This window comes from Lycorma delicatula, chromosome 6 (assembly GCF_047948215.1).
Source record: "Lycorma delicatula isolate Av1 chromosome 6, ASM4794821v1, whole genome shotgun sequence".
In the NCBI taxonomy this organism is placed as follows: Eukaryota; Metazoa; Arthropoda; class Insecta; order Hemiptera; family Fulgoridae; genus Lycorma; species Lycorma delicatula.
This window is the reverse complement of record NC_134460.1, coordinates 68326024-68470202: the sequence shown is the minus strand read 5'-3', so window position 1 is coordinate 68470202 and position 144179 is coordinate 68326024. Positions and strand designations below refer to the sequence as shown.

Here is a 144179-nt window from a genome sequence, read left to right as displayed (position 1 = left end):
GTTCTCTCCATATCCTTTCAATTCATTTGTTCTTCTTACCTCTTTTATGTTAACTTTTTGCTGCTTCTTTTGTAACTGTTATTGATAAATAAATTCTATAATTCTCTTTTTTCAAATAGTTGTAAGAAGTTTTCTTACTTATCCTTCTTTTTTCCTTTCTTACTATCCCTGAACTTCTGCTTCTTTTGCTGTGCATAGATCATTTAATTTCACTGTGAATTCTATTTACACTGACCATACTCTCAAAGTTCTTATCAGTCAATACCAGATAAGTTACTGAAAAATGCATTATTCTTTATTGATTGATATTATGTCTCTTTCATGTTCCTTGATAAAGAATATTCTTTTGAATAATAACAATCTTATTAATACCTTACAATCAAATTTGAAATCAAACAACTTCAAGACTTCTTTTTAATTAATATTCACTACCTTTTTAATTATATTTCAATTTTTATCTGGCAGCATGAAATCTATTTTATGTATCTCGCCCATATGAGGCTTCAAAGTTAATTTATCCAACAAATTACCCTTGATAAATGAATTCATTATTTTCAAATAATTACTAACTGAAAATTTCAAGCAGGTGCTATCCCCTTGACCTCCCGTAATCCTAATCAATGTAACCCTAAAATACCTTCCTCGTGTACTGAGATTTTAATCAGTAAAACAAATGTATAATTTTTATTTTTAAATGGTGAGAAATTTGTTTTTCTTTTCTTTCACTTAGTTTTTCAAGTTGATCTTAATACTTTTATTCGTAGTTGGTTTCATCAGTCAAGGACATGCATGATTTGTTTTGTGAATTTCATTTTCGAGAAGAACAATTCGCAGGTGTAAGTTGATCCAAAAGTGCTCACAATCTTTTGTGCCAAATGTCTCAAATTATGACACAGTCGCTTTTTGTGACTATGTCATAAAAATTAATTTTTGATTCTGGATGTTTAAAAAATGTGTTTTAATTCATTATTACACTGTTTTAATTCATTATTACACTGTATGTCAATTAGTTCCATTTGCAGATATTCTGGAGCCGACTCAATATCCTTGTGAAAGGGAGATTAATACATTTAAAATATTTTGTTGTATTTATTTAAATTGGTGAAACGAGACTATCAAAAGCAATTATAAGTTTTTTTTATTTCTTTGATATATTTGGAATAATTGTTACATTCTGAATTTTTAAATTCTTTCAACAACGGAAAATTTTGACTGTTATTATTCTTTAATGGAGATTTAAGTAACAATAATTTTCTCTGAAATGCTTTGATCAGGTTAAATGTATCGATTATTAAATGATCTTTTCCCTGTAATGATATATTTCATTGATTAAGGTTTTCTACGATATCCACTAGAAAGCATAAATCCAACAACCACTCATCATTACTTAATTCTGGCACTGGTTTTTGCTTGTCATTCATAAATGAATCAACTTCTTTCTTGGCATGATTCAAAAAATAATTCCTAACATTTTCCACAACTTAACCTTCTGATATGACTGAAGAAGTACACAGTGTCACCATATTCAGTCTAATTCTTTCAGAAATTCCTTGAATTTTCGATGGGGAAGTACATGTGATCGAATTTAATTCACCATTTTTATGACAATTTCCATAACACGATTCGATAACACTTGATCACATAAATTTTGTTGATACTCAAACAGTGGATAATAATTAAATCTTCAGTTTTGATGTTGTTTGATTCTAATTTATTCATCAGTAATTTTATAGCTCCCTTATCTTTTGCTATCATAGTTGGGGCGCCATCAGTTGTTATTCCAGCAAGATTTTCCAAAAGCAGATTATTTTTGCATAGAGATATCAATGACCTGGAAAATATCTTCTCCTGTTGTAGTATCTTTCAAACTGATCAGATTTAACATTTCTTCGGTTACTTGAAATGATTAATTTATTCCATGAACGAATACTACAAGTTGAGCTGTATCTGAAATGTCTGTACTTTTGTCAAATGCTAACAAGAAATATTTGAAATCTTGAATTCGATTGTACAGATTTGTGAAAATTTCATTTAAAATATCGTTAATTCAACAACATTCTGTAGACTTAAGTTTGATAATAATTTGCTTTCATCTGGCACTTCTTTTACAATTTCCAAGCATTCTTTCATAAATTCCCCATCCAAAAATGGTTTCATACTTTTTGCAGTCAGAAATGAAACAGAATAACTTGCCCTAACAATGTTAGATGGTTGCTGTAATGCTGAACTAAACATTCTTTGTTGAGTCTTTAATTGCAATTTCAATTTTGTAATCTTTGATTGTTTCACTTCTTTCTCAAATTTCTAATAATCTCCACATTTTGTTTCGTAATGTCCTTTAATGCTGTATTCCTTATACAGCACAGCCTATTGTATTCCTTAGCAACAGCATCCTCACAAATTAAAACACATTAATTTGGAGTTTTGCATAATAAAAAAGTACTTTTCTTCTCACTATATATTGTATTGTCTATTTTTGCCCACAACTTTTCTTTATATTCATACTGAAAAATTTGTTTTATTTTTCAAAATGAAATTTATTTTAATTTCACCAGGTTCATATTACCCGACTCTATTTGTTTGAAATATAATTATGTAAGTATATAAATATAATTATTATTTGTATTATTTAATATTATATACTGTTCTGCTGTCACAACATAGCAGAAAATAAATAATAACTAAAAACAATAAATCTTGACTTAAAATTATGACGAGTCGTAATGTTTTTTTATCCCCTCTATTCACTCTTACCGTGGGACTATTCCAGTGTATATAAATGTAATACCTGTAATATATGTATTAAATATATTACCCATTAAAAACATAAAAAAATTACAGTAATCGTTACAGGAGGATGGACTGTGACATGACCTGTTTGCTTATATTCTCAAACCCAAATCAATTTCATAAGAGTTCCATCACAACCTATCTGCATTTTCATATCAAACCGTATATGTAAACTGACTGTATGTAAAAATAAATTATATATAAACAGGATACCCGGTGGAAATGAAATAATCTATAAAACATAATTTCATTATTTGAGCGTCACTGTGATAACTGGACATCCGGTTTATACAGCTTCTCAACACCGGATGTATAATTACTGAACATCCAATATACAGCAAATAGTAGTGAAAACAGAACGGCATGTTCTCAAGTAAGTTTTTTAAATTTTTTCAAACATCTTTGTTCCATGATGATATTGGTGGGGGTTTGTTGGCGCGAGCCCGTTGGGGGTAAAGCAAATAATGTTTTTTAAAAAAGGTAATAGTAGCATCTAAATTGGTTAAGAGTTATTCTTTTTGTCGTTTTATGCACTGCCATAAAGTCATAACAATATGACAAAACAGAAACCTTATTTACATTTTTCTATGTTATAATATTCATTACAAAAACAAAAATAATGCACAAAATAAAAAAAATACTTTTTAAATCGTCTTGAATCTCGCAGGCTGCAAAATTATACATGGTGGGCAACGGTTTGGACACCCCTATTATAGACAGTAATTTGTAATCATTCTAAAGATATTGGTTGAAGCTAAATTCATATTGAATAGCATAATTGAACTATTTGTTGTTCTGTATAGAACTTCCCATTATGCATAAGTTGTAGACCTAGTGTTATCAAATTCATTTACATGCAGAATGTGTAAAGAGAAGATAATACAGAATAAATTTGCCATTAACAAGTGTTATAAAATGTTTTATTCTGGCTCTAAGCTACTGGTAACTCCAAACAACAGTTGTATTTTCTGATCCCAAAAATGCTTGATATTCTGAGGTTTCATTTTAGAAGCTCTTGTTCTGTTGATGATATTCTTATTTTTGATTTTATATTCCAAAGACTTTCCTACTCTAAGTTATGCTTTTCTGTATTTCCATTGAACAAATTTCTTCCTCTGCCAAAAATGAATCCAATTAACAGAAACTTTCTATGTTGACCTTTTTCACTTCTGATAATTCTCATCAAGTTTTTTTGTTATAAAATTATCATATTCATCCTGTGATATTTAGTTTTTTCAGGATGATAATCTTATCAAACTTTTTTTATCCACATTAACTTAAAATTGACACATTTTTATACAAAGTTTGTGACTTAGGATAATCCTGTAACAATCCTTTATAAGTTTAGAATATCTGTAACAATGAACAATCTTTATTTTATATCTTATTATATTATTTAGATAAATATATATATATTATTTTTACTTATTCCATGAACTTAGCTTTTGTGGCTTCTTTCACAGAATATCTATCTCGTGGAATACTGTCATTTGCTTTTTTCAAATCTAAAAATTTCAAGTTAGTGAAATTTTGTTTGGTTCTGTATTTCTCTAGCAAAAATAGCATACTAATAAGCTAGAGTCTTAACAGTGAATCTTTCCTTTTTACATCATAGGTGTTATTTTTTCTTCTGAAGGTGGACTTAGTGTTACAATTTTTTCTGCTACGCTTCATTTTATATTATTTTGTTCTAAACATGAGCAAAACTAAACAGAAAGAAATATTTTCACTGTAAATGAGTGAGCTACTATTTATAAATAAATTTGATCTGCTCAGTTTTTTGTTTTATATACACACATTCCTATTCCCATTTCTGAAGTTATATTTATAGATATCACACCTACCATACTAATTTCACAACTGTTATTTACATTAATATTAAGAAAAAAGCAATTTGTATTAATGAAAAATGAAACTTATTTCACAGACACTAATGTTAGTCAAAATAAATTTTTTGATATTTGCAGAATTAAAAAATGAAACGATAAGTAGAGAGATTAATAACTATTTATAAACTCCATGCTGGTTTGTAAACACTAGCCAATAAATTGTGACTTCTGCTAAATAATCTATTGGTACTTTGGGTTTATATATGCATTAATTTTCGAATAAGCCTAAGTTTTCAATTTTTTTTTATTGATATTAACAGTAGACATAAATGAGATAGCTTAAAAATAAAAGTGGACGATGGTAGGAAAATTATATATTTTTTACAACGTAATTTAATGTTTTTCAATTATGTATCATTCACTGTTAAAATTTTTATTTATAAAAATCTGCTCTATTGAGCTACTTATTTTATTTAAATTTGATTTATCTCTTAGATTCTTTTAATCTGGTGGAATGTGGTTAATGATGTATCATTCATATGAAATGTAAATAGTATTCAGCAGCTATGTGAAAACCAAATATTAAAGTAGCTATTGATTTTAAAAATATAATGCAAAAATTCGAAGTAACAGTACAAAGTGAAAAGATAACGATGCTACGATTTGCTGATATGGTAATTCTAGCTGAGAGTAAAAAAGATTTAGAAGAAACAATGGATGAAGTCATACACAAGAACTACCGCATGAAAATAAACAAGAACAAAATGAAAGTAATGAAATGTAGTAGAAATAACGAAGATAAAAACATGCATGCAATTATTAGATTTTCTTATGGAAATTATTCTTGGCTAACTTGAAAAAAAAAAACATCTATTAGTGTACTTAAAAATTGAACTTAAACTTGATGTTTATTTCATCCAATCCAGGAACTTTACGGTTCTTTATTTTTTATTCCTTTAACCTTCAGGAATTCTTCAAATGTTACATCATTCATTGTGCAATCATTACAAATGGCTTCATCCTTGTCTTCATTTTTATTTTTGTCAAACCACAGATTTTCATGTTGATTCCAAACTTTCTCTTCATCATTTCCTATTGTTACTGCCTCTTATTGTTCATTACTTAAAACTTCTTAACTATATAGCTTCATTGATAAATTTTTATTCTTGCATTAATACAAATTTTTATTTTCAGCAGTTGGGTTAGCCAAGTGTTCTTATACTTCTACTTTGTATGTTAGCTTCTTATTCTACATCTGTTTATTCTTCACCATCACTTTCATTTCCTTTGAACCATATTTTAAGGCCATTTTTTCTTCTAAACTTAGTTCTCAGCCCAACTGTTGCTGTATTTGCTCTCACAACACATTCTTTAACTTTTGCCATTCATTTTCTAAACTTCCCTCAATATGAGAATTCAGTATACTGCGCTGTCAAAGATGTACCAGGAATTGTTAAATAAAATAAACAATTTTTATTTATTCATCGATATTTATTTTGTTGTCTTCAAAGTAGGCCCCATTTGATGCAACACACGTATGCCAGCTTTTTTCCATGGTGGTTGATCGATGGTATTTATTGCATTTTAGCCTTAAATTTGGTCACTCATTGGGCATTATCGTTGTGTAAAATTCACCAATTTTTCTTCCACAAATCTGGTTGTTTCTGATGGATTTTCTCATGCAAACGTTTCAATACAAATAGTATTCTTTATTGACTGTCTGCCCCTTTGGAATGAATACTTGATGCACCAACCTACGAATATTGAAGAAAACTGTGAGCATCACCTGTGACATTTGAGCGACTTTGACGGGGTTTTTTCGGTTTCGGCTCATCTTTTTTCCCCGATTCTGATGACTGCTGACTTGTTTGCATATCAAACTTGTAGACCCATGTCTCGTCACCAGTTATGATGTGTTTCATGGATCGGAATTGGTGCGATCCAGCATGTCTAAAGAGACTTGCTCACGGTACTGTTATTGAAGAAAATTGAGCTGTTTTGGACCAAGCTGTGCAGTGACATGTCTTGTAATCCAAAATATGCACCAAAATCGAACGAACAGACTCATAAGGAATGTTAAGGTATCTCTCTGAAGCTGGAACGGTAATTATCAAGCACAATTTCCTTTACTTTTTTTTATGTTTTCATCGGTTGAAGAGGTAGAAGGTTGTCCAGAACAAGGCATGTCTTCGACAATCTCTCGGCTCTTTAACACCTTGTACCACTCATAAGCATGTATGTGTTTTTGATAAGTTAAATTCACCATAAGCCTTTTCTAACATTGTTAGCGCGTCGGCACACGAAATTCTGTTCGCAACACAAAATTTAAGGCAAACTCAATAATTTTGTTCATCGTAAAAATCATGATGTACTACTAAGGTGAACTGATTCAACTAGCTGCTGTAAACAAACTGGTAGACAAATTGTGCTCATTTTGGGGACTAATTAAACACAGTGCTACCATCTTACAGAAAAAAAAAACTTTTTAAAAATCATTAGCGCAGCCCTTTTAAAATACAAATAAATTCCTGGTAATTTTTTGACAGAATGTATAATTATTTATTTAAGACTGAATATATATATCTTGTTAGCAAGATATAAATTCAATACACTTTCCACACTTGAAAGAGTTACCTTAAAGATCTTATTATCATCCTTAACATCGTTTGTGTATTTCCTTTGTGCCTTCTATTTTGTGAGCAACCTACTTTTAGCACTACTAAATAATGATCTGAAGTATATTGCTACATCTCATCATGTAGCAATGAGCTCTGATGTATCCATGATCTGCCTGGCAATTTTTCGATTATCAATAACATAATCAGTCAAGGCTTTCTGTCTTCAAGTAACCCATGTAAATTTATGAATCTGCTTCATATGAAAGAAAGTGTTAGTAACCTTTAAGTTGTTGAAACCTGCAAACTCCCGTAACATCTCTCCATTTGTATTCGTTACACTTTTTCCAAACCTTCCGATTGTAATTGATACTGGCGGTCTGTCAACCCTAGCATTCATACCTCCTATCAATAGTACGCCATATCTTTGATTGAATCCCTCCAGTAAATTCTGTAATACTTAAATTCTTTTGAAGCTTCTCTTTTTCCCCTCTTTGTATATGCTCCTATTACAATTATATTGCCACGATTGCATTTCACTCTTATTGTTATTCTTCTTGCATTCATGTAATTACATTCCTTGATTCTCTCCTCGTACTTCCTATAAGCAAAAATTGCCTCCTTTGCCAACTCTTGATGTCCTCTCAAGACTACTATAAAACATATCTTTCAATATATTTTGATCCTTTAAATTTCTTTTTTGTTTCTATGACTGCCACAATATTTATCTTCTTTTCTTCAAAGATCTTTGTCAGTTCATTCTCCTTGTTGCATATTCCTTGCACATTCCGTGTGGCTAATTTTAAGTCACGTACAATCCATTTCTTGTCATTATTGTTTTCTTAATCCTGAGATTTTAAACCATTAAATCCTGTCCATCTGAGGCTTCCTTGGATATTGTAAATAAGTAGTCAACATTTTTATATAGATAGGGTACTAGCCTACTGCACAACCCCCAACCTTGAGGGCCAGGGTCTCTTCTGTTAAGGTTACCATGCTTAATCAAATAATCTTTATTTTAAAGTTTCGATATTCGCCATGTCACAGTGGTTGAGGACTAATGAGATCTTCAAGGACTCATGGGAGTGGGATTTGATGGCAAGAGTTGTCCATCTTCATATGTAGAAGGCTTTAACTAACGTTTAATGGTGAATCTTATTCAACGTCAATTCCCTGTCAAGTGCCAGGTTTGATAACTGCTGAATTAAATTCTAGAGTTTGCAAGTTGGTTTCTCCATCCCTCTTCAAAAATAATAGTAAATATATCTCTTAGACTTATATCTTATTCTAACTTAGCCATTACTGCTTATCTGTATATACATATATAATCAGCCTATAGCTGGATGATCTAATATGTCAAAGTCTGGATAGGGAATTAAAAAGATAATATTTACCTCATGCTTTAGCTTGTCATAGTCTGATGTATAAGCTGCCGGCCACTGCTGGTTGACTGGTTATTACCACTACCTCATCAATGAAAATCTTACCTCTCGCATCTCAAGTAAACTTCCAAAACACCTAAGTGTTTATTACTTGGATACAATTTGAGTTAAAATTTAAAAAATCTTTTATTTATCATCCACTGATAACACTTTCTTTTAATGTTGCTTATTTTGCTTTACACCAATTTCATGACTGATGCTAAAAGAATATGTTTACAAAAGAAAAACAAATGATTCAAACAGTTTTTATTCATCAAAACAGCAAGAGGATCATACATCACGTATAACACTGAACTGAATTGTATAATTTAAGTCAGGTTAACTGACTTTAGGGAGAAATTTACGGCAGACTTCCAGTGAGTCGTGTTTAATTTTAATTTCATGAACAGATTGCTTAACAGCCATATATAACAGTTAAATTTCAATTATCAGATACAAAACAGAGAGCATATTAGGCGGGATTGATTCATATTAAATGGAAATATACTCGCCTTATTGGTGTAGGGAGGGACTTAGTAAAAATCATGTTTAAGCAGAGAATAATTTTTTCAGTGAGGATATTAAGCAGAGTTTACTGTATGTATGAATCATATATTTCAGAATGGGACCTGAGTCACTACCAAATATGAAGAAAAACAAAAAAAATATGAATAAATTTTATAATTTTATTTGCACATTGCTTATATTTTGGAGTATTTTTTCATTATTGTATGCGTAAGTTTCATGCGTTAAAAATGAAATTTTGACTATTTTTTATTTTTGAAATTTTGTGCCGAGGTACCTTTCTGCAATTAAAAGAAAAAAAGATTAATGTTACTATGACACTTAAATTTATTGGTTAGAAGTAAACAGTAATTGCTTTTAACATAAGTATCATTAACAAAAGAACAAAAGAATATTAAAATTAAAAAAAAAGGTTTTGTTAATTGTTATTTAAACAGTCTTTCAATCATCATTAATAACATCTTGTCTATTATTTACTGTATTTTTGCAAGGTGACAATTTCATTGTAGAACTCATACTCATCCAATATGTATAGTGCAAAGCTTTCATCAATTTTTTTTTAAATTTTAATTGGGACTGATCCTGATGGGTATGCTGAAGTCTCTGGTAAATTAATATCTCCTACTATTTTCAGTAACAAAAGATTATACATAACTAGACCATTTATCTGATCAGAAGCTTTTATAGTCATTTTCTTTTCATTACAATACCCAAAACAGTAAATTTAGATATTAGATTTCTGTCTGTTCTTGTAATCACTGTCTCTTGCTTCAACAAGATTAATATTCTTTTTGTAAAATTTACTCCATCAGTCTTTGTAGTCAACAATATCAGAAGTCTGAACTGTTTTGACCATGTTTCAACTCTTTGATACCATATACCAATGAGCAGTGCTCATAAGAAGCATAAATTTTGTTGCACCAACCGATCGATTGGTCTTTTAACAACACTGAACTTCCTATCACATGGAAGATATTAATATCCTCGTAAAGGAAGGTATTATTAAATTTTTTAGATCTCCCATTGTTTGTTAATTCTATTAATAACCTGGTCACACTGTGATTCTTGTTCTGACCAGGTCAGTTATCAGAAAAAATGTGTAGCTCCTGAATATATTGTGGTATGTAATCAATTAAAAATGAAGCCACCTCAGTAGATCCTTTCTTAGCCTGGCCTTCATGATAAAGATAGAATTGTGTGCAACTAGTTTTCATGTTTTACATACAGAAAATATTAACATTTAGTTGTCTATAATAATGAATATCCTGGACTGGAATTTTTGGAGAATTTTCATTCTGCACGAAGTTAAATACAAGACCTAATATATCATCAGCATTTTGAGATAATTTTTTGATTCTTTAAGAGAAGAAATATTTTATTTGAAAAACTTAAATGATTACATAGTTTTGCTGTGCATTTTTCCCTATCGTTTAAAGTTTTACTTCTTAGGTTAGAAGTACACTATTTTACCCCCATGGTCCGATTTTGCCCATTAAAGAACTCGACCGAGATTTTGGGTCGTTATATTTTATGTATCAATTTGAAAGTGATTTGCACAAAATTATGGCAGTTATCATGTCCACAGAAAAGTGAAATATATTTATATAAATGTATGTATAAACATTTGAACTGATAATGATTTTGGGGTCTGGGGGAAGTGAAATGTGAAGATATGTCAAAATTTTCCAGAAGTCAAATCATGGTACCCATTACAATAGGTTGCTTTCTTATGAAATCTACCTAAAATTGACTCTTGGTCCCTTTCTGAAATACATGATTCATATAGAATATACATTGTAAAAGTTAGTATTACTAGTGCTTTAATTTGGAAAAGCCTTTAATTTTGGTTAGTTGTAATAGTGGTAAAGTATAATTAACTTAATTTTCTTTATGAAATTATTTAATTCCCAAGAAATTTTAATGAATTACATTAATTAATGAGACTACATTCTCTGTTACAATAAGATTGAAATTAATAACTAATATTTGAGCATAAATTCCAAATTCCATTTATCCTATGTCAGATAATTATCCTGTTGAATTGAAATAGGATATGGTCATTAATATTTATTTATTAATGAACATATTATATGTCCTGTGCATGTAATTTTGTAACATCAACTATTTGAGCCTTACTAATCTTGTTTTGTTGTTATTTCTCAGTACCCTTATACTTTCTTTTTCTGTTTAGTCTCCGGAACTATCGTAAGGTATTACTTTAGAGGATGAATGAGGATGATATGTATGAGTGTAAATGAAGTGTAGTTTTGTACAGCCTCAGGTCGACCACTCCTGAGATGTGTGGTTAATTGAAACCCAACCACCACCAGAGAACATTGGTTTCCTGGTCTAGTACACTTATACTAAGTAGACATTATCTTACTTTAGTTTTTATTAGGTTTCATTTTTTTTTATATTGAGACTTAAAATAACAATGCCTTAGAAGCTGTAAATTTATAGCCAAAAATAGTACCAGTTCACATCATTTTGATAGTTCTCCCTGGCTCTCTCATTTTGATATTTTTTCCTGGTTCTACCTGGCATATTTGCATGGTTACTAACAGAAATGATTGTAAAACGACCTCAAAATTCATTTATTATATCTAAGAGCCTTTACATAAACAATTTAATATATTAAGTTTAGTTACTTTATACTTAATTAATTACACTATTGCCCACTTAACTGAACTATTAAAGATTATCATAAAAATGTAATAAAAGTAAAAGTTATATAAATTCAGAATGTTTATAATACATTTTTGCAGTGGTTTCAGATAATATTGAGACTGGTAAATCAGATGTTCTCACTCTTCTGCCGTAATTTAAACTTATTCTTATTATTACACTATCAAAATTTATTTTGATAAAAATAGCAAAGTTATTATTGTTTGCAAATCGATATTGCATGCAGAAACAAATGAACAGTGTAATGAATTGCTGTAAGTAAATAATAACTTTTTAACTGTAGTTTTAAAATATGAAATACTACTTATGCTTCTTCCATAGTCATGTTACATAATAATTCATATTCCTTTTAAATCAAAGCAGATGCCTGCTAGTGAAAATTCCAACACGACTTAAAATGTATGATTGGAGAGTGCATCAGTATTGGTTCACAAGAATTTTTTGCCAAACTTGTAAATGTTAGCATCCCTCCTGTCATATTTTTGATAAGTATCCCTTTTGATACTTTGATAACAAAAATGAAATTGTGGAATAGTATAAGTATTTTTTTTTCAAAATTCTCAAATGATATAAACAGTGGATGTGACATACTTTCCATACAGTCATATATATTTTACAATGTTATTTTCATTTTAATAATAATATGTTTATTTTATATATTGAAACCTGGAAATTTTAGTTTTAATTGAGTTCTAAAATTGCAGGTTTATAAATATTGCCATTACAAAAAAACAATAAAATTTTGTTAATTACTGCTACAAACAATAGACAGCTTGTGAAAGAAGCTAAAAGTTACTTTTAGAAATATTTCTGTTAAACTTAATTAAAATACGTGAAAGAAATTTCTCTTTTTAAAAATGTATGCCACGATTAAATTTTTTTAAGAAGTTATATATTGCTACTTTAAAAATACAAATCTATACAAATTAAAGAATTTTTTAATTTAAAATACAAATTTATACTTTAATGCAAGTGGAATTGTTTAATGATTAAAACTGATTAAACTAATTTAATGATTAAAATTGGTTTCTTTTAGTGTAAGTTACATTTCAATAGTTGTATTCTAAGTAGTAGAATACGGCTAGCTAGCTAGGCATTATGTTAATGAGCCTAAATATGTTTTTAAATTAAAAGCTGCAGTAGTAAATAAATTATGTGGTTTATTACAATTAAATTATTTATTTAAGAATTAAAAATAGAATTTAATTTATGTTTAATTTAATTCATGTTTTTGCATGAATTCAAGTTAGTGAATTCTAACTAGTCATTTTCAGTGATTCTGTAATTTTTTATGAAGTCATTGGTTTTGTAATTTATTTATAAACAATGAATTATAGCAATTTTTCAATATTCTGATTATTTGAACTACTTAATTTACACATGTTATAAGTAGCCCAATTTAATTTTGTCTGCTTTTTAAATTCTACTTATTTATACTTTTTTTAGAATTAATTTGGAACTAAAGAAATTTTTTGTATATTAAATTAATAAAAAGGCATTTTATTAGTTAAAAAAGTATTTCTTTTAATTGTATACCTCAGAAATTATTTCAGTATTTACAGATAAAATATATTAAATAATGTATGATGATAAAAAAATATGAACCAAAATATACACACAGGTGGAGCAGCAAGAAGGAGGAGGGAATTAACTGGTAATCCAGTTTGCTTAATCTACTTGCATTTCACTATGTTGAAATATTTAGTTATTTAATAATGAAGCTTTGATCAGGTCCTTTTAATATTGCTCTGCGAGAGAGCATCATATAATATTGAGATATTCTGTTTAAAAGGAAATTTTATAAGATTAATGAAGAGTTAACAAGAATGGAAACCTAAATCAAAACAATTCAGGGTAGGAAAGGTAACTAACTGGTATATTTCATGAGAGCAGAAGGATGGATACTGCATACCCAATTTTTAATGGTGCCAGGAGAAAAGTAAAGTTGTAAAATAAAAACTTTCAATTTAATTACTGCAACACATAAAAAAACATCAAACCTTTCAGTGAAATCACTAATTGTGTGCTAGTAACGAATTTACATGAATGAATGAACTTTGATTACCCAGCTATAATACTACATAGAATATACTGATGGTGGTTGGCCACGAATGCAGATGTTTGGCAACAAGTGCACTTATTTCATTTAAGTTGCAGTTGGACCAAATAACCACAGTTAGTAGGACCTATACAGTGTAAGGATGGTGTGGTATGCAATAGTGAACCAAACAATACATATCCTTAAGTTACTTTTCTAGTTCCATTCCTAGGTAACTTTCTGTACTGAAAAATGCGATATACGCATAAAAGTGTGGAAAATGGATAATACAAAAATTTTGAGGTATATCACTATTTTATTTAATAAAATTGTAAGAATCAATTAATTTTACATTGATATTAAAAACTTGGTGTGGTATGCAATAGTGAACCAAACAATACATATCCTTAAGTTACTTTTCTAGTTCCATTCCTAGGTAACTTTCTGTACTGAAAAATGCGATATACGCATAAAAGTGTGGAAAATGGATAATACAAAAATTTTGAGGTATATCACTATTTTATTTAATAAAATTGTAAGAATCAATTAATTTTACATTGATATTAAAAACTTCCTTTAGATTTTAAGATGAAAATAAAAGGAAAGAGTTTAACTTAGTATACAGGTGATTCCAATTTACATGGCAATGTTGCAGGAGTTGATTCTATACCCAAAAATAAGGAAAAAAGTTTATATAATTTATAAGTCAAAATGGTTCAGCGAGTTTCAGTTCACAAAACATTTAGCTCTGTTTCTGCTCCCTTCTTAAGTTACAAATAGAGGGGTAAATTTGGTGCTTCTTTATGGTTTTTGATCTAAGAAATTGAAAAAAGTCATCCCAGGCCTACATCTCGCGTAGATACCCGAAAAAGTTTTGTCGGAAAATTCATTTTTTTAAGTTTGGAATAAAATAACATTGTTAATTTACCAATCAACAAATAAAAATTTGTAGTCAACTTTGTAGAGAATTTAATTTTTAGAAAATTGATGCAAATAATGTCTATTAAATTTGAACACAAATTTGAGAAGTTCAATGTAATAAAAAACAAAACATACAAACTGGATCGGAAAAGTGATATGATTTTAAAAAGATCAATTTACATACAGATGCTAAAAATTATAAAAATAAATTTTGAATAACATCCTTCTAAAATGTATTAAAAATTCTTATTTTTTCATAGGTTGGCAATAACAACTAATCAACAGTTAAGTTTAGTTTCTAGCATTTGAATATTCATTTGAGCAGTGTTTGTGCTGTTATTGTTCGGTCAGTCATTCAGAGTGGGTGTTACCACAAATTTGTTTTCATTTGGAGAGTTGACGAACATGTTTATAATTTATGGTAAAGTAAATAAAAGTGATTGGCTGCGTGCATGAATACCGGGAAAACTATCCAGATCGAAGAGTACTGGATTGTAAAATATTTGAGCCTTTGGAGAGACGAGTTCGAGAAACAGGTATGCTTAAACAATGATTTGATGCTGGTGGTGATAGTTTTGTGAGAAACGCTCAACAACACTAAAGAAGGAGTATTGAATGTGGTACAGTTATCTCCCACCTCAACCATCAGAAGGTTATCACATCGCTTTCTTGTTTCACAATCAAGTGTGTGGCAAACGTTACGAGAGCAACAATATATCCATTCCATATAACACATGGACAAGAGAATTTTGAACCATCTGATTTTGATAAACAGATGAAATTCAGTCGATAGTTAATTAGAAAATGTGAAAATCATTTCGATTTCCTAAGTAGTATTCTAATTACTGATGAATCCTGTTTTACAAGAAATGGCATTGTAAATCATTGAAACTCTTACACTTTGGCAGAAGAAAATCCCTATGAGACTTACAAGTATTTTCCAATGCACTTGTTTGTTTAACGTGTGATGTGGTCTTCTTGGTGATAATCTCATAGGCCCTTTTTTCTTACTGCCAAGGCTCAATGGAGAGATGTATTTACATTTTTTGCAAAGAAATATGATGGAACTCTTGGAAGCTATTCTACTTGCTGATAGAGTGAAGATTTGGTTTTTTTAAAATGATCGCCCACCTGCATTTAAACAATACACAAACATCACATTTAGTAAGCAATGGATTGGCCAAAATGGCCCCATTGAACTGATGCCAGAGGTCATTAAGATAAGATGAAGTCGTTAGTCTAATCCGGACGTATTGGCGTACAAGAAGAATTGAGAACATTGTATAATAGAAGCTGAAGCTACCATTAGGAATAATAATGATACTATTAGATATGCCTGACTAACATGGATTCCCTGATTGGGAGTCTTATTCTTTAAGACTTTGGGGGTTGGCGTCCCCACAGGCCTAGCCTCTGCAGCTTTTCTTCCAACTACACACAGAATTGCAGAACACTATACCCATACACTACACCAAAAACACTAACACATTACAATTTATACCTTTTCACAGTTACACAACATTCTGCTCTATTTCTTCTTTCACTTACACCTGATGGTGTTGCGACACCTTACAATACGCAACTGTAACCCAAGGTTGAAAATATCATATTGATGGGTGAATGGCTATATGTAGCGAGTCTTGAACGATGTCCTCTGGGGACCTCGGCGAACCAAGTTGAATTTAGCTCTAGCTCCAGTAAGTGTGCGATCTGCTGGAGTGATCCGTTGTTTTGCTGGTACTCGTGGGACCAAAATTACTAGTCGACTAGAAAAACCTATGATGGTTGTTGGTTGGCCCATCTGAAAAATAGTCGTGAAAAGCCTCGATCTGACGAGAATATGAGTAATGTGGAAAACAAAGTAAATTGTTAAGCGCCGTGTTCACATATTAAAAATATTAGATTCATTGTTGTGCAAAATATACAGGAAGGTCTCTTTACAAGGTCTTGCCAATCCTGATCAACGAAGTAATAACAGGATCATGTGGCTCACCAAAAACATAAAAAAATTAAGAGTGATGGATACTAATTGAAACTTATAACAATGAACAGAGTTGATCTCTCTTGCATATTACTAATATGGGCAGAATTATAGTACTATATGGCAGTATAAGCATAAGTGCGGTGTATCACAAAACTTTAAATACCAGCTGGGAAGTAATTTTTTGTAGAGACCTTCTAGAGATGGAAGTAATTGAAATAGCTGATGAGCTTCGTACTCAAGAAGTTATGGATATAAAACGGCAGAATGGAACGGAAGAACCAGCAACTTTAACTTTCAACCTTTCAGTACCACCGGAAAAAATAAAAGTTTGTCACATATAAGTTCGAGTATGATCTTTCATTCCCAACCCACGGTGATGTTTCAAATGTCAGGCATATGGCCACATTACAACTTCTTGTTTGAAAACTGAGATATGTGCTAAGGAAGGCCACAGTAACACTAACTACCAAGAAAATGAAAAATGTGGGTACTGCAGTGGTCACATACCAGCTTACTTCCAAGATTGCCCAACTTTTAAGGAAGAGAAGGCAATTCTCAAAATCTATGGAGCAGAAACTATCTTCTCCATCTGCATGAAGAGGTTAAAAAAACAATGAACTCTAATAACCTGGTTAAAGTAGATGTCTCTTTTGCTGCTGCAACATCAACCAAAGCCCCTGCAAGTGCAGGTAACCAACAGTGCAGTTCCTACAATAAGCTAAAAAAACCTGTTCAGATGTATGTTATCTGACCAAGTTGCTTCATCTACTACAACTATTTCAGAGCTAATTAAAATGAATAAGAAGTCAGTAGTTGTAACTAATAGAACTAATGCTAGTGGGATCCCTCTTAAAGTTCCTGTCCCTAAAGTTTTGCCTTTATGGACAGGTGTAAATACAGCTGATGGTAAGCCATCTAATAAACTCTCTGTTAAGGGAGTTCACACAACCACCCCCTCTGGAATTTTACCTGTGACTTCCCTTTCCTCAAAATTACTCTTCCATCACCTTTCTATATTGGAGGACATGGTTGAAGAACCACCCAACCCCAGGGCGTTGGAGATTTTTAAAATTAAAAATTTTAAAAAGAAAAATGGTTTACCTACAATTAATTTTTTTAATATATTTATCTGTAATTCTATATCTATATTTACACTTATTGATGCGGTAACACTCAGAGGCTTTTTCTGTGAGAGATACAATTGTCTTGTAGACAGTAGAGAGAGTGGTGGAGTTGCTATTTTCATACGGAATGAGGTGTCGGCTACAAGGATACCACTAGCTACCCACATTCCTGTTATTGATGTAAAAATCAATATCCCCATCAAATTGCATACATGCAATTTATATTTCTTACAAAACTCTTAGTTCAATGTTCTAGACATATCAAATCTCCTCACACAAAGCCCATCATCATCGTCAATAGTAGGAGACTTCAATGCCCACCATATTACCTGGGCTTATCATTCTGCTCCTCTTAAGGAAATATGATTAAAAAAGTGAGACAAGATGTAGACTTGTCTCACTTTGTGAGACTTAATGATGTATCATACACATTCATGTCCATATCATGTGGTACATTGTCCAACATCGACCTCTCCTTATGCTCATTGAGTTTACTCCCTCGTCTTAATTGGTCTATGTGTGAACTTTTACGGCAGTGATCACAGGCCAATTATTATTGCTTTTGGTTTCGACCACGAGGTTAACAAAAAGCCACAGAGATGGATTGTTGAAAAAGCAAATTGGAACAGTTATAAAGCCTTCCCATTATAGTATGATGATGGTGTAGACACCCTTGATCAACTAACCTCTTTTACGTCTCTGGTATTTGAGAATGCTAATAGATATATTCCACAAACATCTGGAAACTCTAAACATCCCTCCATTCCTTGGTGGAACAATGACTGCCAAAAGGCTGTTGGGAAACAACGGCAGGCACTGCACAAATATAAGTGCAGGACTACAAATGAACATCTAAATTTGTACTGTAAGGCTAGAGCGGTGCGTCGTCAAATATTCTTAGATGCTAAGAGAAAGTTATGGATGAAATATGTGGACACCATTTCATGCATTACTCCCACGTTTACTGTGTAGAAGAGGCTCGTGTAATTTGTGGATCACCAAAACTGTCTATTCCCAGACTCATTCACGAAGGAGAACTTTCAACTTATTCTGCAGTGGCAACTTGGCAGATTGTTTCTGTTTGGTGTCTCTCACCTCATCATACCCTAATGAATTTCAGAGACACAAGTTACAGATAGAAGTATTATTGTTAAACATTGGTGATTTGGTTGGTGAATTAAATGCTACATTTGCATTCAGTGAGTTGTCATATGCACAAAACTCACGTGACATCTCCCCTGAACTTGACAACATTCATCTCAGTTTGCTTTCACACCTTCCTAATTTAGCACTGTAACACCTATTGTGCATTTATAATGGTTTATTCTCTGCTCAAGTCTTCCCACCAGTCTGGTCAGAAGCTATTGGCATACCAGCATTTAAACCTTTTTTTTTTTTTTTTCCCCCCCTACTCTCCCCGACCGGATATCCAATTAAGTATACTCAGTCGGGGAGAGTGTCCTTTTACTCAAAGGAGGCGTCCCCCACCCGCCGGCTGTACGTCCGGCACGGCAGGTTGGCCTTCCCGGTCTCGGATCTTTTGTTTTACATTGCCTGCCTCTAATTCCCCACTTTAGAGCCAAGGTCCGGCTATGCCGTCCCCCAGCCCCTCAGCAGGCAGGGACGACCCCGCCGACCTGGACTTGGTCTTTTATTTTAACCCAAACTCAAACTCCCCTGGAGTTCACCCTCTTCTCAGGTACCTGCACACCAAGGCGTACGGGCCCTCCATGGAGTGACTGTCTGCCCTATCCACTGTTTATACTCCCATTCTTCTGTCTTCATCCTCTTTGGCCCGCAGGACCTCCCCGGCGAACCTGCAGAACCATTCCCAGTTCTCATTGTTGTACCCCAACCAGTACAGTGAGATTTTCTGGTGTAAGACCATTAATTACTATTTGACCTCTGTTAACGGCCCATCTTGGACATATGAACAACGTATGTTCGGCATCGTCGTTCTCTGGACAATAGATGTACTGCGGGGTGGCTCTCTACCCGATCCTATACAGATACTGACCGAAAGAGCCGTGCCCCGACAGTAACTGTGTTATGTAAAAATTGACATCTCTGAGTCTATTGTTATTCCAGGTTTTAATATTAGGGATTAGACGTCTGGTCCATTCTCCCACTCTGGACCCTGCCCACTCTTCTTGCCATTCTTGTTCTACAATCCCTTCCATCTCTTCTTTCGACATACCGCTGTGTCTGAGGGTTCTGGCTTTTATCTGAAGGTCTATGGGTAGGACCCCGGTCAGTACGTACAGCGCATAATACGATACTGTACAGTAACTAGCAGCAATGCCATTCTATGGACACTTCTCAACTTCTTTTTATTTCGCTGTATGTTCATTGCCGCCCCCCATATGGGAGCCGCATACAGTACCGCCGAAGTGATATCAGTCTTTGAATAACCATTTTAGGTGTGCCATGGTTTTGAAATAATCCTCTTAATGCCTTTAACTCTCCCACAAATCATATCAATATGCTTGCTGAACCTTAAACTTTTGTCCAGAAGTACCCCCAAGTATTTTGTTTCTTTTACTTCATCGATTCTCTGTCCTCTGATATTTAGATTCACACTTCTTAATGGTCTTCTACCCGAGAGGACCAGGCAACAGGATTTATTAGGAGCTATTTCTAATTTGTTATCCTCCATCCATTCATCTATTGTTCTTAGCGCTTGGTTTGCCTTGTTCTCCAGTTCATTAATATCTCTGTCTTCTACTAATATTGCGATATCATCCGCGTATCCTACTATCAATACCCCTTCGGGGTAGTTCAGCCTGAAGATTTTATCATAGAAAACATTCCATAAGTTTGGGCCAAGGACAGATCCCTGCGGAACCCCTCCGAATACCTGAAATATCGCTTTTCCTTTCTAGGGTTTTGACCTCTATGAACCTATTTTGCAGATATTGATCTATCTGATTTACTAAGTAATTACTTATTTTCATGGCTTGAAGCGCTTCAATGATGGCTGTCCAGGGGACCGTACCAAATGCGCTTCTAACATCAAGCATTATGATCATGGGGATTTTTCTAGTCCTCCATGTACCGCTTCTGCAATTTAATGCCCAGTTTTTTACCTTCTCGATTGCGGTCACCGTGGACCGTCTACATCCGTATTGTTCTGGATGTAGACATTGTTTTTCCTCTATTTTCTAACAACCTTTCAACTACTTTTCCCATATTGTTTATGAGCGTGATTGGTCTATACGCTGTGTTCTCTTGAATTTGTCCTGCCTTTGGGAGGAAGACTGTTCTTGCTTCCTTCCAGCATTCAGGGAAGCTTCTATTTTGTAGGCCGTAGCTGGCCACGTCGACTATTTCCCAAGGTACGATCCTAGCTATTATCTTAATGATGGCCGCTGGGATGCCATCTGGGCCGGGGCTTTTCTTATTTTTTGATTTATTTATAGCTTCCATGACCTCTTTTTGTGTAAATCATCCTCCCTGGGCATTCTATCACCTCTCTATTATATTGCTCCTCCGTTCTGGGGAATAACTTTCTGATCTGCAACGCAGCCGTTTCTTCATTCAGTGTCGGAGCTTGTCTCCCAAGCCGCTTGGTTACTATTTTGAAAGCCTTTCCCCACAGATCAGCATTCAACTCCTCGCATAGTTCTAACCATTTCCTTCTTTTGGCCTGCTTTATGAGGAAGTTAAGCGTCTTTTTCGCTTGCCTATATTGCTCTGTCGCAATGTTACATCCTATTTCCGAACCACCTCTAGCTCGCAACCTCTGGGCCGTCCTCTTGTGTCTTTGCATAATTCTACGCTGTTCCTCTATCTCCCTGGACCACCAGTAGACCATATTGTGTTTAATATTATTTCTGCTCGGTATGTTTGCCATCTCTTCTTTAACTATATTTGGAATATTTCAGGTGTTATCTGAGTACTATTTCTAATTCTATTTGCCGCATTATTAGCCACTCTATATATCTGTTGATCAGACAGTCTGATATTGTTATTTATCTGTCTTATTTCTGGCCGTTGCTCCCTGAAGTTAACAAAGATGGCTCTGTGATCGCTGGCTGTTTCGTCATTAAGAACCATGAAATCAGCTGCATCAGTGCGCATCCTTCCATCAATTATAACTAAATCCAGGACCGATTGATGCCCTCTTGCTTGGTAGGTGGCTGTCCCGTCATTAATACATGTCATTCCTGTCGCTGCCAGCAATTCCTCCAGGAGGTTTCCTCTAGCGTTCGAGGAGACCGCTCCAGTTAGAACAGTCCTGCAGTTAAAGTCTCCAAGGACCACTATTCTCTTCCGAGCTCGTATAATGACTTGTTGAAGGTCAAGGAGTCTGTTCTTAAGAGATTACTTAAGAGAGTTCTTAAGAGATACTGCAGTTAGGGCTGATATATATACCTATTATAATCTTATCGCTTACCTCAACAGCAATTAGTCCGTCACCTTTACCATACAGATCATAAACCACATTTCCAACGATCTTTCTAATTGCCACATCACTGTTCCCATCAGTCAGCCACTGTTCTCTGGCCGCCGAATACACATTAGGTTCGGTAGCCACCAGAAAGTCCGCTTCGTATCTAGCTGCTATTTCTATGTAACTAGTATTACTTTAGTCATGACCTTTGTTACAGCACGGGTTCCCGGTCCTATGTGAAGTGGCTCCACAGTCCAGGCATATGTTCGCCTCCTTGCAATCTTTAATGACGTGGCCGGGTTTACCACAGTTGAAGCAGAAGTTTGAACGGTCCTGGCCTCTGCACTCTCTTCTGCTGTGACCGACATCCCAACATCGATAACATTTCTCTATATATCCGTCCGGATGTAGGCCCTGCAACTCACCCAGCCTACTCTCAGCCTTGCTGCAATTAATTTCGTTGCATTCCTTTGACTTGTGACCACCGTGGCATTTTTTGTGTTTCCGAATGCCTCCCTTAGTGATGTGACCTGAAAGTTTTCTCCTTGTCCTAGTACCTTCTCTACCGCTTCCCTGACCTCTCGCTCAGTAGTGTCGCCCAGCATGTCTTTTACATGAACGACTGTTCTGCGGTCCCCTCTTGTTCTTATATCCACCTGGAGATCCTCTGCTCTGTTCTTCAGCAGGGAGGAAAACTCCCCCGCCTTCTGCGCCCCACTAATTCTGAGCTCTAGTTGTTGATCCCTTCCCTGTTTAATTGACAGTATTTCGCCGGCCTCCTCAACCTTAACCTTTTCTTTCATGGTTTTCAACAGATCGGCATAAGATTTACCGGGAGCCCTTACTACGACCGTTTTACTTTCAGCTACCGGGGGGGGGGTCCCCCTTCTTGTTGATACAGACCTCGACCTTGCCCTCCCTTGTTCACTCAGGCTGGGGAGTAACATCCTCGGCAAGGTCTTACCCTTCCTCATCATGTATATTACTATTTTCCTCACTATGATGCCCGTTGGACCACTGGGAACCACAAAGACAGCTGACTCCAGCTTACTTTTACAACTTTTCGTTTTCGTAAGGCCTTTATAATATGAGAGGCCATTATCTTATCTCCTTCTCTAGAGTCATAGATTACCGTGTACCTAGTTCCGGTATTCGTGATCTTTCCATCTTCGAGGATGGTGGAGTCTTGTAAGATCATTGCCCCAGGTGCCATCCCAGCATACTGGCTGGATGGCTTTAATCCATTCAAATCGATGAAAAAACAGCTGTCATCTCCTGGTCTTAGATCTTTCAACTGGGTCAGCCTGTTCATTACCCAGGTTGACCATCGTGTGGGTAATCTGTCAGTTGTTCATCTGTCAGCTCTACATCTAGAATATCTGACATCTCGTTCCTGCCATGACTTTCGGTTTGCGTACTTTGGTCAACTGTGTCTGGAGTCTCATCATTTATTCGTTGTAAATCTTTATAAATTTCTGTCAGCTCCCTCTCATGAGCTTTGATTGCCGTTACACTGGCCTTGCCAGTTAGTTGCCTAAGCTGTAATAGTGTATTACCCAGCCTGTACGTAACCTCCTTCAAATTAAGGGGGGCCTCCTCTTCTTCTGATGAGCCTGCTCTCGATCGCTTGGCGGTTCTCCTCTCTACTGTCTTCCACTTTGCTTTTCCTTGATTTAATCCTGTAGTGTCCATGTCTTCTGAGCCTTCAGAAACACTATCCCTCATTCCGGCATTTCCCCTCGAGGGCCCAGCCGCTTGAGAGGCCTTATCTTCTATTCGAAGCGAGCTTCGTCTTCTCATGACACGGATTCGAAATCAGGGGTTGATTCCGAGTCCTATGATACCCACACGGGCGGGTGCACCCCAAAAATTGTGTGGGGGGGAGTAAAATGTATGTGTCCAAATCCAGGGTCGAAAATTTTGGGGGGGTCAGAAGGTCAGAAATTTTTAGATTCGGATAGATATTTGGGAATTTTGGTTCTATGGTAAAAACTATAGGAGATATGGAGGATAGGATTTTGCCCATGTAAATACAACAGCCAAACACCATGGCACTGGAACTGTGCGCTTCACAGTTCCATGCAAAGAATTTTGTATCTTTTTCATAAACTGGGGGATGGCTACTGACAAGCTTAAGTATTATGTATTGTATAACTATAAAGAAAGAATTAAACAAAAAAGGACTCTTTATATTAAATGTTATTGATAATATCAAGTGAAAATAGGGGGTGCTGCAGTTCCACAGTGCTTATACGTGCGCCACCACTGAATCTGGGTCAGTTTCGTCCCAATTAATCAGTTCTTGTTTTTCTTGGACACTTGATGCATGTTCAAATCTTCAGTTAAAATTGACTGAACCACAGAAACTTAAATTCAGTTCATCATCCATCTTCCAGATTGTAAGTCTATGGTCAGATCACACTACATCACGAACTTTTACAATGTTTTTCTTGGTTTTTGAGGTGGAAGGCCGGCTGGACCGGAGGTTATCTTTGACTGATTCACAGCCATTTTTAAATTTGTTGAACCAGATAAAAAGCATTTGATGAGACATTTATACCCGAAAGCTGTTTTTAAGAGTTCATAAGTCTCCAAAACTGATTTCCCTGTTCTTAAACAAAATTTGGTACAAACTCGAAATCAATAATCTTTACTCACCGAATCAACGTCTTTACTCACTAGTATGCCACTTTCTACTAAACAAAGATATAATGAAAGTTGAAACTACTTTGTAAATAGAGTCATCTTAGGTGGAGTTGGAATTGTTCAGACAGCTTTTAATGGTTTAACTTTGTATTACATTATGCAAAATGTATTCCAATTTTTTATATATAAGAATACTTACATCTTAATTGATCTTACCTTAATTTTGTTGATTCAGATAATACTGGTGGGAATTAAAGTAGTAAATATAGGCTAAAAAAGATAATAAGTCTTAGTATGGATTGATACATGGTTTCTGTAGGCAGCTTCATTCATTCTACAGTCAAAACATGATTCAATTAATAAAATACCACTATAAAAATAAATTGTATCTTTAGCATAATGGATGAGAATGGTAAAATAGCTAAACAAGAGAATTGTAATTTTTTATCTTAAGTATGAATGGAAATAATCAATCTTTCCATTCAAAAAATCCAATCCAGACAAAAAATCAATCTTTTTTAAACTGATAATGAAAAAAAGATAAAAGTATGGAATAAATAAAAAGACAGCATTTTTTTTAATTTTCGGAAGAGGTTGAATTTTGGGGAATTTTTTTTAGATTAGATAAGTATGTATGCATGTACTGAGCTAAGTAATATAAATTTGGGTTGTTTGCAAAAGTTTGGGACAATTGACCTCAAAGAAACTACCCTGCCACCTGGAGATATTGACCCAAAACTTTTTTCTACAAATTAACCTATATACACCAGTCTCTGTGCCAAATTTAATCAAAATCAGTTTATCCAGTCAACAGTTGTTAAGCTTCAAACACAAGATACACACACCCACATTCATATGTAACGTTTACCAACAGATTGCCTCATATAACTGAGTCTCTGTACCAAATTTCATCAAAATTGGTTTATCCAGTCAAAAATTATTAAGCTTCAAATACGCCAACACACATGTACATATGAACATTACTTCCCATTTATTTTTTTTTTTTGGGTTGTCCCTGGGTCACTAAATGCTGAGAAATGGAAAAATCCATACCCAATCTTTTGACTGATTACCATACTTTCCTTCTTGCAGCATAACTCTAGCGTAGTGCTGTCCAACCTTTTTACAACTAGGAACATAACTAAATGATTACAAAGTTGTGTGGGCACCAGGATTCATTTCAACTATCTCCACATTGCTGCTATTATTAACAAACTCAACAATTATAATTTATAATAATGACGAAAACATTTGAAACAAAAACCAGTTATATTTACTCACCGCATAATGTAAAATTTGACATTGCATGCTGCTGTAAGTTGAGGAAAATCTGGTGTGTAGCTGGAATAAGCTACATACGTTTTAACGTGTCATCAACACGTTAAAACGTTTGGAAAACATTTGGACGTAATATTCACATAAAAAAAATCTATGTAAGTAATTCACTATAAATTGCAAAAATTGATCTTTAATTTGATATATTAAATGTTTTAATAGTACGAAACACAGTTTAATTATTATCCCTAAAAAATCGCCAGGTTTATATGCCGGACTCTGTATTTGAATACCTTTTCCCCAGTTTTAAATTTCCTTTACTTCAGGTATTATCAGAAGTCATTAACTGAGATGAATATTATGAACTGCAGAGCGGTTAAGTAAAAAGGATAGTATTCGACTTTGTAAATTGTGTTAAACACATTCACTTTATTACAGTGTTAAACTACACTTGTAAATTAAGATTTGCTCCTTAGCCAATCAAAGGTCATTACAATAGAGAACAAGAGCATAAACCTCTAGGATCTCACCATCTCAAAACAAGATTAGAAAACTCCGTCGAAATACTACCCATCCCTATACTGATTAAAAACTTCTACCCTCTTCATTCTTTGCACGCAACATTGTTCTCGCAAATTTATCAACTCTTCTCCAACCATCTTCGGATGTTAACATATATCCTATCAACTCTTCTAGTTTCAGGTCAGTAATACCACCGTGCCTTCACTGTTCCCCCCCACTCTGGGCACTGAAATAGTGTGTGTTCTACCATGTTGCAAACACCGCATTACGTGCAAGTCGATGATTTTCTCCTGCCAATCCTGTGCAAATAAACTTCAAAGTTCCCATGGCCTGATAACAGTTGCATCATGTAAAAACCCAGCTCACCATGACCTCTACTATACCATGCAGTCAAATCGGGTATAAGCCGTCTGGTCCATGTTGCCTTCTCACCCGTGCGCCATTGCTCTTGCCAAATGTGTAGAATCCTTGCTCTCAATTCAGACTTGCTATCAGAATGCTTGCCAACTCACTCCTGAACCAGAAGCTCGATGGGGAACCCCTACCAAAATGCACAATGCCTCATAAGTTGCGGTCCAGTAGGCTGCCACCATGCCTAGTAGGGATTTGCGGTGAACTCTGACCAGCCTCATCCGATTTCACTGGATATTGATCACTGCACCCCACACCGGTGCAAAGTACAAATTAACGGATAACACTGTCATCGTAATGACCCTGTGTTTGGAAGCCCTTGGCGCCACATGTGATGACATCAATCCGTTCAAGGCATTAGGGTCCTCTCAGCCCTACCACAGCATTCTATTATATGCTCACCAAATTTACATCTGCTCTATCGTGACACGAGGCTACTTCACCTTGCTCACCGCCCGAACATTATGATCCCCAATTTTCAACACACTTGGATGCATTCTTCTCCTCCCAGTTAGAGTGATATAATTGCATTTCGCGGGTGAAAGCTCCAACCCATGGTCTTTCATCTAATCATCAAGAGCCATGTTACCTCTATCTTGAACATCCTGCACTGTCTTCCCACTGATCATCAGCACCAAGTCGTCCGCATAGGCGATAACTTCTGAATGCAGTGGCAACTGGATCCTAAGAACATCATCAAAAACAATGTTCCATAAGAGGAGGTTCAACACAGATCCCTGTGGGACCCCCCCCCCCAAAAATTTGAAAGCAAAGACCCCCCTCCGACGTCTCCGCCTTCATCCATCTATCACTTAAGTATGAACTAACCATCTTCAACAAATAATCGCTGATGCCCTTGTTAGCCAATGCAGTCATAATAATGCTCCACGGCAATGACTCGAAAGCATTTTTTACATCGAGCAATACCAACATCGGTATACCCCATGTCCTCCAAGTGTCCCGTTGAATTTCCGAAGCCCAAGTAACCACCCATGTGACTGCTTGTATGGGCGATCTGTCCTTTACAAATCCAAATTGATTTTCGTGTGTCTCAGCTCTTCAAGGATGCGGACCGACAGAATTCTCTCCATAGCCTTAGACATGAGCAGACACAACGGACGGTACCCCCTCAACCGGGTTCTCGCCTCTACCCTTAGGAAGGAAGACTAGTTTAGGCCTCCTTCCAACTGGTTGTGAATAATCCATTCTCCAGTTCATTATTCATCATATCCGTCAAGGTTCATGGTACTAGATCAGCCAATCCCTTGAACACCGTAGCCGGGATTCCATCTGGTCCCGGACTCCTTTGGTTCCCTAGTCTGTTGATGGACAGAATGACCTCATCAAGTGTCAACCTCCTCTCAAAAAGCAGGTCCAGCCACTACCTGTTCAGCATATGGGAAGAGCTTTTCAACCTCTCTCATCCGGTCTCGGCAGGCGCCTACCACACCTCTTCATGACGATTCGGTTGGCATTACACCAGGGATCATTGTCTAGGTCCTCACACAATTCCCTCCATCTCATTTTCTTGATTCGTTTAATTTCAAAGTTAAGGGCACCCTTGCAATCCTTATACTGTCGAGTGGTATCCTCAAGACCCTCACATCCACTCCAACGCAATCGTTGCATTCATCTCCTACTTGAAATCACAACGCATTTGCGTGATTGTAAAGGTCCACTAGTGTACAGCCTGAATCTTCTACGCCTGAATGTTCTTGGATAGCTCTTGTGTAATTAATTCTTGTAGGGTCTCCCAACTCCTTAGGGGGAAGACACCGAACTGAGGGCCACTCAACACGACACTCATCCTATTCTCACCATGCCATTATTAAACATGGTGTCAGATACCTTGGCGGGCACCAACAGCATGGCCATCTTAGTACTGCCGTTCGAAGTTCTCAATGCCTTCTTAATTTCTTCCTCAGTGGAAAGTTCTATGTCCTTAATTACCAGAGCGGTTCTGATCGTACAACTCACGTTGGTGCCCTCCAACCGGTCCGTTATCTTCTTTAATAACATCTCTGGACCTTGACCCCCATCTTTAACTCTTATGAGTACCTCGCCCGATTGACCCTTCCTCACTGACAATATCTCTGATAGGTCCCCTTCAACACCACTCTTCACCTGTCGCAGTAAGTCCGCGTAGCTTCTGTTCTGCGCAGAGACCTCTACTGTCTTCGACGGGGGTTCACGTGCCCTCTTACTTGATTTTGATCACTCTGAACTTTGATCTAGATAAACTTCCATCTTTATCGCTTTGCGTCTCCCGGCGTACTCCAAAAGCTTTTTCAAATGGATATCCACTTATTACAAGATGCTCCGAAGATCGTCTTATTATTCGAAAACTCAAAAATTTGCCTACTGCCATTCTTAAGATCTACTAATACCTGCGAATCACTCTGAGAGGTGTCTACTGCCGATACAAATACCGTAAGAGACTCCGTCTCCACCTCCTCCCCAATGAGGACCTTTGTGCGAGAGCTAAACGTGAACAGCTGTCCAGCATGCAGGTTCTTCTTATTCGCCAGACGCCTGACCTCAGGAATCCTAAAGACAATCATCACAAAGATGTTTAATAACGCTAAGTCCACTGCCACTGCCGTATCCACCTATTTGTTCTCAAAGCATGGACCCTTTTTAACTTCAACAAAGTTGAAGATTTCAAAAGGTCAGAACCTCCTCATTCTCAATGCCTTTGGCCAACTTCTGGACAATCATTTTGTACTCCGCCTTATTGGCAGTTTGAGATGCAAAATCCTGTGTGCTCTGCACATATTCCTTCTTGGACAATCCCGCTTTAAAACCAGGTAGCTACCTGGCTAGTAATCTAAGACAAGCCAACTGCCAATTACTTTATCTCCCTCTTGGTGTTCTTATGTATTAAATTGTTTAGTACACCAGCCATGTCTTGTAATTTGCCAATCAGGCCAACTAATTCATTTTCGTCTTCCCTCTCCGTAGTACTAGGGGGACGCCTCCTCTTCCTATCCTTTTTAGGTTTAATATCTTTTCTGTCCAATAAAATCGACGTAGTCTTCATTACGGATGGTGTACTAACCTTCGGAATAACTTCTGTCTCACCACTACCAGATGCAGACGTGGATCTCAGCGGGGAACGGTCCAGCACTCTTCCGGGCCGAAACGGATCCCCTGTACACATATTTCTTGAATTATCTGATTCCAGAAAAGAGATACACGCTTGCTGATGTTAAAACTGAGTTCTACGCCGAAAAACCAGTTCTTAGACACCCCACTCGCCGATTTAAAGGGGGTAGGGGGTTTTGTTTGGTGGGGGGGATGAGTCGGTAAAATGTATGACCCGAATCCGGGGTCAAATTTTTTTGGGGGGAGTCAAGAATGGGAAAGGTCACGATTCGGATAGAACCGACAGGATTTTGGATTTGGGTGAAGGAGTAAGGAAATAACGGGATTGGAATTTCCTCCTTATAATATGCTGCTAGGACAGAATAATTTTTTTGAACTAGCGAGAATTATTCCAAGTACTTGTTTACTACTATGGAAAATGAGGTAATTGTTTTACACAAGCACGTATAGACTAAAAATAAATCGAATACTTATAGGTTAAATACGAGCAGTAATAAATAATACACAAAAATTGTAATAAAAATACAATCTGCTTACCGAAATTCACAAAATTTCACAGTGATGTCCAATAAGTATCATAAACCATCCAAATAATCTTATAGGTTAATAACTAACAGAGTACTATTGAACACAGTAATAAAAACATTAAAATCGAAATAAAATCACAATCCGTTATCCAAAAAAACTCAAAACTTCAGACATATCCAGTAACAATTCGCCAACCATCCTAATAACCCAAACCGACAGAAAACTCAAAAACCCCGTCCTAAAAGCTTAAAAACGCAGAGCGAAGATCAACACGTGTAAATTCAGTGAGAACTCCAACGACTGTTTAATTCATACTTTGTCTTTTAATTGTTTAGCCTCCGGGAATGAGTGTAAATGAAGTACAGTCTTTTAGAGTCTCAGTTCGACCATTCGTGAGATGTGTGGGAATTGAAACCCAACCACTAAAGAACACCGGTATCTACGATCTAGTATTCAAATCCGTATAAAAGTAACTGTCTTTACTAGGACTTGAACGCTGAAACTCTTGACTTCCAAACCAGCTGATTTGGAAGACGCGTTCATCACTAGACCAACCCGGTGGGTTTTTTTCATTTGTTTAACCTCGGGGACCACGGATAGATATTGCTTCAGAGGATGAGTGAATGATTTGTAGCATGCTTCAAAATTACATGCCTGACCGGGACTCGAACCCGGGACTTCCAGATGAAAGGCCGAGACGCTACCACTCGCGCCACGGAGGCCGGCACCCCGGTGGGTTTAATTCATACTTGGCTCTAATAATTTTTATGATAAATTCTATTTATAGAATGATAAACTATATTCTTAATTTTTGTTTTTTATTGTGTTTGTATCACCAGCTTATTACAAAAAAAATCAGTGAAAATAACATTAAAAATTGTTTATTTTTCTATTAAAATTAATATAAAAATATATAGGATAATATAATAAATATATAGGGTATTATACATATATAAAAAAATAAATAGCTATTAAAAAAGTGTATGTTACATATATATACAGCTGCAGGTAAGTAACATCCATCTATGGTTTTTAATCAAAGAGAAATGGTTTTAAATCTTCATCTATGGTTTTAAATCTGGCATATGAATTCCGTGTTATGTTATATTTTATCTTCAATTTTTATGACTGTTTGTTGTCTGTTCATTACAATGTAATGTTATCTGAGTATCGAAGGAACATGTTGAGTGTAGGTCCATTTGGTCCTAATGGATCATCAGGAAACATAATTTTGTCTTCAATCCATGTGAACATCAGTAATCTTAAAATAAAGTAAGTTGAAATTAGTGATATATGAATTAACAATGAGTATGTGCTCAGGGAGTTGTTTTTCTGTTTATGCCTATAACTGGTCATTCCCAACTAGACATAACTATACTTTAGATCACACTGCTTGCTCTCTGGGATTCTAGGAAAATTGACAAGTGAAGCAGTTTGTCTTTTCCCTGAGTTAAATATAGTATTTTGCACCTTAGTATTCTGTGATCATCAAACTGTAATAAACATTGATTCTAGAAGTGGTACTTTCATTGCTCACCACAAGGAATGACTATATACTGAACATCTTTACTCTCAAAGAAAAAAATTCTGATTGGTGTCTTTTGTTCTAAGTTAATGATGTTAAGAGATAATCTACCTCTTTTATGTCTAGTGTAATGCAGTAAGTATATTTCTTCTACTTAGTAGAGAACCAGAGATGAGCAGTTCTTTGAGTTGCTTAAGTATTCACTCTGTGTAAATAAAGGCAATTTTTTAATAAGTATAGCTTATGTAGGTGGTAGGTGATAATGTGATAACAGTAAGCAACAGCTCTATTTACGTGGATTATCATGCCACCCATATAATTCCCATAACTATGTTTCAAATCACACAAATCATTCCCACGATTCAAAGACAATACATGTTACGGAATTAATTTTATCAGTAGTATATATTCTTCCAGAATACTTCCATTTAATGCAAATTGAACCAAAATTAGCTGATTGTTAGAAAAATCTATTGTTAGCATATTCCTAAAGATTCACTCCATTATGTTTGAATTTTTACAAATTGATCATGTAAATTTGCAATTTGGGTATTTACACATCATGTATACACATCTGATTTTTTTTTAAAGAGTGGTTTGAATGTATCTTAATTCAGATTTTTTTATTGGAGTGAATTCAAAATATATTTTACCTGAAAAATATAGCTCATGAAACTGGACTATTATAAGAAACGTTTTTGAAATTTTGATTAGATGTTTGCTCGCAGATTTCTGTAATAACCATTTTATTTTACTAAAATAGAATTTTCATTATTTATTTTATAGAAAAACTTTTTGAAATTTTGAATAGATACTTTATTCCAAATTTCTGATATAACCATTTTATTCTATTTTCATAAAATTTTCAATGATTATTTTATTTAATTTACAGACTAATTAAACATATTTAATACTAACCTTTCCTTTATTGTTTCATCCCATGATTTATTTAATCCAAGAAAATTTCTATACTGATCTAAGGACACCACAATACCATTTAGATCTGTAGCGATCTGTATGATAAATCTTAAAACAAAGAGAATTTGCACTTAATGTCAATACTTAATTACAATAGAATTTAATATTAAATTGATAGAATAATATTCATATGTACAAGTACATAATTTTTATACTCAAAATCATTTATGATCAGAAAGAAAAGATATATTAAACCTAATTATGTAAACATGAGTACATTAATGCAATTACTTAAAAGAACATTTTTACATTTTAAACAACTAATTAAATTCTTTGACATTTAAAAATGAGTTGAATTTTTAGTAATTTTAAAATTGTTTCATCATGTTGATCAGTGAATTAAATTCTTTTATAAAACGATTAATTACAACTTGCTTTTAGAAAATTTTTTTGAGTACTGTAATGTACTTAGAGCAGCAGTTCCTTCCTTAGTGGTTGTAGATGGCAATTTAAGCCATGGGGGTTCAGGGTTCTCCCCCTAGACCCCTGACACATTCATTATCTTCATGGTTATGAGAATATTAAATATTTTACAGATATTCATTAAAGAAAAAAGAATAGTCATTTTACTTCATTATATTTTTGTTGCCATGGTGACAGAAATATAATGAAGTAAAAGCATTAATTTTTGTTTCTTTTATGAATTTCTTAATTCCCAAGAGGACTAGAGCTTTGGATCTTGGCTTAAAACCTTCCCTGGGATGATATGAATGTATTCTGAAAATTTGAAAGCAATTGGTTGGCTGGCTCTTGTGTTATTCTGGTGGAAGTAGACGTTCTAATTTATATATATGATGCAAAAGTTTATTTACAACAGCATAACACAAAAACTAACCTACTGGTTGCTTTCAAATTTTCAGATTAAATTTATGTTACACCAGGCAAGGTTTTAAGACGCCATAGATGAAGGCCCTAGCGCTCTTGGAGTGAAGATATTTATTAAAGAAAAAAAAATTAACCCTTTTACTTTAGAATATTTCTGTGTATTTTTACAACCATAAGGATAACAAATGCATTGGGGGCCAGGGACTGAAGCTCTGACCAGATAGTGTATATATATATGTTATATTAACATTATAGCATACATTTCTAGTAATGTGACAAACAACCAAATATAGTTTTTTTTTGTGTTTTTTTTTTTTATGAAATGAGAAATAAATCTTTACAGTATGAAAAATGCCACATGTCATCAGAATTGAAACCCAGAACCTTTGGGATAAAAAGCAGATCACTTTATCACAAAGGCTGGATATTTATGTATATATTATTAATACTTCTTTGTCTTTTAATGTGTATTTTACCCAGTTTTTTTTTAGGGGGGGTTGTTAACTGGGATAATTTGGCAGTATTTTTCTGGTTGGATGAAATGTAACATTTCTAAGGTGTGGAAAGTGCAATGCCTGACCAGAATTTTAACCCCTAATCTCAGAATTTAACCATGAAGTCATGAGTTTAACTGATGATTTTATTTTGCAAAATGGATGTATCAGTCTGAGTCATGAGATATCCTCATGATGAATGTGCCTAGTGTGCCTTATTTACTAATGGCAAATAATAAGTTCCTCTCAACAGTTATTCCTGCACTGTCTGTATTATATAACAGTTATAACAGGCTGAAGTTTATTGTTGAAGGTAGCATTCCATTCACTTGGCCTTTCATCATGGACCACCCTCTTCAGAAAATAAACCAACTCATCAGAAACAACACGATTAGTAAAAGGAGGCTGGAAACAAGCATCTTTTGCTGCACTGTCAGTATACTCATTGCTTGAAATTACAATATGGCTGTGGATCCAGAGGAAGCTCACAGTACATTGATTCATTTGAGAAATAACACACTGAATTTCACAGAGAACAGGGTGTCTGGAATACATGTCACTAATCGCCTGTAAGGCACTCATGGAGAATCTGAACAGACAAGTGCATGTCGAAATGTTGGGCTAATTATATTTAAGGCCTTATTAATAGCATACAGCTTCACAGTGAAAAAACTGATGATGTTGAGAAGGCTAAACATGTATTCTGTTACCAACCAACAGAATTAATGTTTTTACAGCCATCTATAGCATCAGGATTCATGCTGTTTATAATATTATGTAATTTTTCTTGTAATGCAACCGGATTTGTGTTCTTTTTATGATACTGACAAAATTAAAGCAGTAATTTATGTGAGTGGATTGCCAAGGGGGGTAGTAATATGAAGAAACAGTAAGAACTAGAAGTAATTGAGCTAAGAAAAGACGCTGAGTCCTGATGCCTAATGGAGCAGCAGATCTCAATTGTTCCTGATATCGATTAAGGAGCGGGTTTGAGAACATGACATTAAAGGTTGGATGATTTGGTTGCACATTAATACAAGTTACGGAAGAGCAGATCATATGATTTCATCTATTCCAAAGGGATGGCTCACTACACTCTACCAGTAGACTTACCAAAGGAATGAAACGCACCTATAGCAAGAAGGATGAATGAATAATGGACTGCTTGAGCATTCTAAGAGCGGTGGACCAAGTAGACAAATGAGCCATGCAGCCGTAGTCTAAGTGGGAATGAACTAGAGCTCGGTAGAAGTGCAATGTGCGTACTCAGCTCCCCAATGAATATTAGATAAAACTCTCAGCATGTTTAATATTTTTAAACATTTAACTTTCAGCTCCTTTAAATGTGTTATCCATGTTGTCTTTGGCCAAACCACATTCTAAAAATGTAACCCACGTGCATGGTTCAGTGAGTTCACTGTGTATAAACAGTTGATGGTCAACATGTTCCCTCAAGTGTAAGAAGCAAATGCATTTTTTTCTTCAGAGAAAACATCATTGCAGTCATTTTACACCATGATTATAATCATTTTGTTGGGACTTGAAATACTAAGATGTTGTTACAATATCAGTTAATAAATGAATCATAATTTGTAATTTTATTATTAAAAAAATAACATTTAATTTAAAAATAATAAATGACTGTTTTTAAATAGTGAAATTTATTTCAATTTGGAGCACTCCCTTCTTACCAGTAGAGTTTACTGGTAGTATAATGAATAATTATTATGTATAATTTGAAATTTACAAACAAAATTTCTGCTAAATAGAATATTAAATGAACAAAGACAATATAGATTAAATGCATTACTTGATTACTGTATGAGCATAAATCATTTATTAACCTTTTTGGGCCATCATTAATATTAGTGGTACTGTTAATTCCATTGAAGAAAAGATGCTACTAGTTAGTTTAGAAGAAGGTCACCACTACATACTTTGGAAGATGGCTTGTTATTTAAGAAAGCAAGTCATTTTTATTTAAAACTTTTTTTATGAATCTCTAATTTGTTAAATCCTGTAATTCAGTTTGCACATTTAAAGTGAGATAGATAATAGGTATAAATTAGAATTAATTTTCAAATGAATTTGAATCTAGACTGGGATATGTTGTCAACTGAATAGAATCAAGAAGTTATAGCCCAACAACAAAATGGTGACCAGGATATAATAACAAGAATTTTAATATTGATGGCATTAAAATATAACTTTGTACAGCTTGCCCTAGAACTGATAATCTTCCAAATTGGAAAAACATGTACTAATGCTCTTTACTATCTTCATACTTTACTTAAATTATCATAAGTTAAAAGATTAGTGATCAAGAATAGCTATAAAATTGTCATACCTGTCATCCTGACAAACAACCTGGCATCCATTTATCTTTCGACTTGGTGTAAATATTAAGGTTCCATCAGTTTCCCATACTTTAAGAAGACGTTGATCTACATAATTTTTTCTATAGTTTGGTAACACAGCAATAACTCTATGGCCTCGTTTTTTAAAGTAATTTATACAGATTTCTAATCCTTTAAATGAAAATTTAACATGCCTTCCATGACTGCTTTAAAATAAATATTAAGGAATACATGAATAAAAATCAAATTTATCAGAATTTTATTTGGAATAATTTTTTCTATATCACATTACTGGATTCACTTAAGTACTATAATTTTTATATTCTAGATTATTTTGCCTGCTAAATGATTGCTTGTAAATGATACATGTAACACCAAATTACATTTAGATAGATAGCTTCATTCATACAATCCCATTTTAGTTACTATTGAGACACTGCAAGGCTGTTAAATAAGCACCTTTAACCATGTTATACAGAGTACAAACATTCAAATTCATTATAAGTAAATGTTATTTTAAATATATTTCAGATTTGACCCAAATGAACACTGACAATGAATTGTTACTTATTAAAATTTAATTTACTTAACATAAAAGATTATTTGAAGTTGGGTTAATTTTCGCTGTCTCCAACCAGTCAGTGTAGCAGTAGTATTATGTGTCTGAATATTTCATTCTCTTAGATATCTAGAATAGTTATGTAGAGATCAGTTACGATTTATTTTTCAACATAAATTTTGAACATTTCTGCCACTGATTCTATAGTTTTTTTTATACATATATTGTGAAAAGTAGTGAAGCACAAAGTGTAATCTAACCTAACCTCCCTTTGAATGTGCTAATTCAGGGCCGTAAGGAGGTTTTTGATAATAGTCTGATACAAGCCAATTGTCTGATTATTATAGAATTAGGTAATCTAGCATTGTTGTGAAGGAGCAACATGTTACAGATTGGGATTCCATACCTTTTTAACTGACTTGATTGTCTTGGCCTGGTTAATGGTTCATTACATCATACAACATTTATTTGCATCTTTTTGTGAAGAAAATCTAAAAATGCATCTCTTTTAATCTCCTATAACAATATAATAAGAATTTACACCACTAACAATCAAATTTTTGCATTTAGTGAATTTTTTCCTCTTTCCTTTACCAGTTCACTGCCCCACTTCACTCCAGACATACAGCAATGCACCATATGTCATTACAAATCAGAATGAAACATAAAAATTAACTTCTCCAACTTTAAAATGTTCAACATTTTTTAACTATTTTGAACACAAGCAGCTTTCTGTTTCTTTTTAATTACACTTGTCATTAATATTATCATTGTGCTCGCTATTACAAAACCAAACATGAGGTAATGAGAAACAGAAGATAGGGAGTAATATTAGTGAGCATGTTCACAAATATTCAAATTAACCATTAATACATCTGCTTGTTAAGAAGTAGAAAGAAAAGTTCAGTTAATATTGAATTGACCCATACATATTAATATCAACCCAGAATATGTAGGTTGCTATTATCATGGTTGTGATCTGTTTCTGTGATATTACAGTTAAAGATGTATGAGAAAGGACTTCTTTACATCTACTTTTAAGAATTACTTTGTATTATCTTTATATCTGACACAAAGAATATTCAAACACATACTATCAATACATAACAAAGATGCGGTTAAAATTTAATGCCATCATTAAATTTTTTTGATCCTACCTAAATATGTGTCTTCTCATTTTAAAGTGACATGTGAGAAATAACTGTAGCTGGATCATTATTAACAACACCAATGTTCATTCCCGTTGCTAACTTTCTTGTACATCAGATTCTTTGACAAAATTTTTAAATAAAAAATATTATTGTTGATAACTTATTCCAGTTAATAATTATTTACTCATACTTTTTAAATCTTCAGTAGATAGTTTGTAGTATTTAAAAAAATATTTACAGATTTGATTTATCAACAGTTCATTATTTCTGAACTATGTAACAGTTCATTATTTATAAATTAATCTGCATAATATTCTGTTATATAATTCTTCTTCCGTGTTTTTACTTTTATCCTAGATTTCTAGTAGTATGTTGTGAAGACGTGTAGAGTCTTCATCTCTACTGACTGATCTCTGTCATTACTGAGGCTGCCAGTTTAATCTCTTCTACCAACACTGCTTTGAGATAACATAAGTAATTGGTTATTTTATTATTTGAGATAATTATGTATCTAATATATGTAGGAATGGTACTACTCCCCCAAGACAACCAGCCCATACTAAAAAGCTTTAACACAGTCGCCTCAGGGTTTCATGGCAGCGCAGTCTGCCCTCCCTAGCTCGTCCGAACTCGAACATCCCATCGGGGTCTCCCATGCCTCCTCAAAAACATACTAATTACCTCTTCCGGTGATCAGAATATTTCTCAGCAGGAGAGCTACCCTTCCCGTCCCTATTATACCTGACACACTTTTCGTTTGCCCTTCACAGTTACGCATCATCGGGGAGCTCCGACCCACCCACTCTTGCACATGAGTAGGCCTGAACACCCTAGGCATAGAAGCTGCCTCCCTGGCCCCTACACGCATCAAGATGGACTTGTACCTGTCCTCGATCCCCCACGCATTCCCATGACCCCTCATTACTTGTTGCACCATGTCTCCCTCGGCGTCAGCAGTTGAGCACACAATATCTCCCCACTCCATGTCCATCGGTATATCCGGCAGCATATTCAAACAACAACAACATGAGCAAAGACACATAATACAATCATAAATTCCTAGCCTAACAAAGTACATTAACAACTACAAAAATAAAACACATTTCAACGCCTCTGATGACATCGAGGGCCGTGTGCATGTCAAGGGGGTTCCTCCTCCCTCTTCGCTGTTAGTACGAGATGAGCCCCTCTCCCTACCTCCCTCCGTCCATTCTCACTCTGGAGCATGTGTCTGACAACGTTATCTGGTGTTACGACCACCGGAATCTGACGTCTCTTGTTCTCCCATCTGACACAGCCGAACAGGTGTGTTCGGCTGCATCAGCTGTCGAACGGTACCTGCAACCCGCCGTTCTCCTCCTCTTGAAGCAATGCAGATAGCTAGTCATGAATATTAATATTTATATTTGCATAATCCACCGTCCTACCTGGATCACCTCCCACCATTGCTGCCAGATGGCCATGATTTGCGCCCTTGCATTCTCTTTGTTTACACCTTCAAACCGCAAGCATCGTTCCTCCACCAATAGGTCTATTGGTGACGTTCCTGCAATAATGCAGATCGCTTCATAGGAGACTGTCCTGTAGGCGCATGTCACTCGCAGAAGCGGCCTCCTATGAATGGCCTCCTGCTTCCTCCTGTACTTCTGAACCGCCACTGCCCTTTACTATGCAGGGGCCGCATACAATAGGACTGATGTCATGGTTGCAGCTATGACTCGTCGATGTTTCTCACATGGCCCTACTGTGTTCGCCATCAGCCTCGAGGTAGCCCTCAGCTGTTGTTCTGCCTTCTTTATTGCTTCTTCTACATGAGGTTCGAATGAACGATGCTTATCCATCCAGACCCCAAGGTATTTGGCCCTCAAGACTTGGCGTATCTCTGCGCCATCGATGGTGAAGCACATTCTCCCTTAGCTGGCATACGGGAGATGAAAAATATGACTATATCAAAATGTTTGTTGCTGTGTTTATTTTTAACTCGTAAGACATGAATATTAAGTACATTAATATTAAGAAATGTAATTTTTCTGTCAAGAATTTGACAGACAAAGCAAAACAAAAGAAAGGAAAAATAAATGAAAAAATGTATTATTTTTTTAAAGGAATTTGCTATGATCACACCATAAAGTGATATCCTGATTGCATGAAATGAAGTCCATATTAAAATTAACTTAATTACTTGAAATTAGCTTACATTAACGTAATAAAAATAAAATGTAGGTGCTAACATTTGTTTCTTACATTCAATATATTTACAGTTTTTTCTCTTTTTAATTCCAAATATCATTTTTAACATATACCATTAAATTATATCCCATCCCACATGTTTGGTAAATATTTGCACAAGTCATGGTACCATAATGTTTATTGGTTCTTTGGGTGTAGGAATGACCTTGGATGGTCTGTACTGACAATATTACCTACAAAGCCAGCTCATTCTTGGCCTGGAATGTGGAGTCTTTTAATTGGAGTGGCTGCTATTGGACCAAGTCAGATTCTGTGTTTGTTTACTGGCTGCAGTACAGTAAGCTTTACATACTGAAAATGAATTGGGCAGTCAAACCTCTTTTCCTAAAGCACAAAAAAAAATACAAAAGTATAATTTCCTTGGCTGCTCATTTTGTTAATTCAAGGATCAGATCAAAATCAGCATGGCAGATAGTTTTAGTAATTCTCAGTGTCATATTGTGTATGCATTTTTTGTTTTTTTTTTAACAAATATTAATAGAATTTTTTTTGTTTTCGCCTTTGTTGCTGTATTACTTAAAAATTTGTCTTGCTTCTTAAGTTTGGATCACTATCCATTATTTATTAATTCTTATTTAATGTATTAATTCTTATTAATGTAGAATTTGGTAGAAATAAAGAAGAAATACCAGTAGGCTTCAGTTTATAACACAACTATATACAGATAATTGATTTGTTAATTTTAGAGAAGGAATCACTTGAAGGACATATGAATCTTTGTATTTAAATTTATGATCAGATAAGAGTTACTTTTAGTTAACTGTAAATGTTTATGATAAAATATACATAAAAAATTGGTAAAATGATTATTCTTTTTTTTTGTAATCAAAGAATCCAGTTAAAAAATCTCACTAAAAATAGTTTAATAAGTAAACTTTATAAGTAATTTACCTGTATGCAACATTACTACCATCCACAATGACTGGTCTCAGATCAGTTTTATTAATTGTATCAGAAGTACAAGCTTTTCCTTTATTATTATTATTTTCATTGCTCTTTTCAAATACGTCTATTTTATTAAATTTTGATTCAGGAATATATATTTTTTTACTATTATTATTATCATTATCCTCTGAGACAGATGTGGTTGAATCAATTTTACTGAAATGTAAAAGTGAGTTAGATAATACTCTTGAATGCTGGTTTAGATCTATGTCACTCTCATCATCAAAATAACTTCTTAGTTGTGCTAATAATTTTTTTATTTTTTTTTTCTGTACTCTTTTATATCTTCTTTTTCTATTAATTCTTTTATTTAAAATTTTGATTGAATATTTAATTAGCCTCTGTATGAAATATAATTTAAGTATGAATTATGTTGAACTCTAACATGAAACAATTTATCTGTGATATTAAATATTATCTCTAAAAATGTATCATTTATATATTTAACAAGAAAATGTAATAGAGCAGTAGATTTTGCAAATGGACATTGAATAAATAGTCAATTTCCATGGTGAAGTGGTAGCATCTTGTCCTTTAATTCGGGGATTCAAATTCAAATCTTGGGTCAGGCAATTTCCATATGCTTCAAAATTCCATTTCCATAATACTATTTACAAGCTTCAAAGCTTCTATAGTGAGTTAATGAATTTAAATCATTAAGTAAAAAATCCTACAAAATTTTTCTGTAAGAAATTATTTTAATCTCTTGTTACTTTAATTTTTAAATCATCTCTACCTATAAAACAAGATGTCCTGATTGACTCACAATGCATTCCTAGCAAAACTACTGAATAAAAATTGATGAAAATTTGTATACACATTCTACAGAGTATGTGAACACTAAGAAAGGAATGGGATCCCCAATCCTTTAAACAAAATCCCAAAGTTTAAAATGGAGTAACATTAAATTTTTCATCTTATTGAATTTCTTGGTAACAAATGAAGATATCTACTTGATTTTTGGTGTGTGTAATGTTAAGTTTCTAGATTTTAAATATTTGACCTTGAAAGGGGCGAAGAAAGATATAAAACTTTTGAAGAATGATTGCAAACTTTCCCTCCTTACAACTATACTAAATGAGATATTCACTTGATTTGGGTTTACAAATACTTCAATTAAATATCTAAAAACCATTTTTTGGTTTTTTGAATTTTGATTTTTTAACAGGTGCGACGGTTATGGTGCGGTGGCCCAAGCAACACAGCCACTGTAACTGATACTGTATGTGTGATGCCACTGGCTGCACATGTCTCCAGTTACTTGACTAAAAAACATAAAAAAGACTGTAAAAATGAGAAATGAAGTACGATCAGCTCCTAATGGTGTTAGTCAGTTAATGCTAAGAAGTGAGCAAGTGAAATACATTTTATCTGCCCTTCATGTGGGTAAACAGCTACAATTACTATTTTTAAGATGGAGATTGGCTATTTTGAAACCTGCATTCTTCAGATCACTAGGTTCCTGCACTGACCAAACTGTTTCTCTGAAGAAATTACAGTATACAGATAGTTTTTATAAATTGAACAGGCTTAATTCTTATTAATCATTGTTATTATAACAAATACGATTTAAATAAACAGAGAGGGTGCAGGGGCAGATCTCCCTGTCTAGATGAAAAGAGTGAATGAAGAGACCCTGAGTGGCTAGTTGATTAAAATAAAAAGTACTAAATGCTATTTACCAAAAGTTGAAGCCTGATTTTAGAATCCCATTGCTCGTTAGTGCAAATTTAAAAAATTTTGTGAAATAGTATCTTTTAAATTTTTTTCTTTTGGATTTATTTGTAAAATTCTTTGTAGCAGTTTTTGAAAAGTTTACAGCTTAATAAAACTTCAAACTATCAGGTTAGCTATACCTTTTTTATATTTGAGATTAAAGTCAAAATGTGATTAAACTCTAAGCCTATGAATCATAAGCTGAAGTAATTAGATACAAGAATTATTATTTATTATAATTTTCTTTTACATTAAATATTATTGTAATTTTCCTACTCAGAGTAAACAATTGGTAGCGGATAATTTTTCACAGGAATGATGCAATTTGTAATTGTTTTCACATAATACAGTATTTCTCAGTGTACTTTATGACTCTGATGTATCTTGGTACAAATGGCACTACTCAGAATTGTTTTCTCTGAAAGAAATTATGTTCATTTTACCAGTCCATACGTTAAACAGAGTGAAGATGTCCCCTGCCTAAAGGCTAAATATCCCTTGTGTTTCTGTAAGCCTGATCTGTAGATCTGTAGATATTACCATGTTTGAATATATATTTATATATAGATCTGATTCCAGTACTGGACAGCAGAATTTCCATATATAACCATAACAATTTTCAAAATTTTTAAAAAGAAAACAATTTTGACAAATTAACAAATTATGAATATGTTTTAATGTAATTATAGAATTCAATACCAACTGAAGATGTGGGATCCTACAAAAATGGATCATTGGAATTAATATGGTAAGTATAACTTAACTAATTACTATGTTTTGATGGTTTATATTTTGTATAATATTAAATATTGTTTAGTTAATAAAATATAATATAAAATATTAAACATAGATATTACTCACACTTCTTATCCCTACAAAAGATGTTTTGTATCCCTACAAAATCTTTTTTAACTTATTAGTTTTATAACTAATTGTTCATATATTCTGCAGATCTTTTAATGTTAACATATTTTACATGCTGGACTACCAGTTTTATATATTCCATTTTTCTCTTCATGTAAATTTTTATAGAAAATTACTATACTAAATTAATTCAATTTAGACGTCTTAGTACATGCCCCAACAACCTATTCTCTACAAAAGTATATTAAATTTCTCATTGCTCATCAACTTAATTTTTGTCTACAAAATTCTGCTTCAGTCAGATTTCTCTCGTCTTTTATTCATCTTAAGACTTCTTCATTTAGAATTTTGTTTTGTCAACCTAACTAAATTTTCAACATCATCATCATCAGCATCACATTTCTAGAGCCTTTACTGTTTCCATATTTTCATATTTAACTATGCTCCATCAAAATTTTTCAAGAAATTGTTTATAATAATTAGCTCAATATTTGGAACTTATTATACTTACTTACTAGCCAACGCTCGTCCTTGGCTGTTGAGCCATTTGGTGATGCGCTGACCAATAAAGATGGGCTTCTGTGAACTCCAGGCTCTCATCCTGCTGGATGTGGTCCAGGGTCAGACAATTTCTCAGGTGATCAACATCCATTGTCCTGCAACCACACAATGGACACTCAGGAGACAGCAGCGCATGAATGTGGTAAAGGTGACAGGCAAGATAGTTGCGGCCAGTTTTTAGTTGGATTCAGTTACACTGACCGTATGTGGGAGGCTGGGATTGATAGGCCAAAGTCTCCCATCTCCTACCAGCAGCTGTCTTGGAGAGACGCTGTTTGTTCCATCTGTTGACTGCTAAATCGACCACTGCTCTGGATGAACACAAGGATGCAGAACAACTGCTTAGGATGCAGAACAACTAGGTTGGTGTAGAGTCGTTCCTAACTTGGCTAGTTTATTGACCTCCTTATTTCCACATACGTTGACATGACTGGGTATCGATGAAAACATCAGTATCCACCTGTGATTTCCCAGGCTTTCCAGTCTTCTACACTCAACCGTCCTCTGGCAGTCCGTTTGGGTGTTGCGAGATAGATTATGTATAGCAGCTTGGGAGTCTACCAAAAACACAGCTTTCAAAGGAGAAATCAGCCTTTCCAGTTTGACTACAGTGGCGTGCACTGCTTCAACTTCGCCATCATATTTGCTGAGGGGAGCACCTACGGCTACATATCCCTGGAAAAGATGGCAGTAGTACCCAACCCCTGTTTGTTTCTCTACCATTTGAAACTGAAGTGCCACTCCATTGTACTGGAGGTGGATCTCGGTATGTTGACAGAGAAAAAAGCTGAAAGATGATTTTTGATGCATTTACCATCATTACATTTTGCCTTGCTCATTGTTTTAGTTTTATCAGAGTCTCGTTTTAAACACCTCTAGTGAAGAGATAGATCCACTGATTACCCAGAAAAGTAGATCATCTGCATAAAAGATTGCCTGGACACCAAGCATGCTTCTTACTGCATCCAGGATGTCATTTATCATGATATTAAACAGCAAACAGCTCAAAATGGCTCCCTGGGCTAGTCCTTGCTGTTGAATGTGAAATCTCAATGTGCAGTTGAAAACTATACCTGAATCTGTCTTTGGGACAGGAACGACTTTACCCACCTAAATAGGTTTCCATGTCTGGCAAGTTAACATATGAGCATGGGCTACCAGATGGTGTTATAAGCGGCCTTCAGATTCACCAGTACTGCCAATATTGACATTTTCCTGTGGAATCCGTCTTTAACATGTGTAAAATTGGTTACATGATCCATTGTGCTGCGGTGCTTGCAGAATACTGCCTGAGCATTGTCAATTAGTTTTCGTGCTTCAACCAACAGGTTTAGATGGTTTGCAATCATCCTTTCTGCCACCTTACAGAAAGCACTTGTCAACCATATTGGTTGATAACACTTCGCCTTAATGACTTATATGCCTTTTTTCAGTATAGGAACACTTTTGTTCCTATATATTTGTTTATTTGAAACTAGCAGACTTCTTTTTCTGCAACTTTTGTTATATTGTGTTTTCCTCTCTTAATCTTCAATTCCTTATCATCTTTTCTCTCATATCATTGTTTTTATATTTCAATATTGTTTATTTCAAAAATAATTTCTATCTTACTAATAAATCCAAGCCAATTCAGTTTACTATTGCTACATAAATATTTAAATGTTTAAAAAATAGATGTAATAAAACTTACTTTTGCTCTTTTGTAGTCAGCAACTGCATCAGATGCTGAAGAAATAAATATTTCTGCAATTTCATTTAAATTGCTTGTGCTCATTAACACTTTAACATTGAAATCTTGAAGGGTTGGTGATAAAGCATTCAACAAATGTTTACTGTATTTTAAAGGAACAAAAAATCCTGTGTGCTTTACTTTCATTTTCTGTGAACACATTTGTTTTAAAATGTGAAAAATATTCTTGTAGATTGTTTAGAGATAAGATGCTAAATATTAGATGGCTACCGTTTTTAAAATACATATTTTGAGAATTTGTTACAATTTTATGCAATAAAATAAGTTTAAATAAATTTTTATGAAATATAAAAATGTAATTACTTATTGGTTATGGATACACTTATACTGTAGTACAAGTTGGTTATGGGTTATTTTATCTTGTCCTACCTAGGTTATTTTTGTAAGATAACAATAAAATTTTATCTTCTGATTGGCTGATAACAAGATTTTATTATATAAATATGTTACCTATATGTGTATATTGCTTCTTGATGTAGTTGAAGACAACATTTAAGTATTTATTGAACTGCAAACCAGTTTTTGTGAATCCTTGAAAATTCTGCTACTAGGATATTTAATTAGTTAACTACATCAATGAGTACCTTATTGGATTAAGCAATGGATAGCCAAAATCTTCTTTCTATAAAGGGATGAAAATTACCTGGTGTATAATCCAGGCTACTGAGGGATGGCTAAGCATTTTTTACTTGAACTATTCAAGTAAAGCTGTAGTGGAATAGGATTATATATATTTTTTCTCATGCATAACACTCTTTATAAGCATCTATTGATTTGTTCTGTAATTGATCTATGAAGTTTTTCAAAATTCATAATTGATATTATTGAAGCTCTAGGTTCCATGAATTCTGTTACTAAAATTCTCTTATGATCTCAAAGCACTGTAACCATAATTTTTCAGTTCAATAATGTTTTGCTCGAATTTTTTTTGGGCTTCTTTTCTCTCCAAATCACTTGCCACCAACCGGAAGCAAAAAGAAAACACAAACTGTATCATATACTTCACAGTTGGGAAGGTTTTGAGCTTTATTGAGTGCCATGTTGGTGCACTGAACAGGACAGACAGTAAATTGACATATAACAAGAAGACTGGTAGCTGGATACTGTGCATGTTCCATGTTACAACATGTATCACAATAGCAATTGCTTTTTCAAGAGCCAGTTGGAATTCAACTTTTGAGTAGTCCTTGTATGTAAAAATAAATTATCTTGTACTTATAAATATGCTTGGCTTTTTTATTTTTTCAGATTAAACTATTTAGAGTGTTAAATATGAATAAAATTACTAAAAAAAAGCATTCAAGAGAGTACTGTTTTACTAGCTTTACATTTAGTTTGTTATACAACTAATAACAGAAAATGTAAAAGAAATAGTTAAATAAACAAAAACATACATAAAAACATAAAAATTTAATAAATTATTTATTAAAGTACCAATTTGGCTTCATCGTTTTGTTTTTATAATCATAAGGTCAAAATACAAGAACAGTAGTTTTTATTAACCCTTTGTAGTAGCTGACTGTACAGTTAAATAAAATATTGTTTTTACTTTACCTTTAATGTTCTGTTCAATTATTTATTTCAATTATTATTTAGTACACTTCATTCTTTGTTTTATAGTAAAAAAAACGCATTTTCCCCACTTGATACTTTTTTTTATCAGTGGTTGTTTTAAATCAACAAAAAATTAAAAAAAAAAAATTGTAATTTCATTAAAATTATCAAGTTTTATATTATTAATTTATCATGATTTACTTTTCTATATAAATTTAATATTTATTATTCAAGAACATATTGTAGTCATAGAAATAATTTGTTTTTTATATAAAACACTGACAGAAAAACAATCATATCCAGTGACAAAAAAGTACATTAAACTGACATACATTAACTAAATTCATACTCAACTGGAATATTTTCAGAAATTTTCTGTTCTTTATTTCATAGCAGTTAGTAATGATAATTTTGAAATATAAAAACTGTAATTACGTACCAAACAAAATTTTATAATAAAATACTTTTAAAAACTTAGTTAAAAGCAAAAAAATTACTTAAGTTATTTAAATGTTATTCAACATTTTTAGTTGTCTTTCAGAGTCACTGTAATGAATTGCAATCATATCTGAAAATGCATCAAGTAACATATTGACCTTTAATGGTCATGAATAATAATTTATCACTTTTCAAAAATTGAGCAGGAAATAATATAGACAGATGGTACTTATTATGTAGGAAATGGATGGGGAAATACAGGCTTGAAGTTGGAAATGCTGGTTATTTTATAGGATAGTATAAAGAAATTTTTATGGGGAAATGATAGCTGCATTTATCACAACCTTTGGATGAACAGTGTATTTTAGTGATATAAACCAACCTTGTTTGTGAATCTAAAGGCGTTAAAGTGATTAAATAGTGCAGTGAAGATGTACAGAGTGGTGCAAAAGTCACTTGACACTTGTTTATAAAAGTACTGAATTTATTTTATTTTATTTATTACAGAGAATTAGTAATTATATTTTATGTTCAAAATATTTTCCATCTTCATTAATACATTTTTGCAGTCTTTTGGGAACACTGTTACACACTCTATAGCAAAGTTCTCTATCACTGAATGCATCGTAAGTGTAATCTTTCAGTTTATCAATAGTGTGAGACTTTCTAGGGACTCCTTGATAACACCCTCTACAAAAAAAAATCTATTGGCGTAATAACTGGTGAACATGGAGGCATGTCAACAATATCTGCCTGTTGACCAATCACTCTTCTGCCAAACGTTTCATTCACATAATTTCGGACTGCAGTAGTGTAATGTGGTGGAGCACCATCATGTTGGAAGTAAATTTCTTAAATATTTTCAGCACATGTCATGAGACCTGGTACCATGTAATTTTTAAGCATGTCCTTACCTCCTGTCACTGTTCCTTCAAAAAAAGTATGGTCCAACTACGCCAAAAGATGATACTGCCCCCCAAATACTTACACCTGTTTGACTGAGTTGTTGCTATAACAAAAGATGTTGGTTTTCAGTATGGCAGTAAGTGCAGTCGTGTCTATTAAGTTGTCCACTAACTTAAAATTAGCCTCATCAGACCACACAATTTTAATGAATAAGTACGAATCTTGTTTCTGTTCGTTAAGCATCAATTCACAAAACTGAAGACATCGATCTGGGTCATCTACATACAGGTAGCCCATGAAGTAAATGTGGAATGTAGACTTTAAATTTATGTTTGTGTGACATTCTTTGTATGTATCTTTGTGATAACTCCAGCTCAGAGGCAGATCATTTTGTTGATTTTTGTAGACTTTGTGTCACTGCTAAACATATGCGCAATTCAGTTTCCTTTGTTGCGACTGTTATTAGGTGGCCAGATCTTGGTACATCCGTAACAGATCCATGTTGTTCAAATTTATCTTGTATGTCATACACTGTTTGTCTAGAGGGAAGGTTTGGTGTAAAATGTCTACCCTACTCATTAATAATTGCAGTAGCATCACTTTTATAAAAAAATTTTAAAGAAAAAATACTTTCTTGTTAACATCATGACAACTACCAAATCGGATTCTACAGCTCACTTCAATATACTGAGATACATATCTAGACAGTTAGTTGTACTTATCATTATATTGCCAACTTGACACAGCTGAATTATCAACATTTTATAATAGCAATATCATGGACTAAAATTATTGTATATTACATTTTGCTATTGTTAATAATTTAAAAAAAAATGTTTTTGCTATTTGTAATTATTTTTTACCTAGCTTCAAGTGACTCTTGTCACTCTGTGTATTAAATTTTAGTTTCTTTTCTTTATTTTAAACCCATAAAAATTACCACTATTTTGGCTTTATTGAATATTTGTAAAACTAGGTTTTTAATTTACTGAACTTCACAAATAATTTTTGTTGGCTTTTTCACGCTGTAGTTTGTGTTCTGAATAACACACTCAGAGTTATAGTTTAATGAACGAGTGAAATCTGCTTAAAAAAAGTTCAGGTAGTCATTTATTAAAGTCTACCTGACAAAACAATGTCTAAAATATCTACTTTAAGTTTTTTAAAGTAGAGTGATAATACCAACAGTTGTTTGGAATGGTTTTCTAAGTGAATGATAACAAAGGAAAATCATAGTAAATTATGCTGCCCAATTATTCTGCCCAAGTAAGGAAACATTTTCATTGCTAAGAATCAAAGTAATATAACTAAAAAAATACATTTTTTCAGAAGGGCAAAAAACATTCAGATAAATCTGTATTATTAATAAATCTTGTATTATTGCAACTATGAATAGTTAGAAATATATATAATTACAAATAAGGTATAAATAAGGGGGAATTATTTCTCACATTTAAATTATCATTCTCAATTAGCAATTCAGTTATGTCTCTTTTAGTTCTAGAAAAAGAAAATTTCATCAGACTGCCTTGAAAGTCACAGAAGGTAAATTTGTTTATGTAGGAGCGCACTACCTCTTGTTGTTACCTGTTGAAATTGAGCACATTTACAACGAAAATGTGAAAAAAAATTAAAAATATAATTTGAAAAAAGTGTGATAAAACACACAAAGTGGGTTTTAGGTTGTTTCATACTAATTCTGTTGTTTAAGAATTTATAATAAGACTACAATTCTTTCATAATTACTTATTTATACTTAATTTTTAAAATTTTAATGAAAATTAGTTTCTTTGACTTTTACGCAGTAAAAATACAATTGGTCAATTTGTTATATTTTTTTATTATGTTTCATTAAAATTTTAATAAAGAAAAAACTGTTTAATAATACAAGAAAAATATTTTATTGTAATTGCTTTTGTAATTTTTCATTAATTATTCTTAATGATAATTTATTATAATAATTACACAGGTCAACAAAAATTGAAGTGAAGTCTCAGGTCGACCATTTCTGAGATGTGTGGTTAATTGAAACCCAACCACCAAAGAACACCGGTGTCCACGATCTAGTATTCAAAATCTGTATAAAAGTAACTGACATTACTAGGACTTGAACGCTGGAACTCTCGTCTTCTAAATCAGCTGATTTGGGAAGATGCATTTACCACTAGACCAATCTGGTGGGTGTATAGTGTTTATCTGTAGCCTGACTATCCCACAAACACAAGACAAAAATATATTTTGTAAAGCCACTCTGGAGAATGAGAAGAAGCCCTATCACTTTCAGGTCAGCAGTGATTTGCCATGAGTGTTTATCATATTTAATAGCTTTTAAAATTTTTTACATACTTTCATATGTTTCTTTCATTCCTATAGCATGTGCCTCTGGTACAGAAGAAAACTTGTTTGAGTTATGCAACAACACCTTCTTTATGTTTCTTTTTGATGAGTCTATAAATAAATGCCAATTGTGAATAACATATTCAATATGCAATTCAGACATTAGCCCCTAACATCATGGCAGCAACAAATTAAACCATCTCTTCTAAAGTATTTCAGTAAATTTTCATTTTGATTTCTATATACTGAAATTTTAGTATCCTGGTTTAATAAATTACATTCTTTAAGACATGAACCCAGGGGTTCTGCATATTGTTTTGTCAAGTACTAGTCACGAATTAAGTCGCTCAGTTCTGCTTGTGTTATGAGGTGAGGTTCAGTATTTGATTCTTCTAGAATGTAATTAATATCTATTGAAGTTGAGGATTTATTGGTTGAACTTTCTGGGGTATCAGAAATTTCTTTCCAAGAAGTTGAAGTGATAAGAATTAGTAAATCAACATCATGAAGTACTGGTCTCATAGCTGAATGAACATTTGAGTATGCAATACTCTCTTTTTTCCTGTTTAGCCTCTGGTAACTACTGTTTAGATAATTCTTCAGAGGATGAATGAGGATGATATGTATGATTGCAAATGAAGTGTAGTCTTGTACATTCTCAGTTCGACCATTCCTGAGATGTGTGGTTAATTGAAACCCAACCACCAAAGAACACCGGTATCCACAATCTAGTATTCAAATCCGTGTAAAAATAACTGGCTTTACTAGGACTTGAACGCTGTAACTCTCGACTTTCCAAATCAGCTGATTGGTGAAGACGCGTTAACCACTAGACCAACCCGATGGGTTAGTATGCAATACTGCTTTTATTGCTTAAATTGAAACCAGTAACATTTATTAAGCAAAAATAGCAATCATTATAATGGTTGTTGCCAAATCATAGCTATGCCAAAAAAAAGAGCAAATGCTCTTTTTTTCCTTTTAACCATTGTTAGTGTAACATATCACTTGCTGCGTGATACATGTGGAGACCAGGATTTATCTTTGTCTCCCAAGCGACAGTCAAAATAATATTTGTAAGCAGTTTTCAGCAAATTTGATACTGGTTTTTGTTGACTTTTCATGGTGAATTCTCTGCAAACATAACAAAAAATATTTGGAGAATTTTTACAAGTCAAATTTTTATTCATTGTAAAATTCAAAATGTTTTAATGAATGAAAGTAAACTGAAATATTACAGAAATACTTACTTAATTATAAAAATAATTATTAAAGTACTTCATAAAAAAGTTTCACTGTGGAGTGCAATAAAGCAGCGCACACACACACACACACACACACACACACACACACACACACACACACACACACACACACACAGAGAGAGAGAGAGAGAGAGAGAGAGAGAGAGAGAGAGAGAGAGAGAGAGAGAGAGAGAGAGAGAGTGAGAGAGACACACACACAAAAAAAACCAAATCTTGATGTTCAATAGAATAATACCAAAAGTTGTTCTGTCATAAAAATCCTTCACTAAATTTATGGCATCACTTATGAAACAATCTTTATAATATATGTATGGTAAAACCATTATCACAACTAAAGAACACAGCAAGTCACACCAAGAGCTGAACTCATGCAAAAGAAAATTTCAATCACTTGAATTACTCTTTACTTGACTCACTGACATGTCTGGCTTTACATGAAATGATATCATTCGACTGTTATGTATCAAATATAGGTCTACATCACAATGTAAATCAGATGTGAATAAGTAAACATATATACTGACTTATTTGTATTGTTTATTCCATGAATTATGTAACAAATAAATATAAGGAGTTGTAATTTAAGAACGTTATGTAATCAGTTGTTTTGGAATACATTTTCAGATTCATCATATAAAATACTATATAGAACAACTACTGCCTTTTCAGTTCCAAATTTTATGTTGACTGGAGTTATTAAACTGTCATCTTCAAGTTTTTTATATGAGATAAAATGTAAATATCTGACTTGGGCTATATTTTTTATGCAGGTATCTGTTTGGTAATTGAAAGTAGAAAACTTAAGAATATTTTTAATCATTTTTTAAAAATTTATTGTAATTTTAATAAACAATTTTAAAAGTTTTTGTAACTTAAACATTGTTTTATTATTATTATATTATTGTTAGTATTAATTTTTGTGATACTTTTTAAATTGTATAAATGCGATATATATATATACATATATATATATATATATATATATATATATATATATATATATATATATATATATACAATATTTTTGTGATACTTTTTAAATAAATTATATTTAATTTCATTACAGTGACCTTTATTTATTAACAAAAAGTATTAAGATAACAAGGAATAAAATAAGGAGTAAGATAATTACTAAATTCATTTTTGATTATACTTTGAAATACCATTGTTATTGGACCATGGCATGTTATTTTACTACAGCTTATGCGGCTTTCAATTAAGATGACAGTAATAAAGGTTATATATATATTTTTTGTCATTCAGGGTATATACTAATGTATCTTGGAAAATTAAAAGAAATTTCTTTAAACTTCTACTTATGTCTGCTAAATGGTTGAAAATATTTTATTATAAGATTTGGTTCTATTTGTCATTACTTTTGTGTTTTAATTTTTTAAATTATCAGTAAATTATATTATTGTTTTACTTTCAAAGCTGCAAATTAATACACAAATTATAACAATTGATTGAACAATAACTTAAACATAGTAGCCAGGAGTCTATAAATTAAACATTACGTTAAATACCATAGAGGGAAACAGGAACCAAGTTCATTAATGAATACAAAGGTTGCATATACCTTTGTAAGTCATTCAAAAGGGATGGGATTCACATCCACAAAGATGTTAACCTCAACTATGATATAGTGTAGTAGCCGACCACCATGGTGTGAGTGCTAGCGCCTCAGCCTTTAATCTGGAGGCCCTGGGTTTGAATCCTGGTCAGGCATGGCATTTTCACACATGCTTCAAATCAATAATTCATCTCATCCACTGAAGCAATACCTAACGCTGGCGCCGGAGGTTAAACAAAAAAAAAAGTTATAGTACGATAATGCTGTATTACAATCAAATAATTATGCTGTTGACCACATTCTTTTAAGTTCTGTAACAACTTTAAAATGAGCATCATTACTAACTGCTATCTACAATAATGTTCTGGAAAGGTCTAGTTCATAGTTATTAAAAAAAAATCTTCTGTAAGTATATTTCCAGGTATTTAGAAAGTGAGTTGTGATAATTTTTCTAAGTCTTAATAGTTGATTGAAAATAGCAGTACGATACTATTTATTAATTATATCTATCGGTAGGAGTTAAAGAACGAAGCTTATTAACTTTAACCTGAGTAATTAAAACAAATTAGTGTACCTCGACCTAAATTACTGTAATCTTTAGATAATATTATGAATGCGTGTAAAATTGTAATCCGTTCAAAACTGAATTAATTGAGGAAATAAAAAAAATTATTGAGATTTATGGATTAAACTTAATGATATTCATTTGAAACATTAAAACAATAAACCATTTACACGAAAAAGTTTATGGCATTAAAATAGGTTGGCTATCTTGTTCCTGTCTGAGACAGGACACGATCAAGTTGTTTAGTTCTTACTGCACAGCCATTTTATTGGAGGATTGAGTAGCTGTGGATGTACTTTTTGTTTTAATTCTTTAAAAATCACATTTTTAATCGACGGAAATTTTCTATCATCGTATGTAGGAAAAGGTAAGAAACGTTGAAACTTGTAAGCAGTTTGAAGACAGTGAATCTTTTCTCGCCGGTTCATTGTGAGCCTTTGTGTGATCGAGGCCATGATGTTTCTTTGTATTTTGTTTGCAGGAACGTGAAGACTACAGTTTATCTTGTTTTGTGTTGTGTTAAAAGTTAAAAAAAAGTCCAGTTTAAAGTTTTAGTGGTTAACCGTTTTAGTAGTCAGTTTTTTCGGGAGTTAATAATGAAAATGTTGCGTTTAGAAGACAATAAGTTTATAAGTGTTTTAGTATTTTCAAAGTGGATTTTGATGGTGTTAAATCACTTTACAACTTTTTCTGGGAGTAAAAGGTAAGAAAGCGATAGGTCTAATTGCATAATCCTTTTAAATGAAACTGGACATCTGTAGAATCATAATTTTTTACAAATAAGTTTATCTAAATAAATGGCTCCGGTTTGCAGAATTAATGTTTTTCCCTACGTATGGAAGGTCTGTAATGTAGTGTGTTATTACTTTTTTAGATTTAAGTCGATCATTGACGTGATTAACTACAAGATCATAGTCGTGATATTTATAATTTTTATGAATGGGCCAAAAGCAGTTAACCATTCACTTTATTTAGTATAACTTGTGTGAAAAGATGTCTTTGCGACTTGTATTAATGTTAGATTTTTCCAAGTGGTTTCTTTTGCCTCATTTAAATTATTTAACCCTTTCCAATTTTACACAATTATGATATTTACTTTTACATGGAAATCTCTTTTTTTGGGGGGGAATTTCTACTTTTATTTATTGATATTTCCCCTAATCATATATTTATCTGGTAATTAAAGTTTTGGATGTTTGATTTATTTACTAGTCTTTCTGATTTATGTGAATATAATTTTTTGTAAATGATTTTCAGAGTATAATCTTGTTCCCCAAATTAATTTATATCGAAATTTCGTTAAATTGTTCATGTTTAGTTAGGTATAAGGTTGAAACTTCTAAGGTTTAAGACTCCTGACTCTAGATTTTGCTTTTGTAATGGAATCGTTGCTTCTTCATGATGTTGTAATTAAGATATAAGTCAATTCATTGGATTACTTGTATCTTCTGAGATGTTCAATCATTGAGCAAGATCTTTTCTGTTCTTTATTTTTGATTGTATATTTTTTATAAGAATTTTTGAAGTCATTTACAGTATTTTCAAATCCTATTCTAATAACGAGCCTATGTTATTCTGTTCTGTTTAAATCCCATTTTTAGATTGAGCCCTAGGAACAGTAGGGCTGTTTAAATCTTAATACCTTATTTCTTCTTTTGTTATTCCAATCTGAAATTATTTATTTAAATACTTTTATGCTTTTATATACAATTAGAAGGGGAAGATAATAAACTTACACCTTTATTTCACTTCTTTCTGTACAGAGCTTGTATTTTCTCATTTTTTATGTCACAGCTGTCAGATTATTACTCTAGTTATACACGATTTCTACCCTATTTTCACTAAAGTTTTCAATAATTTAACACTACTGCTGTGTTTTTATAAAATGCCAGTGTTGGTTGATTTTTTCTTTTCACCAATTAGCCTTTAACAGATTATCTGTGCTAAAAAATTGCCTTTCTTATTCCTGTATATTTACTGTACTTCACATTATATATATTCAATCTACATCTATATACTATTTTATATTTTGGATGCTTGGTATCAACAGTAAACAGTAGTCATTTCTTACTGCTTCTGCTTTCTTTGAAGTTGGAATTAAATTGGACTAATAAGTCTATTATTATGTACAAAAACTAATTAATGTACTTGATGCTTTTTTAATTTTTTAAATTTGTTGTGACTTCATTAACCTCATAAATTCATTAATTAAACAAGGAAATATAATTTATTTCACCTAAACAGAAAAGTAATGTTGATGTGTACAATTGCCCATAACTGATCTTATCTTTTACAATCTCAAAAGTACTGAGCAATTATGCTACAAACAACAAATTTTTTCTTATTGACATATCATCATGTAAATGACAGAAAAAGTGTAGACCAATATAAATTGAAGTGTCAGAAATGCAAAATAACCCATAAACTAACCTTAATAGTCAGAGTTTGACTCTTGAGTCTGCCATTGAAGATGACGGACTGTACTGTTTGTAAGTTGATTTTCTGTCGTACACATGACTTATCATGGAATATGTGGTGTAGTCTCTATAGCGGCAGTTTATCTGTTTTAATATACAGAATCTTGTCAATCAAATCTATCTTATCTTATAGTTTGTAAATATCAATTGATATTTGATCAATTACTCTATAAGATGATATTTAGTATTGTCATACTGTACTCTTAAACTCCACAAGACTAGCCTTAACTTAATTCTTCTAACCTTAACCCTAACTTCTCTTCATAGAATGGATTAGTATTTGAACAGGTCACCATAACTCACAGAATTAATTGTTAATTGACTAGATAATACGGTGCAGACTTTGTGACTGGTTACCTACTATCCAAACCTACTTTCTGATATTTAGATATTGTGTTTTCCTGATCCTAAGCATATATTTAATTGATCCTCTTCAATTAACTTATCCTTTTTATATTCTTCAAACAGTAAAAGTAAATTATTTTGGTATGAATTAATTTTTCAAAGTATGTTCTCATCTCCATGCCCAAGTAACTATATTCAGCTTGTGTAGTAGGGTAAAAAATCTACATGTACTTAACCTGCTAGTCTGTTTGGTTTCAGCTTTTTATTATATAATCAGATTGATTTACATTCTTATCGCATATATATATATATAATATTTTTAATATTGCCTTCAAAAATATATTAGGCCCTAAATGGTTTATTAGTGTTTTAAAATGGGAATAATGAAATATATTGGAAACATATTTAATTCTCTTTGAAGAGTCTTCTTTGATATTGATTGTTCAGTTACATATATATTGTGTTAGGATTTATTTATACAGTGCATTTGGAAAGTTGTTCTGCACTGTAATGATGGAATTTTCTTAATTATTATTTTGTACTTTTTATTTCATTATTTTATAGAGACTTTATTTTACAGTTACTGATTACAGTAACTGTAATAGTTTATAAAAGGTGTTGAAAATGACCTCCTCCATCAGTACTACACTGCACATGTTTTAATTTGTTTTCAAACACAATAGTTTTTACGTATGTTGTTATTGGAGTTTTTAGTTAATCAGTCGTGTGTGGTCTGTTGGCGATACATTGCTTGTTTCACTGCCCCCCCATAGAAAGTTATCTGGAGGAGTCTGATCGGGTGATAGTGCAAGCCAAAAACCCCTCAAAATGAAACTGGAAACTTTTCAGAAAACTTGTGCTTCACTAAATCAGTGTACTTTTCACCTTCATGAAAGAAGTCCAATGAGAAAATTGTGTTTTTCAATTGAAAGAATCGTTATGTTTCTTGCAACTATTGATTCCAATGAACAGAACAACATGAAGTGAAATGAAGCACATTCAATCACAGCTCAACAACTGACATCATTTTTTATTATTGAGCAACACCCAGTGAACCCACAGGGCAACCAACTTAACGCCGAAAAACAGAATGCACCACATAATTCTAAAGTATACTATACAGCGACTTTCTGAACACACTGTAGATTAGTTAAAAATTTTTGTTGTAACTTTCAATTTAACATGTAATATGAATTCATTACTTAATTACATTATTGAAGTTTATTGACATCATCTACATATGAATGTGGACATCAGTGCTATTTATACTATTGCTTTAAGTTCTATCAGTAGAAATTCCAAAGTAATCAGCAGTAACAACAACCACAGGATTTTGGAACAGACCCTCTATGACTTTTTCAATGTAATCACATTTCTTAATCAGTACTTCCGGTCGTATTTCAGAAAATTTCGTTTAAAAACTGCTGATCTCATTACCAGTCATTAACTATATGATAAAGATTAGCCACACATTTCAAAATTAAAATCAGCATACCTCTGCTTATTTTAATTCTTTTGGAAATAAATGGTTGGTAATGAGGTATACGTGATGCAAAAGAAGTACAATTAATTATTACATGTAATGTATTTTAACAAATTACAATTTACTTCCAGTGCCCTTCTGTTTCATATAAATTTGTTAGTAGTTTAAGAGAAATTCATGATTAGGCTAGGTATGAAGAGGTATGTTTATAAAGTTATTTTTTTTTTAAGTTGAAATGTGTACTGGTAATCTATCTGAAATAGTATTATCAGATTATTAAAAAAAAAATGGACTAATTTGATACCGTGGTTTAAAATGTAAGCAGTGGAATCATAAGAAAATTAGAAAAAAAGTATTATGTTGTTAGTGTGCCATGTAACATGTTTGTCTTGTGTCACAGTTTTTGTAATGTGTCCCATGGCAATTAAAAATGTGGATTAACTAAATCTGATGAGAAATCATATTGATGAAATACCTTACTGTTACTGATGCTTGTTAACATCTAATTCTATGTTTTCATTTTACATAAACTTTTGTAAGCTACCATTTGTATTGATATTTCATATTCCATTTAAAAGAATCTCAAAATTCTGATTGTGAGGGGTTGCTCTACAGAGATCTGATTGGGTAATATTTGATCCAAGAGGGCACTCTTATTTTACTGAGACAGGTAAGGAATAAAACCAAAGTTACTTTTCCTCAGAAAGATTGCATAGGTACTTCCAGTATGTATGAATATCCAGATATAAATTCATCTATAAGTGGGCGTTTCATTTTCCTTATAAGTGGGGTTCAGTTTTTGCATTTATAAAAAGTTCATACTAATTTGGTAATCCTAAATTTGTACATGGGTGAATGTTAAAAAATGCACTTTCAAGCCAAGTTAAATAAGTTAAATTATTTTTGGAATTTAAATTCCAAAAATAATTTTGTCTAATAAAAGTCACTTTATTTTTTAAATATTTTTACCAGTTATTTAAACAAAAATCTGTTAACATTTATACTGTTTAATACATAATAACTTAAGTAAATTTAAAAGATGTAATAAAAAAAATACAAATCAATTAAATTTCTCATAGATTTTAAAAACCCCTCTTAATTGAAAGATTTTTAAAAATATATTAAATCTGATATTCAATTGATTTTGAATCCAAATAAAAAATTTCAAAATTAAAATCATAAAAGTAGATTTGGATCGGGGCTCCACATGGTACTTCTGGAGAGCCAAGTGAAATATGGAGAATTTAGTTTGGTGAACTAAATTGAAATCAACCTCAGAAACTCATCAATCATCAATCCATACCTCATCAATCATTTTTTCAGATCACATCTGGAATTGTAAACTCCAGATGATTTCTAGTCTTATCTTGACTAGAAACATTTTGATTGCAAGATCAGTCAACCAAACATGGAAATGTCTTCTAACAAAAGAATCCACTTGCTTGGACACATAACACCAAAGATTCATGGAAAGGCACCACTCAGATCTGGTGGGGTGTGAACAAAAAAAAATCAAAAACAACAAACCAAATAAGTTTTAACAATTCGCAATAATAAACATAAACTCACTAATGAAAATCAGCAACAGATGTTCTTGACAAACTCATGATTCTAATAAGCCTTTCAAGAACTCCGGAACACAGACCAAGACCCAGAGGAATCGGGGGGGCGGGGATATTGTCTACAAAGGACCTCCAGGAAAAAGAGCAATGTAGAATATCTTAATTTGCAATGTGATTTCTGGTTTATAACAATCATTACAGACTCAATTAAGGTTGGTTTAGACTCAATCGAGGATTTCCTATCAAACTCCAAAACAGCAGCAACCCTAACAGTTAAAGGTGAAAACAAAATTTAAACAGTGATTAATATCCACACTCAAACAAATGATAAAAAGATAAAGAAGAAACAGAAAAATGTTGGGAGGAACTTGACCATTTAACATCCCTGACAGGCATGTAAAGATCCCACTTCGGGATTTCTACATGAGGATAGGAAAAGAAAGAAGATATTCGTACAATAGTGGGAAAATGACTAGCTCATAAACATACAAACAAGAATAGTCAAAGATGGTTGATTGAACTCTGTGCAGATACCATTCTAAAAACCACAATTTGTACGAGACAAACACACAAACTAAATGATGGAAATGTCAAATGTAAGAATGGGAGAATTACAAATCAATCATGTCATCATGGTTAAAAGCCACAAAGATATCTACAGGGTAGCGCATGAAATGATCCCAACATTTGTTTTGGTAATAATTGTTTAGTTTAACAATTATTAACATGTTTTATGTTGGCAGAAGTGAGAGAAGTTCATAAATATTAGTTTATTCTCTTTGTTAGTGCGCTGTTTTTGTATCGTTTCAAGACGGCTGGCAAAGGAAGACTGACTGCTGCACAGTGTGTAAAGACTGTATTGTGTTTTTTATGAAATGAAAATTGTGGTGCTTACACAAAGATGGTTTCGTGCACATTTTCAAACTAATCAAATGAGGGCGATTTGTGGCCATTGTCATTTAAAACAATTTATAAACTTCACGAAAAATTTAATTGTGATGGTTCAGTATTTGAAAGTAAGCGCGAACGGCCTTCCAATGATCGTTCTCCACAGAATGTTGAAGCTGTCAGTCAGAGCAGTGTTGCTGAGGAGCCCAGGAAATCAATCAGCAGCACAACTTGGGATTTATAGACGACCTGTGCAGCAAATTTTAAAAACTGATTTGCGTTTGTACCCATACCAAATAACAGTTTTGCTTAAATTAAGGTTTGACAGTAAACATCAAAGAATGTATTCACTAAATGGGCTGTGAACCAAGACATATTGTTGAATAATATGTTTGGTTTTCGGATAGATGCATGTTTTCACCTAGATGAGGTTGTTAATAAACACAATGTGGGTTTTTGGGCTTCTGAAAATCAATACATGCTTCATGAAAAGATGCACCATGCTCCAAGAATTACAGTATGGGGTGCTATCTCAAGTCGTGGGGTAATAGGGCCATTCATTTTTGAACACAGTGAACAGTGAACCTTATCTAAATATGCTGCATAATAATTTTGTACCTCTGCTTCTTGCAGAAGGGTTTGAATTAGAGAATAAGTGATTCATGCAGGGTGGAGCCGGACCACAGCTAATGTTGTTTTAGACTTTCTGCATGTAAATTTTAATGCAAATGTCATTTCAAACCGATTTCCTAATTGTTTTTTGTGTGGACAGAACTAATCTCCTAACAGTCCTTTTTTGAATCTGTGTGATTATTTTCTTTGGGATTTCTAAAAGAAAAAAAATTCCCTAAACATTCTCATATAGTGCTGGAATTGCAAGTGCAGATCGTCAAGGCGTGCGACGAGATAACCGAGGATATATGTCGTCAAGATATTAACAACATAGGCATTAATGTTGAAGAAGTTGGTAGACAGGTGGTCATATTGACATGTGATACACAGAACGTAATCTCCAGGTATATAGTAAAGATGTACTTTACTTTTCTGTATTGCAATTCAAATAAATATTTTTTAACTAAACAAAATATTGGATCATTTTGTGCGCCACCCTATATGATGTTAAAGTCCTATGAGGAGTAGAAATTCATTCAGATCACTTTATCTCAAAAATAAAAATCAAACTAACATCTAAAAATAAGTACAATCCAACAACAAAAAAAGAAAGTATGACCATCATTTATCTAATAAACAGTTTAGTTTATTTGGAAAAATCCAAACCAGCTCTAAGCAACAATAACCTAATCAGTAAACTCAAAGATATAGCTGAGGAAATTATTCCAATAAGAAGAAGAAAGAGCTCATCTAGTGGAATGGAGATTGTAGCAGCATGATTCACAAAAGACACAAAACATGTCTACATAAATAACTAAAGAAACCCAAAAAATCCTGAGAAGAAATAACCAGAACGAGAAGGGAAGCTGCCAAGGAAATCAGATGAAATGAAAGAGACTATCAGAAAGAAACACTAAAAACTGTAGAATAAGTATTTAATCAACATAAATCATGAGAATATTGCAGAACATTCAAACATCACTCAAAATAGATCTCACTTACACTTATGATAAAAGATAAAGCCGGGAAAATATCTTACAATCAAGGCATGCCGAAATTCTGGCTGAATACTTCAAGGGACTACTTAAAAATTCATACCGCTGGCTTTGACAGAAATGATTGTAGCAATCTGCTGCTCAAGAATTGTAAATCATAGGAGAAAATCAACTACTTGCGGATCTCTGGAAGAATGCAAACAAAGAAACCCTTAGAAACTACACAGACTCATCATAGATATCTGGAATACTGAGAAAATGCCTGAAGAATGGAAGGTAGCGATAATCCACCCACTGCACAAAAAGGGTGGTGAGTTACAACCAAGCAACTACCGAGAGATCTTACTGCTTGATGTTACATATAAGATTCTGCCCAGGATAATATACTTAAGAATTCAAAAACAACTTGATCAAGAATTTGGAGAGTATCAAGGAGGATTTCGGTCATGGAGAAGCCGTCTAGAAAAAATTATCAATCTCAAATGGATCATGAAATACCAACAAGAGTTAAAAACAAAAATTTAGTCATCACTTTCATTGACTTCAAAAAATCCATAGAGGATCGCTATTGAAATTCCTTAAAGAATTTAGCCTACTCCAAAAATTATGGCGTAGAATTTACCCTACTCCAAAAATCAATCAGCCTCATTGGAATTACCCTTAAAAACTAAATTATTTTAAATTCAGATGTGGACTTGGAACATTTTCAATTCAGAAAATGTTCCAATAATATTGTTTTGACAAGGAAAAATGTTTTGACATGGAAAAATGTTTTGACATTTTCAGAAAATGTTGTTTTGACAAGGAATGACTTTTCACCTATACTGTTCAATTGTGCACTAGAAAATATCATGTGAGAATGAAATAAGATATATCAGTCAAACATTAAGATTGGCAGAAACATCATACTTAACTGCCTAACTTTAGCAGACAGTCTGGTACTCTCAAACAGTGTAGAAGAGGCTGAATTTAAAATTGAAGACCACTTGAGAATAGCAGCAAAGATTGGACTAAAAATCTCATTTGAGAAAATGGAAATAATGATAACCATCACAACCAAACCCCATCAATCTTGCTGAAAAACAAGAAAATATTGTAAACTGATTCAAGTACCTTGGAGAGATCTTAACCTAAACAAGAGATCTTAAAGCAAAACAACTAAACAGAAACAAACTCAACAAATCACTGGCCCACCTACTAGAAGAAATCTTTTACGATAAACACCAAATTCAAACACTATAGCTCTGTAGTTAAACATGAAGCAACCTATGCCTGTGAAACACTATTCGAATTAAACACCAGATCTACAACTGATAACACTACAAAAGGCAGACAGAAGAATCATCAGAACAATCAACAAAAAACACTAAATAAAAGGACAGTGGCGAATCCTAGCCAACAAGGTGGTATGCAAGGAAAGTGAATCAATAGTGGTTAAAGTGTGGAAAAGAAGAGTTGCATTTTTAGCCATATAGCAGGACTACTAGAAATTCAGCTCACAAAGCAACTCTACTACTACTCTTGAATAGACCAAAAACAACATCTTTGATCTCTTTGAACGAGATCCAAGATGATTTGGAAAAATTGGGCATAATAATGGAACAGGTTGGGGAAAGACAAGGGAAGAGAATTCTGAAAAACAAGGACATAAGGCTTAAACTGAAAACATTTAACAGAAACCATACACCACGACTGATGAGCAAAGGGCAACAAGAGTGAAGAGAATGAAAAAGTTTTGGTTGAAAAAGAGGAAGCCAGAAGCCAAACCTTGTGCTCATTTTTTAAGAAAAATGGATTCAGACCGATTCAAGTGCTTTTCAATGTGGGCAAATCTTTAAAAAAAGCCCGTTACGAGCCACTTTGTTACAATAGTTTGTTTTACAGTTCTGTATGATTTTGAATGGATTTTAGTTTCAATAGGGCAATCCAAATTTCCCTTATTTTAAATAGGTACAAGCCACCTTTAACCTTAGCTAAGGGTCACCTCCCTTTAAAATGATATTTCCTTTTGCTTTATGCAATTTGCATTGTGAATTGCCAAGCTATTTACGTCTTTTAGAGCTGTCATAGTTTTCAGTTAAGAGTGTTATGTTGTCTACTTTCTTCTTACAATTTGGCCACATTTACTTTTTAATGCGAGTTTTCATTAAAGTGTGTTTTGCTGAATTGTCTAGACACCACTCATAAATTTGGGAACTAGGTTAAGAAATAGGTTGACTTAAAGTATTCATATAATTAATGTAATTATTAGATTTATTTAGCAAATATAGAATTTTTAATGGCACCTTTATAGTTTTACAGATATTTATTCTTATATTTTTGTATTGCTGTGTCTGGATGTATATCAGAAAGAAATTTTCTTGTTTAGAAAACTGCATAATATTTTATAAATGTCTATGTTAATCCTTTTGTTGTGAAAATTTAATTATTTCAATTTTTAACCCTTTCCGCTTGATTTTTTTTTCCCGCTGCAGTCGCACATAACTTGTAATTAATTTGACTGTTTTATGCACTCTTTCATAGAACCAATTTGTTTTTCCCTTCTATAGGAATTAACCTATGACTGGTAGTAAATATAAATCGTGGACATCTTAAAATAACTGAAAACAATTTAACATACAATTATCGGTCATTTTTAAATGTGTGCTACTTATTGAAGCATAATCCAGGATTTGCAGGTTTTGCAGTAGTGAACGGTTTCCCGTCATCCTCCTTTCGCTTTACGATCACTGCAGACCTTGCAGTCTTTAGTTTTGCCTTGAGCATTTGGAAACAGAAGATGTAGCTTAAAAATCAGGCATGCTTCTTGGTCTGATGTAGATGGCTGCCCTCATTTTCTGTTCTGGGTGTTCTTAGCACATCACCTACCAGCTGTGTTAATAATTGTTTTCTGAATGTCTTATGAGCAACATTTGGATTTTTCAATTTAAAAAGAAGATAGGCATTCACTGTGGATGTTTCCAGAAGCCAAAAAACATTTTCCTCCACCACTTTGACCCTAGTGAATGAATAGGAGGAGATGTAGTGATCAGCAACATCCATAACCTTGTTATAACTACATATAACCTTAGGCTTTCGAACTGTCTCTTGAATTTCCCCTTTCCTTTTTCTTATTACATTTTCAAAGGAGTTGTCATGGTAGATGGAAAACATGGCTGTGATACATTTGTCATGCCAAGCCATGCATAAAATGTCTTACTGCTCCATAGAAACAGTGTCACCTAGTCTTAGTGATTTTGTGACAGCAGGTTTTAATTGAACTACGGGTTAGGTGAACTTTAGATTTTCTAAGTTCAACAGCCAGTTCTTAACCCATTGAGTTGGTCTAGTGATGAACACGTTTTCGTAAATCAACTGATTTGGAAAGTCGAGAGTTCCAGTGTTCAAGTTATTTTTTTATGGATTTGAATACTAGATCGTGAATGCTGGTGTTCTTTTGTGGTATGGTTTCAATTAACCACACATCTCAGGAATGGTTGAATTGAGACTGTACAAGACTACACTTCATTTACCCTTATATATATCGTCCTCATTCATCCTCTGAAGTAATATCTGAATAGTAATTCCCAGAGGCTAAACAAGAAAAAGTAAAAAAAGAGTTCAACAGCCAGTTCATAACTTGTGTAGAACCTGTCTGTAAAAACATGAATGCCTGTTTCATATGTAGACTGCAAAACTTAGTCACAAGCTCAAGGGACTATTCTGGATGTGAACAGATCAGGCCCAATCGGTGATTGTGTTGTAGTGACTAAAGTGTGGCTCAAGAGCACAAATATATCCATTTGTAGAGTCACAAAGTACATAAACACGAAAACCCCATTTTGTAGGTTTCAGTTTATTGTAGCACTTGAAAACAACACGCCCTTTGAAGCCTAAGTGCTTTCATCTAGACTTAGATTTTGACTTTGTATATAATACTCCCTAAATTTTTTATCTAAATGTATCACTAATTTTTTTTACCGTGAACTTCTAGATGGAAGGCCTACAGCTTCTGTATGGGTTGAAAGATGTAGGTTCAAAAAAATTTGTATAAATCTGTCCTGTGAACACACATTTGAAAAATGGATGTTTATCTAACCACTCATCACTAAAATACTCTTTGATTTCTATTTTTGGATTTAGTCCCATGTTGGTAATGGCTTTCATAAAAGCTTTCATTTCACAGTCACATCTTTCCAAAATGACCAAATAAACACAGCTTTGTAAGGGAGTTTTACATTGAATTTTCACCTTCACATAATCGTTAGTTTCATTAACAATCGATGTAAATAACTGATCTTTAAAAAATAGGTTTAGTAATCTAATGCAGTTTCAGGGTTATTGCCATGCCCTACAAAACTACTGATCGCCCTGTAAGGAAATTTCGGTAAATCGGAATCATTTTCTTGCCGGTGTCTCCATGGTAAAACAATTATTTGCCAGTTTGCAACATGTCCAACATCATCTTTTCCGTATTTGGTATTTTCTCTGTTAGACTCATCCCTAGCACTTTCATTATTAATATCTACTTCAAAATCACTATCACTTTCTTCAGACAAATAATGCAGAACATTGTTTGTCATGAAATTTGTCAATGTCATTTTCTCAGACTGGTTTGTTTTGAAGGTGACACTGCCACATAAATAATATTCTTTTCGTAGTACTTCTTACAGATGCTATAGAAATAGTTCTTTTATTCATGATAGATAGCAGCAAATATTTAACACAAGTAATTTGTTGACAAGTACTCGACATGTGAGTTCAAACAGTTCAAATGAATGTTGACTCCAGGTTGACGGACGAGTGTTCAGGTAAAGTGGGATTTGTTGACCTCAGCTCGACACATAAGCGGTAAGAGTAATGATTGTGTAGTTATCCACACTGGAAAACAACTTGAAATTTAATTTGTTGGGCGTTCACCTAATTTGCGTTTAAATTTAATTATTGGTTAGTTAAATTTTGAAGAAACCTGGAAGGCCTACACTAATGTAATTTTTAGATATGTGTTTTTAAGTCTACTGCTTTGTTTTAAATTTCAATATCAGAATATATTACAATTTTTGAATTTAGCTTTAGTTTTCTGTTGTCAAGATGCCAATACCACTTTTTTATTTGTTATTTAAGGGTATATAAATTGTAACCTTTAAAACAGATAATTTGGATCTGTTTTAGATACATCATCCTGTTAATTTGTCAAACGATTTCACGTTCATTAACTTTTGTGTAAAGGATTGGAAATTATTATAGTTTGTTAGTTTTAAGAAGTGACTGCAAATACATGTATTTGCAGCCATTATGGTCTGTGTTCACAATTACCAGTTGTAATGTTGAAAATAACTCCTTTTTGTGATTAAGTACCTTAATTTTTTTTGTTAAAATATTACATGAAAATGTAGTGATAATTTTTTTCAAATGATAAAAGAGTGATTATTGATTATTATTGTTACTGGGTATCATAAAATATAAACAAAATTATATCCATAAGTGTTATCTGAATGAAGTACAGTAATTAAGAAGTTGGATAAAAACAACTAATGGTAGTGATTGTAGACAGGATGACCATAAGAACAACTATGCTCACTCTTGACATTACAAGAAGTGAAGGCGTTATGAAAAAAGAGATGGCCAAGACATGGGACTAGACTAATGAGGTTGGAACTGTTGTTTTGCTTACAGAAGCAACCATAACAGAATGGTTGGTTGGAACTGCAAGTACCAACAATAATTGTTTGAAATGGTTATCTGTCTTTCACATAAAATTAACAGAAAAAAAGAGTGAGAAAAATTGGTATGGTGTCACAGCCACAGAAAAACTCTGAAATTGCTTTTCTTTTGTTTGATCTGATGGTGAAGGAAGAATATAAAAATTGAGAAGAATTTTCTCTTTATTTGATGTGTTATTCTATGAATCTCCTAGTACAAATTATGTTGTACAAATTAGAATAATACTGAAGTATTAATAATTATAATTATACAAAAACAGTTACATTACAGCATGCTGATATACTACATATTTTTTTTTACCTAAACGTTAAATGATTAAATCTGGAGTTATGATGTGATAACTGCAGATCACTGATTTAAATGCTTTCCAAGAAATCTATAGTGAGAGGCAGCTTAGTTATTGCTCATCAATGATTTTGGCTATCGTTTCCCATTTATTTTGTGCATATTTCTAGGAGAAAATTGCAATAACATTTCAGGAAAAATATTTAAAAAATTCTTTGTTACTTTATATTTAAAAAAATAATAATAAAAAATATGCAAATAGAAATGATTAAATAGAAATTAATGAAAGCTGAAACTGAGGTAATAATGTTTGAAACACTGAATACTCAAATGAACTCTAGTATTTATTGTGTATCCTAAACGGGACAGTATCTTCCAAAATTGCTTGAAACTCATTGGAATCATTCATTTTAATTTTTTTTCTGCCATAAGAATTGACATATCAGCTGTCCAGAAATTCTTTTGGATACTCCTGATTGCGATGCATTTTATTTTTGGCTGCACTCTATATATATATATATATATTTATTTTTTTTTTCTATTGTGCAACCCCGTAAGTAGATCAATGAATTTCTACAAATGGTTCACAATATTGTATATAATTCCTTTTCAAATTCAAATTACATATGTTGTACGCTACTCACTCTTCAGAAATTATTATTGAACCCAGTTCACTGTGCTGTACTATAATTGCCAATAATATATCTGCAGAATGGTTATCTACTGTGAACATAAAATATTTAGCCCTCTGAACACTCATTGCGTCAGAGGGACTCTGCTGACATTGTTCTTCTTACATACAGCTAGACTTGTTAACTCTGCTATCAGACCCAGACCACCAATTATACAATTTGATTTTAAAAGCTTCTTGGCGCATTCTTCTTGTAGGTAATTTTTCCACTCAATAGCTATGTTTAAGATTACATTTAGTAATGTAGAGAAGACTTCATCATTTCATAGCTCCATTAGTAAATAAATAATACAATTTTATCAAGGCTTAGTTTAGAGCCCTGCAACCATCTGTTGGTTGCATTTATTTATCAGTTTGACATTGCCTTTGCTTACGCTGCCACCTTCTCAGTCATTCAAAATAAACATTTACATTGTTTATGTTCTGGTAAAATACCAAAATGTTGAAACAAACTGAACACAGTTCATTTTATTTATTGATAAAACAAACCATTCATAGGAAAATCCGTAACAATGCTGAATTGTAATTAGTACAGTGGTGACAATAACAGTTCAACATTGCTGAAGTAACTACAATGACTTGTAATTTTAGAAATAAATATAAAAAAAATCCAAATAATAATACCTGCAGCACGATGGTGTAATTTGACAATTATGATTATTCTTGCTAAAGTCTAACATAATCATAATTGCACCAACCTGTTGGTTTGGGGGGGGGGGGTTGAATTTCTTAATCTTACACAGACAGGAATGAACATGAAGTTGAGTTATAAATTTTGTTAGTACAGTCTTTTATATGTGCAGTAATAAATTTATATAAATTGTGGAATAATGATGTTCGACAGACTGAGGGAGAATAACTGACAACTGTGATTTTTTTTGAAAAGAGAAAAAATAAATGCTTCACTAAATTAATTAAAAAATTAGTAGCTACAACAGAATTAATATCAAAATCCTGATGATAATCACAAACTACAATGTAACAAATGGTAATAGTGTCAGATAAATTTTGTCGTATGATTATCATACAGATATTTAATTAACTTAGTTGTGAGATATGTTCCATAATAACTAGTATAGTTTTCTCAGCAAGAACATGTATTCTACAGTGCTGCAGTTACAAATTTAAAGATTGCAAATTTAAAGGTTTAAAGCAAGTTTTTTTTAACGTAAACAATTATTTGACAAACCAACTGTTAGTACTATTCTAAGGATATTGGGTACGAATTGTGTACCATTCGTAGACTATTTTTTGTCTATTTTTCATTTTTTTATTAATATAAGGAACAGATTTTCTTTATGTTAGAGATGGTAACATTTTTTCTTGTTGGTAATTGGAACTATTTTAAGGTTACTTTTATTAAAAGGTTTTCATGATTAGTGATCGGTCAACTGGACTTTGCTGTGGTTGTAAAATAAAATTTGTTTTTGGCCATTAGGCTTGCAGTTACTCTCTTATGTGTTATGCTATTAACTGCATATATCACATCTAAATAATAATTAAAATTCTAAATTAGATTGTTTTTGTATCCTGGTAGAGTATTTATTAAATCAGTGTTTCTGTTCAGTTTCATACTTATCCTGGTGATTTTGAAAAAACAAAATTGTAATTAAGTTGAGAATACAGTTGAATTTTTAAGTTGTTGAAGAGTATTATAATAGAATCTCCACAGTTTTTGGTCTTTATTTTGTTTGGTGATAGAGGGTTTCTTTGTGATGCTAGTATTTTTATAATTTATCATTAATGATGATGTAATTTTTAGTTGCATTTTAATGTTCAGTTTTTTTATTGTTGGTTTGAATTTATTCTCTATGGTTTAAAATAAAAAGGTAAGAACCTACCTTACAAAGATAAAGGTAAAAACCTACATTTTAGGCATTTATAAAAATAATTGTTTTTCTGTCATTTCAGTGTATATGTAAAATATTTACAATAAATATACATAAAAACATTGCTACAAAATGTAATTAATTATAAATATATTACTCAATACTAATTTTAATGTGAAATTGGGTTATGTAATATTAAAAAAAAATTTATGTTTCTATGTTTGGTACTTTGCCTTTGTTCTAACAATTCCATTGTCAAAATTTACTATACTCTTAAAATTTTAGAACCCTTCCCATTGTCAAAATTTATTGTACTCTTAAGTTTTAGAGTGTTATACTCTTAAGAGTACAATAAGTTTTACAATGGAATGGTTCTGAAATGCATCAACAAGAGATAAAAGGATGAAGCTAAGAAAGGTAAGAAGTACTTAACATAGAAACTATAGTGTTCTTAGCAGAAAAGATAATAGTAAATATTTTCTTAACAACAAACATTTAAAAAAAAATTATTTCCATTCTCTAAGTAATTTTTTTTTGTTTTTATTTTATTATTAAAAGTTTTATACCGTAATTTTTTTAATTTATAAAATTACACTGTTGATGAAATGGATTTGTATTTTTATTAGATGCATGCATTTTTTTGTTAGTAGAAGTGCACTTTTTTTATGTTAATGAATACATTCATTTCATTTAGTATTCTCAACTATTTTTATCTTTCTTCTTTGAAATTAATAACTGCTACATTAAATTCACTTTCTTTATTCTTGTATCGATTACAGGATGGTTTCATAAAGTAGCTCTGGTTCACTGGTTCAGGGGAAAAGTTTTATTTGTCAGAAAAAATTGTACAATAAACATATTATATATGTTTGTTGTATCAGCTGATTGTGGTTAGTTCTTTATAAATAATATAAATTGATATTTTATTGTTAAAAAAATTCCAATCATTTTTTTATTTACTTCATTTTTTTTTAAATTACTTTTTCAGATTTTTTTTTGATGCTTCATGGATTCTGATAATTCTGATGGAGAAGTGGAACACCGCGGGATGGTAACACACCCAAAGAAAAGAGTTGTTGATGATACTAGTGATGTATCAGACGATGAAAATATATCACATGCAGCTAGAAGTATTGAAAGTCCTCCAGAATCTCCACAAGAAGGTTTGTTTCTATTAAATGTAATTTGTTTAATTGGAGGACACAAAAACAATTTTTATTGTGGCTTAATAGAAATTAAATGTAAGGTATAGTCAGAACAACTGTTCGAAGCTCATTTTTAAAATAGTAGACTGATTAATTAATTAATTTGTTTGATGTGCCCTTATAACAAAGAAAATGGGTTTGTGCAACTGAATTTAATTGATTCATTTGCTGTTTCATAGTTTGGTTGCAAACCAGAATAAAGAATTCATATAAAGCTTTGAATGTGTGTGTGGAGAAACTGAGTATGAAACAATGTTTCATATTGTGAAAAAAGTAACTCTTGAAGTGTTTCATTTTTTTATCAGTTGAACATTTTTTTACCATTGTTCAGTAATTTATGAAAAAATATAGCCTAACTGCATGTTGGATGGGTTGATATGAAAAGTTTTAGTCATATAATTGAACTAGTAAGATGTAGTGCAAGCCATTCAACTCTGTTCTAAATGTATTGCATCTTTCCTATAAGGTAACTGTAAGTTACTTTGCAGTTACACTGAAAATGAAGAAAGTTATCACTTTATTCTCCAATTTATTCTGTGATAACATTAATTTTTTTATCATTGATAGAATTCACCTTCAAAAATTAGTAGAATAAAATAGTCAGCTCATTTTAAATATATTTTTCTACCATACAAAATCCAGTTAAAATTCTCTAAAAAGTTACTAGTAATTTTTCTTAGCATATATTTACTGCTTTTTGTGAACATCATTGTCCTCTTTGTGCTACATTTCAATTATAATTTTCATTTGCCATTTTCCAAGTAATTGTAATTTCAGTCAGGAATAATTATTTTTAAAATGAAACTTATTTATGATTTCACAAGCTGGATAAGAAAATCTATAAATCAGTAACCATTGTTATGGTGAGAGCAGATGAAAGGGAATGTTCTTTCAAAATTGTTATTTTGGTAACGGGTGTTAAGAATGAACTTTCTTCAGCCCAACTTTATTTAATAAACTTTATTCATTAGGTTTTCTTTGTTGTCTGGTTGGGAAACACTCCACAACAGGCAGCTGTTCCTCCCTACATTAAATAAAGGCTGGATTGTGTGTAGGACTCAGCATTATCAATTGGTACCTGTGGAGTATGCTAAGGATATCTCAAAAAAATAGTAAAGAAAACACTTTGGATTTAGTAAGTTCTTTTAAATTAGACATTCTGTTGCAATTAAGTGGATTCTGTTCAGAATGTATCTCACTACAAGAAAGAAGATTAAGCTTTTTTCTATTTCGGACTTCTTATTTTGATATTTTGGCAACATTTAACACAAGTTTTTTCTTCTGTAAAATTTTCTTTGAGCAGTTATATAGTTTAAGGTTTTAATATATAAAATGGAATAATCATGTTGGTTTATGATGTGAATCCTTGATTACTGTCTTACAGTTTTTGTAACAGCTATTTTGGGAAACTAATAAAAATTTTTAGATTAATTATTTGATTGTGAAACTGGAATTTCATTCTTGTGCTTTTGCAACAGTTTACTCTGTTATATATGTATATATCATAATACTCTTATGATATCACTACTCACTCGTAACATTATTTACTCAAGAACAGGTTTCTGCGCTTTTACTGTTTATTGCCTGTTGTAAAGTGTATTTAAATCTGTTAACATAAAAAAAAATTAAAACCAACTTAATTATTAGAATTTATGCAGTAGCATTTGTAATTTACACTGCATTTATAATCGCTCTTTAGTTTTAGCTTTTACGCTACTTTAGAACTTTAGAGTCTATTACAAGATAAATTACAAGTGTAGTCTACTACACTTGTATTTACAAATTGTGTACAGAAGCATTGGAGTGTGCTGCATTTAACAAAAATATAAATAGATCCTATTTGGATTACTTCAGAGCTTAGTTGAGTACTTGAAAAGCATATGATAAAGCCAATTTACAGTTGTTACTTATAGCCTGTATGTAATTGCCTTAAAATTTAATAAAACAGTATTATTTTTGATTACTGTGTATAATTTTTTTTTTATACAAAAGAATGCTTTTTTATCTTTCAATATTTTTTTTTTAAATATCCAGTAAATTAATATTGTGTTTTGTTACAGATTGTTACTTGTTTTGACAGAAAGTGACGTAATCAGTTTGAAATAATCTGATTTTTTACTTATTTAATAATGAATTGTACTTGTTTATTTGTTGTTTATAGCTGGCCATTTTGAAAGCCCTCCAGCCTCCCCAGAAAGTGACAACAAATTAGGAGCGACACCTTCGACACCAAGATCACCAGATGAACCTCGTTCTCCATCACCTGATGATCGAAGATCCCTTGATGAATCTATATCGTCAAAGGATCCAAGGTCCCCAAGATCTCCTAGATCACCTGATGATATGGGTTCTCCTGGATCCAGGTCATCTCGGTCACCTAGAGCTAGATTTACTCCTAGAACTCCTCAGTCTCCTAGCCCTCGCTCGCCTGATGAACCAAGATCTGTTGAAGGACCCGGGTCTCTGGATGCTGGTATTAGATCTCCGGATCAAGATGAGGGTCCTCGGTCTCCTGATGAAATAAGATCTCCGGAAGAACCGAGGTCACCTGAAGAACCAAGATCACCTGAAGAACCAAGATCACCATATCTAGCAGAACGAAGATCTCCTAGATCTCCTCCTTCTCCGATGTCCCCTGGACCTCCTAGGATAATAAGATCACCAGATGAGTATATGAGATCTATGTGTACTCGGACCATCAGTCCTCCTCCTTCTCCTCAGTCCCCGCCTCCGGAAGATCGTGGAGTTAATAGTCCTTTGGTATCTGAGAAAGGAGGTCATCTGTCTGATTCCAACAGTGATGATGGTAGAAGTAACATTTCCTCTATTTCTTCATTCGGCTTACCTAGTCGTAGAGCATCTACTGAAATGCCCCTTGAGAAGAAAGTTGAATCGCCAAAAAATCGAACTAAACCTGTTGTAGATCTTAAGAATCATGCAGAAGACCTATCTGATGTGTCAGAGCTTGGAAGTCTGGAGTCAGTTTCTGATGATGAAGGAGACAAAAAAATGGATGCTAAGGTATTAAAATGTCTTTTGTTTTATAAGTTTGTTTTTAGATAAAAAAAATGAGTAATGATTATAAGTATAGTAAAACTTGTGATTTAATGACACCTAAATTGTAAAAATTTTCCTTGTTAATTAATTTTAAATGGGACAGTATATTTTCAAAATTTATTTTATTTTTCCTAAGCGTTTTATTTCTGAAAACTGACCATAGTTTTTTTAAAGCAAATTTTAAAGCTTTTAGAGAAGAATAAGTTATAAAACTTAGAAATTAACATGCATTCTTGTACTACTTACTTAAATGTGTAACAAATAATGACCTGGTTTTACAAAGAAGGAGATAAGAAGATGAGTAGAATAATTATCAGTTAAGAGTCTCATTAACAATATTTTTTAAATCGCATATCCGTTTTTTTTTGGTGGTAAATTTGGAAATCACTTAATTCTTTTAATGTTGGGAATTTTTTGTTATGATGTCTTCATGTTTTCTTTAGGGTTATAGATTTTATATAGAAAATTTTTTTATAATTGTATAAACTTGGAATTATCATTAAACTTAACAATAAAAACCCAGTAATTTGGATGATTTGCTTCATTTATATATTATCATTGAATGCATTTAAATAAAATCTTTGACATGAGGCACCTCACAAAATAGTTCATTATCTGAAATATTTCAAGATGGTTGGTTACAAATTTTGTGTTTTTAATTTATTGTTTATTTTAGTAATTTTCTAAAGCATAGCAACAATTGCTACTTTATAAGTTATTGCTTTTGTCCCACAATAGGAAATTGTCAGTGGTAATGAGAAATGTTTTGTTAATATTTTTATTTAGTGAATTTGTGGGCAGCGTGTTTGCATACTAATCTTGGATTTATGTTCTGAAATTTAGTATAACTTATGTTGCTTTTTTTTACTTAGTATCAGTCTATTTCTGCTTGGTTTTTCATGCGCTTAATGTAAATTTATCTTTACTAAGAAAGTGCAAACTTGTTTGCATGTCATCTGACTGTATTAAAGTGGTATATTGTATTAAAGCTGTTTCATAATCCATTAAGTTACGGAAGTATTATGGGACCAAAGATTGAATATGGAATACCAAGATTAGAAACTGCATTTGTTTTGTACATAGATCATGTATTAATTAACTTCCGATTGGTCATTACAAATAAACTGGTTTGCGTAGCAACATAGTGCATGCACAGTAGACATTGGCTTAATATTGTCTCGCATACAGAGTCTTTCTTCATTTAGTTCTATTCTGCATAAGTATATGTGGTGAAATATGGAGGTGATTACTATGGTACCTGCTAGTTGTGAAATATGTACTATCATTAATTTTTTGCAAGTATAAGGAATATACTGCAGTTGAGATCCTCTTCAGCAGTGTGAAGTTAGTAAACTTCACATAATGTGATGAATGATGGTTCTGTGTGAGAATGGTGCGTGAAATTCAGGGAAGGGGAAATTAATGTGCACAATGAAGAAAGGTCAACATTCCATTGTGACTTTGCTGAAAACATTGAACATGCCATTTTTTATAAATGCTGCTTCACAGTAACTGAACTTAATGAAATCTTTCTCAATTTTTTTTTCACTCTTTGGAATTGTTATATACAAGTTGGATTTTTATAACAAGCCCAAAAAATTCAAACAACCAATTTGAACCAAATGTGTTTAGGGAGTGAAAAGGAATCTTTATGGCAGAATTTTGAAGCTAGGTTCAGCAGTAACCGCAGATGTTTATTGTGAAATGTTGACAAAGCTTATTAGTGCGAAACTGAATTAACAGTGAGGAATGTGTTCTACAAATGAGCTCATGCAGCTGCTTGCAGTAAGAGAATACTAAACAAATTTAAGCAGCAGATTTTTGACTGTACTCCTTATGGTGCTGCTCTGATTTGTCACCATCTGATTCTCGTTGGTCACAAAATTCAATTGGCTGGCTATTCAACACTACAAAAGCTTTGATGAACTCATGGATGTAGTCAATGAATGGACAGGTATTATGGCAAAACTGTTCTTTGAAATGGCATTAAACGAGCTGGTATCAGAATATAACAAGTGCTTGAATTTGAATGGGAATATGTTAAGTAATCCAAACAAGTATGATGTATCTTTTGCGTATAATACATTTTTTCAATTTTTTTTATTTACCACTCATTCAAACATAAACTGGAATTTGTTTATGTAGTTTTATTGATATTAGATAAAATTACAAATAAATTACCTTAGTTTTCTTCATAGTTTCTTTCAGCAGAAATAAATTTTCGCCACTGGATAGATGGTAGCTTCCTGATCCTCTCATAAAAAAAAAACAAGATGGCTGCCCCAACAACCAATTTTGCACATAATGCTCGACTGTGACATTGTCTTTGAATCTTTCCCCTCCTAAAATTTCTTTCAGCAAACCAAACATGTTGAAATCACACAGTGACAACTCTGGACTGTTTGGTGTATGCAAGAGGTGTCCAATGAATTTTAGCAAGTTTATTCACTGAGCTGCTGTAGTCGTGTAGAAGAAGGATGTTGTGAATCATAATTGTTTGTTGCAATAAGCAGCCCGGATATCATCCAACAGCTGGCAGTAGTATGCTGTATTTACTGCATTTCTTATGTTCATGCAGGAATTCGATCAGCAGCATACCTTTTGAGTCCCAAACACAGTTGCCAGAACTTTTCCACTGACACGTTTCTTGGCCTTGATCAGTGCCCCATCCCTAATTTTCCACCATTTCATACGTGTTATCTTGCTTTCTGGAGTGTAGTCCACCAATACACAATGTGGTTAGCAGGTCCCACTCCTTCCTCAAAACAATTTAGTAGCTGCTGATGCAGGAGGTCATTCTGAACATTTCTCTACACTTCAGTGAGAAGGCATGGAACCCACCTCACTGACACTTTGTTGCATCCAAGAGTGTCGTCTGGTAACATTGTATGCACATTCTGAACACTTATGTTCACTTCTGATGTAGTTTCAGTGGCGGTCACCTTCCAAAAGGCCACGAACAGCTAAATGTTATCATTATTGACATTGGGCTGTGGATGACTCATGACTTTTGTTCTCCACTGCATCATGGCCACTTCAAGATTTTTTTGCCCAGTCAAACATTTGAGTTTTTAACAGGGTAGCATCTTTGAACTGTCCCTGGAGTAAAGTCAAAATTTTCAGAGGATTTGACATCTTTGTTAGTGAGAAATTTGTTATGAAATGGATGATGGTACCTCCTGCTCAGACATTCTGTTACTGATTTGGGAACATGACCTATGAGCGTGGCTGCCCAGTTGCTTCGCTGTACACATATCATCCAACTAACTACCTGCAGCGTCCCACCACATTCACTGCTCTTCCTCAGTTTACATGGCAAAATTCTGGATTTATATGTGAATGACCCTCTTTTTTTTAACACTAAACATTGTTAATTTAAAAATAATCCTAGTTTTTTCACATGCACCTAGGACCTTTAAATCTTATTTTTTCTTAGTGTACATTGTTGGTACAAGTTTTTATATTGGCTTTTTGTAACATTTGTTATATTGTTATATTGTTATTAATTATTGTAATTGATAACAATTAATTGTTTATAGAAGTTATTAATAAAATTATTTTTATTTGTATTTATTTATATGTTATACTATTTATTTATAAATGTATTTTATATTGTTTTTAACAATATAATTATTGTTATACAAATTATTTAATTGTATATTGTATATGTATACATAATTCTATTTTTTGATGTAACAAAGTAGAATATAAATATATATGGATTTTCCTTATGATATAATTCAGAGGCACTGTTAAGATTTTTATGTTTTAATCAGGGAAGTGAGTTTTCTTTTAATGAATAAACATTTTGCTGAGAAAACTAATTTAAATTCCAGGTCAACAAATTTAAGACCGAAATATTTAAAAATTGTTTTCTCTGTGTTTTTAAATATTTATCTGTTCTATCTGATTGTTATTAAATTTTATTGATTTCAGATGGAAAATGGGGAACGAAGCCCAAGTCCTCCTAGAACAAAGGAGGATAAAGAAGAACAAAAAAAAGAACAGCATTCAAGAAGTGTACCCTCTGGAGGGGGATTGGAAGGTGATGACGGTGAGGCTTTAGATTTTGAACCTGGTGAAGAGAGAGAAGAAGGTGAATGTGAAGGTTTAGCCAGTACAGCAAAATTGAGTGACGATGAAGGTGAATTAAAAGGGGAAGAATTAGAAGAAGGAGAACTGACTGATGAAGGTGAAAATCGTCCTGAAGAAACAGAGCCACGACCTATTTGTCGTTTTTATAACAGAGGACAGTGTACTTGGGGTTCACAGTGCAGGTACAAAATTGTATTAACTGCGAGTATGAATGATTTTATATAATCTATGATTACAATTTGTATTCAAAAAAATTCACTCCTGAGTTTTAGGATAACTCAGGAGGTCTAGGTTTATTTGATTAGCATCTCTCTCTCAAAATAGGCTTTTAATATTGCTTTCAGTTTGAAAACACAATTCCAAATATGTCTGTAGGCAGAGCTCTTTCTCCACTAAACCACACAAATATCTTAGTATTTGTGTGGTTTGAGTCCGTAAACAGGTCCCCAAATCCTTAGCATGGATTCAGTAGTTATCTAGCCAAAACCCAAAGAATACTGCAGGTGGAGACGTATGAAGGTTAAGGTTAAGAGTTTGTGAGATAGTGATTGACTGACGACTACCTTCTTACATAGGTTTTATGAAACAAGACAAAGACTTCAGGTAGTGTACAGGGTTTCTTCTAAATTACATCGCTAATTAAAAAAAGTATATTAATTTTCTTCATTTTATATTTTAAACTATTTTATTTAACTACTGCAAAGAATGAGAATTTAAATAGTTTCATTTAATTTTGTATCATATTCCTTTATGTTTTTAACAGTCTAATCAAATTTATTACTTCATGATGTTTCACTAAGCAGCTTTAATAACAGTCTGTTTTTTACAATGTTCTGCCATTAAATTGTTTTTTTTCATCTTAAAATTCTATCTTAATCTTGTGGTATTTGTATTATCACATTTGAAAGTATACTTTCCTACACTGCTCATGTTTTGCTTTTGTAAAGGTTATAGCTTCTGTCTCATTCTTAATTTCAGCAAAAATGAGAAAATCATCAGTGACAATATGCTAATTTTTTATTTCGGGACTCATATCTAATTTTGGTTTGCATATATCTTTTACTTCCAACTGCAGATTAAAAAACTGTGCTGGTAGGTTAGATTCTTTTCTATTTTGAGACTTGAATTTTTTTCTCACCTTATCATTGCCAAATCCTTTTGCTAATTTTATATAATCTCTGTACATTTCAATCCCATTTTTTTTCTTATAAGTGTGTATGTTCTTTGTTGTCAAAACCTATTTCATGATCAACAAATACCATATAGGTAATTTGTTTTTCTTTGGTATACCTTTTATAATTATTCTAAGGATTAAGGTTGCTTCTTATGCTACTGTACTTTTGATTGTCAGTTTGGTTTCATCTAGTACTCCTAACTCTCGTTCTATTTTATTTGGAAGCATAAGTGTTAAGTTTATTATGTGTGTGAGTGTGCATATATGTGTGTGGTGCGTGTGTGCAATGTGTGTGTCACACATCACACCACACAATACATGAATGGCTGCAATTGCCCACCGAGTTAACCTCAAAATTACTGCCAAAATTAGGGGTTTAGTAATATATATATCTATTTTGTAATTCAAGTGTAAGACTTTAATAACTGAAAAAAATGCCAAAATTAGAGATAAATAATGTTAACTTAGTGTGTGTAATATAAAATATTTCTGTTGAAATGAATTAATTATTGAAAGAACAGCAATATCGACAATTGTTACTAGAATGTTTGTCCAGGAAAGTCTGACCAAAACTTATCATTGGTAACTGGTTAAAAGTAAAAAATATTGGTGACAAGTTAATAATTGAATAGATGTGCATAAAGTTTGAAAAAAATAAAGTAATATAGAAAGTATCCTTTTGTTTAGAAATCATTTTTAATACATGTGTGTAATATATAAAAACAAAGATTTATTTAAAAAAAAAAAAAAATGGTAAAAAATTCCAGACTAACTGAATTTAATGGTTTATTTACCATGCAGACCTTATGTTAATGTTTTGACCTGTTCTGCCACAGTTTACCAGGACTGCATAAAATTAAAGATGGTGCATCAATTCCTATAATTGTTTTTTTATTTTAAAATTCTGTCATGTATGTTCTCCTCTGAAATTGTCAGAGTTTTTCTCTTTAACATTTCATCAGGTAATTTGTATGAAATTTGTAGTTGGTTGTGAATCTGATCGTATGACCTAATAGATTCACACTCCATTAGGTCTATTGACCTAATAGAAAATATGCCAATACTTCACTATGTTTTTTTTTTTTATTATAAAAATTTACAGGTACATTATTTTACATTACATTTCATTATTACATTATTTTATTTACCAATTTTTTTCATACTATACTTTTTTCAAAGAAAATAAGTTTTATCCTGACTTTTACTGTATTTAAATGAATGATTTCAGGCTAATTTTAATTTGTCATCATTTTATTTGAAAGACTTCATTCCTCTTCTGAAAATATTTTTCATAAAATTTTAAATCCTCAATTTTATTTTTACATATTTTCTATGACTTAATATATCAATTTGGTTATTTTTTTTGAATTTGGTCGATAGAGTTCATAAAGCAACATTTTTCTATCATTTCTTTTTCTTCTGGTTGTTTTTTCTTGTCTTCCAGTAGTTCTTCATTCTTTCATTTTGCTTTTGCCTTCTGACTTCTGCTAGACATTTATTACTTTTCACTCCTCTTGGAAATTCTTCAAATCTTGTTTCATTTTGTTTAATGTTGTTCTATCTTGTACTATTTCTTAAGATGTTTTAATTTATTTTAGGTCTTTTTGAACCACTCAAGTCCATTGATTTCCATTCCTTTTGTTGTAATGTGTTGAAAATATGTTTTGTGAGCCTTTTATCATTCATTCTGTAAGTTGGCTGAAGAATTTGGCTCTTGTTTTTCTGGCTGAATTTGATATTTTATCAGTTTCATCTTATTTGCAAAGATCTTTATTACTTCTTGAATTGTGTTCTCTTTCACCTAGTTTTTTTTGTTGGTCCTACAGTTTTCTTAAGATTTTCCTTTTTTTCCTATTGTACTTACTTCACCAGATTTTTAACTGAAAATGCATTCTGATGCATAGAGGTCTTCTGATTTGGTTACTCTTGTAATGTCTGATTTTGGCATTTACTGAGACATTTATTTTGTTATGAATATCTTTTTTTAGTCAGTGAGCCAGTTCTCTTTTTTTTTATTCTTATTTGATTGGTTTCCTTATCTAAACCACTAATTTGGATTTCAGATATTGAAATTTATTGACTTTGTTGATTTTTCATATTTTGTGTTTAGGGAGTTGGGGAATCTTTTAATGTTGGTCATATATTCTGTCTTTCTGAACGGAAGTTTTAGCCCTACTTTCTGTCTAATTTATTTTAGATGGTTTACTTACACTGCTTTGTTTTTAGATTGTCTGAGAAAATTGCAGTATTGTCAGCAAAGACTAGGGAATTAATTCCAATTTCTTTCAATAGCATACTTAATTTTATATGGTGGTGTGATTTTTATTTCTTTTGTCACATAGATCCTTCCACAAAATTCTCTCTTTCCAAATTTCTGTTGTTAGTTCTATTGATTTACGGTATTAAGATAATTTTCTAAATTCTGCCGTTTTTATTTGTCTTTTTTTACATACCAATACTCAGTAAAGTCAGATGTTGATAAAATTAATGTAATTTGATTGTTTATTCTTTTATATTCTAAAATAAATGTAAATAAAATATTTAAACAACTTTATACTTACACCTATAAAAGTAGGAAAACTATAAAATCCAATGTTAACATCTCATGTTTAAATTTAATTGCTAGGATAATTTACAGGCATATAGAATGTGTTGAGAAAGCTGTATTACATGAAGACCCGGTTTGGCTTTCAGATTGAGTGTGGTGTTACAAGGATGGCCATTGAAGATGAATTTTAGAAAGCAGGTGTTTTAAGAAGAAGCTACATGTAATTGTTTAAATTGAAAAAAAAAGCTAAAATTTGAGGAGAGAATAGTTATTTACTATCTGTACTAGAATCAGGCTGTTGTTATAAGAATAAAAGATGAATGAAAGGCAAGTTCAGATTCTAAAAGAAGTGAGAAAATATAGTCTGTACTGGTTCCATTGCAGTTTTTACTTTTGAAAAAACAATGCAGGAATTGAAAGATGAATTTCAGAGTGAAATAACTATCCCAGGAGAAAAAATAAGGATGTTAAGATTAGTTTGTATCATTGTTTTTTTTCCAAAAATGAAGATTATTTAGAAAAAATTCTAAATGACATGGATTTATTGCTATGAGAGAATTTCATATAATGAAAATTGGCAGAAAAAGAGGATAATGAGGAATGAAATAGTAAGGAATTCAAACACATTTATACTAGAAGTTGTGAGATTTCATTATTTATGGATTTGCAAATTACAAATTATGGACAAAGTATGCGGTCATCAAAACCAGACTGTGATAAGTAAATAGAGTTTTCAACCATAAAAGAAAATAATTTATAAGTATAAGTTAGTATTAAATATAGATCTAAAAATTAGAAAGAGATTTTTAAGAATATTTGTGTGGAATGAAGCACTTGATGTTTGTGAAACATGAGCAATAGGTAAACAGAAAGGTAAAGAATAGAGATGTTTGAAATCCAGTTTTACTGAAGGATGTTGAAAGTTTGATGGGTAAATAAAAGTCGAAATGAATAGACCGTTAGATAAACAGTTGATGAGAAAATTTGTTGTTCATCTCTTGTAAAGACAAATGAGGTTCATTGATCAGGTGTTCAAAAAAATACAAGGGCTGTTCAGAAAGTTCTGGGCTTGAAAAAAGCCGATAATTTTACTTATATATATTATTTTGAATTATTATTATTATTATAGTAAATGCTCCAGTACAATGATATCCAGCACAATTGGAGGACAGGTTTTTGCCAGTTATTGGAATTTCTGGATTATAGGAATTTGTGTAACAAGCTACTGAAATATCTACAATACTAACGTTTATGTCTTAGGGTTGGTTGCCTGAAATGCAACATAAAATAATGTAATACTGTACTGTAATTCATATATGGCATTAAAACATTTAAAGATTAAACAGTTGTCATTTAATTGTAATTAATTCTAGCTAAAATTAATTCTACAATATAAACTATTGTATTTTAAATAGAATTAAATTTGATAATAGTGTAAAATTACAATCAAAACTGCCTTGACTTACCTGTCCTGTGCAAAACAATCCATTTTTAGACATTTTTAGAGGGACTTAAATAATATGTTATTTTCTTTTCTAGTTATTACTGTGGTTTTAAATTTATCAGATAATTTGTGTGTTTATTATGAGATAATAAGAGGCGATATATTTGTAAGCACGAAAAACTGCTTATTGAATACTTGAATGTCCCAAGATTTTCAAAAGTTTTGTCAAGTAAATGTTTTTAAGTCTGACTGGTTATCTGATTTGTTATTTTATATATATTTTATGGACATAAATTATTTTTATATTATGTTTCAGATTTGTCCATCCTGGTGTAACAGATAAAGGAAATTATACTATGTTTGAAATGGTGCGACCATTAGTTCCTGTTAATGGACCTCAAGCAATGTATCCTCCTGTTGATTATCGTCCTGTTGATAGGCCGGTTAGTGATTTATAATGCTGTGTTTATTACTTCACTTATGGGTTATTTGTTGTTTAATCTTCTGAAAAAGGTATTATCTAATCATTAGATTTACTGTCTCAGGGTTAATGAATCAGATTATTTACTTGTGTACAAATTCAGTCGCATTTTATTTCAGTTACTGGATGAATTTTCTCCATAATGATTCAGCTACACTTCTCACATTCCATCTATATTGTATGTTTATTACTAAAATGGTTAATCAGGTGGTATCATACTGAAAATAAGTCTTACAATAAAATTAATGTTTACTGTGAAATATCTGTAAAACTTAAAAGTGTCAAAGTATCAGAAGTTCTAGAATTTTATTATTTATGCATTAAAAATATATTTTTTAATTTTATATTCTGTATAATATAGTTATTTTTGAAATAACTATATTTTTCATTCAGGAAATTAAAGAAAACAAAAGTTATACATGAGAGTCTTAAAGAAGGTTTTACGTTTCAAAGACTAATATAACAACCAATGTACTAAAATGTCATTAAAAATCTTAAGAAGGTAAGGTGTTGAGTTGACATGGTATGCCCTGAGTTGTCATTCTGTGCTAATTAGCGAAGCAAAATAAAGTTCATGTAAAGCACAGATGTATTAATACTTTTTTATCTCCTAACCGTTGAAATAAATTTCTATATTCACATAATTATACTTTTTAACACTTATAATCTTTTTGCTATTGGGCAAGTACACTATGTTATACATGTTATCATAATGTTTTATTCTCAAATATTGAAGATTTTTATTAGCTATGTATTAAATCAGGTCATAAATACATTAAAGATAATACATACAGAAAAAGTTACATATCCTGCAGAGGTGCATATGGATATCTGTATGCAGCCTAATGAATAAAAAAAACAAACACATAACGTCACTAATAATATTAATGACTTAAGTTAGACTAATACTTAAATGTATCAAAGTGAATTCATCAAAATTCAATTTTCTAGTTCATTATATAGTTGTGTGTGAAAATTGTCTGCTACCAATTAACAAATTATAATTTTATTAGTTGAGTTAATTAAAAAAAAAGTTTGTCACAAGATTAGGATCATAAAACGAATAGATACAATTAAAAGGCATTTCACTACAGAGTTAGCAAGCATTTTATAATTGATTTAGTTTCAGAAGATTATAAGAAAAAACTGCTATTATATAGTTTGTACCATGCTTTGTTCTTCTCATTGATTTATTTATTTTATTAAAGTACAGCTTTTTTTAGAGGTGTATGCTGCTCAAAATGGATTGGGAGGCAGCTTTCTGAATTTAACTTCTGGGGGAAGGGCAGTCCATATGGGGCATACTATATAGTAATGCATAATAACAAAAAGAATAAAATAATAATTAAAAAAAAAAAAAATTGCAACAATAGTTTTGTTAGAATTAGATGCAAATTGTCTAACTACAGCTTCATCTAATTGCTCCTTGCGAAAACTCATTGTTGGTGAATCCTATACACAGCGGGCTGTACGTTGGCCATGCCTGACATAGTCTCACACAATTTAGGAATGCTAGAAATAAACTTGTGTCGTAAAACAGACTTGGAAAAATGTGAATATCTCCTTGATAGTTCCAATGCAGTTTCAGAATTCTGGGAAACAGTAAGTCGTTCATACAGGGTGCTTTACAATAATTGTGCATGTCCTTGTACTTAGTGAAAGGTATGATGGACCCCAACCACCTCTCATTATTCTGTTTGATGGCAGAAACATACAATGTTTACAGAAAGCTCCATCGAGTTGTCTTGAGTAAACTAACCATAGTGAATGTGAGTCCAGCTACTAGTGAGGGAATTCCTCTTGTGGTGTTAGTGTCTGCTGCAAAATCATAGTTCTTCAAAAATACCCAGACATTTTCTAAGAGACTTTTTTCCTATCAACTGACATAGTGCTCACCAGACCGACTAGTTTTCCAATATCATCATGACAACAGTCGTCTTCACTTTCATTCTGTTGCACATTGGTTTGAACCGTAGAAGGTCCCGCAGTCGCAGTTCTTGAAATAGAGGGTGGTTGTACTTCCTTGTACTCAATCTCTTCGCCGCTGCTGGTGTTAGTTTTAAATTACTGAAAAAAATATAAATTTAATTTGACCAAACCTTGATGTAGGTGCGGAAGTGGCATCTTACTGCATCAGTTTGACAAGGAAGGTTCTAACTGACATTTTTGCCAAAATTTAGTTTTATATGGTGTATGACTATGCTAGCTGAGCTCAATTCAAAAATATAACTTATCATTATAACATTAAAAACTTATGGAAAAATCATCAATAGAAAGTTTATCAGACATACAGACATTTAAAAAAAAAAAAAACACTTTTGGACTAAGGTCCCCGAAATGGATATTTCTACTTGTCCGTATCATAATCATAAATTTGTTACAAGGTAATTAAATATTTTCCTTTCTTTACTGTTGAGTTCAAGATAAACAACTAGAAATGTGCCGATTTTACTGATATAAAAACTGAGTAATTGCCAAAATAATATTGGTAATTAGGCCATTTTTTGAATTATTTTTAACTGTTCATCAAAAGTACTGATTATTTTGAAGAACTTAACAAAAATTATAAACTTAAATACAGAGCTCTACGTTGAAAGATCCAAAAGAATCTCTAGTGGCATAACACTTGCAAGCAGAGAAAGATAACCAAAAAAATGAAGAATAACAAATTTTAAGTTACATGATTTTTTAAGGTAAGAGGTTGTGCTTATGTAAATTTAGAGTACATTCATTGCAAGTTAAATAAAAGCATGTAATAAACATCACAGCAGATTACTTACAAAAAAATTACTTACAGCAGATTAGAAAAAATTTTCTAATATCCATTTGTTATAATAAAGTGGGTGGCAGGTGGCTAGCATGATAAAACAAAGTTTACAGTTGTAAAAAATTGTTTACATTATACACACTTATGTGAAAGTGAAACTGCACTGACAGTAGCCAAAAATATGAGCCCACTGGACTGGTCTAGTGGTTAACCTGTCATCATAAATGAGCTGTTCAAAGTCGACAGTTCTGAGGTTCAAATAATAGTAAAGGCAGTTACTTTTATATGGATTTAAGTATTAGGTCGTGGATGTCAGTGTTCTTGGGTTATAGGGTTTCAATTAACCACATCTCAGGAATGGTCAACCTGAAACTACAAGACTATACACTTCATTTACATTCATACATATCATCCTCATTCAGCCTCTGAAGTGATACCTTAAGGTGGTTGCAGAGACTAAACAGAAAAAAAGAGTCAAAAAATGTATCTACTCTTATATTGGTAAATTGCTTCTGGAATATTCCTGTTGTGTCAGGACATGAGATAGAGTAGCAAGACTATTCTAGAAAACATGTTGTTGCAAGTAAGATGGTGCTGGTGGGTAACAGTAGTTTTTAAATCTTCTCACAGATGGTGTGAGTGTGTCTATTTTGTTATTAGTTTGTTTCAAAATGGTTTAATTTAAAATGTTTCAAAAACCCTTTTCACTTTGTTAACCTATGGGAATGTATAAATTTGTTCATTTTCAGTTTTGCAGTAGGAAAATACCATAGCGTGATAATCCTTCTATAAAAAACATATTCATTTAGTATAGAAGGAATGATTTTGTCCTTTGTATCAAGTAATACACATTGCATGATGCTGTAATTAATCTTGAAATGTGTACACAGATAACTCCATATGACCTTAGTGTGTTAGTGAGTATTATTAAGGTAAATTTGTAGCATGATAGTCTGTGCAAAAGTTGAAAGTTATTTATTTATTATTTTTCAGGTTGTGGCAGCAACAGCAACAGCAACAGTGGCCCCAACTGCTTATCCACATGCAAGAAAAGAGGAAGTACCGGTTATTGAATCAGCATGGGAACGAGGCCTTAGACAAGCAAAAGAAGTAAGTAAATAATATTATGTGTAATGTATTGTTAGCATTATCTAGGAAATAAAATGAAACTAGTAAAAAAAAAATATTACCTGTCATGTTTTTTTAACATGTAATTGTAATTTTACATTAGAATTATTAATACTTAATAATTCTGATTATTAATTAATAATACCTAATTTATTTACTTAATACCTACCTAATTAATACTTAATAATAATAATACTTAAATGAAACCAGTATTTCCTCACTTCTTTCAGAATCTGAACTTGCCTTTCATTTATCTTTTATTCTTATAACAGCTGCCTGTTTCTAGTATAGATTGTAAATAACTATTCTCTCTGCCAAATTTTAGTTTCTTTTTTTAAACCCATGTAGGTGGCTTCTTAAAACAGCTGCTTTCTAAAATTAATTTTCAGTTGCCAACCTTGTAACACTATACTTATTCTGATACATTCATTTAATAGTAATAATACAATTTATAACATGTATAACATTATTTACAAGAGGTATATTCATGTTTGTCAGGAAAATTTTGGTACATTCATGGTTTTCAAGGTGAAAATTTGTCCTTGATTTAGAGTCTGTTAAAATGGAGACAAAATCAGCTGTACAATAGCGTACAAATTAATTTGAACACAGATGTAATTTAATAAAAAGAGTAACTTTATTTAGAAAAACAAATCATACCTGTACAGTTTGTGAATATCTAGTAATTAATATATTCTCCTTTGTTCTTATTCATTTCATGAACATGATTTGACATAGATTTAACAAGTGTACATTTTTGATTTCTTTATTATGAAAACATACCAATATTATTGCTTTAATGAGGTCAATTTTTGTGATACAATTCATTTTTGAGGGTTGTTTTTCGACTATTACTCAAAAATTTTCAATTGGGTTTAAGTCTATGAAGTTGATGGCCATGGGAGGACTTTAATGTTTTGGTCTTTAAAATCTTTTTCCATTTTTTTTTAGCATTATGCTTAACATTTTTTTAGCATTTTTTAACAGTAGCCAGTCATAACTGGCTACTGTTATATTTTAGACCAGTTACTGTTTTCTGTAATAGATTATAATTGACTTATTTTTCATCCAAAATTTAGCTTTTTTTATGTATTATATTATTTCTGAAATAACACTAATTTTCCCATATTAAAATAGTTATTTGTATAGTATAACTGAATTTATGTAGTTTATTTACAGTTATATAACATGTTACGTATCATGTTGTTTTTAGTATTTACATTTTATTCTTACAGTAAATAATGTTATGAAATAATTTTATTTGCTTTACTTTTAGGAATAATATAGTAAAAGTAAATATTTTATAATGATGGTGAACTTAATTTATCTAATAGTTTATTCAAATGTATCAGTTGTCTTCAAAACTTGGGTCTTCATAAACAAAATGCTGCTGTGCCTGCATTAGTTATAACGATTTTTGTTTGTTTCTTCTAGAGACTTTCATGAAGATTTTATTTGATTTTTCTCAGACCTTCAGGTTGGTTTTAAAAACCGTAAAGTCAGCTGATATTAAATGATTTCTAAATGTAATTTTTTTTCTGAATGTCTTATATTAAATCATTTACAGTACGCTACTTAATTTTTTTAAATTTTACTCATATATAGGTTTTGTTAAATAATAATTTGAATTAAAAATAAGATTGGGTTACTGTGGTAGTATAAACTAGAAGTTAATCTTTTCCTACAATAATTTAAATCTTAATCTTTAAATTAACTAAAAAACACATGAGATTGTAAACACATGAGTAAATGAATGGACATGATATAAAAGTTACTCCTGATTATAGCATTATTATCCTCAAAGATATACACATCTAAATTCAGGTATATTAGGCAATGTGAAGGTGAAGTAATTTTCCCTTTGTGTTTTCTCTGAGTGAAATATGCTATTGCAAGTCCTGAGCTGTCTAACTCAGGACCTGACCATGTAGTGAGTATCAGTTTCCTTATGAGGAAGAAACTCTCAATACATGATTCTTGTTGTTTAGGTGGTTTCCTCTGGTGTTATTACAAAAAAAAAAACTTTAAAACAATAAAATTGTCGTAAGAAAATTTGGCTTAAAAACAAAAAAGAAAAATGCTTTGTTAATTCTTCTTGAAGTACTAATTTTTAAAAGTGCGTGAAATTAAATAAACAACTATCAGTAGGTAATTTTTCAACTCTTAATTTAGCACAGAATTTTAAAGTGAAAATTTGAAGAGTTGAAATCTGTTTTTTTTACAGTTTTATTTAACATTTGTGTATGTCTATGAAAAATTAATTTTCTTAAATTTTTATGTTAAAAAATTTCTGTATTCAGAGTATAATAATGACTTCAAGATATATATGCCTTCATGCCACAATAATCTAGTACTTAGTAATGATAAAAAAATTAAAAATTATCTATGTAGACTTTTGTCATTTTAGTAATTTTCCTCATAAGTAATGTGGAAAGACTTACAACAGGACCACCAGAACAACTTTCTCAACAAAATAAAGAAGAAAATCATGCATTATTTGATGATTAATAAGGCTTTACCATAAAAAAAGGTATAAGTGCATTTGATGAACCTCCTCTGTAATTAAAGTTGGCTTAAAAGCTAGTGGTAATAGAGTAGAATTGTAGAATAAAATTTTCAACAGTTTTTTTATCAAACAAATAAAAAATGTGCTTTTAAAATTACTGTGTAAAGTTTTGATAGCTGTTTAAAAATTATTAATTAACAATTAAAAAGCCCACTTGCCAATAATTTTTTTATATATGCGTTCAAGCACTTTCAAAATAAAATTCAATCAGGAACCAAAAAAAAAATTTTTTATGTTATAATCTTATTAAAACTAAAACTTTGTCTTGTAATTTGCTTATTTTTTAATTATTAATTATATAATCATTATTATTATATAATTATACCAGTGGGCCATGTGTGATAAAATTATTAATTTTTATAATAAAAAAATAACACATTTCATTTTATTCATTTTTAATGTAAAAACATCTTTACAGATGAATTTTTTCCCAGTTTCATTGTATACCAAAATATGCCAGAATGTATGTTCCATTATGTTAAAAGTGACTGGTAGAAAAACTGTACGTGTTGGAATGTAAACTGGATTTTGCTGTATGGAGTGAGGAAGACCAGTGAGTGTGAAGGGGCACCTTGGGTGCCCCTTCACTAATTAGCCACGCCCATAGGTCATGTTCTTATATCAATAGCAGAATATTTGTGCGCGTTAGACAATGAATTTTGAATCGATTTCTTGCCAACAAAATATGTCAAATCCTTTGAAATTTTGCCTCTACTCCAGATACAGTTTGGAAATGCTGCTCTGTCAAAAACTCGGAAGTGTTTAATAAGGCCAAACAGTGGCTGTGATTTATTGGAGAACAAACGTAAATGTCGTCTGTTAACTAGCATCAGTGATGACACATTTAGGCTGTTTGTGACCTTGTGGAAAGTGACTACCTCACAACCATTGCATATATTGCATAGAGGTGGGCATAAGTGTGTATGTAATGTCAGATTTTCTTGATATAGCAAAATGTTGACAAGGAGGGTTCCAAGCCTTCTCACTGATGCCCAGAGAAATGTCTAGAAAGACATCTGTCAGCAGCTTCTGAATTGCTTTGAGGAAGAAGTAGAGGAATTTTTGGACTGTATTTTGGTCTGTGATGAAATGTGAACCCTTTTTGAACACCCACTGTACAGTTCAGACTTGTCACCTTGTGATTTCCACATGTTTGGTTTGCTGAAGGAAGCTTTAGGAGAGGAAAGATTCAAAGACAATGCTGCAGTTGAGCATTATGTATGAAATTGGTTGTTGGGGCAGCCATCATGTCTTTTAATGAGAGGATCAGGAAATACATTTTCTTCATCTTCCTGGTGGAGAAAATGCACTTCTGTTGAAGGAAACTATAAAGAAAAGTAAGGTAATTTAGTTTAATTTTGTCTATTATCAATAAAGCTGTGTAAACAAATTCTGGTTAATCTTTGAATGTCTCATATAATTTTTTAAATTGAAATAGTATTCTTAATTAGATTGCATGATTTATGTGTTTTTCATTTTTTTTAAACTTCTGCAGATGTTGAGAAAATCATCAAAGAGAAAGGAAACTGAAGTTGATTTTGAGGAGAAAAAAATGAATTTGACTTTAAGTCAAGATGAACTAGATAAAGAGAATGATTTGTATTTGACTCGGTCAGCAAGTCCGATTTTAAGTGAGGAACCAGACAGGTGGGCTGTGTAAGTTAAATATAAAGATATATCTTTTCGTCTATAAGTTTTCACTTAAACAAGTTTGTTGTATAAGTCCATTCATTACATAAATGCTTCAAAATTCATGTGGATGGTCTGATAATTTAATTCAAGAGTTTCAAATTAATTCTCTTTTACAATTGTTTCTAAAGATATTTTGAGGGTATCAGTATTTTTAAACACCCTAATACTTCACCCCAATAGTTCTCATATCTTACTTGACAATAGTTATGCTAGCTAAACGTATGTTATTTTTTTCATGGTAATTAAAATTGTGGTAAATCTTTTCATAAGCACTCCTTTTGGTAAACTTAAAATGAAGCTCAACACAACTAAATTTCATAGATTATTTGAAAATTTAATACACTTTTAACTAGAGATTATATTTTTATAATAGTTAAAATATAATGTATAGTTAATATTATAATTATGAGTTTGAATTCTGTTACTGTTCGAATCGTATGTTATCAAATCATAAATGATATGTTATCTAATCAAATCATATGTTACCATATTCAAATAACATCTACACAGTGTTTCACGTGGTAGACTTTTTTCAAAGATTTCTGTATCTGTGCTTAAGTATTAGTCTCTTGATTTTTATCTAATTATGTCTGTAAACTTCCAGAAAATCATACCTGAATAATGACAAGTCTGAAGCCTTTTGGATTATAAGATTATAATCCAATTAATTTGGATTATAAGATTATAATCCAATTAATTTGGATTATAAGATATGGTGAGGAAAGTCCCAGTCAAGTGAGGGAGCTTTTACACAATAACGTTTATTAGAAAAAATATTATACATCCTAATGTTATGTTTTGAAAAAAATTGCATTATTAAGAAAGTTTTCGATAATTTTGTAAACTCTACTAACCAGTGGATTTAGTGTTGTGGATGTCTTTAGATATCTAGTATAGATTTCTTGATTTGGGGTCTGAATTCCACATTCATATATAGTAATGAATTTTTCCAGTATCTTTTTATAAATACAGAACATCAGGGCAGGCTTTGTAATAAAATCAGGACCAAACAACAGAATGTTATCAAGAGATCATTGGAGGAGCTGCTGAATTAATTTAAAAGTTGTCTGACTGGGCCTGATAGTCAACAATGTTTTGCACAGGAAGGCTAATACTAGCTTTTTTCTTTAATGTGTGTTCTTTAATTAGTCTTATCAGAACTTATATTTAAAAAATCTGTTAGATGCTATTAATATATTATGTTGAGTTCTTGGCTTTATTGAACTATGTCATAATTATGTAAAATTGTTAATACTGTTTTAGCATTTGTGATTGTCACATTTATTTTTGATAAAGTTGTTTACTTGAACCTTTTTGAACAAGAAAAAGGAAATTTAAGTTATTGAGTAGCAATGAAAATTCAGAGAACAATTTTCAGGTTTTGATTATATAATAGCTGTAAGGAAACATAATCTTTATTCTTTGTGATTTTTTGTACGATTGGTATGAAGTAGAGCAACTTGGCTTAATGCATGTACAGGCAGTCTGGAAGGTAGTGTGTTTACTTGGCCTATTCATTTTTATTGTTTGTTTATAGTGCTAAAGTTGATGAAGGTAAAAGGTATCGCACTGTATCAGAGCGTTTTGAAGATTATGGTGGTGGATCAGAGTATATGTACCATTCTGCCGGGAGGGATTGGTACCATCGTGCTAGCCATTATGATGTACCAGCATCCCATCATATGATTCGTGAGTCTGAATATCATCAGAGTTCAAGATCAAAGTACCACAGTTCATCTTATTCATCTCACCATCGTACAGCTGCCGTACAGCCGGAATATTATGAGCGTAAAAGACACAAACAATATCCACCGAGAGAGGTTATTGTGCAAAGAGTTGATAAGTCTTCATGGAAAGATGACAGGTAACATTTTATTTTATTTATTTATTTTGTTTTTTATGTAGTGAGTTAGTTCTCACTATATCGCAAGTCATGCAGTATGAAGAACAGATTGAAGAAATATCTGTTTGTCCCACTTACGGTGAAAGTTTATTGTGTTGATAGTTAAAAATGACTTTTGCAAAGTTATTTTATTTTTTTTTTAATGTTAAATGCATCCAGAGTGTAATATTGAAATAATAGGGTGTTTTTTCTTAGCTATAATACAGTTGTACATTATGTTTCCTGTGAGAAGTGATGTGTAAATGTATATCTGTGTGAATGTAGATTAATACTGTATTTAATTGCTAAAACAGCTCTGAAAAATTAAGATTAGTGCAATGTATTTATTTTATCTTATCTCTGATATTAGTATATTAACCTTTCAATGGTATGGTCAGGTGGAGGAACATCAAGAGTATGGTTGGGTTGGATCCAACCCACCACCATTAAACAGGTTTCTGTCTTGTGTGATTGAATAAAACATAATTTTTCAAAAGAAGTTATATATTTGAATGGATTTTCTACAAATCACAAATGATTAAAATAAAAAGTTGACTTTGAATGTACAAACAAATTTGTATAATCATATTATTTCACATTTATGCATGGGCTTTTAGGACAAATTGTTATGCTAAATGGTGCTTATTACTAACTAAAACACAAAAATCAAATAAAGAATTATGTACTAAACCACTTTTGTGATTAAAAAAAACAATAAAATTAAAACTTGAAAATTACCTGCTCATCATATAAAATTAGACTAGTTTAGTAGACAAAGGACTAGTAACATTTTGTGTAACTAAGTTTTCCAAAACTAACATCAGAATTAAGTGGTAAAAATGAACAAATGGTAGCGCTACATGCATAAACTAATCTGTCTCGCTGTTATGCATCCTACCATCAAAACATTTTTGACAGATTACTAGCTTGTGTTGTCCACAAGCAGATTGGTTACAAGGGCAAATCTCATTGCCCTTTTTATCCTTTCTAATACAAGTACTAATATTACATCTTTTTCTCTTCTTTTGCTGAGGAGCATCATTTAAAGAACCTTGTTCTCCTTATTCTTCCAGGTTTTTTCCCAAATCCTATCAAATTGTAACTCTCTAGGGAGACGCTTGTTCATTATTCTCTGGACTTAATTGGCATTGTCAAGGCATGAGCAAGAATTCAGAAAATCTTAACGGAAGGAGTGAGAATATGAATTTTTTGTTGAATTTGAAATATTATGAGACTGTTTACTGGAGCTATATCCAAGACACCGTAAAAGTACCTTTTTGGCCGTCGCCTGCTACTTCTTTTTGTTGTTTTATTGTGACATAGATTGTCTAAAATGTCTGTGCCACTCTATCATATTGTAAAACTTTATTGTCTTTATTGACTGTGAAAGTGTTGACTCCCCTTCTATTTTTCCAGCATCCCTGTTCATTATGCAAAAAATTCTCCATTATGCATATGATGCGACAGCCATTTGACAGTGCCACATCCTTGTAGATTGCATAAGGCTTGCATCTTAAATATAAATTGCCCAGACACATTCAAAGAATCCTGGTCAGTGATAAGGAAATTTTAGACTGGGTGTTGTTATTTCTTAAGGCTGTCCATTTATACTTGAATATTTAATTAACTGTTGTGTATATTAGCTCTTCATGTTAATTGCTGTGTAGCAATTTTTATTATTCTGAAGACATAAAGTGTAATGTTTGTTTGTTTATTGCAACAAATGTGTTGTATCTGGGCAGTGATAATCCCAACCCACCGAGTTTGTCTAGTGGTGAACGCGTCTTCCCAAATCAGCTGATTTGGAAGTTGAGAGTTCCAGCGTTCAAGTCCTAGTAAAGCCAGTTATTTTTACACTGATTTGAATACTAGATCGTGGATACCAGTGTTCTTTGGTGGTTGGGTTTCAATTAACCACACATCTCAGGAATGGTCGAACTGAGAATGTACAAGACTACACTTCATTTACACTCATACATATTATCCTCATTCATCCTCTGAAGAATTATCTGAATGGTAGTTACCAGAGGCTAAACAGGAAAAAGAAAGGGCAGTGATAATGCCAAAATATTTTTTGCGTAGAAAAAATCAAGATAACTTTCTTTTTTTTTTTTTTTGCTGTTTGTGATATCATCATTTTGCCATCTTGGAATGTAAATCGCATTGACCCTATTTTTTCATTGCTCAGCATTGAAGGTGGATCTGAACTTTATTTTTTAAGAGTTCCCACATGAGTTATTTTTTTCTCGATAACTCCTTGGTCAACCGAAATGAGGAAAACCAATTAACTGCAGTAACATTTCTGTTACTGCTTTGAAGAAGCTTAGTGAGGTTCAGAATATTTCAAACGAATTGGCAAATCACTTTTTTGTTTAGAAGCTTCTCGGCCAAAGTAACAAATACCACCAAAAAAGAGAAAGTTCTGGCATAACAAATTGGCGCAGTTTTTAGCCCATATTTATCAGGTTTAAATGGAAGGCACATTTTAAATGGGCAGTGCCTTCAAAAACCTACAAGTGTTTCATTTACAGTGGTGTACTCCAATGGCGGGTAGAGTTCAGCACAATTTTTTTTCAAATAATTCCCAAAACTTTCTAAATGCTGTAAACTTGTCCTTGACTTTCCGAACCTCTTTGGTTGCCATGTTATCAAAACTTAGTTCTTTTAAAAAGAAATAAGTACCTTTTTTGGCTCATTGTCAATCTCATTATTGGGCACCTGATTATTGCCCAATTATTATTGGAGAAATATGTCATTGGTGTGTAGTCTTGAATTTTTCAGTACTTCGCTCATAAACAACTCCAATCAGAGCCCTAACTTCTGAACTCTCAGTAGGTTCAATAAATGACTTTTTTTCTTGATTCATAAATTCATTCATTGGTCAAATAATATGCTGCCTAGGTTCAATACATCTATTAGGTTTAATTCTAAATATTTTATTATTCACTGGTTCATTCTAATAAATAAAGTCATAAATAAATTATACATTCATAATAAACACATGTTGAGTCTTTGAAGGATAGAACAAGACTGGCTAACAGTAGAGCATTAGAAAAATATATTTAATAAGAGTAAGAAAAAAGTGAGAATTTATAAAGAGTAAAAGCAAGAGTGAAAATTTATAAAGAGTAAGAAAAAAGTGAAAATTGTTATTTTTCCAAATAAAAAAGGAGAAAATGAAACCTGAGTTAACAGTATGAAGCACAATCATGTCAAATTATTTGATCGGTAAACAAGTTAAGGTTTATAGTTCATCATTTATTCCATGAACTTCAGTTTTTGGCCCTGGTAAATGTGAAATGATGTTAATACTTCGTGTCTTAGCTGTAATTGTAAGAAAGAGAAGATTACTCCAAATTGTTTCACCATCTTTTCCAATTTCGAAGTTTGATTTTCTTAGCTCATATCTCTTTCAGGCTCCGTGCTATCTATATCTATAATAACATGATCATCGATTTCAAACTGGTCTTTATTATCATCATTTTCTAAGACACCATCTTCTGTTTCTGAACTGTTTTCATGATGAACATCTTCCTATTCTGAGTCTGACTTTTCTTGTTGCCTCCTCAGTTCAGATAGCATTTCCTCATCAGTCCAAAAAAAATCCTTATTCACCATATCAGACACTAGGTAAAATATAAAAAAAGGATTAAAAATAATGACAAATAATTTTCTTAAAGGCTATGGTTGAGTCACATCTGACCCAGCCACGAGACAATGTTCCAGTAAAGCAAGAATTTGTGAGAGCATGCAACGTATCTATGAGCTATGAACATGTCTGTAGCTGTAGAAAAACTGACTTGGGAGATAGCTTAGACCATTCAACAATTTAATAATTTTGGTGGGGATTGCATAGAAAAGTATTTGGCTTGGGTCAGATCTGAGCTTTACCATACCCTCGGAGGGTTAATATAGCTTGGACCATTGAACTTATGAGCTTGGTGAGCTAAGTGTATTTTATAAAATATTCCTTTTCAGATACAAGTTTGATTACAATTAAAGATAGTTTGTAAAATATCTTTTTGCAAAATTTTTTCACCTGATGTCTGTTTAAAGAAAAACAATTTTTTTTATTACGCAAATTGTTATTTTTAAAATTTTTTGTGAAGTCATAAATGTTAATAAATTGGCAAAGGCTGTACATTTTAATTATCTTTCATAATGTTTTTTTGTAATTTTTTCTCCCAGCTTTAATTTGTATTGCAATTTTCCCAATGTTAGAATATGATTGGAATGAATGATATAATATTTATATAATTTAAAATTTATTAGCAATGAAGAAAAGGTGCATTGAAGTAATTGATTAATAGAAATGAGTATTTATTATTAAAAACGTTATTGTATTTTTTTTTATATGTAATAAAACGGCACATGTTTTTTAAGTTGTCTTTTGGTTGTGTTTAGCTGTCTAAGGAAAACGTCCGAATTTTTTAATTATTTTGTAAATAAAATACCTACGTTAATCAAATATATAAATCTCTTGATGTTATTGGAGATGCTGAATATGATATTAAAACATTCAATTTAAATTGTGCGTTTGTTGCTGAAAATGTTTAGGTGAATCAAGATAATCTATTGGAAGAAATTAATTACTGTACTGTAAGTCTACTATTGTTATGACAGTTATTTTATTTATGTATATTTGAGCCAGTTTGGTGTATAATTGCGCATAAGTTGTACAGCTTCCATGTTGTCAGAATAAAGCTTCCATGTTCCTCCTGAGTTGGTTACTAATATATTCTTTTTTTTTATTTATAAATGTTACAACACATTTGCACAAATTAAAAATGATTAAGGGTTGTTTTACAGCAGATTTTTTTTGTACTGTTGGAGATTTTTAATTTTTGTACTGTTTTCATACTCTAGTCCACCTCCAACAAGAAGTTCTAGGCATGTTGATTCAGGTAGAGGAGGAAGTGCTGGTGGAAGAGCCGATGATTGGGCTGATCCATGGATGCGATCAAAGTCTCCTGTTGGCCGTAAAGGACGATCACGTAAACAGTCTTATTCTTCAGGATCATCATATTCTTCTTCAAGGTAAAACTTATCGTAAAATATTTTTATAAATTATCTATTTGAATATTTCCTAGATGACCTCTATCTTATCGTTTTGTGGAAGTAAGAATAAAACTAGCCTTCCATTTTGATTAAGTACAAGAAAAAGTAAAAGTGTTTGTTGAGGCAGGGTTTTTCTTAAAATTGTTAGTTGCATAATGTATAATAATACTGACTGGTGTCATTTGGAATTACTTTGATAATTACTGTGTTCAAATTGAATTAAAATGTGACTAAAATTAATGTAATGCTGAAATTAGATAATACTAGTAATAATGTCTTACTTTATAGTAGATTATCATGCATTACAGTTTAATAGTGTTATTGTTTGTTTTATTACTCTGATACTGCAGTATTATAAAGAAATACTTTGCAGAGGGTGTAGTAAAATAAAATTATAGCAACCTTAAGTCGAGTATTGATTTATCATTACTAAATAAATGTGGATTGCATCTTAAAGATTTATTGTAAACAAACTACTAAGTGTTCATTAAATCAAGTAACTTTCTAAGACCAATTTTATATATATATATATATATATATATATATATATAAAAGGCTGCTTTCTGAAGAATACAAAAAAAGGAGAATTGGCTAGTGCTTTTACATTTTTGACCTGATACAGTGAGGAAGGAGATGAACTTTTGGACCACATTGTCAGAGGGAACAAGATCAGTTTCTCGCATCACTCTAGCATCAAAGTGGCACTCAATTGAATGGCAACACACAACACTTCCAGTCAAAGTGAAAGCCAAACAAACAATGTCAGCACACAAGATTATGGTAACTGTGTTTTGGGATAAACATAGAGTCCTGTTAGTTGATTTTATGTCCAAAGGGACAACAATTAACTCAACTGCATACTGGGAGACCTTGACAAAGCTTCAATGTGCCATACAGAAAAAGCGACATGGCCTACTGTCATCTGGAGTTTTGTTGCTGCATGACAATGCACAACTTTATTCTGCTGCTCAAACTCTAGAGTTAATCAGCTATTTTGGATGGGAGCAAATGGACCACCCACCATACAGACTGAACCTTTTGCCAAGCGATTACCACCTGTTCTGCTATCTGAAGGAGTTTCTTGGCGGTCAGTGGTTTTGGTTTGACATCGATGAAGAATGGAAACAATGGTTGAAGATTGCTTGCCTTCACAGGCAACCAATCTTCAACTTTTGTTTTTATTGTTCAATAAACAGTACAATTCCATTTTATAATTTTTTTCTGATTATGTTTCACCACAATAATTAAAATTCCCATATTCAACATCGATGCAGTTGTCAAACCATTTTTGTCTTTTTTGATGAAATATTCTGTTGATTTACTGTATTGCTGGAGACTTTTTCTGTGGCATTTTTGTGGCATCTATTTTGTTTGAGTACTAGAAAACAGTGCCTTCTAAATAATCTGCAAATAAACATCTGAATAATATGGAGACTAGTCTGTGGGATATTAATCATAAAAAATCAGCAGAGTTGAATTGACAGTATGGCTTTAGTGCTGTTTTCCCATAATTCGCATTCTGTTTCATCACATTAAACAGGGCTACAGTACAAAGTTAGTGGTAATTTCCTGATAGTTCAGCAGTTAATATCTGTGAAAGAAAAGGCAGATTAGACGACCATTTTTCAAGAAATTATATATTATGCCAAGATTTTTAGAGAATACAGAAGTTTTTTTTTGGTACAAAAGTAAGGTTCTCAGAGTTCCATTCTCTTTTACTTTAGCCGTAATATATCCAAAAAAAAAAAAAAATGAATCGATGCTTCATATTAATAAAAGATATTGTACCAAAACAAACTTTTCATAATTAAAAATATCTGACCCCATCTCTTCTGAAATTCTTTGTTACAGCCATGTTCTCCAAGTTCTGATATGGATTGATCAGGAGATCAGGAAAAGTAGCCCTAACATTTTTTTCTGGCATTTTGAATTAAAATAAAATAAAATAATGTTTATAACAAAACATGCTTTACTTTTGAATTCAGTTTTTTTATTTTAATATGTGAGATTACTCGAAGGGGATATCATTTCATGTGTTTTGAGTTCCATTTTTAAATTCATTGCAATATATTCATTTTATATAAAATATGTAAGTGTAACAAACTTATACTCATTTTAAGGGTGTGTTTGATATTATTTGTGACTTGTGAGACTTGCTTTTGTGAGTAGATACTAAATGTGTTATGACTAATACTTGCTTTTTATTTTTAAGAATTTATGATAACTAGTTTTAAGTTTTGGGATATATTAAAACAACATTTTGTATTTCTAATTTATGTTTGTTATCTACTTGAATTGGGAGTTATTTTTTTATTTTTGTAATTTTAGCTTTATTTAAGAACATAATTGCATGTGATAGTTCTAGCCCAAGCTCTCGGAGTTCCAGTTATAGTTCTGGTAGTAGAGATTCACGATCCAGGTCACGTTCTTCAAGATCTAGATCACGGTCTCGAAAACCAGTTTCTCCTAGTCGAAGATTGTTGAGGGCCTCATCACCATTTACTCGTGGTAGTGGTGGTGGGGCTGGTGGAGCCAGTGTTGGTGTCAGTGGAGCAGGAGCTAGTGGTGAGTTTGATTTTTGAAAGATTATTTTTAAAATTAATGAATCTCATAAGCATCACTTCGTGAAACATTTTTGAGAACATCGGTCTTAAATTTCTTTATGCTAAGCGGATGGATCTTGTATTCTTATATAAATTGCGTTTTAATGATAAACACTTAGAATATTTGTTCTTAAAATAAACAGTATAAATCATTTGTTTTCAACGTGGGTGATATGATGCCCCCTTGTGGGTGCTGGTGGTCTTCAAGGGGCAGTAGAAGGCCTACTGAAAATTGGGGTCGTTGAGATGGTTTAGGAAGGCCATGACTGATAAAAAAAAGGAAAAAAATTGTGTTTTCTTGATATTTCAAACTAAAATTAAATACCTACACTAGTAAAAAAAATTAAAGGGACACCTATATTTTATGATAAAAAATGATTGTATTCAAACTACTTTAACTTTGCAACCAAGAGGCTTAGAGAAACGAATGAAAAAAAAATTAAAGCTTGATTACTCTACTTTTTGACATTATACTTCAGATTTCAAAATTCATCAAATTAAAAAAAATAGAATCTATGAGAAGAAAAGTTTTAAAAATTTGTAATTTGATCAAGCACATGGGGGAAATGAAAATTTTCCAGTAAACTGCATTTAAATTGTTTAAGAGCTTAAGACTTCAGCTTTAATTTCTTTTTTGCGCGTCTCTCTACAATTATTCCAAACTGAAATATTCCAAATATATGAAAAGTTATCCGAAAAATACTTCCAGATATGATTAAATATGCGTTTTAATTGCTCTCATTTAAAATGTAAGTTTCAACTTGGAAATAGGATATGCTACATTTAAAAACAATAATTGCAATTGCTATTTGTAAGAGTACATCTTAAAAACGGCAATTGCAATTATTATTTTTGTAGATGGTTAAGTTTAAAAATTTTGGGGGACACTAGAAAATTTTTGACTCAATGTGGGCAGTAAGTGACAAAGTTTGAAAATCAATGGTACTGATGAAGACCTTAATTAAATACATATTTGGGGGGATAGATTCTCTTTAAATAATACACTGACTAATGAGCATTCTTAAATATAAAAACTTATTTATTTATTTGGCAGGAGTGTTTTGTAGATATGTTATCTTAGAGTGATGGCCTATCTCATATTTTTAAAAGCAGTTGTCCAACAAAAGTTATTAAAAATTTAGGAAGTTCTAGGAATTGAGCCTATAATTATGGATTAAATTAATTTTCCATGAAATTACTTTGGTGAAAAATTAAGGTAAGATTTATCTTATCTCAGTATTTTATACTAGGTGATTTATTTAATAGAACTTAAAATTAATTTAAGAGTACAGAGGAATAATACGAATCTTAAAAAAAATAAATTTTAGTTACATAATTAGGGGTTAGGAGCATAAAATTTTTTTTAATACAAGATTAACCAAAAGAAGAAATGTATATTGCAGTAGGTTTTAGAGGAGCTGTTTTTGATTAGCTAGATCAGTTACTTAAATCACTTCTCAGAGTGCTTTAATTCTTCAAAAAAGTTTTTAATTTTGTCATTGTGATGTATATTTGAGAAGGCAGAGTTTTTAAATTGCAAAGTGAATAATAATCATAATTGTTAGAGCATATAAGGTAGGTGTTCCATATAAAACACAATCCATCTATGTCAGTAGGTATATTTAAATAAAAAAGACATTTATACATTATTAAACTCAATAATTTATTTCCGTACTTTACTACCTGCTAGAGTAAATGCTGGAATTGGCTGCCATCTTCATGAATAGACGCTTCCATACTTTTCACTGTGTTTCTTGCAACTGTTTTTCGGTTATTTAAAACAGCTTGTTCGATATTGACCTAAGCTGTTCAAGTGTTTGTTGCTGTAGGTAACTCCAAAAAAAAATCTGGCACAGTCAAATCAGGAGATCTTTGGGCCATAAGCCACAACCAATAACATGATCACCAAAGAATTAGTTAACAAAATCAGAAGTTCAATGTGTGTAGTGTGATGTTGGAACCAGCAGTATCAATCTTCTTCCAAGTGCCATGAATTGCAGTAAAATATTCTGATATTGTTCTGCAGTAATGTTGTACTCTAAGAAATAGGACGAATAATTTTTTTGTGATGTTGCACACCATATTCCCATCTTCTGTGGGTGCAATTCTTTTTCATGATACATGGGGATTTTCAGTTCTCAAAATCCTACTGTTATGGCTGTATATGTAGTTGTCCAGATGAAACCAAGCCTTCTCTGTGAAAAAATCAAGTCCATAACATGAATACTGTCACACATGGATGAAACCAGTGACAGTATTCTAGCGTTTTCTTTGTCTGGATCAAGAAGTTTATGAACTGTTTGAATTTGATACCGTTCGGTGAATGGTTGATTTTGGTAGATTAATTTCAGCTGACAGGTGTCTTTAATTGATTTTTTTTTGCAAGACAGGTAATCAGTCTTTGATTTCAGTGAATGTGTCTGTGCATTCAACACTGCCATTTGTATTCCTTGTTATTAATACAAATAGTGTTATTAATACTCTGTCTCTGTAAATTTAACTACTAACCTCAAATCTTGTTAGGTGCTGGTTTATCACGGTACTTAAGGCATAAAAGATTCTTGCACTGCAACTGTTAATTGCATGCTAAAGTGTGACTCAAGAAATAAAACACGTTTGTCTTAGGTAAACACCATCTTCTCTAACAGTGCACAGGGCATTATGATCGCTTTGTTAAGGCTATCATTAGCTGTCTACTGCATCGGCACAATGTTTGCTTGTTGGATAAGTCCATTCCAGTAAAACATAGGGGAGTTGGGCAGTCAGTTCACAAATAGAAGCCTGATTGGTGGCATTATTATTTTAAGAGAAAATTTCAACAGAAATTTTAAAATTTCAAATAGATGGAATTCTACTCAGATCAGCGTACCTTTGACCTTAGGCTGTGGTCGCAGGCTCAGAAAGAGTTAAAAAACGATTTACTTATAAAAATATACATTAACTGCACTGTATTTCTTTAATATAAAAAAAAGTATTTTATACAGTTTGCTATAACTTTCCTAAAAATAATAATTTTTTATACATCATTATAAGTTTGGAATGAGCTTTTAGGGTGAACAAAATTAAAAAACTTGGTAATTTTAAGGCTTAGTTTTCAATTTTTCAAACTGTTTAATACCATTGAATCAACTAGTTCAACTGCTGTATATGGTTGGTTTTAACTAGATTTTAATTTTGTAGGAAAAGGACTGTCGCCAGCAGTAATGTCTGAAAAGTGGGCTACAACAGAGCGAGCACTTCACATGAACCCTCCACCTCCTAGTCCTAGAAAAGGTAGAGGACCTTCACCTGTGCCAATGCGGCGTAATCCAACACCACCTACAGATCGGTTAGTAAAATGTTAATCAAAGTTAAGGTTTTTACTTTATATTGCTATGATAGCTTGTGTAAAGTTTGATAAAAAAACGGTTAAGAACGATGTAATTAATTGTTATCTCTTTTGAATTATAAGTTAGAATTTATTTAAAAACCCCACTGTAGCAGTATATAGAGGTTTTTCTAGAAAAAGTGAAATGATGGTGAGGTGAGTATTATTGTGCATACTTTTTACTGCTGAGTTTACAAATCATTGAATTCTATTTTTGCTGAGGGGTTTTTTCATGAATTTCTCCTTCTTTCTAATTATAACCTGTAAGAAAATTATAAATGATGATTCTAACACACTGGACCCATTGTTTGATTTTACTTTCTATGACATGATGACCTAATTTAGACATGGTAACTGTTTTTATACATAAAGCTATTTTGTAAAATTTGCAATCTTGAATGATTTTTTAGAAATTAATTATACCTTAGAGGACTGAAACATGTGATAAGCAAAACTTACAATTGATTGATATTTATATGCTGGTAAACTTTAAATAAGTATAGTATGGTATACTTTATTATAAATAAGTATATGTTTACTTAATAAGTATATATTGTCTTATATAAAAACACAAAATTAAAACGTTTTTCATTGGAATTATTAACATGAAAGAAAACTGTTGAGTAATAGTGTAAAACGTGCTTGTAAGCTGTATCAAAACCACACACTGAATTTGTTGAACAGCCATGTAGTTTTGAATGAAGTAGTTAAATAATTTCTAAACAAGAATTGTTTCTGTGAGGAACAAAATAGTTCAATCATATTTGTGCTGTATGTGCACAAGATTGAATAAGAATATGAATAGAATAATATTTGTAATAAACATTTGTTTGGATCAGACAGAAAAGAATGTACATAAAAACTTAATAGCTGAGTTGAATTATTTACAGCTGTTACAATTCTACTACTATATATTTTGCAATTTTTAATTTATTTCAGTTAATTTATATTTATTATACATGTGGATCTCGAATCAATTTGATGTAGTTTGTGCCAAGGTCTGGTAGCAGTTTACATATAGTGGTTTAGATGTTGGCAACACTTAAAAAACAAGGAAGCAGTTTCACCTGGGCTTTCCTGACATAATGAAATATGTCAGGAAAGCCCAGGAGCTGTCAGGAAAGCTTAATTAAGATTAAGCTGTGTCATCGTAACTATTTTTGGTACTCTTTACAGTATGACAGCCATTCAAAATAGCATTTAATTTTTTTTCCTATAACAGATTCAACAATGCATTGGTAGTTTTATTCATAGTATTTTTTCTTGATTAGCTTCATTTTTAAAGTTTGACCATAGATATTTATGTCAAAGATATTGAAAAAGTTCCTATAAGTTATTTATAAATTCTTATGAATTTTTTGTTTGTATAAACCATAATAATAGAGCAAAGAGTTAATGAGATAAAGGACTTGAAAATTTGCTCTCAATATTCTAAATAGGCCTCATTATAGAGTTGCCAAAATTAAAAATTTCAGCTAAAATCAAGTTTTTCAGGATTAAAATCTCAGCCTTATAGTCTGTAGAGGTCTACAGACTTTTGTCAGAATAGGTGAAGTTCATAATTCTAGATAAAAAAGAATATAATTATGGTGCATCATACAGGGTGGTGCACGAAATGATGTTCCAACATTTGGCTTTGTTAAAAATATTTGTTTGAATTGCAGAACGGTAAAATACAACATATTTACTATTTAGCTGGAGATTATGTTCACTTATCACACGTTCATTATGACCACCATCAGGACTAGCAACTTCTACACAAATTCCTATGTTAATAACTCGACGACACATATCCTCAGTTATCTTGTCACACGCCTCAATGCTCAGCACATGCAGTTCCATCACTGTACAAAGATATTTTTCTTTGAGAAAATCTTTTCCTTTAGAAATTCTCAAAGAAAATAATCACACAGATTCAAATCAGGACTGTTCTGGAGCCAGTCCAAATGCAAAACAATTAGGAAATTGGTTTGAATGACATACATTTGTGTAAGTGAAATGCAGAAAGTCTAAAACAAAATTAGCTGTGTGGTCCGGATTCATCCTGCATGAATTACTGATTTTCTAATCAAAACCCTTTTGCAAGAAGTTGAGGAACAAAATTATTATGCAGCACGTTTATACAATGTTCACTGTTCACTGTCTCTTCAAAAAAGAATTGCCCTATTGCCCAAGACTTGAGATAGCAGCCCACATCGTAATTCTTGGAGTGTGAAGCACCTTTTCATGAAGCACGTGGATTTTCAGAAGCCCAAAAACCCATATATTGTTTATTAATAACTCTGACTAGGTGAAAATGTGCCTCATCTAAAACCCAATATTGTAAGCTGTATCAAAACCACACACTGAATTTGTTGAACAGCCATGTAGTTTTTGAATGAAGTAGTTAAATGATTTCTAAACAAGAATTGTTTCTGTGAGGAACAAAATAGTTCAATCATATTTGTGCTGTATGTGCACAAGATTGAATAAGAATAATATTTGTAATAAACATTTGTTTGGATCAGACAGAAAAGAATGTACATAAAAAATTAATAGCCGAGTTGAATTATTTACAGCTGTTACAATTCATAGTATTTTATTTAATATTGTTATAGTATATTATTTATATATATATAAATTTATATATATACAAATTTATATATAAATATAAATTTATATATATACAAATTTATATATAAATATAAATTTATATATAAATTATATATAAATTATATTAAATTATATTAAATATTTATTTATATATAAATATAAATATATATATAAATTTATATATATTATAGTATATATAGTATATTATTTAATATTGTTCAACAATACGCTTTTGTTTACAACCCTTTTAGTGAATGTCATTCTTTGATATTTGTTGTCAACCATTAATTTAGGCAACACTGTTATTTTGTACTGAAACAAATGCAAATCGGTTTTTTAAATTTGTTGCACAGATCGCCTAGAAATCCTAAGTTGTGCTGTTACTTTTCTTATTGATTTGCCTGGGGGGCTCTTCAGCAACGCTGCTCTTACAGCTTTGACATTCTGTAGAGAAAGAACATTGGCAGGCCGTTCGCACTTACTTTCAAATACTGAACGATCACTTAAATTTTTCGTAAAATCTATATATTGTTTTAAGTGAGGGTGGCCACAGAGTTTGAAAATTTGCATGAAACCGTCTGTGTAAGCACCTCACTTTTCTTTTCATTGAAAAAACAGCTTTTTCTTTTTCTGCATGCTGTTCAATAGTCAGTCTTCCTTTGTCAGCCATCTTGGAACAATAAACAAACAACACACTTGAAAAGAGAAGAAACTAATATTCATGAACTGCTGTCACTTCTGCCAACATAAAACAAATTAATGATTACAAAACACATTAACCTAAACAATTATTGCCAAAAATTGTTGGATTATTTTGTGCGCCACCCAGTATGTACATTCTTTCTTGCATGTTTACAATAATTAGTAAAAATATTACAAAACTGACAGTTATTAGATAAATAAAAAAGTAGGTAATGCATGATAGTTGGAAAAGTAGGAACCTGAATTTGTAATGCTATACAAGTATGCTGTATTTTACTTGTTTCAAGTTATAAAGCAAATAAATGCTAACAGTGTAAAGATCACAGATCAGTAAAGATAAAATTTATTAAGTTCTTATGTCATGTGCTAGTAACATAAACATGCAGTTCCTTATATTGTTATAGTCTACTTTTAAGATTGTACATAATGTACTGAATGTTTTGGATCTGGAGGGGTGTGTAGGCATTTAGTAGTAACCAGTTTGCATGCTCAGATCAGCACATTTAGCGATTCAGCCAGTCTGTTCATGTAATGAAATATATTTAATGTTTGAAATAGTCATTTATTCTATGCCAAAAAATTTATTTTAACAAAAATTGTCATTAAAAGAAAACAACTCTTATCTGGTATAACAGCTAATTTTGGTGTTTAATCAAATATGGTTGGAATTACACTGATAAACAATTTTTGTTTTTTTCGTAACATGCAATACATGACTAATCAATTTTTTGAAGCTGAAAATGAATATGAACTCAGAATCTTTCTATTGCTCACTATTTTTGAAAAAAATTTAACTATAATTAAAAGATTTTTTTCATTTTTCAACATATAGTTAGCAAGCTTCTATATTGTATTTTGTTAGCTCATTTTTTTATTGTTTAACTTTGTTAACATAATTTGTAAACTATAAATAAACAATGCTGGATAAAGGATTAAATCATACCATAGTCACATATTATGACATCATATCTAATACTGAAAAGTGAGCCTTCATGAACAAAAGTAATCATGTCTGTTCAGGTCAAAACATGTAGTTGAAAACTCAGCTGTGTTGTTTTTATTAAGCACTGGATTTAGGAATGCATTAATTTTATTTAGTCTTATTGCTGTGTTAAGTTTGTTAACAGTGCAGTGACATAATGCTTCGAAATTGTGTAAATGATATTGATGTCTTTTCTTATGCGTGTGTGGTGAGTTTACCGTAAAATCATATAGAAAAAACATTATACCTTTAATTAAAAAAAATATCATTTGTACTTTCAGTGTACCTATGGTTTGTTTGTTCAGTGTACCTATGATTTGGCGTGATCCAACTGATCATGTCACCGATTGTTTCTTTTGTTTAAGAAGTGTGTCGAATTTCTAAAAAATCCAAACATACTGTAAAATATGCTTCATTGCAATCTGCAATCAGGCCTGTACCGCACAGTGAAATTATTCCAGTTCCTGACCCACCTGTGAATGTGTTTCGAAAGCAGCGATAAAGAATCAGGCAGTACTGAAGAAGACAACCATGATTTTGATTTTGAATTATCTTCCAATAAGCCACATCTTATATCACAAGATGAATTAACTTACTTTGGTTAGAGATTTAAATTTATCAAAACATCAAGATGAACTGTAATTAAGACTGCAAGTTGGAATTTACTTAAAAAAAAATACAAAACTTTCGGGCTTTCAAAGCCGACAGAAGGAACTTTCTCAGTGTTTTTTTTTTGAAAATAATTGGTTTATTGCACAAATATTGATGAGCTTATGTTGCACTTAGGTCAAGTTCATAAACATTAGGACTGGCGCCTTTTCATAGATTTGTTCAAGTATAGTTTAAAAGTGGTTCTATTATACAGTGGTAACAAATATCCTTCGATACCAATCACTTTAGTATTAATTTGAAAGAGACATATGATGTGATTGATGAAAGACGTTCTTGAAAAAATAAATTATGAAAAACGTAGCTGGAACATATGTGGTGATCTGAAAGTTATAGGTACTTTGTTAGGCATACATTTGGGCTATACTAAGTACATGTGTTTTCTTAGTGATGGGACAGCCATTGACAATGGGATGAACACAGTAAATGTTTCCACCAACATTTCAGTAATGGAAAGCCGCTGTAAAGGGCTCAATATTATCATTTATAATATTAATGTGCTAGCTGATTACTGTTGGACATTAATTCGGGATGTGCTTGAGGCTATTTATAAAAAAAAAAGCATCAGTGAAATCATTCTAACACAGGTATGGCATGCAAAATTATAAATTTTATAGATTTTAACTATATTTTCCCGTAATTTTTGTTTGAAGTGTAATTTATTTAAAACTAAGGGTGATGGAAAAATTGTATTTACAGATCTCTAATGTATGCAAAAAAGCAATTCAAGAAATGGTGTCACGCTTAGGGAAACATTAAAAAATCTTATCTTTTATGTCTATTGGTGTTATATTTGATCTTGTGAAGTTAAGGAAGTCTTGCTTTAATATCAGCTTTCTTTCTTACACGTTTCTTTAGATATTTTCATAGTTAAAGAGAGTGGCTCAGCTCTTAGTTTGCAGAAGGATTTCCTCTAATTAGAACGATTTGTCGTCTTTTCCTGATGTTACTAAGTCTTAATATATATTTCTGTTATAAGTCAGGAATTAAAAAAAATCTACTGTATTCTTTGTTTATAAAAATTGATAAGATTTTTCATTATTACATTTGGTATTGGAGTAGAATTTATGATTTATTTATTAATCTATGTACTAAACTGTTCTCATATGTAGCATAAAAAACAACCAAACTGGTTATAGTTGATGTGAATTTTACGTTTAATTATTAAGTTTGGGTTGAGTAATATTTCATTTGAATGAAAGTGTTCCTTTTTTATTTGTTTTAGAAGAGGAACATTGCCTGCGAGACTGTTAGCTCATTCAAAGGCTGCTGTAGCCTCTGCAATGCGTTCAGCGCGTTCACGTTCAAAGAGTTCTCATTCATCTTCTGGTTCTGATAGTAGTGGTTCTTCAAGTGACTCTAGTGAATCTTCAGTATCTTCTTCGTCTTCAAGCCGTGGGCCTTCGCCTTCACCACCGGGTGAGATTTTTGTTTTTATTTTCATACTATAGTTAAACGAAGAGAAGATTCAGTTTGCCTCATCCAACTGAAGCTCAGAAGATGTTGGGGATTAAACTTAATTAGGATTTGTTTTTAATATCTATGGTAGCAATTTCACTTCTACTGTTTTTAAAATAAAAATTTTACATAGCACTTCTTTGCAGTTAGCTGACACTATCTTATCCCTGTGCTCACCTTCTGACTAGTAAAAAAAAAACCAAATGCTTTTTGAACAATTCTTATTCCAATGTATTTTTCTATCTTGTATTCTGCAAATACTATCCTAAAATATGTGAATTCTCTTATTTGAATAGAGTAGATTTATAAAAAGAAGTTAATTCCAATTATTTCTTAATAAATTAAAATAAATGTAATAGACTTTTAATTAACATTTTTTAGGATTAAGATTGTAGGATGTTTATAAGTAAATTATACAGAAGTTGATTTATAAATCAACTGTGGGTTCAGAGAAAGATGGAAAAAGTAAGATGGATGGATAAAGTGAGAAATGAAGTAGTGAACAGTTTAAAGAAGAAAGAACACTTATGGGGGAGGTAACAAAAGAAAAGGAAACTTTTTTAGACATATGGTTAGATGAAGTGGAATATTAACAACTGCATTTGGTGAGTCAGAATGAGAAAGGAAGCGAAGAAGAAGTATGAAGAAAAGTGGTTTGATTTAGTTTTGAGCCTGTAGATTGAAATGATTTATAATATTGTAATGAATTAAGCAGTTGTATTTATTTTTGTGTATGATTAAAAATTAATTTTCTGTTGTTTAAAATATATAATCTGTTTGGCTGTCTATAGTTCGATCAAAAAGGATTGTTATTGATGAGAGATTAGCTTTAGCTCAGGCTGCAATGAAGGTTAAGGCAATGGATGCTTTGAAGGTATTTATAATTTTATATTCAAGTATTTTTATATAAGTTGTTGTATTGAGAGTATAATGTTCTGCAATCATTATAAACTAGTCACTTTCTAGTTTGAATCTCTGAATTTATCTTACCATTAATCAATATTGTGATTTTTTTAATGGTAACATTTATCTGAGAACTTTTCTTGATGAATGAATTATTGACAGACCTTTTTTTCAATTTCAAAACAAACATGTATGTACATGTTAATGTGTTTCACTTATTATTTTATCTCAGATGGTTCTCTGAGATTTATTAAGTTGCTACTTACCAACATAAAATCTGTAAATACTGTAGACTCCCCTCCACCAGTTATAATTTAAATAGATTTTTTAATTGGTCATAATTTAACTTTGTACTAAAACAACACAGAGGAAATCTTTTTTTGACAAAACTGTTTTGGGAACAAAATATTTGATCTTAATAGACCTTTTCTTGCTGAATTTAAATATATAAATAAATTTTCTCCAACACCCACTGGTTTTTTTTTTAATGATTCATTGTTAAACTCTGAAGGAAGTGCAAGTATTTACATGCATGCAATATACTATTAAATTTACCTAAGATGCTTTAGTTATTTTCCTTTGTTATTTGCTGGAGCATCCCTCTTTAGTGTCCAATAATAATCTGCAAGCATTCTTACACTTTGCTGTCGCTGGTACCTATTTTCCATGACTGAGATTGCTGGTTGAAGTGCCGACTATGCTTATCACTGAAATTGTTCAGAAAGAAATCCAGGTATGAAACCAAGAAATGATTTTCTAGGAACATGTTACACCCTGTATGTTTGTGTGACTAAATAATTAATCCACAAAGTCATGGTACTTAGGGATTTATGATTTTATAAAAAGTTTTGCTCAACACTTTTAAATGACCTCTCCTTGCTGACTTATTAACTTCGCTTAACAGTTCTTTGAATTATCCATCTCTAATCAAAGTTCTTATTTGGGAAACCCACAAAAATTACTTCCATGTTTTTATTGTCAGTTTTGTGAGAAAATCTTTCTCTCAAATAATGAAATGACAGCACCATTTTTATCTAACACCTTAACAAAGTTTTTGAAAAGCCCTTATTTTATATGGAGTAAAGGTAGAAGAATCATTTTAGAATTAAATAGTGGGAGGAGGGATGTACAACATTTTTCTCTCCATAAAGTCATTGCGCTTTAGCCATTCCTTCCTGATATAATGTCTTGACCCTGTTGTCTCTCTTGCATAAAAAGCTACAAAAATTAGTGTAGCCAAGCTGCAAACCCAGTAATAACAGTATAACTTTTAAATTGCAACATATATTTCAATGGTACTTCTACTGAATTGTTTCTAATAGGATATTCATATTATCATATATTTCTTTCATGTCATTTACAAAGCAAAATGGCACAGAAGGAAATTAGTTGCTTATTGTGAAAAAGAACAGCCTTTAAACTAGTTTTCAATGAATCGATGAACAGTCTCCATTATGTAGAGTTATGTTCATGATGAAGTGCATCCATGAGAGTACAAATATTATTACAGTATACTAAACTATTTTCTTTAGAATATAAATCGTTTAACTGTTCGTGATTATGGAATAAACATCCTTTAATAAAGTCAGTATAGAGAAGATTCCAGCCTTTCAGCCTAGATCCCAAAAGCTGTGCTTGTTTCTTCTACAAATTCAAATTCTGAACAAGATGTTTAGTTCATCTTGAGTTATCAAGTTCATGGGAAGAGGATTCTGTTTCAAAAGTAGGATTATGGTTGTGTGGCCAATTCTTCATTGCATAATACTGTGCTTAAGATGCTAGATGCTGTACATCATGCTTTCCTTCAGCTTGCTACAGGTGCCTTTAGATCAAACACTGTTGTAAGCATCCTTGTGCACTGCAGTGCACCGTCAGTTTGGGATAGATGGGACCAGGTATTAGCATCTTATTTTACCTGCCTTAAGGGACAGCCAAATCACCCGGCTTTTGCTGCAGTTCTTGGAAATACTTACTTTTGCAGACATGAGACCGCCCATGTTCAATGTTCTACTGCACCTGTAAGGTATTTGTACCTGATGTTTATTGCACCTTATGAATGTTACCACACCTTCTATTTTTCCTATTTATCTGTGAACAATCAGTCTTATAAATTTTTTGTTTGATCTCACTAACTACAGTAAAGAATCGACACCACCTATTTTCTTTCAGCATTTTTTTTGCCATATTCTCTCAAGACAAACTTGGATGCAATGGTATACACAGATTGGTCGAAACAGAACAATACCATTGGGTGCACATTTATTGTTAATGACCAAACCTGTATGTTTGGTTTACTTGGTATTACGAGTGTGTTTACTTCTGAACTGTACGCTATAAATAAGGGTCTGAATATCACCATAATCCTAAGTACCATCGTATCCTTATTTGTAGCAACTTGTGTAGTGCTCTCCGAGCCTTAGAAAATTTTTATATCAGGTATCCTATTTTCACCGAAATCTACAATCCAACTGCCGAGTTGAACCATTGCAACACACAAGTGAGTTTCTGCTGGATCCCTAGCCATGTGGGAATTTCAGGTAATGAATGTGCAGATTCTGCTGCTAAAGACACGTAGTTTGCCATTCTTCACTTCCCGTGTTACTGCATCAGATTTAATTAACTGTGTGAAACTAACTCTTCGTGCAAAGTGGCAAGATGACTGGATGGCTACAGTTGATAATAAACTCCAGCACATTAAAGGTTCTGTGGTGCCATGGGACTCCTCAGGCAGGAAGATTCGTTGTGAGGAAGTGATCCTCTGCTGATTATGGATAGGACATACAACAGGTACTCACAGGTATCTGATGTCAGCAGTAAATGCACCAGAATGCATGCAATGCAACTGCCACTTGACTGTGTGCCACATTCTTGTGGAATGCATACGTTATGCGGCCTTGCACGTCATAAATTTAAATTGACTAGGAATTTTCATCAAATCCTGGGCAATAATAAAGTTTTGAACCAAATGATTTTATTTCTCCAAGCTAATATTTTACATACTTTTTAATACAGTTTCTCAATTTTTTTTTAGTTTTCGTTTTTGTTCTTGTGTTTTAACATTTAGTTTAAGTTTCTTGTTTTGTCCTTATTTTTAATATTTTAGTTTGTTTTGATTTTGTTTTTAATTTCTACTTTAAGTTTTCATTATGTTGTATTAATTTTTTTATTCTATTGTTTTTGATTTTATATTTCATGTCTTATTTTCTGGCCATTTTTTTTTAAATTTTTAATTGTGAATTTTTTAAATTTACTGTTTAAAACACATACATCATGTTCGGGCGATCATAAAGCCAAAGCGTTTTTTGCCCAGAAAAAACTAAAAAAAAAACTAGCAAACGTCCTTGACAGAAAAAAAAACACTTACATTCTCATTTTTATTTTTTTAAATTATTTAACTAAATCACAAAACAGAATAAAACCACAGTATGAGCATACACAGAGATTGTTTAAACAGTACTGGTGTATTAGTACCGGCTTGGAAGACTGCTCTGTGCTGAGATGTCAAAACCTACTGTGTAAATGAATCATTATGTGTTTACAGCTATTGCCAACATAATGCTGTTTGTACCCACTGATGTTAGAAATCAATTAACGTATTCTTTTATGTATGTACATTATCCCTAAAAAAATACCTAGAATTTTGTAAAGCAACACTTCTAAAATGTTATCTCAAAAACTGTGGGTGACGAAAAAAATTCTGATTGAATTTTTGATTTTATAATAAAAAGTTATATTAAGAATACAATAAAACTTTCATGCGACAAAAACTGTTGATTAGTATAATAGTATTAGCACATTCATCAGGTCAGAACCAGAGGAATGTATTTCCAAAAATGCAATTTTTGGAAATATGTTCATGTTTGCAATGCAAATCAGTGTAATTCTTCAAGCACTGGTCTGTTAACTAACATAAATAATTTTTAAAAAATATATATTTTTACTTTTAAATGTTAAAAACTATTTTTTTAATTATTTTTTTTGGAGTTGATCTTTCTATTAGCAAGATTGAAATTGATAAGAGATAAAGAAAGATAAAGCTTTATCATTATCTTCATCCCCAAGGCAACTGGTCCTCCTGTTAAGCAAAACTCAGTCATCTTGAAGTGTCGTGGCAGCAGTCTCTGCCCACCCTAGCTAGCTTCCATCTGGAGCTTTCCCATTGGGGTCTCTCCAACTTCACTAGGACACACTGACCTTCCTCTTCCGGATAGCCGATATGCCCTTCTGCCAAGGATCTACCCATCCCGTCCCTACTCTAACAGTTCCAGATGTGTGTTTCGCACATCCTTCACTTTGCGACCCATTCATATCTTGAGGGTTCTTCATGCCATCATTGCAGAGTTCCGACCCCCTCACTCTTGAATGTGGGCAGACCCGAACACCCTAGGCAAAAAGACTACTTCCCTGGGCCTGCACTTTGCCACGCTTCGACCCTTTTTTTTAAATTACACATACACATATACACATACATGAGTGTACATACATTTTTAAATACACATACATGAGTGTACCTCCTCCTACTTCTCCTATAAAACAAAACAATAAAATAAAAACTAAATGAATAAATAAATAAAAATCCCCTTGATCGTGGCATCGTCAAGCATCACATGGCTGTTACTTCCTTACAGCAAGCATTCCTCATCAAGTCCGGTTTCTAGTGTTGTAGAGCCGCCTCCCCGAGTCTGTTCTCCTGTTCCTTCATGCCCAGGCCGCCTCCCCGAGTCTGTTCTCCTGTTCCTTCATGCCCAGAATTCTGCTGATCATTTTCTCCACGGCATTACATTCCCTCCTATCTAGAAGCATGTACCCTACGATGTTACTTGGAATGAGCCATGCCAGTCCTATGTACCCTGACGTGATCCCACTGAGCACAGTTAAAAAACGTGTTTTCTGATGTGTCTACATGCTTACAATATGCACACGCTGTGGAGGCTCTTCTTCCGAACCGATGTAGGTAACCCATGAAGTTCCCATGGCCAGAGAGGAAATGGATGAGATAGTAACCCAACTCCCCATGCCCTCTCCAAATCCAATCCTGGGGATTAGTTTCTTCATCCAGGGGCCCTTAGTGGTGGTATTCCACCTGGTCTGCCACTTCTTCAGTAGAATTCCCCATGTCTCAGCCTTGGTCATCCCTTCGTACCTTTTTGCTAGCTGTGTTACCCTCAGACTAATAGAGGAGACCCTGGCAATGACCTCTACTGCATTGCCTGAAATCGTATGATGCGCAGAGGCCACCTTGATTGCTGCCCTCCTCTGGAGTGAGGAGAGCAGCCTCTTATTCCTCGCCCTTTCCAGTGCCCTCGCCCATACTGGCACCGCATATAGCAGAACCAAGGTGGCCACTGATTGGATGAGCCGTCTCTTCCCGGCCTGGTCCCTGCTTGTTGCTCATTAATCCTGTAAGAACATCAAGGGTCCTTCCTGCTTTGCCAGCCGTCTCCTTAAGATGATGAGTACTGGTTTGTCCAACCACATGCTGAGGTACTTAACATTCCTTGATGTGTGGACTCTTGTATCCTTGACCATTATTTCCAACTCTCTGATTCATCTGCGGCCAACCATCGCCACCATAGTTGTTTTCTGGGAAGCCAGACTCAGTCCTCGCTCCTCCAGCCAGTCACTTACTATGTTGACCACCTCATTTGCTTCAACCTCTTCCTGTCTGTCCGGCTACCAGGAGTGCCAGATCGTCAGCGCAGGCGACCGTCTGGGATCACAACTTTCCTACCATGCTTAACAAGCAGATGGATCTATACTCTGCCTCAAGGTGTTGTGCTCCATGTTTGGGTAAGAGCACCAGCCTGGCCTCCTTCCATTGCTGTGGGAACCTGCATTCTCCCAAGGCATTGTGAATCGCATCCAGGACCATCCATGGGTGTCTTTCCACCATACTCTTTACCAAGACACCTGGACTTTGTTTGGTCCTGAACACTTGGTGATGTTGATGCGTGAGGCCGCCCACTGGATCTCCTCTATGGTGAAGCGGCTCTGATGTGCACATGGAATTTCCATCCATTCAGATTCATGCAAGGGGAAAAGCCTCCGTACCATCCATTCAGATTCATGCAAGGGGGAAATCCTCCGTACCACCCCTAATGTCTAGCTCCTGGACAATGGAGGAAGGCGCCTATCAAATCTTTTAGTGACAATTTGATAGGCCCTATCCATATCGAGTTTTCCCAGTAGCCTCTTCTAGGCCTCTTTCTTCGCTTGCTTAATGGCCAAACTCAATCTCCTTCTTGTCATGTGATGCTACTCACATGTCAGCTCGTTCACATGATCGGGGTCCCTTCTTCTCATGTGCTGCAATATTCACTCAGCTGATTGCGCCACCGTCCTTAAAGTAGAGATTCCGTTGTTCCACCAGTACACTCTTCGCCGGGCCAGTCTGTCATGGGGAGGCATTTCCCTTTGGCAGACCTCAGCCACCACCTTCATTAACTCATCTGGGCCTCTATCTTGCCTCTGTCCCAACTCATCAGCAATGAAATCCATGGCCCTGCAAACCTGTGCATCAGTCAGGTACCATAGTTTGTTTGGACATTCTGTCACCAGTTAATCACCCAAAACAGTGAAAACCTCTGTCCTGTGGTCACTACCCAGCTCATCTTTAAACAGAGTCCACTCTGATACATGTGGAACAGCTCGGATCAGAGATTGCAGTTATGTCCACCACAGACCCTTGCCCTCTTCCTGAAAAGTTGGGGCCTCCCATTCAACACCGTTAACCCGACTGATCCTAGCAGCTCTGCCAGTTGATAACCTCTTCTTGAAGATCTCAAGCCTCCCAACTAAATGTATTCTGTGTTAAAGTCTCTAGTGAGAATGACTGGTTTCCTACTCCATGTATTTATCCACTCCAGACCTCCAAGGAACACTTTGAACCTTTCGTGTGCATAGTTTGGAGAGACGTATCTGCAGATCACCAAGTATTCTGTTACCTCCACAGCCATGAAGCCATCACTTGTTTCAATGCCATATATCGTGCACTTGTCTGATACATCTCTGATGGCTGTGTCTCCATTTCTATCAATGATGTATCAAAGGAACTTAAGTACCAATATGTTTCTTTGATTCTGAATAATTAAATCCTGTGATATTTGTTATCTCATAAAAGTAATACTTATAAAGTATACAGGAATTAATTTCCCTCTGATTGAATTAGAGTTATTTGTCGGCTCGGAGAAACCAGAGGAATGTTACCCCCAGTCTGCATATTTTACAGGAGAGCTAAAAGAAAGAATGCTAATACATTTTTTATGCTTTTTTTTAGTTGCATGATTGTCATGGTCATAAGAAATATTTATTCTAAATATAAACAAGTATTTCTATGAAGAATTAATATAAATAATAAAAATATCTTTTAATTTTGTGGGGTAAGTGCTTTTAAAAAAAACATGGAGGTTCATCTGTTTGTCTTGAACAAGACATTTTCCGATACTTATTGAGGGTAAATTGAAATGTAATAATGTGTAACTATGTTCTAGCATGCTGTGCTAACACAGAACATTTCAAAACCTATCGCTGTTTCTTTGAGCCAGGCATTCAAAAATTGAATCGAATTTAGTGCCTGCAATGGTTAAGAAGTGCACAGAAAATGTAAATATATAACAGTTTTAGGATCTGTGCACTATGGTATGAATGGCTTCAAAAACCCGTCAATATAAAGTTCTGCAGATGAAACAGTAGGATCTTGTTGAGTAAAGTCTGTTGGCTAAAGGTCTTAAATCCTTCAATTCTATAATAAACTTTGGTATTTAACCAAAGTAATACCAAATAATGATAATTTTACACACTTTGTATTCGAAGGTGTTCAAGAATATCAGATTCAGTTTTCCAGTCTGTTTGAAAATTTTTGTATCAAGCTTTTTATTCCTTAAGATTAAATTATTTATAAGTATCATTTATTTATTTTTCTATTTTTTTACTATTATATTATAGTATTGTTAATTAAGTTTTTCATTCATGTAAATATTAACTTATTCTTGTCAAAAATTAGCAATATTTTTTAATGGATATTCTATAATTTATTTTGTTGTAGCTTGTATTTTAGGTTTTTAATTAAGTAATTTTAAAAGTAAAAAAAAATTCTTAAAATATGACATGTAGTAAACATTTTTTTCTCAGAATTTGAGTATCTCCACATTTGAGTTCCCATTGAAAAAAATGAGAATCTTTTATAATTGATTTTAATGCTTAATTGAAAAAGTATTGTTTTATGCTTAGAACAAGGTTTTTGTGAGTATAGAGATCTAGATTAAAAAAATTATAAAATGTGTAGTGTGTTCTTTTTTTATACTTTCTGTAAAATAAGAAAAGGGGAGTTGTTTTTCTGGTTCTGAGTTGATGAATTAATCTTAATGATTTTAGTAAATTTTTGTACATTTTTATTGTAAAAAGATTTATTCTTAGCTTGTTTTGCTTTAATAACAAAATAAGTTTTTTTGTTGTTGTTTAGTTTCTCTTTTTTTTGAAGTTAAGTGCTCCATACTGTAATGCAGTGTTATGCATCATGTTTGAGTAATCCTTTTTTGCCTTCTCATTTGGTAATTCAGTTTTATTTTTATCTCCCTTAATATGCTTGCTCATCCTCTTCCTGATTAATCTCATATCTACTGGTTATAACTTCAGTAATTTTTTCATCTTTCATATCATTTTATAAGGCAATCACTGTAAATCCATGTGTTTATATCATCCTTATCTAGCGGAATCATTTAGAAAATTCACTTATCCAATTTCTTTGCTCCTGGAATTTTTCCCTTTTGTCTACACCATTATTGCAGTTGTCTCGTAGCATTTCTTTCCACCAGTTGTGATTTTTATGGTTTAGGATTCATCCCGTATACAGCAGTTATATTATATTTATTAAGTTTTTACTTTTTAAACATTAATAATTTAATTTGGTAAAATCAATATACACCAATCGAATTTTGTTTTTAATATTAATGACAATCATGCTGCATTTTATTATATGGGATCGGTTATTGGGTTGGTCAATTAACCTGGAGAATTGGTTAGGGAGTCTGTTAGAAGTGAAATAAATATATAATTACAACTCAAACAATATAATTACAATTATATTATTGTATAATAAAATAATTATAATTAATATAATAATTAAAATATAATTACAATTCTATTTATTAATATATGCAATTCAAGTTATGTGCTCTTGATGTGAGTCAAGCTAATATTGTACTGCCTAGAATATAAGCAGCCTTCAGAAAACATATTAAATTATAATTATGCAGTCAACCTCTTTAAATTAAATAACCAATCACTTAAGTTTTTGAAACTGATCTTTCATAATGTAATATTCTATAACACAAGTAGGTAACATGTGCAACACACATAAAGCCATTTTCTGCACTGTGTAAACTGTTTTGCAAAATTCTTCTGTGGTTACATTCTTATAAATTCCAGTACATTCTTATAAATTCTTGTAATATTTACTGGACTAAGAGATCTAGTAAATATTACGCTCTTTATTTAACATTTAAAGCAGTATTTTAATGTCAGTATACCAGTTAACTAAAGCAGAGGTTTAGTTTATGACAGTAAACTAAAGCAAAGGTTTCCAGTTAACTTCCAAAAGTTATGGAAATGTATGCCATCTGTTGATAAGATTTAAATAATGTTAACACGTTTTATAACTAATGAGGTTTGAATGATCTGCCAAACAAAATCCTATATAATGTAATATCTATTGGAAATTATCAATAACAATTGCCGATATTTCCTAGGTTTTGATAACTTCAGAAATTCTGAGGCTAGCAAAATCATTCTTGTCATCCGTATCTCTTGAACATATTGTGCTTTAATTTACAGTTTCAATATTTATGTTTTTTACATTCAAAATTGTTTTCACATGGTTGCACATGTAATTAGTATTTTTAACTTTAAATGATTCTAAAAAAAACCTGCTTATGTTTAGTCAGTTATGGTAATGGCCTTTATTAGATGAGTTAACTTTCATTTGCATTAAGGCACACAAGTTGCTTGTTTTAGTGATGTTAATAAGAGGTTCAGTCCAGCCAGTTTTTTTAGTTCAGTCCATATTAAATTAATATTCTGTGAGGCCACTGTTAAGTAGTTATATGTGTAAAGTATTTTCTTAATAGCATTTTAAGGTGTTTATATATCAGATCTTTTGTGTTTTCAGCTTTCTGGACAGAAACAGCAAATCAAGCTTACATTGAAAGGAAGTGCTAATTCAGGTAAGTTCAACTTTGAGTCCTAGTTATTTGTCACATGCATGGTCCTAGTATCCTCGGGATTTTTTAGGTATTGCAAAAAATTACTTTTGAATCTTATGTTCTTTGTGGATGGATGACATATACATCAATAGAATTATCATAAAATACAGTTTAATGCATTATGTGAAATATTTAATCATGAAAATAGAGTTAGATCTTAATACCTAAAAATAAAAAAATGTGACTATGTAGCTGATTATATCATTGAGAATTCAAAATGTGTGTAATTACTGTCTGCTATTTTCCTTTTACTATTATTACTTTTACTTTTATTGTCCAGTAGCCTTAGGCTGTTTGTCTATGCGAGTATTGAAATTATCATTGGACTGTTTGAACTTGAGATATCCTCAAAGTCTAGATTGCTATCAACATCATCATCATCATCAATTTCATTATCGTAACCAGAATAAAAAATTAGAATTGTTCATATATTTACAAGGCATATTCATAAAGTAAGGGCCGTGGCGTGGGTCATTAAAAAACATTAACTTGTGAGAAAAGGTTTTTACTTACAGTATTAGTTTATTACATATGTACTTCACTTTTCCACATAATCACCAATCATTTCTAAGCATTTTTCCTAATGCTACACCAGTTTCTTTAACCCCTCTGCATAGAAGTTCACCGCCTGGGAATTGAACCAGTTGACAATGGCAGTCTGGAGTTCCTCGTTGTTTTAAAATCGTTTTCCACCAAGCCACTTTTTCAATTGCAAGAAGAGGAAGTAGTTGCTAGGTGCAAGGTTGGGACTATATGGAGGGTGGTCAAAAAGTTCCCAATGAAAATCTTGAATCTTCTTCTTGGTTAAGGCAGTGATGTGAGGATGCGCGTTTTTGTGAAGGAGGATTACGCTGGGCGACAGTTTCCCACGTCAATTCTGGATCGCATGTCTAAGTTTGGTGAGCATTTTGCAGTACATGTTAGCTGTAATTAATTGTTGATCCACGTTCCATGAAATCAACTGAAACAATGTCCTTTTTTAGCCTTTGGTAGCAACATTTTTCGATGTGAGTATGGAGATTGCTTAAACTTTTTCAGTTTTGGGGAACTTGAATGGCGCCATTGCACTGACTGTTGTTTCGATTCTGCATTGGTGTAGGATATCCATGTCTCATCACCCATAACAATGTGGGAAAACAAATCATTTCCATCTTGTCAATAGCGGTCCAAAAACACTTGTCCACTGCACATTCTTTGCTCTTTGTGTTGGTTGGTGAGGATTTTGGTACCCACCTTGCACACAATTTGTGATACCTGAGCTTTTTGACAATTGTGTAGGTAGAGGTACTTCCAGCATGCGGAAATTCATCAGCCAGAGCACTAATTGTCAATTGTTGATTGACAATGAGTGCTCTGCCACTCCACTCTTCGTCATACACATTTGTGTGGCCATTTTTAAAGTCTTGACACTATTTTCTAACCTTTCCTGCCTGCAGTCGTTACTGTAGATCTGTACACTAGGCACAACTCCCGATGAATTCAGCAGCTGAAGATCCTTTTGCACACAAAAATCATATCACAGCGCGCAATTCACAACTGGCAGGAGAAACGTTTGTTGTGGACATTGCAATCTGGATTCACCGACAGGCAAACGACTACTGAATCAAAACAATTGTGTGGTGGCTTTGTAAATAGCCGATAGATGTCCCTGCATGAGTGAAACTGTGTTCAGACCCGCTAATATTTAAATAAAAACCAATGGTCCTTATATTATGAATATGCCTTGTACACTCAGATTATTGTTTGGTTTATAGAAAAAAAAAGGTAAATTAGAACATTTGCAGAATCATTGTTTTTGGCTTTATTTGTGTTTGATCATGTACCCTATTTTAGACAAAAAATATAATAAAAAAATCTGATGTGGACACCACATGACTTTCTTGTACGTCTGTTAAATTACATATACACATTTTTGTTGCAGTTCATTTAAAATTATTTCATTTGAAAGTGAGATATGGTTCTCCAATTCTTTAATAAAAGTGGATAGTTACACAATTGCTAAAATATTAGTTTTTATTAACATCAAATATTTATACAATTATTAATTCAACAAACTTATTTGGAGTATTAGATGTAAGTCCCTTGACTAATCTTTAAATAAATTGTTTACCAAATAATCCAAAAATAAAAACTGATTATTCTACACTGTAAAAAAATTAAAAAAAATTTTCAACACACTTCAAATTGAATACAGTTAAAAAATGTATTTTATTTTTCTGTCAAATAATTAAAATGATTTTTTAAAAAATAAATATACAATTTTTATAAGAATTTGCTAAGAAAATCCAAAAATAATTCAATTATAAATTATAATTTTCAATTAACATTAAGTAATCAGATGTTTCACCAAATCAATTATTTTAATTTTATTTTACTTCTAATTTTATTTCACTAATAATTAAAAAAAAAAATTTTTTTGTATTATAATTTATTTAATTTCCTTTTTACAATCGCAGGTTAATAATTATTAAATCAATATATTTAAATTTAAAAAAAAAGTGAAAAAAAAATTAAAAAAAGTTAAAAAAAAAAACAAAAGGCGATGGTCTGATTGAACCAATGAGCCTTCCCTTTAAGATACAAATATTTTAATTTTAATTTTGATTGCAATTAAAAAGGGAGATGCACAACTGTATGTTACAACATTGCTAAATCCAAAATTTCAACATCCTACAGCTAATCATTTTTGAGTTACGCGAGATACATATGCATATACATACATACGTACAGATGTCATGCAAAACTAGTCAGAATGGATTTAGGGATGGGTGAAATGGATATTTCCGTTGAAATATGAAAACCGAAATGTTTTGTGATCATAATACTTCTTTATTTCATGCAATAAAGTAAAAAACAGTTAAAAAAGAAAAGAAAAAAAGAGATGAAAACTGAAGACTGAAATTTTTCACGATCACAATACTTCCTTTACTTCGTACAGGGGAATAAAAATCAAATTAGGCATGCATTTTTTTTTTGTAATAAATTTAGAACATTTGAATTTAACATCACCTGATAATGAAAATGTTTGTGTATCAAAGATACATTTTATAGGCTTATTGTAAAAACCACTTCTTATTAATGGACTAATATTATTTTTCCTTTGTGTGCTTTTCTTAAAAATATTGTTTTTGCAGATAAGTTCCAGTTGTTTAATAAATTATTAAACAGTTTATCTATTAGTTATTAATATATAATTTGAAAATGACTTTCTAAACTGTGTCGGTGATTGTTTACTCTCTTTAAGTTTTACAACATTTGGTATTCCACATTTAAATTTTTGTGCCCCATAAACAAATTTCTTATCATCATTGGATTCTAAAAGAAACAAATACTTGTGTTAGGTCTTTAGTAACAGAAAAGTACAGTGTAGAATTGCCTGTAAATAGAAAATTGAGTGTTTACTGAGCTAATAACTAAATTATGTAATTAATTAACATTTTTATATAATTATAAATTTTTGGCCTATTATCCCTAGTTCACTACTAATTATATCACCTTTTCAGCATTCTGCAACAGTCCATAAATTGTGTCCATAAATTGTAGACCTAAAAGCAAATTAAGTTAGTAAATATTCATATATTCTATATTTTAGTTAGGTAAAGATAAACAGTATTAAGTTTCAATAATTGCCGGCCTCCATGTTGCGAGTGGTAGCATCTTGGCCTCTCATCCAGAGGTCCTGGGCTTGAATCCCAATCAGGCATGGCATTTTTACACACTACAAAAATTATCATCCATTTCATCCTCTTAAGTAATACCTATCGGTTAGATTTTTTTACCTAATGGTAAAAAAAAGTATCAAATGTTAAATAAAAATTTGAGTATAAGAAAGGACTATAATAACTTTCTGTTTATCCAAAAAAATTAGCTCGTCTTTCATGTTATATTCCATATTATTACTTTGTAAGGCCAGCTTAATAAAAAGAAGTACTTTATTTTTTTTTAATTGAACAGATGTTTGAAGCAATTTGAAGCTGAATAAAAACCTTGGAAAATAACATCAAGGTGCTAATAGCCAAACAGCATTGTTTAAAATTATAAAAATTATAATCTGTATAAAGCCTTCATTTATAAAAGAAAGGAGTCAGTAATATTCATCTTAATTTTTTAAGAAGAGATTTTACTTACGTACTTCTTATTGTTTACTGATGATGTTAAGTTATTTATTTAATAAAACCATAACTTATACTATAGATCATGGAGTATTAGATGGTAGTGTCTTCTTTTGATTTTCATGCAATATAAGTTCTCTTGACTGAATCTTTTCTATGACATTTTAATCACAAAATATAAAATTTTTGAGAAATATAAACTTCTAATAACAAAAAGTTTAAAAATCATAATAAAAGAATATACACGTGGAAAAAGCCAGGTGATACTGAAAGGTATCAGATAGATTATATCATGGTTAAGCAAAGATTTTGAAATCAACTCGTCGACTGCAAAACTTACCCTGGAGCAGACATTGATAGGGACCGTAATTTAGTGATAATGAAATCTAGATTAGGGTTTAAAAACCTGAAGAAAAGGTGTCAAATGAATTGATGGAATTTAGAGAAGCTTGAGGAAGAGGAGGTAAAAAAGATTTTTGAGGAGGACATCGTAAGAGGTCTGAGTAAAAAAGATAAGGTAGAAAATATAGAAGAAAAATGGGAGAATGTTAAAAAGGAAATTATTAAATCAGCAGAAGCGAACTTAGGCGGAACAAAGAAACTGGTAGAAAACCTTGGATTTCAGATAATATATTGCAGCTGAAAGTAGAAAATATAAGAATGCAAGTGATGAAGAAAATAAAAGGAACTATCGACAATTAAGAAATACTATAAACAGGAAGTGCAAACTAGCCAAAGAAGAGTGGTATCAAAGAAAAGTGTTGAGAAGTTGAAAGAGAAATGAACATTGGTAAAACAGATAGAGCATACAGGAAAGTTAAGGAAAATTTTGGGGTACATAAATTAAAATCTAATAATATGTTAAATGGTTCACTGATTTATAATACGAAAGGCAAGTCGATGGGTGGGTGGAATATAGTGAACAGTTATATGGAGGAAATGAATTTGAAGAAGAGGAAGTTGAAGAGGATGAAAGAGGAGAAACAATACTGAGATCTGAATTTAAGAGAGCATTAAATGATTTGAGTGACAGAAAGGCTCCTGGAATAAACAAAATACCTGTAGAATTACTGTGCAGTGCAGGTGAGGAAGTGATTGATAGATTATACAAATTGGTGTGTAATATTTATGAAAAAGGGTAAGTTCAGTCAGACTTCAAAAAGAGCGTTATAGTTAAGAAAGCAGAAGCAGATAAATGTGAAGAATACAGAACAATTAGGCTAACTAGCTATGCATCAAAAATCTTAACTAGAATTCTGTACAGAAGAATTGAGAGGAGAGTGGAGGTTAGGAAAAGACCAATTTGGTTTCAGGAAAAGTATAGGGACAAGGGAAGCAATTTTAAGGCTCAGATTAATAGTAGAAGGAAGATTAAAGAAAAATAAACCAACATACTTGGCATTTATAGACCTAGAAAAGGCATTCGATATCGTAGACTGGAGTAAAATGTTCAGCATTTTAAGAAAATTTGGGTTCAAATACAGAGGTAGAAGAACGATTGCTAACATTTACAGGAACCAAACAGCAACAGTAATAGACCTAAGAAAGAAGCCATAAGAAAGGGAGTCTGACAAGGATGTTCCCTATCCCCGTTACTTTTTAATCTTTACATAGAACTAGCACTTAAGGATGTTAAAGAAAAATTTAGATATGGAGTAACAGTACAAGGTGAAAAGATAAAGCTGCTATGATTTGCTGATGATATAGTAATTCTAGCTAAAAAGAGTAAAAAGGATTTAGAAGGAACAATGAACGTCATGCATGAAGTCCTACGCAAGAACTACTGCCTGAAAATAAACAAGAACAAAGTGAAAGTAATGAAATGTAGTAAAAATATCGAAGATGGATCACTAAATGTAAAAATAGGAAGAGAAAAGATTATGGAGGTAGAAGAATTTTGTTATTTGGGAAGTAGAATTACTAAAGATGGATGAAGCAGGAGTGATATAAAGTGCCAAATAGCACAGGCAAAACGAGCCTTCAGTAAGAAATATAATTTGTTTACATCAAAGATTAATTTAAACGATCATGAAAAGATTTTTGAAAGTATATGTTTGGAGCATAGCTTTATATGGAAGTAAAACTTGGATGATCTGAGTACCTGAGAAGAAAAGAATAGAAGCTTTTGAAATGTGGTGCTGTAGGAGAATGTTAAAAATCAGATGGGTGGATAAAGTGACAAGTGAACAGGTGTTGTGGAAAATCTATGAAGAAAGAAGCATTTGGAAAAATATAGTTAAAAGAAGAGACAGATTTATTGGCCACGTATTAAGGCATCCTGGAATAGTCAGTCGCTTTAATATTGGAGGGACAGTTAGAAGGAAAAATTTATGCAGGCAGGCAACGTTTGGAATCTGTAAAACAAATTGTTAGGGATGTAGGATTTAGGGGGTAACCGAAATGAAACGACTAGCATTAGGTAGGGAATCTTGGAGAGCTGCATCAATCCAGTCAAATGACTGAAGACAAAAAAAACACAAAATCATGATTTTATGAACCAATTTCCGTTGATCATTATGAATTATTGGCAGGAAAAGGCAATTATATTGTTAAAATTATAAAAAGGTTCTTTAGCAATATAAAAATTTTAACTACTTGAAATAAATGTAATTTGATGATAATAAATTGAAATTGAAGCTTATTATTCTGTTTTCATTTTTTTGGGTAAAACATTGAAAGTTCTCAAACATGAAAATATATGTTTTTTATCTTACAAAACTCAAAACCGTGAAAATCCTAAATTGGCACTTCTTTAATCAATCGCACAGATTGTAGATCTGTATATTAGATTAAATAATCTTTGTAGATTTTAGTCTGGATATTTATATACATAGTAGTTGATTATTTCTTTTTGCTGTGGTGTTAATATGTTAGTTGAATTTAATTATCTGAGAAAACTATTGATATTACAGAACGACCACAGCCGTCAGTAGTTGTTGGGAAAAAACGTCCTTTGGAATCTCCACCTTTTCCAGAAGATGGTTCACCACCAAAGGTAAATAATCATGTCTCATTGATGGTTCAACTTTTTATGTTTAATTTTTTAATAAAATAAGGAATAAGAACTTTATGTTTTATCATTGTTGTATTATGGCATATTTTAAAATCATCATAACTAAGCTTAATTTGTTTTTTTTTTTGAATTGAAATACAGAGAGTAAATCATTAATTTTATTTTCTCTCAATTGGTGAGCTCATTTTTCTAAATAGAAAGAAAAGAGACAAGAAAAATTATTATTATTATTATTATTTATTTAACGTTAGAATGAGGGTTCTCATTGTATTTTTCTAATGGTATTTTTTTTTGTTGTATGTGAATGATATTTTTTCATTCATTTTATTTATTCCATGCATGTTTGGGATTGATAAATATGATTGATTATCCTAAAACAGTTAATTTTAAAAGCATGCTTCTAATGTTGGTTTTTTATAAATAAATAGTAAAAAAATATTTTCAGTTTGTTACTAGTGGCCAGATATTAATAAATGCATAATGTTTTAATGCTATGATAAAATAGACAGTTTTTTAAATTTATTCTCAAAATTTTGTACTTTTTATTGATACAGAGATATGTATTTGTCAGTGAGGAACTGGAGATTGAGACAAGAGCTCCAAAAAATACATTTCTTGTAGTTATTGTAAGTAAGAAGCATAGCTTTAATTTACTGGTGCACATGTGTGCGCGCTTGAACGTATACCAAAAGTTATAATAAATTGTGATGAAACATTTCAGTGCAAGATTTACTTAACCCTTCAGTTTTTTTATGTCGTTATTAACATCATGTTGAATACAGCCGGGTCTGTATTTTGCCATTATATTAATGCACATGACAATAAAATCAGTAGATAACCATATAGTGCATGTTATCTACTGATTTTATTCTTAAATAAATGAACTTTTAGTAAATACAGTATTCGGTTACAAGGATTGATGAATATTTTCATATATTTTTTCCTGTGTGACCGACTTTCTTCATGAAAGAAATTTTTCTTCATGAAAGTTTAGAAATAATTGTGTGTGATATGAAATATGTTTGTTTAATAAGTTTAGTGAATAACTATTCTGTATTTCTAATGAAATACATGTGTAACCGATTCCATGTTTTATATGTGCAACTCATTACATTTCATTAATATGAAAAAGAACTCACCCTTCAGTGGACCAACTTTCATTTAGGTTAACTCCCATTCTCATGGGAGTTAACCTAAACAATTATCTTGTAACAGTCTCAGGTCGACCATTTCTGAGATGTGTGGTTAATTGAAACCCAACCACCAAAGAACACCAGTATCCATGACCTAGTATTTAAATCCGTATAAAAGTAACTAACTGCCTTTACTGGGATTTGAATGTTGGAACTCTCGACTTTGAGATCAGCTGATTTGTGAAGATGCTGACCCATGTTGCGTTTGGGTTACGTTCAGTAACCCGGTGGGTTTAGCCACCCTCATCTAGATTGACTCAAAGACACTATAGAGGAAATTCCTCCATCAGATAAAAAAGCAAGGCCTCAGAAAATATTTGTTACAAAAATTGGAAAAAAGAATGACAACTATTACTGGTGCCCAGAATGTGAAGCAGGAATATGTATAGAGATAGTCGCTTCAAGATTTATCACACACAATCTAATTTTTAAAGTAAATTATACTTCAATATATGATTTTGCATGCTCAGAAAATGTATATTTCTGATAATTGTACTTTTAAAGATGCTTCCGGAAAGTTAAAATAAAAAATATTGTTTAATAATTGTAAAATATTACTCTAAAGGTATTAGGTACTAAATAGCCAGTTTAGAAGAGAATAATTCACACAGGATATAAACGCGCTGAAGGGTTAAAGAAACTTTTTGGTTCCGTTTTTATTGTTTAATTAAGAAAAAAACAGATTTTTCAAGTTGTAATTTTTTTAAATCCGTTTTGTATTATGACTTCATAAGAGTGCGCGCGCGCGCGCACACACACACACACACACACACACACACACACACACACACAACAATTTTAAGCAAAGCACTGGCATGGTTATAGACTACATAAGAATATATTTCGGTTATTGGTTCCATTATACAGGATCCCAAGGATTGCTGTTTTATTATTTATGCCACGAAAATAGTTGTACATATATTAACTACTAATATCTATCCAACATTTCAGATATCTTTTACAAAATGTAATTGACTTGAAGTACATGGTGTGTTTGGCTCAGATGCTTGATTTTCTGTGACTGTTAGTTAATAAAATTAATTTATGTCTTCTAATTAATTTTCATGTGTATAGGTGGCTCCAAAATCTACCCCAAAGAAGACTGCTCCATCCAGGAGAGAAGAATTACTTAAACAGTTAAAAGCTGTTGAAGACGCAATAGCTCGCAAACGATCAAAAATTATGTAATTGATTTAAAATTAAATTGGTGATATTTTATTGTATGTATTATATTTATATAAAAAGTGAAAAAAATCATTATTATTATTATTATTATTATAATTATTATTATTATTATTACATCTTCTTTTACATGATATATATATATATATCTTTTGTAATTATATTTTATAAAAAAACAAAACACAAAAAAAAGAAAATAGGAAAAGTGCATTCCACTTAATGAAGTAAAGTAATTGCAGTATATTTATATGAAGATAAAATATATTTTTTGCCTTTTGATATATAGTTTTTATGTGGTTAATTATCAATTAAATTGGATTGATATAAGTAAATGACGTAGCCTCTAAGGAAAGCAGACTAGTTATTTTTAAACTGTTGCTATCATTATAAACTTTTTATTTGAGTATTGCTGTTATCTTCATTCTTTAAAAGTTGTATTCATGTATGTTCAAGTAGACAGTAATTGGTATTTTTTAAAAAGAGAAAGTGCTAAATTATTACTTATTGTGTATATTTCCATTCAACCAAACATTTGTGTAAGAATTATTTACCTATGAAAATTACATCAATAAAACTCAGTAAAATGTTGACTATATGTTGAAAAAAAGTGTATAAAATGATTTGGATATTAGTGTTATAAAATATTCATTAGAGATTATGATTAATGTTGCATTACTGAATTTTTTGTTTCTTCAAATTAAATCGGCTGACAAAATAATTTAGGTTATATAACTGCTTTACTGAACATTAAATTTTAAAGGTGAAAATTATAATTGCTATAGAGATTTTTTTTGTTTTTGTTCTGTGTTCAGTGATTATTTGTTAATTTGTTGTATATATACGGTATATTAAAGTACTAGTTTGACAGATCCCTTATTATAAGCGTATATGTGAAATTTTGAATAAAAAAGTTAGTTAAGATTAAAAAATTGTTTTTAATATTGCTGATATGTTCCTGTCTTTTTTTCAGATGGATTACGGTATTTTTTGTTTAAATTTATTAAAAATTTCTGAAATAAAAGTAGGGTTTGATTGATAATTATATAACATTTAGTTTTTAGGTATATTGATCAGAATATGACTTTTTTGTGATATCTTTTTGTTATTAAAAAATTTTAACTATCTAGTGATTTATGTCTGTTCACATATGATAAAAACATTACCTGTTGTTGTTTATGAGTTAATGTTAACTCTAATTACTATTTATGTTCTTTTCTGGTAAACTGTTTATCCCCTCCATCTTTACCAAAAAATAGTTTATTTGGTATTTATTCACTCAGGATATATCTCATCACAAAAATAATAATGCCCGTGTAGTTTTTGACAATTTATGTAGGAAATCTTTTTTGAATTTTTAAAGGTAATTCCAACACCCTTTTTGCTGATTGAACTTGATTACTAGCTGTTTAGTATTATTAGTTTTTCTTGACTAGTTTATGCCCACTTGATTCCCTGTAATTGCATTATTATTAAATTAGTGAATGAATGATAACAGCACTTCTGTAATAACTTATAGTATAATTTAATTTTGTGATGATTAAATCTTTGAACTCCTGTCTCATATTGTTTTAGTTTAGAAACTCAGTTTTATTAATTGCTCTTAGAATGAACTGGAAAGAGGAACAAGCTGTTTGAAGTAAATATTGCTATAGGCAGATTTTTCTAAAAAAAACATGATTTATTCTCTGTTCACCATATAACATATTTAATTTATAAGTATATCCTGAATTTATACTTTGATGATATCGTAAATATGTTATATAACATATTCTCATTTCTTCTCAATGTTTGTTTATAGATTGTTTTAGTTTGTTTCTTATATTTGTTTATAAAACAATACCAACACCTTGTACTTTACTTAATGAAAATCTGATTTGATTTACAATTGTTATACAATTCCAGCTGTATAACTGTTGGAAGTAAACAACAACATGAAATACAGAAGCCTGTTGTAGCCAAATCATAACTACACTAAGCTGTTAATGATTGTTTACAAGTACGTTTGGTACTTACTACATTTAGTACTCGCTTTTTATTTTATTGTGGCAAAATTTCAGGATATTTCTGATAATGAAGTTTGGGAATATTTAACAAATAATGAGCTGATTTTTAATTATAGACGGCGAGTGTGTGGAAAGTTCAAGATGACCTTGTAATTGAAGAGAATTGCATTATTAAGATTGTGGAACCAAATCTTACTATTGCTATAAGAAATCTCTGTGAGGAATATATCATTTTGTTTCACAATGTTTTCAATTTGATAATTACATTTTTAAAGCATTAAATTTCAAATTTAATAAGTTATGTAATCTTTTTCAAACTCACCACCACCAGTACCCTTAACATTCTAAAAATGTACTATTATCATTAATATCAGCAGGTTGTGTGTGCAGCATAATACAGTCTCCACCATAGGATGTCAGATTATACACACATATGCTTTCTCACACACAGATTGTTTAAAACAGTAAGCAATATTTTGCTTGCTGTGTAATTTCTGTACAGTTCATAGCGTATACAGGTACACTGCACAGCAAAAGCACGGCACTGTTTTTGCGGTAACTTGTACATGGTCATATTGTCCCTACCATGCTAAAGTAACAAATTTGAAAAACTCAAATTTTCAGGAGAACTAAAAAAACAGTTTCAATGTTAAATTCTATATAGGAATGTATTTCGTTAAAGTGAAAAGGTTTAAACTAGCCATCTTAAAGGAGATACGCATTGGATAATTTACAAGATGCAGGATGTTCAGATTAGTCACAAACTGACAAATATGAAAATGCGATTTTTCATATTCGTTACTTTAGAATGGTGGTGACGACATGGAGTAGGATAATTGGGTCTTAGTGGGGCTGACAAGGCAAGTAGATGCTACAAACAGGCAGTGGGGAAAACCACCAATATGATTGATAATGGATATAGTCAAAGGTTATTAACAATAAATAAACCATGAATACTGATCAGCAATAAGTCAAATTTTTGTTTTATTAGTTTTTAGTTCCTATAGGTAAGTAATTAGGATGTGTTTTTTTTCTAGTGTACTGTTTAGTGTAGTGTGAAGCCATAGAAGGAAAAGGGATGCTTATTGTTGACTGTTTTTTGTTTATTTAACGATAAAGCTTACCCTATTCTTAAAATTAAATTACCTTACATGCTTTAACCATTTTTCATGAAAACATCTGTTCATGAGATATTAAAGAATTGCTTTCATTTCATGGGGTGTAAGCATCGGTTATTGTATAAGTTCAGTCTGTAACCCAAAGAAATTTAAATTTGCTGTGTATTTTCAGTCAGATAGATGATACAATTTTTTAGATAGTGAGTTTCAGTGATAAGCTAGTTTCTGTAATTCATGTGAACATATTCCCTAAAAAATGAGCGTTTGGTGTGTTCATGGGTACAAGTAATTTGGTCATTTTTATTTAAGTTGCATTTACATTATATGTAATTAATTTTTATCTCACATTTTTGAGAGGTGTTAGAAAATAAATTTCCCATCTCTAGTACTTATTTAATTTTATAGATATTTTTACTTAATCTGAAAGATACATAGTTAACACTATTTAAGATAGTTAATTACCATGTTAATTGTATACTTTTTAGTTGCAAAGTCTATTAATAAAAACCATGTTTGTAAAGTGGTTAATTATTGATGTAGCCATTTTTACACTTTAGATTTGACATCACCAGACTGTATTTGAAGTTATAGTGATTTTTTCCTGATAAAAACAAATAAATTCCTCAAAGTAACAAAATGTAACTGTATACTGGATGGTATCCCAGACTTAGAGCTTTGTAAAAGATACTTTTACATTATGGGTGATCATGCATTGTCATGCAATAGAATACCACTTCAACACCTGAGGATTTGGATGTTGAATTGAATTCTCCTCAAGTTAGGTTAATTAATGGAGTTAATTCTCTTCAATTTCTTAAAAGTGACTTAATCAGCAGTAGCACTGTGAGAACTGAAATCTAATTAGCGCACTAATTACTTCTATGAAATACAATGTCAATAAAGTATAAATCTTCATGGTATACATCTGTGTATTCCAACATGATTTTGGTTAATAGACTGCAACTAGCGAAGTGTACAGTTAAAGTAGTGTTGCTAAAAATAGTTTTAAGTATGTATCTTTAAGAAATATGTAAAGATTTTGATGAATGTGAATAATTTCTAGACTTGGGAAATTTTCTAATTGTAATGTAATACTGTGTAATAGCACGTTGAAACAGTTGACTAAGATACATGAACATGTACATGTAGTTGTTTGTATCCCCAATTAGCAGGTGATAATTATATCTTTCAACAATATGGTGCTTTTCAGAACGAAATTGATGTAAGGATAGCAGGAGAATTATGTACCTCCCTACTAATTGCAGAATCTGGACAAAGTTTCTTGCTGCTGTATCTTATTTTTAATAGGCAGGTAATTATTTATTTATTTAGAGGCAGATATATTTATTTGTTTTATTTATGGCCGAAATTATTTGCTTCATTCTGATCCTTTAGACCAGGAAGAATTATTTGACCGGGGCTGACCTTGGGAGACTAGCTGCTTATGAGCTTCATTCTCCTTGCTTGATTACCCTTCAGTCCATTCCTTGAAGTCCTTTTGGTACTGGACCCTTTTGGCCTAGCAGGAAAGTGCCTTTTTGGGGGGCCCTAGTGTTTGATGGATGCAATGCGCTCCCCTTTCTGAAGGAAGGCACATATGCTGGAGGTGAAATAATTTTAAGCATTAGGAAGAAGAATGGATGGTTGGTGAGGCATTTCTCTGTACTTTTCAAACTATTATTGATAGAAAATTGGTTGTATCCTCAACAATAAATTAGAAGAGTTGGATGGAAGCAGTGATCTATAGAGCCTTCTCACCTTACTTTAAAGTTTTATTTTTGGGAAATGTAAAGCAAAGTACGTTCACCGTACACCCATCAATGATATCGTCTACTGGAAACAGCGCATCAAGAGGGAAATAGCACAATTCACTTTTGATATTCTTAGCAAAGATTGGCATGAGTTTGATTGCTATACATCCTTGCAAATTTGTTATTTTTAATATTTTATGAATTAAAACCCTGTAAGGTTTATTTATATTTAGAGGCTGGGTTTTTTGTTTCAAAAATTGAGAATCGATTTATGTTTTACAAATAGAATCTTTATATTTGACAAACAGAACAACTTCAAAAATAATTCACTACCATCTCTTGTATGTAGTGTAGTTAATATAAGAAATTTTGTATAACTTGATTAAACAATGGGAAAACAGTGATTTGAAGTCCAGAAACATGTTGGTACAGTGTGGGATTGAATATGTTGAAAATTTACATATGTATTGTTCAAACAGCTGCTAGAAATCGTAGATGATAATCAGCCAAATGTAGTTTTTTGTTGATGTTTACCATTTGTAAGGCATTGTGCATTTTCTACAATCTGATTTCAGGAGAATGAAAAAAATATTTTCTTTATGAATTTATGTTTTCTTAATATTTTCTATCATACTGAGCATTATGTTATTTGGACCAATTGATACGTCTATTATCAACAGTACACGCAGGTTATTATAGAGTATTTAGTATAAGTCTCATTTGTTTCCCATCTTATCACAAATTTTTACTTACAAATGATTACTTTTTTACTGATTTTCTTCTGTAAATATGATTTATAATGACATGATCATTAGTAGTATGGCATTTATTCATAGATGGTTTGATAAAGGTAATAATTATTATACTTGTAGATAAACCTAAATAATTTGAATAGATGTTAAATAAAAATAGGGTCAGACATTCATTTGTAAAATAAAAATAAAAGAATGTCTCTCTTACTTTCACTTTCTCTCTCTGTGTGTGTGTGTGTGTGTGTGTGTGTGTGTGTGTGTGTGTGTGTGTGTGTGTGTGTGTGTGTGGTGTGTGTGTGTGTGTGTGTGGTGTGGTGTGTGTGTGGTGTGGTGTGGTGTGGTGTGTGTGTGGTGTGCACATGCATGCGGGGAGGGATGTGTGTGTATGTATGTATTTGTATATATTCATATGTATGAGGTGTGGCTATTAAATAACAAGACTAATGCTGCTACAGAAGAACTGCCAGCGGGTTTTTGAGTAGTTTAAGCATTTTCAAGATGGCCGAGAAGACATTGAAGATGATGTTTACCCAGGTTGCCCTCCATGTCAAAAGCAAATAAAAATTTGTAATCTGATCCGATCTGACCGTCTGTTAACTATTCATGTGATTGCTAAAACTAGGAATTCACAAAGAATGTACAAGTCAAATTTTACTCAGCAGTTTTAACATGCAGAAAGTGTCCACAAAAATGGTGCCTAAAATTCTCATAATCGAACAAAAAGAAGCTTGTGAAAATGTTTGTTCTGACACATTGATTGCCATTGAAAACACCCAAACTTCTTAGAAAGATTGATGACATGTGATGAATCTTAAATTTTTCACTTATGATCCACAAATTAAGCGTCAATCCATGGATTGGAAGGCATGAGCAAATCAAAATTCAAAGCGATGATTGTTTTTTTTCAACATTCATGGGATTGTGTACCTTCACTGGGTTCCTGATGGTCAAACTAATAATCAATATTTACTACCTTGAGGTCCTTGTTCAACTCCATGAAAAAAATAAGAAAAAAACAACCCAAATTGTGGTGAACGAGCTATGGGTTCTTCATCAGGACAACGTACCAGATCACATTGCATTGTCTGTTAAGACATTTCTAGCCAAGTATAACATCCCAGTGTTGTTAGATCATCCGCCTTATTCACCTGACCTGGCATCTTGTGACTTTTATCTGTTGCCCAAGGTCAAATCTGCATTAAGAGGAACAAGATTTCAGACCGTTGAAGCTGTGAAAGAAAAAGCGGCACGCGTCATGAAAGAGCTCACAGAAGAAGACTTCCAACATTGTTTTGAACAATGGAAAATTTGCATGGAGCGTTGCAGGGATAGAGGAGGAGGATATATTGAAGGGGATAATAACTATGTATACAGCATTAGTTTCGTTATTTATTAGCTACACCTTGTATGTATATAAAAACAATAGTTTTGAAAGGAATTATTTTCTTCGTTGAATGAATATATGCATTTCATGCAAACTGAATAGTGCAAAAGGATTGGAGAACAAATTTTTGTTTTTTGGAACTACATTATATTGCTCTGTTATGTTTTGTTATTCAAAGAGTATTTACATGAATAAAACTTTCTGGATAATTTTGGTGTCTGACTATTTTTGTTACTCTCATGTAACTAAATTTACATATTAATTACAAACTAATGAAAGATGTTAAATTGTTTTTTATTTGTTATATTTTTTATTATTTTGAGCTCTGTTTCCATGGTTCTCTTTTTTCTTTAACTAAAATTTATTAATACCGTAGTTAGAGTTTCCACATGAGAAAAAGATTTACTTTGAATTGCATTCTACAGTTAAAAAAAATTTTTATAAATATACCTTCAAAAACGTCCTGTTTTCCAGTTATGATTTTTCTGAAATTTTTACTAATTACTGGTAATTAGTACCATACTGCATTTTTGTGGGTGATGATTGTAGAGAAAATAAAATTTTGTTTCTAAAATTTTAGCTCTCATTTTGACATATAACAAAATAATACTACTACTGACATTCTACTACTGTCGGACATGTAATAAAATAAAAATTTATGAACTACTGTCAAAAAACTATTTCTTGTTTAGAGTAGAAAAACTTGGTTAAATTTCCATTGGAAATAAAAAAAAAAACTTTAGAATAAAATATGTAGAAAATTAATTTTGAGCAAATTAAAATAAAAAGAAAAAGAAATGTTAAAATTTTAACCTAAAAGGAAATAGCTGAAAGAATTATGATAAAATTCAGAATTATTTAATTTAGCATATCTTAAAAAGACACTATTCATAATTTTATCCTTTTGATTGTTTATGCAAACAGTATCAAGTAGTAATGTGATACACAATATCAAAGGAAACTCTGCAATGTGCGCAGCAATACGGCACCCCATCACGTGCAGGTGGCTTTATAAACAGTAGCACAATAATGGGAGAGTATTCACTCTTGGACTACCACTAAGAGAAGACCAAGAAGAAAAGGAAGAAGAAGAAGAAGAAGAAGTCTCCTGGCTGGCGCAATGTGGGATGCAACAGATAAGTCTTGCCGGAACAGCAGGCTTTGCTGGTCTGGCATGTAGCCTGCTAGCGAAGTGTAGCAGTGAAGACTGAGCTGGACGAGCAAGGAGAACTGCTTTGGCTGCACTGGTAGAAGATAACCAATGCTGACCCAACACTGTGAGGCTCTGGGGCCCACCACTAAAGTGGACTTAGTAGTGGGGGTCCAACTACCATTGCGGGGCTGGAATCATCCGATTCTAATGGACGAGCTACAACTCCCTGACAACCTGTCAAGCTGAACCAACATTGCCAGAGACCAGCGACCAGATTACAACCCTTCTCAGGGTACTTCATCAAACTTACAAATGACCCTTTTCAGGGCCACCATTACAAAAACCAAATAGCCTTTTTTTTTGTGTGAAAATTCATTATTTTTTTCCATACAATTTACATCAATTATATGTATTCTGTTTTGATTGCATAGGATAAAATTAATTTATTCTGCACAAAAAATAGAGTAAATTAAATACGGTAAGGTTACAGTAATTACTTGTTTGCTTGGCTGAAAAAAATGTGTGTTTAGATATTATTAGATTTTATTTTAGAAAGAATATAATAAATACTTTTTGTATACCTGTATGTTAGATACTAATTTTATAAGTGTGGCAAAAGTGCCTCGCTGTCACTGTAATTCCTGTTTTAACATTGAAGTTATTTTCAAACAGAAATGTAAAAAAAACTGTTAGGATATTCTGTGGAACAATTAATCAACTTTTTGACAGGACAGAAATTTAGTCTCCCCTGGGGTAACTGCAGTATCTAAAAAGTTTAAATAGCAGCTTTCATTGTTTGTTAAAAACACAAATATTAAACAAAAAGACTTGTTTTTGTTAAAAATGTGTTGGTATTTTTTCGTATTCAATGATCTACTGATTTTCATTTGTTTTTTTTCTATTGCCTACCGCGTTGTATGTTAAGTATTGTTTAGAAAGAAAAAATAAAGCTAAAATTTTGAAAAATACAATTATTTTACGAGTTAATTAAAGCGCATTGAAATGTTTCCCTGAAAAATGTTTTTTACTTTAAAACTGAACTTTAATATGGAAAACTTGAGATGATCAGAAAAAATTTAAATAAAAAAAAAATTTGGAACTATGGCATTTTGAATAAATTCTGTTTGAAACTAGTAAATTATATATAAATAAAATTAATGTTACAATTTATTTATAGAAGTACTATTAATTATACATGAGTGTACAAATATCGCCTGCTATAAAAATTATCACTTGTGTCTACCTATGAAAATAGTGGTACATGAAAATCCTTTCTTTAATAGCTAATACTTCAAATATAGTACAATAGTTTAAAAATACTTGTTTTAATTCAGCCTTTGCGCTAAATTTAAAAAATGAAGAGTACAATTTAAACTAATATTCACCTTCAATTTAAGCTTTACTGCAGACTGATTAATGCAGAAATCTGGATAATTTAATAATTACATGTATTCAGAGAATTTTAATAAGAATGTTGATAATATAAAGAGCCAGATCAGTTCTTGAGTTTAGTGACCATTGTGCTCACTTTTGCACATTTAAATTATATAAATAAACCACTTAGTATAGAATATTGAGATAGGACATATCT

At 32.0% G+C, this 144179-nt stretch overlaps 1 protein-coding gene across 4 annotated transcripts; it reads left to right on the top strand.

The window, feature by feature from the left end:
* The first annotated feature begins 55655 nt into the window (after positions 1-55655).
* Positions 55656-135356, top strand: LOC142327109 (uncharacterized). Of its 4 annotated transcripts, none has more exons than XM_075369972.1 (16): positions 55656-55792; positions 73284-73458; positions 75662-76521; positions 80494-80834; positions 86135-86261; positions 90060-90176; positions 94256-94407; positions 95990-96316; positions 101201-101371; positions 103752-103957; positions 107176-107323; positions 113533-113726; positions 114557-114639; positions 124834-124888; positions 131952-132034; positions 134320-135356. In XM_075369972.1, the coding sequence occupies exons 2-16, from the start codon at positions 73302-73304 to the stop codon at positions 134431-134433; spliced, it is 3135 nt and encodes a 1044-aa protein (XP_075226087.1). In that variant the 5' UTR covers positions 55656-55792; positions 73284-73301; the 3' UTR covers positions 134434-135356. The 4 variants fall into 4 exon arrangements, with proteins under 4 accessions (XP_075226087.1, XP_075226086.1, XP_075226084.1 ...); XM_075369971.1 differs by having other exon boundaries at positions 94256-94416; positions 103758-103957; XM_075369969.1 differs by having other exon boundaries at positions 94256-94416.
* The last annotated feature ends 8823 nt before the right edge of the window (positions 135357-144179 follow it).

Excerpts from the sequence above, each read along its gene's own strand:
- LOC142327109 (XM_075369969.1), top strand. The coding sequence starts at position 73,302 with ATGGATTCTGATAATTCTGATGGAGAAGTGGAACACCGCGGGATGGTA. Across the intron at positions 73,459-75,661 it reads TCCAGAATCTCCACAAGAAG|CTGGCCATTTTGAAAGCCCT; the intron begins GTTTGTTTCTAT and ends TGTTGTTTATAG. Across the intron at positions 96,317-101,200 it reads TCTTCATGGAAAGATGACAG|TCCACCTCCAACAAGAAGTT; the intron begins GTAACATTTTAT and ends TTCATACTCTAG.